Genomic DNA, 144,179 nt, shown 5'->3' with positions numbered 1-144,179 from the left:
TTCCCATTGGCAGGCAGGTGTTCAGCCATCCCCAGGAAAGCACGGCCCCATCACACATAATGGTTACTTGGGACAAGCACCATAACTCCAGAAGTTGCCCCTTCCTCCTACTTTCCCCAGCTTTTATACCGGAGCATGGCATCATAAGTATGAGATATCCCTTTGGCCAGTTGGGGTCAGCTGTCCCAGCTGTGTCCCCTCCCAACTTCTTCTGCCCCCCCCCAGCCTGCTCACTGCTGGGGTGGAGTGAGAAGCAGAAAAGCCCTTGGCTCTGTGCAAGCACTGCTCAGCAGGAACTAAAACATCCCTCTGTTAGCAACACTGTTTTCATCACAAATCCCAAGCACAGCTCCATATAAGCTACTATGAAGAAAACTATCTCAGCCAAAACCATTACAGGGTTCAGAATGTGGTTGGTTGCAATGCACAGGGAATGGTAACTGAGACTATGAAACCGTCCTGTGGGATGCCGCGTGTCCATGTTCGAACCCTTGTAAGAGTCTTGGCTTCCACCCAAAATGCATGTCCAGCCAGGACAACATTTTTAGAGCATATGCTTTGCTGGACTTATGCTTGGATTAAATCCAGAGAACTTCAGGCTATGTGTATACTTCTAAACAGGACTGCATTCACAGATGCTTACAGGTTTTCCTAAACAAAGGCCTCTAAACATATGATGGTACCTTTTTTTCCATCACTCAAAACCTTCCTCTCAGATTAGTCTTCATATTTATTTATAAAAAAATATTTATCAAAGTAACAAGTATTATCTGCAAGCCAGGACAGAATTATACCAAGAGTATTTTCTGTGTAACCAGTAGACACAGATGAACAACAGAAGATCTATTCATTGTTTTTATGTCTGTTACTTTACATATTTTTTAATAGTTCATGGTCCTCATTTGTCATTGATTTGCTCAGCTTTTCCAGAACTGAATAAAAAATGAATGCTACATTTTGATTTGCTTGGAAAAAGAATTGCAATGAGTCAGATTAATCAGAGATAACTTGGTCTCGTGTGATAGATTTAGAATGTAATATAATATGTTTCTACTCTGAAAACATGTTATGTAAAATGGCAGATTCTTACACAGATCAGTCCCCATTCTGAATAATCAGAATTAAAACTGCTGACTTCAATGACAAAGTGATTTGTTTACTGCTTTTTTTTTTTTTTTCCAAAGTACCAATATGAGATTGCAACTGAAGAATGTGTTTCTGCATAAGGTTGGATTCAACATACTTAGATGGCAATGAAAGCTTGAATTAAGTATGTGCTAGAGTTCTGATCCTGAAAAAGATATTTACCTGCACAGTCAGGAGAGGGAGCTAACTTCTTCTCCATTCAATAATTTAAGCAGGTCAGGAAATAGGTCCTTTTATCTGAAGAAGAAAAAATAAAAAATGAACCCTTTGAACAAGATACTAACACCATCACCATTTTTTTTGACAGCTTGCTTTTTTCTTATTTTTTAGCTGCTCAAGATATCACATTAAATCAGTGGAAATGAAGATTAACCTCCTTGCAAACAGACTTGATTTTCAGGGAATGAAAAGGATATGTTCTGATGTGAAAAACACAAAAAGTTATTTAAATTTTCACGTCTGCTACAAATGGGCATCCATGGTTCAAATCAAGCATTTCAAGCATTGGAACAGGCTGCCCAGGGAGGTGGTGGCATCACCATCCCTGGAGGCATTTAAAAAACACATAGATACAGTGCTTGGTGACATGGTTTAGTGATGGACTTGGCAGTCCTGGTATAATGGTTGGACTTGATGATTTGAAAGGTCTTTTCCAATCTAAATGACTCTATGATTCTATCATTCAAATATGGATTCTTCCACCTGCATTGCAACCTGCGCATTGCAAGACGTGTTGCAGCACTACGACAAATCTTAATGCAAGAACTTATAGGGCAGGAAGGTAATTTTGTGGTGAAAGAAAACAGAAACAAAACCAGTTTCACTCATTCACACTCCAACTGTCAGACCCAAATTCTCTAAAGTACCACAGCATGTTTATCGAATGTGCCCTGAAGTCAGGCACCAAGGCACTTGTACGCAGTATGAACTGTCTAGTCGTCTTTGCAGTGACACAGAGGACAAAGAATGACTGTTGAGTCCTCTCCATATCTTTGAGGTTCTTCTTAGCTTGGAATCCATGTGCCACTTGGGGATCTTCCTTCTTTGTAGTCTCCAGGGCCTGACAGTGATTGTCATCCTCTGCTTCTGCATCCTGTCCCACCTCTCTGAGACATTATGATTTATTCATTGTTTTATGTCTTTCTTGAGAACCTTAGTAGCTCTTCCTTCTCCTCTTCTGGTCTTGTAGTGCTTCTACAACCAGACAGTCCCATCTGTCTCATAATTTTAACATTGCTATTATATTTCCCTACACCTAAACTTCCCTTAAATCTTTCAGGCAACCTTAATTCATTGATTTGATTTAGACATATATCTTTTTTATTTAATGGATTCACTTTTTTGCATATCATTCAAGCTAGGAATCTTACTTTTGTTTCAAGCAGAGACATAAAAAGGCCTTGATTTTCACAAAGGTAGAGCCTTTCTGTCTTTTTGCTTCAATGTATGCTTGCTTGATCTTGTGTTCTATAGGGACACACGTGTTCAAGCATTCACATGAAAATGAGCAAACCAAATTGGTGCTTCAAGAAAGCAATCAGGCCAGCAGCCTGCAGATTTAATTGTCAGACTTCAGCTGGTCCAGACTACTAAGTGACAACTCCAGCTGCATTCACTACAAGCCTAACTCACTTTTGAAATTAGTAAGTAATCTGCTGGAGTCAAAAGATGGCTCTTCACAGCTGGGGTGCCACTGTCGGGGAGTGTTCTTTGCCACATCTCATTTTAATGTGTATCCACAAGGATTATACTTCAATGTTTGCATGTCTGGATGCTAGAGTCAGGTCAGTGGTGCCATTAGCTGTGAAAACATCATTACAGCGTGGTAACAGCCTCACTGCAAACTCAGCTATGTCTTGTCAAAGTTTGTTTGAATCTGGAAATTATTTTCAAATGAAATACAGATTCTCCAGAAGAAGACAAACTTTGGGACAGAATTCCTTCTACTCTGTATAATGCACCTTTGCATTCAAAGCCTAACTACAAACTCAAGATAGCTTTCATCTGGTCAGCTCTTAACAGTTACTTCAGCACATGCCAAAGCACAAAGAGGAATTCAGTTAGCCTGTGCTGAAAATCATGTTTCAAAATCTACACTGTTTACAGATGGCAAGTTAATGATATTTCAATTAGCCAAGATATGCCTACATGAATTCCAGCCATCCCACATGGTATTGTAGACGTATGCTGCAACAAAGGGTTTATTCCTGCCAAGTCTGATTTTCACAAGATCGAAATCATTTAGGCAGTTCAAAATGCAAACAACTCTGGGTTATCACCTCTGACTCATGTAGTCCTCCAGCTGTTTATTAGGGACTGGAAGGGTATATTGGGGCACTATCACTTGATATTTACTCAATTCTCACCTGTTTTCCAAAGAACGTGCTATTGACCTTCCCCAGGGATAGGCTTCTGAGCCAGATGGACTTCTGTCCTGGACTTCTGCTGTTCTTGCATCCAGATTTGACTTACAACCACACCATCCAAATCCAAGACCTGAAGTTATGAATGAACAACATAATAATTCATGTAAACTGTTATTTATATCTTCGTTACTACTAGACAAGCAAATCATTCCGTCCTTCAAAATCTTCTGTCCAGGCTGGGAAATGAAGCTCCACGAGGCTGACTGTCCTTCAGAGCTGTTGATTCCAGCTTCTCTGCTGGAAGAGGCAGGAACTGGGGCATGATTAGTCCCACTGAGTTTTAGCTATCTGAAAATTAGATGTCTGGCTCAAGCTAATCATGTGGGGCTTTCTCCAGTCAATATATAAGCACCTCTAGGGACTGATGAATCTTTCTCATCTGAGAGACTAAATTAAGTGAGGACAACCAAATGTAGGGGAGATCAATCTTGTTCTCAGTTGCACCCTCTCTTGTCTTTCCTTCTCCTTAAGATTTTCCTGTCACTGATTATTTTTTAAACAACTGGATGTATAAAAAAACATTAAATAAACCAACTGATTTTTAAAAACTTCTGAGTCTGTCGATGTATAACAAAAAAAAGTTTCACTTATCTCCATTTCCCTGAATTTGAAGGAGACAGAAATTTGGAAACAAAATCTTTTGAGGTCAACAAAGACTTTTTTGTTCCCATGAGAAAAAAAACCCTCAGTAATATGCCTTTCAAGCGTTTTGCTTTGCTCTTTTTTGTTCAAGTTCCAGCTCAATCTTTTTAATTTTCTGTTGCAAAATTATTTATACAATTACAAACAAATAACAAATGTTAAGAAGGTGAAACATCAAGAGTTTTCAAAAGGAAAATGTCCTTATGGGCCTGAGATTCTCTTTACTTCTGAATGATAGGACTTAGGATAATCTGAATTGTTTGTTTGCTCTCATTTCACTCTAGAAACAAAGTCATTTTGATATTCCAAAAAAGAATGTTCTTCCACAACTGTTCTTGCATTCAGTTTCTTCCAGAGGACTCTGACTGGTTGTAAATGAGGAAGAAATGTTTCCAAAGCTGTCCATGAGTAATGTCTACTCGTTTCCTAGAGCCTAAAAGAGGCTTATGTCTCTGGGCAATGACTTCCAAATCAGATTTAATTATTTTAGAAAAAGACATCCCCTAATGCTGCCAGCACCACCTGTAAGAAAGGATGCATGTCTGTATAGGATGCTTCCTGAATCAAGGCCTGCATCTCCATCTGTGTTATAATTTCATTCATCTGTAAATCAGGATAATATTTACATTGACCTCGCAGAGGTGTTGCAAGGTTCACTTCAGCAAAATTTGCCAAATGTCAGGTCCTTGGAAACAAGATGGGATGGAATTATAAAGAATTTATTTTTAGTATTTATAAATTCATCTTTTAACCTGCTAAACCAGATGTGCTGTGTCTTTCTCTGTGCCCTCCAGGCTGCTGAACTCTGGTGAATCATGAGCAGAAATTAGCTCCAGACTTTGCCTGCAGACATGGTAAGGATTACATCAGACCTCATGGAAATAACAGTATGTTCTCAAGACCTGTTGGAGTCCTTTTACATCTGAAGACTGTGTTGAACAACTTAATATCTGACTTGCATCTTTTCAGAAAAGTGTGCTCTTTGAAAAGTCTTCCATTGAATTTGACAGCTGTTCAGCCCACTGAAATATTGCTTTATTTTCTGATTTCTGCTGATTTTTCTATCATTTTTCCATGTTTGGAATCGGTAATTTTCAAAACTGTAAATTGTGGAGTTTTCAAATGAAAAAAGTGAAACTATAAGATTACCATAAAGAAGTAGTTACAATCAACAACAAAAAAAAGTAAAACCCCAAACAAATAAAAACCAGCCATGCCCTGAAAACTAAAACTAGAGCCAAAAAGGAGAAAGTACTAAGGCTTTAGAGTATCTAGAAAGGAAAAATGCATAAAGAGAAAACAGGGGAAGATGATTTATTTAAGCTTCAGTTCTTTTTCTTAATTATATTTGAAGAATGTTTCATTTTATTTATGAACATGAATGGTTCAGTGACTTAGCTTACAGACCTCGGCAATTATGGTTCAACAACATGCAAAAGCTATTCCTTCCATTACCTTTTTCTCTGATGCTTTACCATTGCTGCAGCCATGTTTCAGCTTTGCCTGTGTTACCAAAAATGGGAACGTGAAGCAGAAAAATGCCTGCAAACACTAACATTCAACATTCCCTTTGCTGCATCATGCAGGCTTGCTATGAAACATGCCACAGTACCAGTCACTTACTGTACTGGCCACACTGCAGAGAGTAGCTCCATATAGAAAACCTGTGAACTTCATCACTTCAAGCTGTTGGTACTACTAACTCAGGAAGATCCTGTGCCAGAGTTTGCCAGGATGGCATGATCTGAAATAACATCACTGTATACTTGTCCATTTCTTACACCCTTTCCCTGAGCAGTCACTGGTCTCTGCCGGAGTCGTTTTCATGGGTTAGATGATCTGACCTAGTCTGTTCACAACTGTGTAGCACCAGAAGTGGAAACACTGTGGTAGGGTTGAATGAAGTTCGAAGCTGGGACATGACTGTCCCATTACCAGGATCACCTTGTTCTTCAATGCAAGTTAGTGCCTCTGTGTGGTACTGTGCTGCATCAGACAGACACAGCAGCTTGCTCAAAGCTAACTTGGAGATTTCAAGTATAGAGCTGCACAGTATCAAAGGTGCACATGGGTGCATGAAAACACCATTATGCTGACACTAGCAACTGCTGATGTGAGATGCAACTGTAGAGTTATCATAGAACATAACCAATCAGGCATTTCAGGTAAAAAGACATAATGGAGACATGGTTCAGAGAAGTGAATCATCTCATTTGTGCTGCTAAAATGTTGCTAATAAAATGTGATGACAGTTTCAGTGTTAATACTCTGTGTGCTATCTCTGTGATCACCAGAATGTTTATTTTAAGGAACGGTGTTTATTCCTTCCATTGCCTGTCCTAGTCATTCAAGACCGAACAAAAGATTATTTGTGTAGCATAGGGCTGGGCTTAATCCTACAAAGGGCTAAGCACTCTTGCAGCAGCGGACTTAATCACATGCTTAATTTTAAGCATGTCAATAGCCCCAGTGAAATTGGCAAGACTAATTGTGTCCTCAGAGTTAAGCATGTGCTTAAGTGCACTTTTGGATCACAGCCAGAATACTCAGCACCTTGCAAGACCTATATTCCAGTGATGGAATTTTGTTGTAGAAGAACTTATATTCAAAGAAAACAAAACAACACGCGCGCACACACACACACACACACCCCCACACCCCTTGCAACTTTCCCTAAGTATTATCAAACTGGAGCCAGGCCAAAACTTTACCATTCCCACCAGCACATGCAGCTGTTCTCTGAGAAAAGGGTGTAATTCCAGTCCCTGGATAAAAGTGTACGTTTCAGTGCATTTGCTATAAGCAGAAGTTTGCCATTTTTCACACTAAAAGTAACTTTTCCTTGTTAGTGGTAGTTTCCTTGTCTCCAGTGAAAACTGCCTCAATTTCCTGTGGAAGGTTTACAGGCAGGAACAGGAAACAGTTTCATTTTATTACAAACCCAAAGTGTATTTCCCATTTCATCAAGCCTGAGAAGCATGAAGGATAGTCTGTGGCTAGGAGAACACTGTGGACAAGCTTTCAGGTACTGCCAGACTTATATCAAGACCTCAAGAAGCTTAAAAGAGGGATTCCAAGAAGCAACTTGTATCTCCAGGGAAGGCGGCACAGTGAGGTGCTATGAAGTGCCACTGACGTACCTTCCTGTACTCGGCCTGCAGGAACAGAACTTCCTGAAATAATATTGAGCCCTTTTACAAATACAGTGCAAGATGTTCCTCTGGCTCAGGACCGCTCCTTCCTTGGTTCCTTCCTTGCACATCATGACTGACCCACCGTACCCTTTGTGTTCAGCTCCCATGTAGGTTGAAGACCAGGCTTACAGATCTGCAAAGAGTTGTGTTTGTAGGCAGACCATTTTGCAGTGAAAAATAGAGTAATATAAAGCGAACACAGTTTAAATGAGAATCGAGACCACCGATTGATCATGTATGAACTTTACTATAATACCCCAACACTTTTGTCTCCAACTATGTCTCTTGTGCCTGAACAGACTTCCTAATATGCCACAGTTTAAGTGTGTATGGACTTAGCCACAGCACAGAGCAAAAGTACTATTTGTTACCATTGACATGAGCCAGAACAGAAGTGGCTCTATGTCCAGTAATCCACACACTAAAACATGCCACTGGGGAACGGTGATTCCCCACTGCACGGCTTGCCATCTCCTCCTGCATGTATCCAGCCTTCAGTTACTGCTCTGCTGTCTTTTCTTTCACTCACGTACTCATTTTTCCCCACTGAACACCAGCATTTTTCCTCAGATTACTCAGATTCTCGGTTTTTCTCCTACTACTTGATGCTGCCTGTTCCTGCTCCATTCCACCTCTGGAAATGAACATACCCCAGCAAACAATTTCTCATAGATGAAATAAAATAACTGCTCTTGTGGAGAGGAAATGGGAAGGGGGAGGGAAGCAGGAAAGAAGTAAGCCCCTTAGCTTTGAGCTTTGTAGCCGTCAGTGCTTTTCTAGCAATGCCCTCCCAACTTGCCAGAACCTGTCAGTCTAGCCTTCCTATTATCACTTCCACTTTGAATTTCTGCTGGAATGTACTCAGTCTGTTGATTTCCCTTTGCTGTTTGGCAAGGTTAATGAGGAGCAGCTGCAATACCTGTCTCAACTCCTTCATCTCTCCTCTTCCCCCCTGCCCCCCTTTTTTGAAACCAGTCACAAATGTACAGCTGCTCTGGCTTGGAGACCCTACACAGAGCTTCCATGCAATGTTTGTTAAACAGATCTTCAATTAGCTCTAAAATCCCCAGGCTTAGTTCTGGAAACACTCAACTTAGTAGCTGAGTTTTCAGTTCAGTCACCTATCACCTGTACTAATTTTTAAACCCCAATCTTTCCCTAAACTCTTAGCACTAGAGGAGGGTCTCGCTTTCCACATCCACCTTTGCTAAATTGCACAAGTGCATGAGGGACATTTCCTGCTTCCTAAGAGGCCAAAACACTATTTTGTTATAATATTATAGAATCATAGAATGGTGTGGATTTAAAGAGACCGTAAAGATCGTCTAGTTCCAACCACTCTGTCATGCTTTTAATGCTTGCCACTTTCAGGTTCAAGTGAGTTCAGAATCTACGCCTATCCATCGTCTGTCATCTGAGTCATTATATTAGGCCCATCACGGTGATACCAGAGAAATGAGGTCACTTTCCTGGAAGGATACTAACTGCTGATTTATTTAATAAAAAAATATAATCTGTAAGCACAGAAAACTGCATAATGCAGTAGGATAGCATGAGTGCCGCCTCCTGCTTGCTAGATATTCTTCATTTTAAAAGTCAGTGATTACTTTTTTCCCCCAGGAAATCCCTTTTGCTCATTTACTGCTTTTATATGACAAGACTAAAAGGAAAAACTGAGGTTCATATTCGTATATGACTGTACTCAAGATTTGACTGTGTTTTACTGTGTTGCTATGTCCAAGCATAGGTCCTCTCCAGTCCCATGTAAACAGGTCTAATCAATTAAATATGGAGCAGGAATTCAAGCAGTCTGGAAAAAACAAGACTTTTTGGCAGTGTAGAATATTGCAGAGTGTCGAGTGTAAAAGGCAAAGTAGTAAGGTAGTAAAGGAAAAATTGCTGTAAGATATCACTCTTTGAGCTATTTGCTTTCAGAAATGCACGCTGGCAAGTATTTTATTTTGTCATTTAAAAAAAAAAGGAAAAAAAAAGCCTAAAATAGTTTCTACAGCCTACAAACTTGTTTATCTGAGTTGCACAGTCTTTCTAGACATTCTAACCTGCTAATGTTGTTTCCTGCAAACTCCGAGGCTTTAATGGTTCCTCTATCCTATCAAGCAGTAGAAGGATATATAATAATCTGCAAATTTCTAAAGGAAAGCAATATGAAATCACCCTTTGTTACAATGAATATTTTCTTTCTAAGATTCAACATGCTTCCTTCCTCTGCACACATCAATGACTGTGTCCTCATGCTAAGCAGGGTGAAACAGTTGCAGTTCCTGGACAGCAGATCCACACAGCATATGAATGCCATGAGATATCTGGAACATTCAAAGTTTATTTAAAAAAAATATGGGAGTCATCATGAGAAATGTCTGTTTACTTCCCACTGGAGGAATTTGAGACAGTTCTGGGGAAGTAGCACTTAATAACAGTGCAACATTTTTGCAATCACTGTGACATGAACTCAGCTTTCCTTGAGAAGTTGCATAGTCTGGAAAACTATCAATGCAGTGAGAGACGATATATCTTTTCCTGTTCAGAAAATTATGCTTTTTGGTATGGCAGAACTGCTGTATCACAGGGATACTTTAAGAGCAGAAGGGATCTTTTAACAGAATTATAGTGAGGAAAATCGATCTAATTCATCATGGAAAGGGCAACAGTAAACGGAGTCAAACTTTTTAGAACTCTAAAACAAAGTATATTCCATGGGCTTTATCAGTTAAATATAGCCTTGAACACTGTAAAACAGCTTATTACAGAAAAAAACCCAAACATACTTGTAACAACATATTGTCATCTTCATGTCTAGACAGTAATGCAATATATCCATACAACTTGATTCACGATTAACATCTTTGTTGTATTTAAGTAAAGTTCTGGTGGCTTGCAGAAAATTTGCAGACAGAAGATGCCAACCTTGCTGAGTAAGCTGTGGTATGACTTAGTTATTAAGCTCCATTGAAAATATTTATCAGTCTTTTTTATTTAGACATTTTGTTACTTTAGTATCTGAGTGCTTTACATCTTTGTATTTCTTGTCTATACATCTCTGCACAGTATGTTGATTTTCAAAATGAGGAATTAAAACAGAGAGATTGTGGCTTGCCTTTACAGAGAGCTCGGAGGCTACCATGGTCAGCACTGCAGGATCTTATAGGCAGGTGCATTAACTCTTGCAAATAGGAGCCACAATAGTTTTCTGCTACCGAAATTCTCTAGACAATATGTCTGAAATTATTTCAGTGCTATGATGTGGGATCAGTTAATTTCAAAGCCAGTTCACTTGGGTGGGAAGCCACCTAAACTAGCATATAAGGAAAAGCCCTGGAAAGCAGTAAGCTGTAAGTCACATCCAAGCACAACTGACATTAGGGATGGAGAAGGTGCTTTCCTTTATAGCCCTGAGCCTTCTCAGGAAGAGTAGGTACAAATGTGCAGCTGCTCTGGCCTGAAGACTTTACACAGAGTCTTTTCATTCAAACCTGATGATGGGCTACTCTTTCCTGGGAAAGGGCAGCTGGAGGATGGATATGCAGTCACTGTGGTACCTTGTGTCTCTTTGCATACAGTAACCCCTACCTGAGGGGTTTCAAACTCTATCTCCTACTTTCTGTGAGTTACTTAATCACCAGTCTATAAACTAACTGTTGGGAAGTGAAAGGGCATCCCAAGCTCTGCTGCAGTAGCTGTTCCACTCTGATTCATCGCTCTAGAGGAAAGGAGATGAAGCAAAGTTCAGACTTCCCAATAGGCTATGGATTGCTTGGGAAAGGAGAACTCTTCGTTCCCCTGCTAGCTGATAGGTTTCTCCTTATACTTTTTATCTAATATAAAATATAATCAGTAAACAGGCAAACAAAGTAAATGTTGATACTCTGCATTTGTATACGTATCTCTGAGCTCAGTGAATCTTGAGTTCTTTGCTATGGACTGGCATAGCTTTGCCAAGAGCATTTTCCTTGTCCTTGGAAAGCTATACACAGCTGGATGATTAAGATACTCTGCTAGGAAGTTGCAGATAAGGGTCAAATGCTGTAGGGCAAACAACAGAATTCAGCTTGGGGTTTCCACATCAAGGGGAAGCTCTAAAGCACTAAAGTCCTGAACTGAAACAATAAGCAGCAGAATTAACAAAATGTGTTTTGCTATAAAATACTACAGCTACACCTTGTCACTATAGTAATTTTAATTCTTCCCATTCTGTTCTGTTGCCTTTCAAAGCAATTCTGAACTTTTTTTGGTACATGCAAATTACCTCCTTTATTTTGACATGTGAATTGGAAATTTTTTAGTGGGATAAATTGATCAGGACTAATCAAATATCAGAACAAGTACTATTTATTTTTCTAGTTTAGAAGATGAGTCACCTTTTTCATTTAATGATCAAGTTGAGTTGTAAAACCCTGACTCATATTAGAGAAATCTGACTTGAGGACAACCTTTTTCCTCATTAAAACTGAGACTCAGCACACAGAAAAATAACTTTTAAAAGTGAATAAATAAATCAGAACAATCAGGTTGATGAACATAATATATTACAAAGCTTGGAAAAGATAACCTCTTCTTAATTATAGGCTGCAAAACATCACCTTGTGGTTATAAAGAAGGGTGACATTTGACCTTGGGTCTGAAGGAATATAGCATCTGCAGAAAGTGTGGTAGGCATCTATTTTTCTTATTTATTTTTATTCACTTTTTCTATGACTAGTAAATCAGATCTTGTTTATTCTCAGGCTTCATTCCTATTCTCTTATATTTTTAGCAAGTTTTCACTGTCTCTTTCAGCTTCTACAAAATTCCTCAGAGACAATTAGGATTGGCTTGTAACAAATATAGCATCTTAGAATTTATATAGATGTGTGTATATATGTGTGTCTATACACATAATCTGTCTGACTTTATAATTCTGAATCTCACTTTCGTATTTCCTGAGTAAGGCCAGGCCATTTGTAGACACTGCAGCAGCAATGGAGGGAGAACCATGCAAGCCAAGGGAAGCTTCAGATACTGTGATTTATTAATGCAGTAAGGCTGTCATTAACCACTGTCAGAAGATTTAATTTCAATAGTTGTTTTTACTTTGTGTCAGGAAAGCTTTGGTGATGGGGAAACTCTTAAGTTTTTTCTATTCAGTTGTTGAAAAGAATTTGGTCTGCTAGTGGCCAAAGAACTAAAAATTAGTATCTCAGGAAAGGAATTGGATATGATTATTATCTGTCAGGTAAGAAAAGAAATCCATCTCCCATTGATTCTGGGGCATCTATAAATGGACTTTTGCTATTCTATGTAGTGCTGAGTGTTAACCATTTGAATGTTCACTATGCTGATTGTCAGACTAATATGATATTGCCAGGCTGGTGAACTGGCAGGATCTCACACCATAACTCTACAGTTCAAAAAAGTATTCCAGAAAGTGGAGGAAGGCACAAGATGAAACCAGAATCCCAGGTGCAGAAAACCAGGGGAAGCGGTAAAACATGACCATCAAAGAAAACTTCTGTAACTCAAGAAAACCAAGTGACAGAATTGTATCTTTTTAGAAAACAAAACAGAACAGATTAACCTTTACACTGTAATTAAGAATCTCGGCAGTATGTTTTTGCAGATAAAGCAATCAACAACACAGGCACACTTCTTCATTCAAAGAAAGAGATGACTGAAAATTTAAGTAGGAGGTTGTAGGAGTGGGAAGACCAGTGGAAGCTAGGGAAGGACCAGAAGGAGGGACTACAAGCCTTCCTAGGCATTCTCAACATTGATAAAGTGTCTGGTATTATTTTCCAAACCTCATTAAGAAGGAGAATTTCCCAATGTACTAACAGAGACCACATCTTTCAGTAGGCAGTGCCTTATCTTAGATTTAAGTTACATTGCTGTATATTGATTTGTTGACTCTAATCAGGATGATGTTCTGAGCAATTAAATCTTATTTGAATATGTAGGAGTTGCTGCTTGCCTCTACTAATCATTATTGACATACAAGATTCAACCACTACTAGACAGAATGTGCTGTGACTGTTCATTTAAATGGACACTGTCTATTGTAAGATGTACACACTGCCACACAAACTCATACTTTCTGATGTAGTTTCCTGCCTTGAATCATGCTCTGGAGAAACCTGTCCTCCTCCACTGACCGCAGAGGGAACTTGCACTGACTAGTCTCTGATTCTAGCACTTGGTTTGATGTTAGTCATGCCGCTTCTTTTCACCCCTAATCAGACTACCCGGAGCAAGTCCAGATGGACAGGGATGAGAGGGAATCTTTTCTTTCTTTGGCTTCTGGAGCATGGAGGCAATATTATCATTTACATCTCCAAGGCACCAGCAGAACATCAGTACCTTCCCTGGCCAGAGGAAGGGAAGGGAGAAATGGTGACTCAGATGCACATCTGAGTCACAGTCCTCTCAGCAATCATCAGGGTGAGGGTGGTGCCGCTTTCACCACGCTCCTCTCTCAGAGCTGCACTTATGCGCCCAGCCTCACTTGCTCCCTGTCTGCACGAGACTGCTCTCATGAAGGACTGAGGTACCTACCCTTATGTAACAAATTTTAAAATTTGGATGACCTTCTCTAAGCCGTGGAATAATGTATCATCATTTCTTTGAAATAAAAAAGAAAGAAGGTACCAAATAAATGCTTCTAAAATATCCAAGTCAGCCCTTAATCTCAGTCTGGCTAGACTTCAGGCACTAAACAAATATTTCTGCATGCCAAATAATCATCTTTCAAATTGGAAAGAGAATGCCACGGAGGAATCTTATCTAAATTTGACAGCAAATCCAAGAACAATACAGAGCTGGAGGTTTCCCAAACTCTTCTTTTCCTTTCTTATATCAGAAGCAGAGAGTGACATAGTGATATTCTTTGACACCAAATAAAGACCAAGCAGGTGGTCATCCTCACACCTTCTGCAATCGCATGTACTACAGCTACCACAGTTTTCATAGTAACTAAAGGCAAGAGCTCTTACAATTACTCATAGAATATTATCTTCTTTTCAGGTTGAGTAAATTACAAGCCATTGAGAAGCTATAGGCTGGGCATGAAGGACATTTATGCTGCCTTAAAAATTGTACTGTTTCTACAGTATCCTTATGAGCAAAGCTGGGAAGGACTTGGACTTGCATCAGACCTCTTAAGGTGAGAATTATGTTTAATGCAAGATGTTCCCATTTGCCATTGAACTCAAGGCTTTCAGACCCCTATGCAGAGGAATTAACTTCCAGCTTTTCCAGAGCCAAAGCAGCCATAAGACCCAGGAGTGAATTTGGGCTTTGTATGAAGATTCAGGATGACAGAAGTAACAATTATTTGAGGGCCTTCTGCAATTCAAAAGCATGGGTGTGGTTCTGGTGTAGTCTGAGGATTAATTTCTGCCTCAGAAGAATTCTCTGTGTATTCTGATATCTGAACAGAAAAAGGAAAACACTTTCATGCGAGCATCTTCACTAGTAATTTTCTCTATTTTAATTGAAATTCCCTTTTGGAATTTACATGATTGTTTTTTTTTTTAATTAGTCAGCTGTCACCGTACCCCCACAGTAAAGTCTGTATTCTCTCACATTTTGAGATAGTTCCTTTCATTCGCTCACATTTTGTGATAGTCTTGAACCAACACAAACAAGAAGTAAATTTAAAATAAAAATTCTGCTAAGATACCAGATATGTATATGTGAAAAAATGCTGTGTTAAATGGAAATTGTTCGCTTCATCAAACTATTTTTTTTTTACTTCTTGTGTTGTTGCTGACAAATATTTAAAAGAAATGAGAAAGGAAAGCTTAGGTTTATAAGAATCAATCTGTTGCACCATCATGTTCAGAGTCATGATGTATGGCTTTTCTTTTATACAGTGCAACCACATTTATAGTTAGGTCATCCCTGAAATACGTATTTATTCAGCTGTGCCCCCTTTCTTATTAGAGTAGTATCAGTTCACATACTAGTAAGAATGTGTATTCTGAAAAAGAAGTAGAAACACAACAGATCCATGTTTGGGCCATTTGGACCCAATAGAAAGTGTATTGAAAATGGGACTGCCAACATGTTGGATTTCCAGAGTCATCTGAAGACAATTTTTTAAGTACCTGAAGGGTGATGTGAAATGTTCATCCTACTGAAAGCAAAGGCAACAGCCCTCCAGCCACTTTGGAATTCTGGCTGGTGCAGAGGAGATGCACAACAGTGCTAGTATTGGCTCCAAGTGTGCTGCCTCATGTAGATGTCACCACACACTGCTGGGTCAGGAGGCTCGCTCAGTCCTGTGGGCAATGTACCAGCAACAGTGCAGCACAGTTCCATACCCCTGGCACTCTTTGCAGCGGGGCGCTGCCCTGCTGACACAGCTAACTTACTCCAGCTCTGGATACCCATTAGTCAGAGGCAGTTTAGGGGTCTCTGTGGGGCACTCAGCAGGAGGTGGAGACAAGAACCTGGTGCTGCACAGGATTGTCACCATCAACTTAGGCCATATAAGGATTAGGCTTGGGACAACCACTTGAACAGCAGGACCCTTGTCAAGCAACTGATGAGCCAAGATTCAAGACAAGCCATATGGTGGGAGGGGTGGCCAGGCCTAGGAAGTCTGCATCAGATCACATTTGTATCCCTCCTTGTTCAATGTCCTATTTATGACTGCAGGCAGTGCTAGTTATTTCAAAAGAAATTCAGCTGTAGACTGTTACAATTTATCCCCAGGGAAAGCCTAGTTTTATATTTATGGCTTGTGTCCTGAGCAGAAGATTTATATCTATTTGAAAAAAGAAGCTTGATAAACATTTAGGATTTTGGACAAGACACTTTCCAGTCCCTGGGGAGAAGCATGTTGAAAAGCCCTGGAAGGGGTGATGGGGGCCTCAGACAGGCTGTTTTAGACTCAAGCCTCTGGGGTATGGGAGGTGCTTATGCAAAGCACAGTCACTTCAGGCTTTGCAGGCTTAGGCTAGAAACAGGATCATTTCCAGGGAGATGTGAAATTCACATCTTCTGCCATGTTACAGGAAAGCTTCTTTTTCAGGCAGCATTTACTCCCTTCTGAGTACTCCAAACTGAGCACTGATAACCACCTCCGTTCCCACCAGTGTGAGGTGCTCTGCACTTCCCAGCAAACACCCAGCTGCTCTCCCTAAGCTTGGTTCACCAGTCCATTCCTCTCTCCCCTGCCAAACCCCATCTGCCCCTGTAAAGCAGCAGGTCCATTTAATCCACAGCGGGATGAATGGTGATATGCCTCAGATTAATCCTCTAAACCTGCTTCCTCCTTCAGAATCACTCAGCTAGGTAAAGATTTACTGGATTGTCAGGGGAAAACAAGTCATTCTGGAGACCCTCCTGATCCCATCCTCAATCTCATTAACTTTCTGCTTTCCCATGTGCCCTGGTGGCTGTGTGTTAATGAAGAACTGTAATTGGTAAATGAAATTGATTACACAACTGTTTGAATGAGGCAAATTGTCCATCTCTAGAGAAAAGGTATAATTTTCTACTGCACGTAAATCAAATGCAGGTCTCTTAAAAGCACTAGGTAAGTAGAGAGCATTTCAAATTGTCTACAAAGTGCTGGACAAAGCACTTGGCAGAAGGAAGGGCATGGGCAAAAATGACCTTAGTAGCTCTTTTCTATCTCCAGTTTCTGTGATTCTATGAATTTTAATTTTATGCTGCACAATTTAATTACCACTTGCAAAGAGCTGGAGAAAATGGATAGCCATTTTCTACTGCAGGCAGATCCTTTCTGTCATCTGTTAGCTGTGAGGGTGCTCAATTGTTCGTACAGAAACGTGGGCATAAAATTGATTCGTGTCTGTCCAAAGGACTGTACATTAGGGCATCACAGCTAAAAAAATCTGTCAGAGGTAGTCCTAAAAAACCCCAAATCCCTCTTCAGTAAAACAATATGAATCCTGCTGCATTGCAAGGCTACTCAATATCTTGTCATTTAATCATCCTAATATCTTCATACGTCTGGTTTTGAATTGCTTCAGAGTAAAGGAATCAAAAGGGAATCAATTCCTTTACCCACTTACTCCAGTTATAATAGCCATTTTACTAATGCCTAGCTTTTCTTTTTCCTTAGTTAGAAGAGAAATGTGTTTCTAGGCTATTTTTGGAAACCGTGAATGATTCCTTCCTTGTGAGATGCCCTTGCCGCAGCATTAATGTCACACCTTCCACTCTCTACTATCCTTAGAGACATCCTCCAAACCTGGTGTCACTTTTGCTCTGAATAGTCTTCATATTATGCATTTGTTTCTGAAGCTGTGGTGACAATATAGAGACAAAAAAGTCTTAGTGTCTGGCCATAAAAATTCATAAATTATTAGCCTGTGTAGTCACGAGTTCATATAGTTTACAGTTTATTGGCTTTGCATCCCTTTGCATGCCTTTGCATGCCTTTATTGCCTTTGCAAACATTTTGGTTTGCTGCATCACAATTTTCTGATTTTTGGGGTAATTTTTACTGGTTTCAGAGTTTCAGATATTGCTCTTTCCTGTTGCATATGTGGTCAACATCTGCCTGGTACATTCCAGTGCTTCAAACCTGGCGCATTCTAGTGCATGAGCCTGATGTAGTATACGAGCAGAGCTTCCATTCCTAGGCTATCCAACATTTCTGTTATAAGTGACAGGTTTAATGATTCAATATTTCTTGTGCATAAATATGCACCCTATTCTCATGCTACATCTGGGCAGTTTCATACTACAAATTCTCTGTTATTGCAGGAATTAAGGAACTGGTGGCATCTTTGATCTTCCTATGGCAAGTCATACTCTGGAGGTTTGGTCTGTGCATATTGTAAGGTGATGGAGTGCTCTGCAATACGTGACAAATAGTGCTTGGTGATGGATGTTTAGGATGCTATGTTCTTTCATCCCCACTAAACTAAAAGCCTATCGCTTGTGACAGCTGTGAGACAGGTTTTACAGCCCAGATGATACCCCCAATTATTTTCTTATTTTTTCGAAGTGGGGCTATTACTTTTAGATGATTAACCCGTGTTCAGCAACAGCTTCTTATATTGTGCTTCTGTTGACCATTTTTTCTTGATTGCATTGCATTGATTTGTTTATGTAGTGTTTGACATGTTATAAAACCCAAAATTATCCTAGACATAAAGTCCCTTCATCTTCCAAAATTTCTAAAAATGCCTAAGGATGGCAGGTGTCTAAGATTTTAATTAGTATTATGAGTTTAACCCTATTTGATAATCTCAATAGAAATGATTAATTCAGCATGGTTCATTAGTCCATAAAGGTAACTACCCCACTATACATTATAACATTAATTTAGACAAGAGTATTAGGACCTTAAGTAGCTCAGATTAGCTCACAGGAAGGTAGAGTGAATAGTTTTTTCGATAAGGCAGCAAATAATCATTTGTATTCACATTCTTTCACTTCAAGTAGCCTGATTTATTGCAACACCCTGCACCAGAAAGTAAAGCACAACATCTGTGAATGTGCTGAATAATGAATTCTCCCTAAAAACCTGGTGTAACAGACAAATACACACTTTAGCCATGGGAAGGCAGCAGCAGAAAGGTGTGGAGACTTGCCTAAAGCCATAAAGGGTGTTAGTGTCAGAGGCCAGATTAGGATTTTGCAAGTCACTCATCAGCAATCTCACTTGACTCGGTATCTGGGAGTTACAAAGAAACTTGGCAAGCTTTACTAGTGCTCCTACCATTGGCACTGTGGTAGGATCTGAGGACAAGTGTGTCTAGGATAAAGATTCTGCCACAGCTCCCTTTCCCTGTAGTGTGTATATGAAGACAAAATGGATCTGCAGAAAGGTGCAAAAACTTTAGGTAGAGGATTGTAGCATATATTCTGTGAGAATGTGTAGTAAATTGTGTTTGTTTGGTACTACGGTTTGCTGAAAAATCACTGTGAGCAGGGAGGTGGCCCTGCAATATGTTACCGCCACCACCCAGTTGTTTTGTTTCATTTTTTTGGTCAGAAAATGGATGTCCAGGGTCGATCTGAAAAAGGCAAAGCTCACCATGTGTCACTCACTCAGGATAGGATCCTGAGTTCTACTGGTCTAATAAGTTCCCTGGAGCTAACTAATGACTGCGATCTCAATCTTACCAGTACAGTTCCTGTCTCCTGTACCTCTTTTGTATTTGGGACATCTATGCCCTAGCTGCCTTTCAGGAAGACCCACTGGTCTGGGCTTGCTGAATTGGTTACTCAGTTACTCAGACAATCCCCTCTAACAGAAGGGAACCAAGTGAGTTAACTCTTTTTTTTTTTTTTTTTTTTTTTTTTTTCTAGTTACTTTCTTTAAGGATTGTGTGTCAGGTAAAATAATGAAGGTAAGAATTTCTTAAAAGGAGGATCATATCCATGTGCCTTCAGATGCATATACCATACCATTCCTAGAATCCCTGCAGAGAATTACAGATAGGATGTACAGGGATAAAGCAAAACTTTAAGAGTATTTCATAATTCTTGTAACTTCACAGCCTGTGGATTTTGATCAGTATCTCCAAGACAAAAGGCACAGTTTCCTTTTCTGTTCACTCTCCAGCATTTGGTAACAAGTTCAGTACTTGTAGCTGAAGAACATATGTAATTTTTAAAGCCTATTGCAATGTCGTTTTTCTCCCCACACGAGTTTGTTTTCCCTGGCTCCTTGCATGGATGGATGGGCAAGGATGGACAGCAACAGTTAGCATAACTAGTGGCATTACGCACTGTCACACCAGTACAGCTTGTGGTTCATGAGGCACCATTCCAGACACAGGACTTTGAGACCTGCCAGTTTCATGCTGTTCAATGACTGATTTAATTCACAGTAATTGCAACATCTAAAACAATCTTCCCTAACCCAAGTGGAATTCATAACTGGACACAGACGTATTCCCCCAGCTGCACAATTCCTACAAAAGCACTATTTAAAACTAATGGGTCAAAGACATTCTCAGGGTAATTCCACTGAAACTGATGATGTGAATCAATCTGAAATTCAGTAAGTGGCGTCTAAACCCTTTCCAGCTATGGGCATCAAAGCCTGTGGTATGGTACAGCAAGTGGGAAATAGAGGCAGCAATGAGAGTATAAGCAGAAAGTCTAAATGAGGAAAACCTAAGCCTCATCAGCATTTCTCTTTGTCCAGGAAGGTTTGTCACACATGTATCACACATACATATTATGTTTGTATGCATACAATGCAATTATACTGTTGAACATAAATATTTGGAGGAATTTTTCCTTCATTTCAAGGGTTTCCAAAATGCAGACATGGGAAATATTGCAGATATGTCAGGCAGATTAACATTCAAAATCATTGCAAATGCCTTTATGAAACAGGGGTGGGGTTTTTGCTACATTAGATCAAGAGCAATAATGGAGATGTAGACATAGATAATCATAGCACATCTCAAATCACAAACATTTTGTTACCTCTGCTGTGGCACCTATGTGCTTTGACAATATTTAGTTTGTTGGGAACTACATGCATTTTTCTCTGACGGTACCTAGCCTGTGCACTGACACGATGGGCACATGCACATGTGGAAGAGAAAAATGAAGGTGTTTTAACCACTAAAATCCTGATCCAGTGAGAAAAACAGCTGAAGCTCTGGAGCATGTAGAGTTTTGTGATTCATGCCCAGGGACTGCCACAAGCAGCAAATGACCCAAAGAGAGATGGTGGGGACTACGGGGAGATGGTGGGGACTTAGAGGGTGCTTTTTCTCAGTCATTCCACATGTGAGGACAAGAAATATCAGCAGCAATTCTTTAATCACTAAAAATCTACTGCCAGCTTTCATAAGACTGAAGCTGGCAAATATATTAATTTTCAATATTACGGAGTATTATGTTTCTATGAATTGCTGTGTATTCATTTTACAAACAATGAGGAGTGTCAGTTGTCACTTATAAGTAGAAATAATGTTTGTACCTACAGCTGGCCAAAACCTGCAGAATATTTTTTAAATTATATTTTGATTTATCATTGTAGGAGCAATTGTCTATTCTTAGAGAGGATGAAAGAAACAAACATATAGTTGCTCAGATGTATGCCAGGTGAATATTTATATTGTTCTTTTACAATTTATTTCTTTTTCTGCTTACAGAAGTTTTCATTGTCTGGCCAGGCAAATTAAGTGCACAACAGAAAGAGATTAACACCAAACACTTAGACACAGTTTTGCAGAGTTTGCTGGTAAGTAGATGCTTAAAAAAATTCTCACATCTTCATTGAACAATTATGAGTGAAAAAAAAAAAGAACTATAAAAAACCAATATGCAAAGGCTGCTTTTGTCCACAAAAACCCACAAGATTTGTGTGCTTCTTTCCAAGATGATTTTGCTCTGCTTCTAATGACTGTAGGGATTCTATGGGGTCAAAGTTATTACGTAACTCTGAGGATATGAATTAGAATTAAGATTCTAAGATGTTTTGTTTTAAGTGCTGCAATGTGTCAGTGACAGTAGTAAGTACAATATCTGCCTCACACAAAGACTCAAAGGATCCTCCCACAATAGTGTCACATAGAAACACAGCATTACTTCTCACCATTATGTTTGCTGTCTGGAATCTTGCCACAGGGAACTGGGTAGACTTGTCATTGCCTTAGCTTTGACCTTAGTAATGAAAGTCACTGCTGTCACATACATGCTCAGTCCTACCAATCAATCAACTGAATTAGGAGCACGCAAGCTACTTAACCAGTTTGGAGTTCCAAGCCTGCACAGCTGCTCCACTGGATTTTTGTTTTTTGTCACACTGTTCATAAAATGATTATAACATTCACCTGATTTGGAGCTTTCCTGTGCTGGATACTAAGCTTAGCAGTTTTAGCTAAGTTGTATCATTACATTACACTTTGTGTTGAATGCACCAGGGTGTCAGTTCAAACACACATGAGCAGCTACCTGTAGTTCTACCTTAAGGATGACCATTCTTTAGAAGGTTTGTGAAGGCAGGTGAGGCACTGTGCTTTGAACTATTTCTTTCTTTTGTAGACTTTTGAGTTTTATGTAACCTACAGTGAAACACCAAGCAAAGCTGAGTCCTGGATAGAATCCTTACAAGCAGAAACTGGAAAATAGTGCCTTTGAACCAAACACAACTTTGCTCTGGTGCATTCAAAACCTACACATAGGTTGGTGTTTTGCTTTGGACTCCTTTTCTTTGTCGATATGGAAACAAAGTCCCAAGTCTACACACTCCAGAGTGTTACCTTTTTCTGACTTCTATTGTTTTTAACTTTGGCTTGTATCTTCAAGACTGGTGTATCATCACGGATTGTTTCCTCTGGGAATTTGGAAGTGGAATAGTTAACTGTGTAGGTAGGTTGGTATTAGATAGATAGATTGGTTGTCACAGTATTCAAGATGTACTTGAGGAAATAGGGAAGGTTATAAATAAAAACAGCCCAGGACACTTGCCTTAGAGACATATCATGGCTGTAAACTACTCAATTTCCAGTGAATGTAGATTTCTGCCGTTTGGTCCTGTAATCTAGGTCTACCTTGAAAAGAGTTTGCTGTTAGGAAAACTTTCTATCATCAAACTGCTTGATCCTTTTCGTCTTCTCTTTTGCTGCTCCAGTCAAAGTTGGTTTTCATTTAAATGTGGTAAACATAACAAGCCCTTTCAGGAAATGTTAGAGGTCAAGTACACTCCCTGTTTTGTTGAATATATGCTTCTTTCCTTAATTTAAAATAACAATAGCAAAACCACAAACTGAAACCAAATATCATCAAGCACTGAAAACAAAAGGGTGCTTATAGGATTGGAGTGCTGGAAAAAATATATAATTATTTCCCAAAGCATTCAGAAAAGCTTATTTGATCTAATTTCATTCTTTGGTGCCTGATATTTTAGCCATCCTTCCTGGGTTTAAATCTGTGTGGTCCTACCAGCAAATCTGGCCTCTATTCTTGATTGTACTGTTTACCTGCTCTGTGACATGCACATATCCTTGTGATGCTTAAAAACACCTGCATTTAAAAGGGCTGCAGAGGTGTATTTAAGAATATAGGTTGACACCAAAAGGCTTACACATAAACATTTTTGTTCTGTTCATAGCACCTAAATGGGAGATAAAGTGGGTCCACTTTGTCTCAATTGCAATTTTTTGGGTTTGCTGGAGATGCAAGGTATGTTCTGGGATTGTCCAATGCAAGTTTCTCTGCATCCACCCTTTGATGTTGGAGCAAGAGCTGCCTGGATTAAGAGCACCACTTCTGTAGATTCTCCATCAGATGAGACCCCACTCCTACTGCACATGGAAGGCAGAAGGCACCCCCAATGGCACCGAGCTCCTTATACTATCACAGTTACTCAAAGATATTCTGCTCATTCTTTCTTGATTTTTCCATCCTCAATGCCTGAGCTTAGACCTACATTTTGATTAAAGTACTTTATCTGGGGTTCCTTTGCCTTAACCTTCCTCATTTTCAGACTGTATCAGTTTTGGGGGTCCCCTAAATATTTCTGTCTCCAGACATCATCTCACACTTCAAACCATTTATTTTAAAGAATAATTCTAAATAAAATATAAAATACAGGCCCCAGGAGAGGGAAATAAAGAGAAATCCATCCTCCTACACCACTAATTCCTGTCCTTTTCTCGTTCTGTGCTTCATAAGATCTCTCTCATGTCTGGACTCCGTGTTCTGTCTTGTGTTTTGTCCTCTCTTAAATATGGCATATTTATTTGTTTGAATTTTGTCATGCTAATATTTTTGGCAATACTTCTTAATTTATTTTTTTATTTTCTTTTTACAGCCCCCAGTTCTGGAATGTTCTTTGGAACTATTTATGTGGGAAGGACTGCTGGATTGAACTGTTGTCTCACATCAAAACCCTCTAGGAGATATAGTTACTCCATAAATTAATAAAAAAATAGACAAGATGAAAGAGTTTCTGTCATAACTGTTAATTAGCATGATTTACCTTGCTTGATGTTTTATAGTTTTAATTTTTGATGACTCATATGCATTCCTATACTTTATAAATTCAAGGAAGGAACATTTATGGGTTTCTGTAATTTTGTACTTTTTAATAAAAAGACATTAATTCATAAACTTCCATATTTCAAATGTTAAAATACCTTCATTTTAAAAAGATACACTTTCATGCTTTTTAACAGAAGTATATCTTTAAAAAATAGAAGCATTTCAATTATCTGGTATTTTCCTCTATAATTAGCCCTAGAGGCAGTGAGAACATTAAAAGGAAGACATTAAATCTAAGTCAATTTCCGTACTTTGCTTGGTGAATATGTATGTTATATCCACAGAATCAAGAATAATCCAAACTTTTTGAGTTAATAGTAAGGTGGAATTATTCAGCATCATCATAGTTGTAACTGTGAACCATTTCTATATCCTTGCTCAGGTACTGCTTGGTGTGCACCACTGCAGGAAAGAGTTTTAAATTTCTCTTGGAGGGGTAAGCTTAAATAACCAGGAAAGATGAACTGCATCTTGATAAGTTGCAGTGGAGAGATACTAGGTAGCATCAGGGACAACAAGCCCTTCAGAGAAAAAATAGCAGAGAAAAACAATAGAGAAGAGTTTGTCTGGCCCAGTAAAACAAAGAGAGAGAGGGATTTTATTGTAATTACTAGCTAGAAATATAAAAGGAGCTAGAAGGCTTGCAGGGGGAGAAGAGGTATCGGAGCAAAGGGACAGAAGAATAAATGTTAAAGTATATTTTTAACCATTCAAGTACTTTAACTTTTTACCATGTCCAGTAAAGAAAAGTAGCTGTGAAAAGTGAATTATTTTTGAGCTGGACCATGGCTAATTTAACGTAGAGTATTATATGTAACACAGTTGCTTGCAGTAGCTGCTGGGCCAACATTTCTATAGACTGTGTCTACAAAAAGCTTATAGCTAATAATGAGAAAAGATGTGGAGTTGAATGAAGAAACACCTGAGGAGTCAGGTAAGATGCTAACAGCCAGCTACTTCTCTGTTGTAATCAAGTGTTTCCCATTTAGACTTTTCCTTAGATGACTGCTGTGGAAAAAAAAAAAAAAAAAGGAAAAGGATCCCTCACAGCCTGGTAATCACAAATTAAGACCAAGAGCACCTTAGTATTCTGCTGTAAAAATATCATAGTATGCCAGTACTATTTTCCAGTAGCTTCAGTGCCACATTCATGGTGAAACAGTGTTTGTTTAATTTTTACCTACCAGTTCTACTGTGTATCAACTCTTACGTGTGCATATGGTCAAGAGGAGAAAAACCCTGGAGTCCGAGTAGCCAACAGGAAAAGAAAGCCAAAATGATCAAGCAAGAGGGTGCAAACTACTCACTTAGGGTACTGGCATATGCCAGGAGTTACCCTGTAATAAGTACTGAGTCTGGAAAGATGCTTTCTCATGGGGAAGGAGTTGCCTGCAAAGAAATGTTGGCAATAGCAGCTGAAGCATCTGTCAAATCATTTCCAGGAACAAGACTAAAAGACTCACAAAGATTATAGGTCCATTTTTTCCAAGGAAAAAACTACACTATAAAACAACACATTTTTTTAATGCTCTAAGAAATTATATTATAATTTTTGATAACCTAATTTCTTAAGGAAATGAAATGCAATAATATGTATTAGGACTTGCTGAATCTGGCAGCCCAACAAAGGCAAGCCTGTCACAACTCCATGTCTCCATGTCCACCTGACGGCTCCATGTAAGGCTGAGCATGTGTTCCCATTAGGCACACACGCGCACACATGCATGATATAAACATACAGATAAGCACATACACACATATACTGATGGCTGGCCACACAGATCAACACAGACAGCATCCATACAAGTGCAAACAGCACCAATGGCCTCCTCAACTTAGCTGATGGAAAAATTAATAAATAATTAATAAATAGTCTGCTGGAAACACAATACAGTGGAGAGGAAACAGTCTAGGAAGTTCCTGCAGTGTGTGGAAGATAACTTCCTGACACAGCTGGTGAGAAGGTGCCCTGCTGGACCTGTTGTTTGTGAACAGAGAAGGACTTGTGGGTGATATGATGGTTGGTGGCCGTCTTGGGCATAGCAATCATGAAATGATAAAGCTTTTGATTCTCAGAGAAGGAGGGGTGTAGCAGAACCACCACCTTGGACTTCCAGAGGGCAAACTGACCTGTTTAGGGGCCCGGTTGACAAAGCCCTTTGGAAGACAGTCCTGAAGGGCCAAGGGGTCCAGTAAAGGCTGGACATTCCTCAAGAAGGAAGTTTCAAAAGCACAGGAGCAGGCTGTCCCCATGTTCCAAAAGACAAGCTCACAGGGAAGACCAACCTGGATGAACAGAGAGCTTTGGCTGGAACTCAGGGTAAAAAGGAGAGTTTATAACCTTTGGAAGAAGGGGCAGACTACTCAGGAGGTCTACAAGGATGTTGTGAGGTTATGCAGAGAGAAAATGCAAAGGGTCAAAGCCAAACTAGAACTTAGTGCGGCTACTGCCATAAAAGACAACAAAAAAATATGTTTCTATACATATAATAATAATAAAAAGAGGGCTAAGGAGAATCTCCACCCTTTATTGGATGTGTAGGGAAACAGTGACATAGAATCACAAAAAGGCTGAGGCACTTCATGACTTCTTTGCCTTGGTCTTTATAACGGTAAGACCACTTTTTTTCCTTTCTTCTTTCTTTCTTTCTTTCTTTCTTTCTTTCTTTCTTTCTTTTCTTTCTTTCTTCTTTCTTTCTTTCTTTCTTTCTTTCTTTCTTTCTTTCTTTCTTTCTTCTTCTTCCTTTCTTCCTTTCTTTCTTCCTTTCTTCCTTTCTTCCTTCCTTTCTTTCTTTCTTTCTTCCTTTCTTTCTTTCTTCCTTTCTTTCTTTCTTCCTTTCTTTCTTTCTTTCTTTCTTTCTTTCTTCCTTCCTTTCTTCTTCTTTCTTTCTTTCTTTCTTTCTTTCTTTCTTTCTTTCTTTCTTTCTTTCTTTCTTCCTTTCTTTCTTCCTTCCTTCTTCCTTCCTTTCTTTCTTTCTTTCTTTCTTTCTTTCTTTCTTTCTTTCTTTCTTTCTTTCTTTCTTTCTTTCTTTCTTTCTTTCTTTCTTTCTTTCTTTTCCTTCCTTCTTTCTTCCTTTCTTCCTTTCTTTCTTTCTTCCTTATTTTTTTTCTTCCTTATTTTCTTTCTTTCTTCCTTTCTTCCTTTCTTTCTTCCTTTCTTTCTTTCTTCCTTCTTTCTTTCTTCCTTATTTTCTTTCTTTCTTTCTTTTCTTTTTCTTTCTTTCTTTCTTTCTTTCTTTCTTTCTTTCTTTCTTTCTTTCTTTCTTTCTTTCTTTCTTTCTTTCTTTCTTTCTTTCTTTCTTTCTTTCTTTCTTTCTTTCTTTCTTTCTTTCCTGACCTTTCTGCTTCCCCTCTAAACAAAAAACTTTCAAACCCAAGATTAAATCTCAACCATATTTTTCAGAGGACCAGAAATCTCAAAAATGCAAAATCCTGAAACATTTTGTGAAAATGATCTGTTGGTCAGCAGAAAGAGACCCTATTAGTTCTTTACTCAGGGGGAGGATGGAGAATGAGTTAAAACTTTTCTAGCTACAAGAAAATCTGCACCAAGGATCAAGCTTAAAATATAAACCTACGGGAAATCGGATTGTGTTAACTTCATTATAAATAGAATGTCTTTGAGCAAGTTAAAGACTCCTTCACAGATTAGAACATTTCATGCTTTATGCATGAAGTTAGGAGCTCTGGAGCCATTATTGTCATAGGAAGCACCTTTTTTCTTACAACTAGGAATAAGAAACATGAACAAAGATAATGTGATAAGTAGCACATTGGCTGGGAATCTCATTGCTTGGGAAGCCTGGGATTGCAGCAAGAAAAGCACAAAAGCTGTAACTGAAAAATGGGATAAAGTAAATGTGTGTGTGTGTAATAATATTAAAGTAAACCTAGGCAGATCTAATAAAAGTATTGAACACTGAAAAGAGAATTAGTAACTTAGTCTGATAACGTTGCATGTGGGCTTCAATGTCACACGACAATAGACCAAATAGCATGTCTCTTACTTGACTTGAATCTACATAAAACAAGTATTGCTTTTAAAACTTAAATTCTGAAATAATCAGTCTAATACTTCAGTCTCCCTTTCAGTTTGTGTAAAATTATGCCTGTGAGTATTTGCGTGTTCATTGATGATAATTATTATAATATACTCTTTTAATTTATATGTCGTCTATGCATTTTCTTTCTTGTTCCATTCACACTGTTTGGAAAGACTGAAGGGAATAGTACAGGATGGCAAAAAGCTGGGGTTTTATTATGCTATTATTTTCTCTGAAGAAGGAAGATTTGCTACAGTAAACAGGATTATAGTAACAGGAATTTAGAATCGAATTCAGGAAGGGTGTGTACAGGTATGCTTTCATGAATTTGATATTTAAATTTGGTACAAGTTCATGTGAAGGTTTATATTGGATTCAAAGCAGTGCTTGCATATCCTCATATTTCAGTGTTACACCACCACCCCGCTACCCCCTGATGTTTTCCTACCACACAGATCTGATAAAAACAGCTGAATGTGGTTGGAATGTAACAGATGAGAAGAGTAGTTTTTAAAGGCTGCTTACTATATGTTAAGTGGAAAACAGCAGTTTTTCATTTATTCCTTGGTAGATCTGCAGTGAAGATTCCAGGGAAGGATACCGATTTAGCAACAAACAGATGAAGTGGTTGGGACATCTTGGCCTAATGATATTTTGCATTATTTTTTAAGAAAATGGAGGAGCTTATTCCAAATCCTTATCCTAACATTTATTTGTTTAAGCAGTTTCCACAGTACTTGGCTGTTGCAAGCAACAAGAATCTTATAGGGCTGGCATAATGGGCCTGCTCTTGATTTGTAATAATAAATCACATCTTAGATGTCACTTTGCAGTTCCATGTAGCAAACTAATAGCCAGCTGGAGAATATTAACAACATGGTAGTTTACTCTTTTTTTTTTTTTTTTTCATACAGTGGCAATGAAATTTCTTTTCAAGGTTGACCAAAACCTAAGACAACATAACAACGTCAATACTGGTTAGCACAAACCAATAGTTTGGGTCCTCATTGTTTCCAGTGTGGAAAACGGCTTATGGAGAACTGTACATCACAGAACTCTTCAAATTACATACACACAGATGCCATATAGTTGGATATCTTTCCAATGTAAGGTTATTCCCTGCTGTTAATTTCCTGAAGCTGTATGAACGTCTTCCCCCAGACTGGCAACAGGCACCAGCTAGAGCTGCCCGGAAGACAAGAATTTCCATTTTAATTAACATCTCAGAGGCTTCAGCATTTGTTTTGTCCTGCTGATTTTGGAAGAAAAAACACACTGGAATAAAAATTGCACTGGAACAAAATTTCTCCCTTAGGAGAAATGCGAAAGGTCAGTGCCATCATGGCAATACATATTGAGGGACAGACAGCACAACTGTGCCATAAAGGGACACTAAGGTTCAGAACCTTGCTTTATCTCCTTTGGCTACCTGGATGACTGCTGTGGCCTCTGGGCTACAAAACCATCGTGTTGTCCTCATTAATAGACTTTAAATTATTTATATACTAGCAAAACTCTCTCCATCATTTACCAGCAGTCCTGCTAACTGGGGAGGTCCAGAAGACTGGAGGTTAGCCAAGGTGATGCACACCTACAGGAAGGACAGGAAGGAGGATCCGGGGAACTACAGTCCTGTCAGTCTGACCTCAGTGCCAGGGAAGGTTATGGAGCAGATCATCCTGAGTGCCCTCACACGGCACATGCAGGACAGCCAGGGGATCAGGCCCAGCCATCATGGGTTAATGAAAGTCAGGTCCTGCCTGATGAACCTGATCTCCTTCTACAACAAGGTGACCCACCTAGTGGATGAGGGAAAGGCTGTGGATGTTGTCTACCTGGACTTTAGTAAAGCCTTTGACTCTGTCTCCCACAGCATCCTTCTGGAGAAACCGGCTACTCATGGCATGGATGGGTGTACTCTATGCTGAGTAAAAAGCTGGCTGGATGTCCAGGCTGCATGAGTGGTAGTGAACGGAATTACATCCAGTTGGCAGCTGGTCACAAGTGGCATTCCCAGGGCTCAGTAACGGGGCCAGTTCTGTTTGATAACTTCTTCAGTGATCTGGACAAGGGGGTTGAGTGCACCCTCAGTAAGTTTGCAGACAAGACCAAGTTGGGTGGGAATATTGATCTGCTTGAGGGCAGGAAGGCTCTCCAGAGGGATCTGGACAGGCTGGACTGATGGGCCAAGGCCAGTTGTATGAGGTTCGACAAGGAGAAGTGCCAGGTCCTGCACTTGGGTCACAACAACCCCACGAAACACTACAGCCCTGGGAAAGGGTGGTGGGAAAGCTGTCTGGTGGAAAAGGAGATGGGAGTGCTGGTTGATGGCTGACTTGTCATGAGCCAGGAGTGTGCCCAGGTGGCCAAGAAGGCCAACAGCATCCTGGCTTGTGTCAGAAATAGTGTGGCAGCTAACCAGGGCAATGATCTTCCCCCTGTACTTGGCACTGGTGAGGCCGCACCTCAAATCCTGTGTTCAGTTTTGGGCCCCACACAACATGAAAGACCTTGAGGTACTGGAGTGTGTCCAGAGAAGGGCAGCAAAGCTGGTGAAGGGTCTGGAGCACAAGTTTTATGAGGTGCAGCTGAGGGAACTGGGGGTGTTTAGTCTGGAGAGGAGGAGGCTCAGGGGGGACTTTATGGCTTGGTACAGCTCCCTGAAAGGAGACTGTAGTCAGGTTGGGGTAGGTTTTTTTTCTCCCAGATAACAAGTGATAGGATAAAATAAAATGGCCTCAAGTTGCACCAGGGGAGGTTTAGATTGGGTATTAGGAAAAAATTATTCACTGAAAGGGTGGTCAAGCATTGGAATAGGTTCCCCAGGGAGGTAGTGGAATCACAGTCTCTGGAGGTGTTTAAAAAATGCGTAGACATGGTGCTCTAGGGACATAGTTTAGTGATGGACCTAGCAGTCCTGGGTTAATGATTGGACTTGATGATCTCAAAGGTCTTTTTCAACTTAAATGATTATATGATTCTATGAAAACCAACCAAACTAAACATTCTTTGTTGAAGTAATAATTTCCAAACTTACTGGAATACCTCCGCAACCACAGTAATTAGTAGAACCACAGAATCCATGATCCCTGTACTCGTGCATGTAAAATAAGACAAACTTTATCCAATGCAATAAAAGCTACTTAAAAAAATAAACAACTATTTTGCACCACTTTTCAAAAGGTAAAGGATAGGAACATCCACTGACAGAACAATTTTCACTAAATTAGTTGTATTTCTGAGTTGATTTTGCAGGGAAGTACATCTTTAAAATATGCATCTGGAAAACAGACATTTGTTACTCTATTAGATATTAAAACACAATGGCCTGATACAGATACTGGGTTTATAGCTCATTACAATCTTGTCACCCACCTGCTGATCTGTGTCACGTGCATAGCAAAATAACCCTCTCCTCCAAAAAAATTAACAACTCTTTTTCATCTTGATTCAACTAAATTGTCAGTCCAAATGGAATAAATTAATGTGGCGTATTGAGAGAAATATCCACAATTTAAGATCTTTAAAAATCTATATTTAGCTTCAAGTTTCACACTTTAACTGAACTTCTTGTATGATTTTTTATTTCTCCAGTGGCTTGTTTCTCTTTTCCAACTATGCCTGCGGGACTAAGAATGTACTACATTTCACTGTTACACTTGCTTTTCTTTCTTCCCAGGATATTAGTTACAACATTCCTACTATTAAGTTGTGTTCTTCAAGTTTTTCATTTCAATTTCTGATTGTTAGCAACGAAGGTGAAATCTAGTGTTTGAAGCAGGTTATTCTGTATCATCCTCCTGAAAGGCTCTTGCAAAACTTTTCCATCACTGTTAGTAGTTGCTGTCTCATTTAAGATACCAGAACATGCCACATAACCTTCTTCTATGTAATGCCTTTGTACTTGTTTAAGTAAAATGGTCAAGAAAATCAAATTAAAGCCATCTGCCATTCTGCTACTGATCCAAAGATGCTGTTCTCAGCTGTCTCTCCTCCTCTCACTGCATGTGACGTACTATTGCTTGGAAGGCACCCAGGCAACACCCTGTTGTGATGCTTGCAGGGAGAAAGAGACATCTGCAAGACAGACTGGAAACAGTAGGTCTGTGGATTTTAGCGAGGTGAATGAGAAGGGATGCACTAGAAAAGACTGGCATAAGGAATGCAAACCATGCAGTTTTGTTTATTTTGATGTACAATTCAAAGACAGAGGGAAAGCAGTAGAATTAAACATCAGTAAATTTAAAACTGATATGAGGGAAAGGATATTTCAGCCAAAGTCCAATTCAGCTACCTTTTATCTGTATCTATTTTGCACAGCTAAAAAGAGTGAAAACCAGTAACAGAATACTACATTTTCTTCATGCTAGAACATATATACCCCAGTAGTTGCTATCTTGAGTGAAAATGTATCAGACTTTAAAGCTTACTAAGACAGTTATTAACAGAATCGTTCAATCTTTAAAATACTAATGTATACATATTTAAAAATATATATTGCACAGTTTAAAGTTACTATGAAAGGAGAAGTCTAAATCTAATATAACCTTTGAAGTCACTTGTTTCTGGACATAAAATGTTCAGAATAATGAATAGTCAGGATAATAATCAGTCAAAATAATAGTTTGCATGCACTGATGTGCATATAAGTGGGAATACTGTGAGGAAACAGATTAGGCCGCATTCACTTTAAATGTATTTTAAAAGATTGAAAATTGTGATTTTAAACAATGGTAAAAAAATCACTTGCTCTTTAGTGTAATTGAGATAAAACTAGGCTGCCATAAACTTTAAGAGGCCATCCAGTCCATTCTCCTACCCCAGGCAGGGTTACATATAAGCAAACTTCAGTCTCATAACTCACCTGGCAAATGTTTATCTAAATTGTTCTTTAAATATCTAGTGAAAGACTCCACAGCTTCCTGAAGCAAGCTAATCCACCACTTCACTATCTTACCATTAAAAAGCTTTTTTTGCTGATGCCCAACCTTATTCTGTTGAAGCAATTCAAACACATCATGTCTTGTCCTGTTCATAGTGGCTATTATCATGTCTCTCCACATTCTTCCCTCCCCTAGACTAAACAAACCCAACTCTTTCGGTCTTTTCTCACAAGTTGTGTTTTCTGAACCTCTATTAGTTCTTGTTGTTCATTCACCTCTGGATTCTTGCCAGTTGGTACAGACATTTCTCGAACTGTTATCCGCCCTTAGCTGGACACAGTATCCCAGATGAGGCTTTATTCATATGGTGAAGAGGTATTACTCTCCATACCTTATACAGCATCCCCCTATTTATATAGCCTGTATGAGGATTCCTTTTTAGCAGCAGGATAAATCTGCTGACTCACATGCAAATTGCCTTTTGCAGATCTGCCACCTACTCAATTGTTCCCCACCTTGTATTTGTCCCCATGACTGTTTCTAGCAAAGTACAGCACTTGTCTTTCCTCATATTTTTCTTCACACCAGGGAATTTCTTTGAATTCTTTTATTAAAAAAAGGAGCACTTTCTGAGTTCAAAAGATGAGATGCTTCAATCCAGAAGAGGAATTGTACGTAGGTTTATAATGATAGAAACACAGGGGAAAAAAATGTTGCCGTATATAAGATTAGATGCAGTTTCACTACTCCACAATTATGACTAATACAGTCTCTAATCTCTTATTATAAATGATGACAGTAAAATGACCTCTGGTACAAATTACTCCATTCTGGCCACCTATGAAAAGGAATCAATAACTTCTTATTTATCATTCATAAATAAAAAGAAAAAAGTATGATCATCAAGCAAATGAATGAGTAGATGGACTTCAGAGAAAGGTGAATGGGTGAGTGGGATTTCCCGTGTTGTCTCCAAAATTCAGAGAAAGAACACAGTTTTCTTCAATTTCTGTTAAGTTTTTAGAGTAGAAGATTTCATTCTCTTCAAATGAAAGCATGTGAAAAAGTCTGTATCTACAAAGAAATACTTCAGTCACAAGCCATCTTCTTTCCTAGGAACATGAATTGTTCCATGATCAGCAGAGTGCCTGAAATCTGATGCCCTGGAGCTCCAGGTTTTGTGGTTGAACTCTCCTCTGAATAACAAATTCTGGCCAAAATTTGTTTCCTGACTAGAGCACTAACATTGGCTTGCCGCTCTGTTGCCACTCTGGTTTCTGGTATTACATTTAAGATTCTGTCCAATTTTTCTCTCACTAAAAAATGGTTTGGACCTTCTGTCCCAACTACCAATTTATTGAAATTTGCTTTCTAGTGTCTCTGAAAACTGAAGCAATCTGTCAGGTCTAGCTGAAATTGAAAAAGGTTATCAAGGTTATGAATAAAGAGGACAGTAACAGACATCAAGCCTAGTTGTTAACATGAGTCATATTTCCATAGGAAATCAAGCTAAAGCCTGCTGCTGTCTGTGCACTACCACATGCCTTCCTACAAAATCCAAACTGCTTTGTTCAGGCTTCCTAGAAATAAATGGGACCAAAAAGATGGTCTTGCTATAAAAGAAACTTTTGGAGGATCTGGGTGTGAAATGAAACCGAGAAAAAGGTTCCTGTTGGCCAGAGAGAGTTTGGGTAAAAGTTGTACGAGCACTGGGGCAATGGGTAAAATGAAAACTGAAATTTCATGCTTAATTGCAGCTGGCATCAGTGAAATCCCCCCTCCTAATTCACTCTGCAGCAACAGCAAAGACATTATAGTGACATTACCATTTAAATACCAGTAATAATAATGCATAAGGACAGACACATTAGAATTTGAGCTGGGCAGAGCTTTTAGGTTTTACATTTTAAATAATTTATACATTTCTGTTACTTTCCTCTCTTCATTTAGAGGCATTGGGAATTCTCAGGTGTCAAAAGCAAACTGTGGAAAAACTGTGGAAAACACAATGAAAACTTATGAGATCTCAGCCTAGATGTTTTCTATGGTCACGTAGCTGAAAAGTGAAGCAATAGCCTGCTTGTCAACGTTCAGTTCTGGTGTGTTTTCTTTTTCAGAAAGTAAACAAAATCCTGTCCTCCTTTCCTTCCAAACCAAAGTACTGACAGGGTCATAATTACATGTATTTCCACTTAAACATTTATTTCTGAGGAAAAAGATTTGTATAAACACACACAGAGAGAAAATAAACTAGCAAAAGTATCTCTGATCTGTTTTGAACTTGATCATTAAATTGATAATTTTTCCTACCTTCTTGCTTTTCCAAGGTCCCTTCTGTCTTTCCTTCGGAAATTCCTTGCATTGTTTCAACAGCAGTTCCTAGTTCATTAATTCAGACTTAGGCATCCAGTTCTTTTAAACGGGGTTCCCTCAATCATTTTCTAGTCATGCAAGTAACCTTCTTCTCAAATAGTATTTTTTTTCTCTCAAAAGCAAACCCACCAGTATTATATTTCCCTATCAGAGAACAAATATATGAATTACAAATTCTTCCTTCTTCCCCCCCTCAACAGCCCATTGATTTCATGCACACTTTCCCAGAAAATCCAGCAGCTTCACATTCTCCCTGCCCCCAAATCCATCAGGTTTCCCATTCCCACAGTCTACTCCAGCCCCTCTGAACACACTATGCTTCCTATTCCCAAGGACTCAATAAACAGCCCAGAAGCGAGGTGCCTTCTCTGGCAGCTCTTCCGTACAACAGCACCAACGGGACAGTGGCAGCAGATGGGCTGCCTCGCAATCCTGCTAACAGCACAATGTGTCAGACCAGCTTCCCGTGGGGCTCTGCTTTGTGGCTGGTTGGCAGGCTGGGAAGTGGGAGAATCTGACCTCCCTCGCTTCTGTACACTAGGCAGGAAACAAAAGCCTTCCCCTCCCGCGCTGCATTTCGGAGAGAGACAGGCTTAAGACCTTCACATTGTGCAGACAACATAGACTGCCCCATCCTCCTTTACGGAGCTGGAGAAGGTAAACGTTTCCCACTGCTGCATCACCTGCCTTCCCATGGCACGTCAGAAAGGTGTTTACTGCTGTACCCACCCGCCTCTCCTGCTTTCACACCAGAGAAAAAGGACAGATCGCTGTTCCCTTGCCTCAGCGATGAGCATAGTGTGTGTGTGTGCATGCGGGTGTGTTAAAGCTCCTCAAACCTTTTGGAAATACTCTGAACGTAATAGTAATTTCTATCATGATACTTTGACTGCAATTAATTAGTGAATTTCCAAGTATTCTATTTCTTCACATTTTTCGCTTGTTCGATTGATTAGGTTCAGCCCTTTAAACATTTACAAATGTTTTTACGTTACTAATGTTATTATATGGAAATCAGTCCAGGGAAGTTCACGCAAGTCAAAGAGAAAAGGTGTTAGGAAACTTGACTGCAAAAATCCAAGGTTATTGTAATGAAGAAGAAGCTCTTTCCTTTACCTACATGGCAGAAACAAAATTAAGATCATAATTTGCAAAGTTACCTTGGGAAAAAACTCCCAAATGCTCTCCTTCAATACTCTTTTAAGGTAATTAAATCACCTAAACATGGCAAATGGAATGCCATAATAAACTCAAAGTGGTTTATTCTGTTAATAAATGTAACTTAATTATAATTTTAATCACAATAACATTAAATACCTGCAACATGAAAAATCATTTTACTTACAGTCATATCCTAAAATAAAAATAACTGATTTATCACAATAATTGATGTATTACAAATAGCAATTTGTTTTTTTCTTTCTCTGCTGTGGAAACACACTCCAGTTCTGAGAAACTGACAGACCATAAAATAGTTACAAGCTAATCCTTGTGGACTGAAAACTCTCAAGATTTCTTGTTCCCCTCCCCCTTGTCAAGAATTAAAGACTTCCTCTTTCACACGGCAAATCTCCTTTTCCCACATATTTGCTGTCAGAGCCGTTTCACTTGGCCTTTTACCTTACAAATCCAAATTCTTTCAGTTCGGGTTTGGTTTTTTTTTTTGACTGAAATCATATGTACAGGCAATAGGGGTAGTAAGTGTGCACATCTCCGCCTCCTGTCCTCTTCTTTCAAGGCACCCAGCTCTCCAATGTTCGGAGGTAGCTGGTTCCTTTCCTTGCATCCAGTACCACACAGAAGACAACTGACAGCCTTATATTTGTAAGTTCATATGTAACTTGCATATGTATAGGAAAAATGCTGTGATTCCTGTTCAGATTGCTCATCCATGTCACATCTTCCTCCATGGACCATTCACCTCTATTGCTTCTTGCTGTTAACCCAAGGGAGAACAAGCAGCAAAGAGATGAGTTGCGGAGGCAGCACAGATGTGAAAAAATGTGGGGTGGGGTGTGTTTTGCCCTGATGAAGGAAGCACAGGAAAACCAGCATTATCTCTAGTTTTACATTACTTCATAGCTGCTAGAAACTGCCTTGGTTCCTCAGTTGACATCTCCTTGCATCAGCGAGGCTTCAAACTGTAACTGTCCGCCTTCCACGTGAAATCCATCTGCAAACACTAGTGTTTCTGCATGAACGTAGCTCAGCAGTTTATTTATAATGGTTCCCATCCTCTTCCCTTGGAAAATACGCTCGTGTGTTACCGCTACCACTGCACATTCACAATTCTCCAACTGCAACCTTTAAGAATCTGATTACGTACAGATCTATGTAGCTGCATTATATGTGGATTCAATACTCCCCTATAAAGTTGATCACAGTGTTCATGATGGATTTGCAAAAGTTTCTGTCAAATTAATGGTACCCTGACTTTTATAGTGTGAATTGTACAGTAATTATTTGTTCCATTACCCACCTCTGTTACCTTTGGTGGGATGAAGCTGGATAGAAGTTGAAAGCTTGCTCCTTCTGCAGCTAGCCTAAAGAGAGGGAGAAAAGTCCTTCCAAAGCAGCTTTCTGAATGGGAGTCATGAGAAGTGTTAAAAGGCGTGTCACAGGTGTCACCTCAGGTAGGAGATGTTACCCTACCTGATTTTAAATGCCAGTCCTAATGTGGAACCAGCCTTGCCTTGAGGCTTTTTTCTGGGCTGCTACTTACCTCTTCAGTAGCACCTTTGAAGAGGATTGACCTGATGTTGAGACTGCACTTCTTTCAGAATGGGTCATCATGTCCAAGGTAACAATGGATTTTGCTGTAAGAAATTGTCTCGTGTCCCACTTTCTGCTTGAAGACCCTCACGACCAGCAGCTTTAGAGCACCTCAAACCTCCTTCTGGCAGCTCTGCCACACCAGGGCTGCTCTGTGGATGTGTCCTGCTACGTGCAAAACATGCTCTATGAACTGTGAGTGAACTCACTCGCTGTAACGTAAAGATGTTGGCAGGGAAAAATCTTCAGTTGCTCTTTCTAAAGCACTATGGCTGTGCCAGAGCAGAAGCCTTAGGATGGACCACACAGTTTAATCTGTCTTTGAAATGTTTGGGTTTAGCCCAGTTGTTTCTTATTAGAAAGCACTTTCATTTCTTCTTGTCATTCATCAGCACTTTTGTTTGAACACTGTTTAATAGTACACTATGACCATCAATTTAAGACATCGGCCTTTTTGCTATCAAAAAAAAAAAATCTTTCTTTTTTGAAATAAACAGTATGATGTCTGAATCCTGAGGATACATTTTTAAAAGGACCGTTTTGTTTTTATATTTTTATGTGCCAAAAATGCTTGAAACCCTGATTTACAACATACATATTTATGCATCTGTGTAAGTAAACAGACTCAAACACTAACCTACAGACGTCTACACTGAGTGTTTAATGAGAAGCGTACTCCCCAGCACAGTCCTGGCTCAGGCCAGCTATCCCTGGTGTGGTTCAGGGAAGGTCAGAGCCCAAAACTTGCATCCAGCAGGCAGTTTGGATGCAGCCAGCCTGTGTCAGGGAGGAGGGAAGTTCAGGCACATGGACACAGAGCCATGGCACGTGGCCTGTCAGCCCAGTCTGGGGCACCAGTCTGAGGCTGTTTTGTTTAGTAGTACAGAAATCTACATGCCCTGCACCATGTTTTTGATTTGTCTTGCAAATAATATCATATTGAAATAGGTGGCTTTGACTAAAGTACCAATTAAAAAAACCCATAAGTTTTTCCTGTTTTCCTACTCTGTTCTTCTGGCAAATTGTACAACAGATAGGAGCAAGAACGTATGAAAATATCATTTTTCCATTTGGGGGTGAAGAGCTAGCAAGGAAAACCGTTACTAGCATTAAAAACAGAAAAGTTTTTTTCTTTTAATACTAGTATTAAAAATCAAAAATGATCAAATAAAAGTAATCTAGTTATTCAATTATTTTTTCAAATTGAAAAATAATCCCTTAACAACAGGCTGTTGTATGCAAATTATAATGCAGGACAGATGCTAATTATTGATGATTTTTTCCCCATTACTTTTTTGACTTTAGTTATTCCAATATTGAATGGAACCCAAGACCATGCAGTTAATGTTCAATTGATTAAATTTTGCCTCTGTTCACTTTTACAGATACTTTTTTTGCAAGAGGCTTTAGCAACATCATCAATCCACCACATTTTCGGAGAATGTGGGCTAAGTTCTGCACTGATTTACACACTGCAGAGCATGGGGTCCATTGGCATCAGCCAGGTTACACAAGATCTCACGGAGAAAGATTTAGAACCAGTATATTCTTACTGCATGCTATCTGTTAGACTTCTTAATGTCCAGAGAAAGAGAATATTCTTTCCTCTAGAACAGTTTTATCTAACTAGATAAGTAAGTTTTACCTTCAGATTTTCTATAATGCATTTTCTTTCTTGTGTACAATATAAGAGCATTAGAGAATCAATGGTAGTATTAAGCAATATTTCTGGTGTGGGTTTTTTTGTTTGGTTAGGTTTTGGGTTGGTTTTGTTTTTTTTTTTGAAAAAGCACTTAAGACAAAACCTTCTGAATACAAGGCATGACCATATGCTCAGCATTTTCTGCAGGAAAGTACTTTGGAGAAATAATACCCCTGAGTCAAATTGCATGGGTGGCAGGAAAGTCCTTTGGAAATGTGGTAATGACAATTTGTGAGGGCCAGGCTTTCTTTGTTCTCCAGCTTTGTCCCTTGGTCTAATAAAAACATTATCTGTCCCTGCAAGGTTTTCTGCAATTAAAATACTGAGATCACTATAAAAGCAAAGCTGATATACACTGCACACTTTAAGTAAAGACTGCCATTGGCGAATCAATATGATGGCTGAGATAAGAACAATTTAGACTTAACTGAAACTATCCAGTGTCTAAATTTTTGAACCACTAATGGCTTTGAAATAAAAAAGCCAGCTAGTCCTACAAATACATCAGGCAGTGGTCAGTATTTCTACTCCTGGTTTTGATAGGAAACAAATCTAGCAGTGTTCCTGGAGATGCACAAGGCAGCTTTATCATCAGGAGAAACAGGGTATTAAGGTGATAATGAACTACCCATAAACACATGAAGAATGCATTAAGGACTGAGACAACTTTTGATATTCCTGTGCTCATACCTACTTGTACGTGCTTTTATGGCTTTACTTGAAGGTTTCCTATGATACCAACTTATACATTGCAATGTGTGATGAGTTTAAGTTTTCAGGCTTCATCTGGAAAAGAGTTAAGTTTAGGATGTCAGATAAAGTTCTCTACCAACACTGAAATTTTGAACTCCTCTGAGGATATTTTGTGTGTCACCAAAACCTGTATCAGCCTAAATCAGTGTATCAATGTTTACATGTAGGTATACCTTAGGACCTCTTGTTATCACTAGAAACAAGAAAAATCTTTCAGATTTTCAGCCCCTGCCACACGCTAGGGAATATAAGTGTTTCCTAGATTGAAGTGTTACTTACCTTACTCAGTTTAGCTAACACTCCAGGTAAAAAATACTTTCATTTATCAATTAGCTATGATGTTTATTGCCTAAAAAACCCAACAAAACAAACAAAAACCCACCCAAACACCAACCAAAACAAAAAACAGTATTAGAACAACACCAGTAATTCAGGGCTTTTTACTAGGCAGGTAGGGCTTGATGAAATAAGTTTAAATTTCAGTAGTCATCCTTCTGGGATAAGTGTTTGGGTATCCTTCAGATGCTGCTTCTGATTTAGGTTTGGAGACTTCCCCTTTTTTAAAGAAAAACAGAGCAAGCCTAAGTCTGTTCTTAACCCTGTGCTAGATCTCCTTTTCCTCACAGACACACACTGAAGTATATGAACACAGCATTATATGCACTCCTGTGAGTTCTGAGATCGGGTTTTATACCTGCATTCACTGTGGCTCTCTTCTCAGTTTGTCTCAGTGCTTCATACGTAAATCAAAGGCTCATCTTTACGTACAATGACTGCTACCTTCTGCTGACTGGTCCCATAGAGGAACAGAGCACTGACTCTACCACCATTCCCTCCCTTCTTTTCCAATAAAAATCCATAGAGGAATAAAGCAAATAGTGCATGCACTCCTAAAACGTATCCCTTTCACTTTTATGTGGGCTGCCTGTTTTGCGGGATCTCCTCCCTCACTACAGATCTGCCTGAAAATCAAGAAGCATTAAGCATGGTAAAAACAAACCAGTTGACTCCTGCTGCCTGTCCTCCTCCTCCAACATCTCCCTACCTCCTGCTTCATGCTTGTGGCACAGATCTGCCATTTTTGTTGGGATTATGTTTTCTCAACCATGTATCTCAAGCATCAATTGCACATGCCAGATTCCTAAAGGTGCTTGATCAGATAATGTGGATAACTGGCTAGCTGAAAAGGGTCACATAGACATAGTCCAGCTGGCTGGACAAAAATGCACATCGCTCTCAGCTTACCTGAAGTAAAGCAAAAGTTACAAAATAACAGGAAGACTGCGGTGGGAAAAGAATGTTGCAGGTGGGAACAGATAACTACAGAAGAGAAACTAGGGGCGGACTTGATATTTAGGTAACTAACCCATAATGAGCTTAACTTTTGTAATATGTATGAGCTGATTATAACAAGGCACAAAAGGTGACTGTAAGGGACAATAAACGAAGTCTGCTGATCACTCATATTGAGTGACTGTGTCTTCCCTCCGTCGCAACAAGATAATGTATACCCACTTCATGTATTGCTCTCTAAGTGATATGTATCTTCACTGGTTCAGGTCTCAAAAGTGAGCCAAGAATCCTACAGAAATCCAGACCTTACTCCAATTGCTGTCAAATTAGTAAGGACTTATCTGGATGAGGATCAGGCCACTTTTGCAAACTGGTGCCTAGATTCAGAAGAGTATTATCTAAAGGTATAATTCAGAAAAGATTTTAAACCATGTTTCATTGTACGCGTGTAGGCAGTCTCAAAGAAATCAATGGGTTTATTCATGTACATAAAGTTAAATGCACCCATAAATCTCTCTGAAGCTATGACCCAAGGGTCCAGTCTTGCATTTATCTTCAATATGGATTTTAGTACTAGAGACAATTCCATTGATGACTTAAATATGCTCATACATAGTAGTATGTCATATTCATGGCTGCAGGTATCTGGTTCATCAGGTCCATAGATAACATGTGGAGTGGCCGAAATAATTCTTTTTTTTCAGTCTGCTCACTTTTAGTATTGTAGCACCAACCAGCTTTAAATACTTATTTTTCCTTGCGTTTTAACTCTGAAAAGACAGAAAATATTCCTTAATACTAAGTTAATCCATTTCCTCAGTCTTCATCAGGAGTCCTGATTCCATGGCCCATGGTTCTTAACTTTAGTTTATAATTAGAGTAGTAGGGATAAATTGGTCTCCCCCTTACCCATGTTTGGAATAGATCATATTTGATTCTTTTATTATGGCTGGTTTAATGCTCCCTTTCATGTAGGAATTTCCTTTGCTTTTAGGATATTTAACAAATATGATTTACCCTCATGTAACTGCTTTATTTTTGACCCTTTGGCACTCATTGATGTATATTCAAGCGTCTTCAATTAAATATAACTGGGCTAAACAGAGGGCTGATTTCCTATTTTTACAGCTGTGTCATTATTTCTTCTCCCAAGGACTTCAAGTTGTATTTGCTACTATTCATCACTTCTCATGAAATATATATTAGAAAAATCTTTGTTAAACTTACTATGGACCTCCTGAAGTTTACACTCATCTGGACTAAAATTTTTAAATTCCCACTAAGTTATTAACTACCTATCTTCAAATAATTAATTGGAATATGATCACTCACCTTTGAAGGACTGTTCTTTGAAAATTTTATGTCTTCAACACTCTAATTCTGTAAACAGGAAAAATAATTTTTGCTAATGAGTTTCTTTGTTAATAGTGATTCTCCACTCTGCCATAGAGCTCTACAGACTTCAGTAAAATTACGTTGATATGGAAACGTTGTAAAAGTAGAGGAAAAAAACCACATCAATTTAAATCATATGGTTTGGAACCATGATTCTGGTTTTCCTTCATGAGTTCCACAAAAAAATTACATGTATTAACTGAGAGCAGCAGCATTATATTGGTCCAATACCTGTAAAAGATCAGAATCAATCCTTGCATAATATGACCAGACAGATCAAATCTGGAAGAAATGCAATCTTTCAAATTTACAATTATCCACCAATCACTTTACATTGCTGTGAAAAACAGGTAGCAGCTGTAACCTGAATTTAACCAGTTAATAGACGCCTGTATGAGTTTGGACATACAGTGTCCACAATGCTGTAATGCAATGACATATTCTATTCTCAGTTAGCAAACATTGACTTTGGTAACATTACTCATCACTTTTAGTTAATCCTTCCATCTACCAGCCACGTTCTGGGTTTACTCTAGCAAGGAGGTTGCTAGCTATTCTCTCCTGTGAAGGCTGTGCTTGCGCTGCATATGCTGTATTGCAACAATTTGGGGTTGTTGCACAAGAACGTTGATTTAATGTGTTCTAAAATCAGCCCACAGGCTTGCATTTTCCTGATACCTCCTACTTACATGCAAGTGGGTGACAACTGACCCACAGCAATGGTTTCCTGAGGCACAGACTCCAATATAAAACAAAACTCCCTGGATGGTCTACTGCCTTCCTTGCTGGTTGTTTTGGCTCATCTGGGCTCAGCCAAGCGCCCCTGCCATGCCCACTCTGTTCCAGCTTTCCAGCATTTGTTTCAGCTGCTCCAGAGTCCACGTGTCCTTCAGGAGAAGCCACGATAAAACAGCGTAAGTTTGGATGATAAATGTCGAGAAGAAACAAGCTGGAAACAACACTTACAGCAAGCTTATGTGGTGTGTTCCCAGACAGACCACTGCCACGGTAGCGGGATGGTTTGAGGAGATGTGCTGTGTTCACTGGTTCTGGGCCATAAGCAAAACCCTTAGGATGAACGTGCCACATGGAGAAGTGATCTACTCCCATCCTGGACTCTATGTAGATGCATTGCTAGAGGTTTTCCCTTTAGATTGGAGGCATCTAAACAGATGGACCCTGACCCACTTGTTCTGCAGGGCAGCGAGACCCTCTCTCCCTGTGGAGTCAGTGGACAGGAATGGTCACAGTACCTGGGTTAGGAATGGACAGTGGGCAGGCTGGATGCAGTGCCTACATATCTTCAGTGGCTACGCCAGGATATGGGGTAGTTCATGGCCTCCTCCCATGCAGGCCACCCCTGCTGCCCCCGGGTACAGACACCCTGCCTGATGCGGGACCCAGTGCCCACTTTATACACATTTCAGAGTGGCTTCGCTTCAATGAGCTCTAGCCTGGTCCCATGGGCTGAATTTCTATCTGGTATGCATTAGGTATGCTCCTGGACTTTTCCTTCCAAGCTAATTTTATCCAAATGAAAGGCACTTCATGTGCTCAGAGAAAATCCCATGATACAAACCACAGCATGGTATTAAACTTACTGAGGCCAAGAATCTCTAGTACTATTTACCATAATCTGACTTAAGAGAGGGAAAAGACAGGTCCACCTAGAAATCAGAAAATGCCTGTCTTCCTACTGAATGTTTTAGATGCCTTAATTATTGCTAGTTGTGAAGAACAGTATTCCTTTCTGGTTAAAAAAGAAAAAAAGAAATTGAACAAATTGATCAGCGACCAAAGCCCCAACCCTTTACAAATGCACAATTAAGTCTGCTTAGCAGTTCAAATCGCACAGTACAGCAAAACTCCAGCCCACAAAAGCTAGGAAGCTAAGACTGATGGCACAGCTGCAGTTTTGCTGGTCCCAAACAATCTCCTAAAATGCCCAGATGCATGTAACTCTCCCTCAGACTTGGTATTGACCAGACAGTTGGGCGTATGACCACAAAGGAGGGACCTAGCATGCAGCACCTTCACTGTGCTAAAGCAAAATTGGTGTTTGAAAGTAATGTGGTACACTTTGAGTACATGCTCAAATAAGAGTTACTTACCTGCTCCATTTTAGCACCCTTTCATGCAGGTTTCCATCTTTGCTTCCTCCCAGCTGACAATATTCCTGGTAAAATAACCCCAGGTATCACTACTGAAATGGACACCAATTTAGCATTAAAACACAGTAAACTGAACCTCTTGAAGTACCCATGCACCTGGTGCTTTTCATTCAGTAGCAGTGAGGGGCTGCTAGACGTGATCCCAAATAACCTTCACTCACAATTCAAGCACTGTCAGGGTTTTGCAGCTAATGCTTCCCTTCACCACTGGCCCATTTACACTTAACACAGTGGATGCAACTGGATTATATGTAGGTAGTTTTTAGTAGGAATTGATACCTTCTAGGTTGGAAGAACTGTTACGGTTCAAGGAATAGTTCATGGATATAATATTGCACTCCCTTGTATTCAGAAAGCCTACTTTGAATTAATATAGCTGTTAGGTCCTTAAATTAGTATGAAAGGAAGGAAGGACTGGTGTTTATTTTCTTCTTAGGAGAAAAAAAACTTAGGAGAAAGACTGTGGAAGAGACACTAGGATTTAGAAGAAGACACCACGATTTAGGAGAAGGTACCTTTATGCTTGGTTCTGCTGTGGTGTTTTTGTAGTTTGCATCATTTACCTTCAGGGTCACTACAGCCCATCTTCTGCCTGTTATGTCTGCTGCTGACAAAAAAATATAATTTCCATCCCTAACAGTCAGTTCATAGTTCAAGATTTGTTTCAGAATCTCAGTGAAGTAATAACCTGATGAAACAAAATCTCTGAAAACTGTCAATTAAGAAAGAGTCCAGTGTTTCACTTGGTTAATGTCAAGTGCTTATTTCCCAAAATAGTCAGTAGAATCACATTAAGAACTGAATTCATCTCACATAACTTCAGACGTATAGATGTATAACTTCAGACCTATAGGCACTTAGGGCACACTGGCTGCCAAGACTTGTTCTGCAGCTGATGGAGAGGATATCTAAAGAGGCAGCTTATCCCATTTTCCTGGGATGAATGAATACGTTCCTGGAGGTGCTGCTGCTTTAACTACAAGGGGTGCCTAAATATCTATAATTGACTGGATACCTGTAAGGCACCAGTGTGAAATACTGTACAATGTACAGCAGGGGGACTTTAAAAAACTTATGAAATGAAATATAGCTAGAAAATGAACCCCCCAAATTTTGATGTTAGAAAGGAACAGGAAAATTGAAGGGTTTTGTCTAGATCTGAAATGCCATGGACTTGCTTATTTTTTAAAAAAATAAATGCTGCATGTTGATCAGTCAGGTTGCCAGAAATGGTTTTCACAACATTTTTTGGCTAATTATAGTTATAGCCATGTGTGCTGGCTTGACAAAGATCTCTGTTCCTTTGATGCTCAGCATTTGAAGAGTGCCTAGTCCCAGGAGGGCTATTGTCCAGCAGAGTTTGTAGGGCACTCTGGTCAGCCAGACAACGGTAAATAATTTACAAGCTGTGGACTTACAAATTTTATAAGTTCCATGAGAACAAGGTTTACAACATGCAGAAGCTTGCAGACACTGAAGAAACCACTCCCTATGCTCTGTGCAGACTCTATCTTGTGATTTATTTTTACTGCTAAAATGTTACATACTGAACTTCTTAAGCTCTTAAGGACACATTATTATATCCATATTATTTTCATTTTCTCTTTCTTTCCAAGCGTCTAATAATATTTAGTGTTCCACAGCAGGATGCAAATTTTACTTTTCAATTTGCCAATAAATTTCAGAAAGTGTCTTCCATTTGTCAGAGAAAATTTCTATAGCTTAAAAATACTACTGAAATTTTATGTCATTGCTTCTTTAAGCAAGTTTTGGATGCTGTAATGAGCCAGGGAGGCAGATGACTAGAAATTTCAGAAAAAATCTCACATTATGCAAAGTTTTCTGACTCACTGTCTTACTAGACTGTAGTTGAGGTTTAATCTGGTATGCTTGTTTGTCAGGCCAGCTGTATTACTGTTTTAAACAACTATTTCATAAAACTATCTAACACAAATGTCCTATGAATCATTAACAATGTTGTTTGCAAGATCACTTTCAGCTTCCTCATGTTTTGTTCCAGTAAATTTCCACTTTAATACAAGCCACAACTACATCCTTAAGTGGAAATTCATTACCCTTAAGCTGAGTGGAGATACCTGCAAACAGAGCTTAGCTTGTGCACTTGTTAACTGCTAACGTTTAACAGGTTCTGAAAATGTGTTCAGCCAAACGCAAGACAGAACTGAAGACAGCCCTTTGACTCTTCGTGGTTAACACAAGTGTCAGTAGCAGCATGTCAATTCAGACAGCTAGGGACAGAACCTGGAGTGATGAGTACCTGTGGACTTCATTCAGATACTGATTCTGCAGGTGACAGGATCCTGCCAGAAGCATGGACAATAAACCCCTTACAGATCACTACTTTCGTGGGTACCTTTCTATAGATCCAAAACGTGAGCAACAGTGTGAGTAAACCTCTTTGATAGCATAGAGGAGGAAAACTGGGATAGGGGCACAACAGGAACAGAGAAGTCTGTGGCTGTGTAGGAACTGACCCATTGAATTACTGGTTCTGAGGTGGCCACAGTCGTGTTTTATAGATGCTTGGACTACCAACCATGATTGATGGCTACGCATGAACTGCACAGAGAGTAAGCTATGACTGTGAGCTTTTCATCTAAAAATTTGATGGCTGAAGTCACAGCCATCACAGATAGCTGCTATTGTGTTTTTGCCTACATTGATTCGTCTATCTTTTGCCTGAATCATACCATCCTTTCATTTTACCCTACCGACTGCATTGTAACAGAACACCCAACTTCGACAAGCCCAGTAAAGGCTGAGTGCTCCCATTCTTAACCCTGAAGAAAGATCCTGAACACTGAAAAGAAGAGATGGTGAGAAGAGAAATTGGATATGGCAAGTAAAGGAAATTGTGTTGAGGCCACAGCAATTCTATATTTTTGAAATGTTCACATGTCTTAACAGAGAACAAAGGACATAACATAATGGCAGATAGCTTAAAGCGATGATCAAACTTTGCAATAGGCAAATTTTTCAGGCATTTCTGCAATTTCAATAAAACATGAAATGCAAGCAAATCTGTAATTGGTTAAAAATACTTTCTCCCATTTATTTTTCTGAACTTGAAAAATCAGACAAAATTTAGACAATTTGAAAGTGTTACCAGCTTTCACCAGTACTGTTATTGATGTCCTTATTATTTGTATTACAGCACTAGATAGGAGTTCAAATTATGGGCCAGACCACACTGTGCAAAAACAGCCCTACCCTAGCCCTATTGTTTCTGTGGAACACCAGAGAAAACATCAGTCAAGAAAAACAGGGTGCCACAGGGAAGCAATGCAGCGATGCTGGTTAGGGTAGCAAACAGGTCAGCACGTTAACCACTAACTTCCCTGTAAGCATCACAGCAAAGGAGAGGCTAAAAGGGGGATGTGAAGAAAAGTGGCAGTGTTTTGCTAGAGGTAACTCCACCAAAAGGGAGGAAAGTTTGACAGAAGGGTTATGGATGACTGTCAGCCAAATTTGATTAGTGATTTGTGGAGGCTGGCATAAAGGAGAGATGGAAGAGGAAGCACCTACAAGAAAAGAAGAAAAGAGATTCTGAATGGGAGTAGAGCAAAAAAGGCACTGAAAAAAATTAAATCAGCACCTTACTTAGAAAAACGGGAGATGAAAACAAAGAAACAACATTCTGAAAGCATCTTTTGGGGATTGAGGAGCTCCAGAAAAAGAGCAAAGCCAAGCTCTCCTACAACTCATTCCCCCCCAACACCCAAGTAACTTAGTGCTATGAGACACGGGGTAAATAAATGACCCAACAGAGTATGTGCACTTGGTGGTTAGTGCGATAAAAAGGGCTGTTTTGCCTTAACCAAATGCATTTATGGAGGGGAACATTTGTTACTTCTGAGAGAAGTTCTGGGAAGGGTATCTGACAGCAACCATTTCTTTAAGTTGGATAGCACCTTCCAGGTGTTCGTAGCAGAACCAGACAGGTTGTGAGATGTTTTTTCATAACATCAAGGGGCAGAAAGGAGCACAGGCAATGTAACACTACTGAGCTCAGTTTGTCACGTGGGCTAACAGAGGGATAAGCTGCGTCAGGAGGCTTTACACGCGAGCACATCCACAGCTGCAGATAGCTGAGACCTTCCACTGCTCCAGCGACCACACTGCCAAGCCTGAGGAAAATGTGACGTTCTGACTGGTCTTAGTGTCAGGATCCTGGATGGTGGCTTCACCCTGACATGTGGTTCCACTTTCACCATCACCATTGCTTCTACTCAATGTCAGACACCTAGGTAACGATGTTCCCCCTGCCCCCACTCCCAGTTGCTATTACCCAATATATTTTACTAGTCTAACTGGTTTCAAAGAGCCATTAAAGAAACCCCCACACACTTTAACTTGTCTTCTGAGTAGAGCCTTCCTTCTAAGCTGTGTTAGAAAAGTTGACAGTCCCTCTAATTTTATGAGCCACTGCACAGTTGCAACATCATGAGGAAAGTGACAGGCAACACTCAGAAGAATCCCTCAAACTCAAAGGCCCTGACAATCCCTAGTAACCCAGAAAGAGTAATATGAAAACAAAATTTGCAATATACCAAACCTCAGGGAGAAAAAAGATTAACCCTACATGATGGGATATTGTGTGTGGTACTGCTGATTATCCACAGCCACATTATCTCTTTGCCTGCTCACATTTGACTACTTCACTTTCCAACTGTCCTTAGCTTCGTCTTCTTCTTGCTGCCTTTCCGGAAGCAAGGAAGCTTTCTGAACAGCTTCCTTTACCCACCCTCTTTGGCATGCCATTTCAACTTTACTGTTTCATTAAGGTCCTGAATATGCAGAACTGTTTTTTAAGTCCTGTCATTCAGTAGAATTTAGAGAGGTGTGATGCTTCAGCATGTTGGATTCATTAGGAATGAATAGAAAATGTATCAGAAAGAAGAACCTAAACCGAAGAGCTCTACTTTACTTCAAACAAGATGTTTTGACAGGAACTCAATCCGGTTCTTAAAAACACATTGTTTAATCATTTATGATATTTTGTAAAAGTTCCCCACAGTCACTTTTCGCACTTCAGCTTGAAAAATTTACCGTGATCATCCGAATGTTTCTTAATCATTTTAAAGTTGTATAGTTATGCAAAATTTTGGCTTCTGCATCTTTCTGTGTAGTTATCATTCTTATCTAAGGGTAAACCAGGTAAAATAAGAACTGTTCCACTTTGCATACACAGGACAGATAGAGGAAGATAAAGTTATGGTCACTGAAGCTGTATAGTTTGGGCTTTTTGGCCAAACAATCATACTTATTATTCTTTTTATCAGTTGCATTCCCTCTTTTTTTTTGCATTCACTTGGCAAGTGTCAGAACAGCGATGCTTCTGCTACACTTGGGAATGATATAATTCTGGGTGAGATCCACATTTATTGCATGCACCATTTTTAGGGTCTTGTGCTGTAATTCTTGTTCACTCCAAGGCTCCATTCACTGCAATGGATAGTTTGACTTTGCAAAGAATTTACTTTCAGGTTATAAGTGTTTAATAACCTACAGCAGAGTGATGACAGGCAGTGGATTCTGCAGTTGCCAGTCACTTCCAAGCTTCAGAACAGCTAAACCACAAACCGTCTGTCATAACCATGTATTTGGGAGTGAATGAAGGATAGATGGTTTTTGCAGGTTTTAAATCTTTGGAGCTGAAATTCTAAAAACATCTAATTTAATCAGAAGACAAAATGATTCCCAGTGGAAAAAAAAAAAAATTAGGAAGAAAAGACAACTTCTTCTCTCTGGTCATGATGTCAATTACTCAATCACGAAGCAAATTAATCAATTAAGTTAGAAGAATCTTTGAAATTTCTTGAATCATTGGCAAATTCCATGTGTTCTTCGGAAGAGGGGAGAACAGAAGGGAAAAAAAAAAGTCTCTTTAGTTCCAAACAATGGTTTGAAACTCCGAGGTGTGCAACATTTACTGAAAAAATTAGCTGAAAAACATTATTCTGATGTGTCTCTTGGATGTTCTATAAATTAATATATTTCAGTTAAAAACAATACAGATAACTAACACCCGGATCTGTTTCTTATTCCATGAAAGTATTTTGGTGAATATTTATTACTGAAGCATATATTTGCTGATGTAAATACTTTATAAATACTTCATGAGTGTCCATAAATCAAATCAAGCTAGACATACTTTTTATACTTATTAACAAAAAACCAAAAAACCGGTTATTTTTTCAGTAAATTTGGTAAAAAGAAATGCTACTCCTTCATGCTACTATTTAATAAACAGAAAATTTTAAATCTTTCTTTTGGAAAATCTTTAAAAACCTGTTTCCATATTTCAGAATTTTCTCATGAGGGCCTTAATAATGTTATGTTTCTCTCCAAAGTAATAATAATAAAAAAGACATAAAATTGTAGAAAGAAAATTTTGAATTTAAAATACTTTTAAAAGGCTCTTAACAATTCTACATAGAAAGGTCTGTGTCTGTCAATTTTTAATTTGAGGTGCACTTTTCAGTACTTTTCAGCCAGGGATATTTGTATTCATATAAAACCTGTGTGCCCTGCGTTGAGTTCTACGTAACCTGAAGGATGAGGTGTCAAATTTAGATTTAACATTCAAATGGACCCTGTATAATGGCCTTCTTTTATACTATTTTTTTGTCTAACATTTCTACTCTGAATTTGAATGTAGCATGCCCAGGTTCCCACTTATAATCAAGAAACAATAATAACTGTAGTTTCTGAGATTAAAAGAATTCAGACAAACCTGTAGGATGGGATGGATTCTTTAACTTCTGGTAAGTTCCAGCACTGGTCATTCTCTGTAGGCGAGGATAGGTGTTGGGATAATTTCAGTGGCACTACTTTTAATTTAAAACAGTGGGTAAACAAAGTTTGGTCTCTGTGCAATGACCCACCACAGATGTCATAATGCTTTATCCTGCAATCTGCCTGTTAGGTCAACAGAGTGGTTATTGGCTTCAGTTAAACAAAGAGTCAGAGAGGTCCTTACTGAACTAAAAGCTGTTGAGTGCTGTCCTGGTTTCAGCTGGGGCAGAGTTAATTTTCTTCTTAGTAGCTGGTGCAGTGCTGTGGTTTGGATTTGGTGTGAGAGCAGTGTTGATAGCATACGATGGTTCTGGTTTTTCCCAGGGAATGTTTGTATTGTCAGACTTTTCATTTCTTAGGACCTGCCAGTGAGAGGCTGGACAGGCACAGGAGACTGGGAGGGGACACAGCCACAATGGCTGCCCTGAACTAGCCAAAGGGATATTCCACAGCATAGAGCATCATACTGAGTATGTGAACTGGGAGAAGAAGGAAAGGGGGGACATCTGACATTATGGCGTTTGTCTTCCCAAGTAACTTACACCTGATGGAGCCCTGCTTTCATAGAGATGGCTGAACACCTGCCTGCCTGTGGGAAGTGGTGAACGAATTCCATATTTTGCTTTGCTTGCATGCGTGGCTTTTGTTTTACCCATTACACTATCTTTATCTCAACCCATGAGTTTTTCCCTTCTATTCTTTTGACCCTCTCCCCCATCCCACTGTGGGGGGTGACCCTCTCCCCCATCCCACTGTGGGAGGAGTCAGCGAGCAGCTGCGTGGTGCATAGTCGCTAGCCAGGGTTAAACCATGACAAGTGCTTTTAAGAAAAGCATATGATAGTATTTAATATTACGGAAAACATCATGATAGAAAGAGAGATGAAGAAACATCCAAAACTTTTCGCATGGTAAATTTCTTTCATTCATTCATTCATTTGTTCTTTGTTTTAATGTAGTCCTCCTGCGTTTAATTATTACTTGATTTAAAGGCAAAAACCCACAAATAACCTGCAGCTGAAAGCTATATTTAACCTGGAACTTTATATGAAATTGGTCATGAAACATAAATGAGTATTATTTAATAGTTTTTACAAATCACCAGCTATATCCAATGAGATTACTGTCCTCTCACATTAACTTGTGGTTTGACTATAATCTGGTTCTACTATGAATGTCCAGTGGCTTTGCCCTGAAGGAAATTTTGTTCACTGCCATAGACAGTAAGCCTGAGTCTCCTTGATTTTTTTTTTTCCACAGAAAATTAGAGAAAAATAGAGCCTCTTTTCTCCCTAGTTTCTTATAGCTTGCAATCAGCTTTGGTGTTTGTATTTAAAAATGGGAAAATTATACTTTAAAACCTAATGCTACAGCTTTTGTACATATGAATAGACTAATGTTCATGCAGAGATGAGCATTGAGCCCTGTTCAGCCTGAATATTTGGCCAGAGGTAGTTAAACGGAGAAAGAGAATGGGACACTGACTCAGTACACATAGAGAAATCTCTTCCATAAACTACATCTACCTGCTGAATGGCAGAAGGATTACTTGCATGAGTAAAGGCTACAGTAAATAGACTCTAAATTACATATAAAACATAGGAAAGAAATGTTAGGTTCTGGCTAGAAGGGTCCAGGACAATGATAAAGCAGGGACTGAGTGAGTGCACAGTGTGTAGCAGCAAGAAAAGAGACAGCCTGGGCTCCCAGACATATTGCAGGATGCCTCAGCCTCCAGGCATCCAGACTGGCCTCAGCAGATCACAGTCTACAAATAGGATCACCATATTGTTAGCTTGAATGCCTATATATTATATGTTCAAATTAAAATGTTTCCTTGACTACAAAGTCTACACTTCAATTTTAAGAATTGCCTAGTTTTGTTACAAACTGTTATTGTCATGTTTTCACTTCATCCTGGGGGAAACCTGTTTAGGATTAACTCTTCTTGGAAAGTCTGTGTGTGCAGATTATGTGTAACCAATTTTGAGTTCGTTGTGTATAAAGAAAAACTATGGTTTTAATACTGTGCATAGCCTGACAAATTGTTTCTTTGATAACTGCAAGAACATTGAATGTGGAAATATGGAACTGAGCTTGCTTATAGTTCTCAGAGGTATATTCATAACCAAGCTAGAAAAAAACATTGCCTAGGAATTACAAAGTTCTGACTGTTTCAGAGCTATGTGCTGGGTAGTTACAGCAGGAAATGTTATTAAGTTTGAGAATTTGCATTGGAAATACCATTAACAAGAGGTGTTTCCATTCAGCTGAGTGAAAGATGTGGGGATAGTCTGAGGAGGACCTTCTTGGGGTTGTGTATGTTGACTCCAGGAGTCAAAAGCAGAATTTGGGGGCCAGAGTGTTTATCGAGTCAATTAAACATGACGCTCACACAGTAGCACACACATTATACCCAGCTAGAACCATAGCACATGTAGTGCTCCATAAATCACCCAAGGCACCAGAAAGAGAAAACTGTTTCTCAATCCACTTTGGGAAATGAAACTGGCTACTGAAAAAGGACCAGGCTTAAACTGCCAGAGCTTTGAGAGAATGGATGTACTACTCTGAAGTATCAAATTGTAGATAGGAGCTGGTGTCTTCACAACAGACTGACTGGTCCAATCTTTCTTGTCCCAAAAGGCTGGAAGTCCTCAGTGTTTCCTCCAGCTGCCCCGATGTTTGTTTGTGTTCAGAATGACCCTTAGGATGTGCCAAGGTCAGACAATCTCTTTCTGCGAACCAGTACTCTTGTCTTCCTGAAAAAGTAGCTACAACATTTGTTCACTCCTCAAACCCAACTGCCAGCATATAAAGCAAGGGCAAAACAGCTGATTACCCACCATAAATGTATAAAGTTTAACAGCATCACATCACTTCTGATTTTGGAAGTGCTTAGAGCTGCTAGCAGCCCTTTACCATGTTCCCCAGGCACAGTGATGTTGGAATTGCTTTTCAATTTTTCGGTAAATGTTTTCTTTCTTTCATTGGTGAAAATAAAAACAGGGTGAGGGTGCAGCCAAAGCTAACTCAAAGTTCTTTGTGAGATCAGTTTACCCTGTACTTGCCTTTCACAATGGAGAAGAGCCATAAACCTTACCTAGAAAGCTTGCCTGGGAAGAAAGTTTTCTAAGAATAGTGTTCCCTCACAGCTTCCTCAGGCAAGGCTGGCTGCAGTTTTCCCAGTGGGATGTAAAGTTGTGGTATTGCCAAACAAATAGGACTAATAGTGCTGTGTGTTGCATCGTGTGTCCGGTAAGATTTCTGTTCTGCAAAGTTCAGAGGCTGGATTCTGATTCAGCAGTCACTGGAAAAATGCAACTGATGCCCACAAATGCAAGCAGATTCTGCCTGAAGAGAAAATGGCTTGCTCTGGTTGGATGTGAAAAATTCCAGTCAGCAACAAAATTAATATACTCCAGGGACAACAACAGCAGATATCATAAGGAAACCTGTGTGTCAACCACAACAAATACAATACACCTGAGGGGAAAAATTACTTTTATCAGCTAAAAAAGGTCAATTGGATCACAACAATCCTGGTAGTTGGAGGTGATGATAATGCACATGAAGTCTGAAGTAATAATATGCTTTAATCACTCCTCCGATTCTTTATTGTGTCATTTCAGTTTGGATTGGGTAAGTTAAGTTTCTAATATTGACAGCTTTATAAACTCACTTGACATAAATCATCATAGCCTCACTAACTTCCAAGCAGTGAAGTTGTTTTACACAAACCAAGGTGCTGTCCTAGACTTTTTTAGTGTGTTCACATAACTTTATTCCTGCACGTCTCTGGTTTTTGACTGGTTGTCCATTTTACATACACAATAGCTTTCAAGCCTCCAAATAAAGATTTCTTGAGAGTACCATGGAAAGGTTTATTAACTTAGAGCTTGAATTTGGAAATGGTAACCACAGAGTGCCCCAAAAATGAAATAATCAGTGGAACTACATCAATTTAGAGCAGTGAAAAATCTGACAAGCAGTGACCTCTTTCTTAAAAAAATTCCATTTTCTTTTTTTTCTCCATTGAGAGATCTGTTTGGTTTCTGTTTCTACTTCTTCCTTTAAACATAAATTCCCTGAGGACTGCACAGTAGAGAACTCTGTTATGTTACAGGGATTGACCTTCTTTTTCTTTTCTTTTTTTTTTTTTTTTAATTCAAAAGTACAAAGGCCGAAGTGCTAAACTTTATGAAGCCTGTAATCGGTCCTTGGCCTGAAAAATAGTAAAGAATAAAAATAATTGATAATCATCTAATACCAAGCACTTATGTCATGCCTTTCATCTAAGGAAGTCAAGCCACTTTATAAACAGCAATGAATTAATAGAGGAATGTTTTGCCACAGGCAAAAAAGCAAAACAAGAAACTATCCCTCTACTCCCTGCTGCCTCCTGAACTCCACAAAGGCAATAATTCTGCAAGTGAAAATTATACTGCTTTTTAGTGCTTATTTCTTAGCACTTCTGGAAACTTGGATCGTGCTGTTCCTCTACACAAAGTCACTCAGTATGCCAGGAGCCACGTGGCGGGAATGGTTCAAGTAAATGTCAGGTCTCTGTAATTTTCTTTCCCTAGTTTTTCTGCTGTGCCATCGAATACCAGGGAAGGAGATAGAAATCACTGATGCATTGATTTGTTACTCCTTTGTTCCTTTTTTCCCTCTTAGTTACAAATGGGTGAAAATAACTATTTTGTGCTCATGAAAGAATGGGTGGCAACTGAAGACAATCCAGGGTAGAAAAATAAGAACTTGGTGCCTACAAGACACAAAAAGATCAAAAGAGCTGAGGGTGTTCATCCTGGAGAGTAGTAAGGGCAATCACAGCAGCAGCCTTCAAGTGTAAAAAGGTTACTGCAAAAAGACAAACATAACTTGTTCTCCCTGGGCATTGTAACTAGGATTAAAAATAATGGACTTCAGATACAGCCAAGGTAGAACACTATCAAAACAATGATGAGCTGTACGACAGCTAAGCCCTGCAACAGACTGCATTTACTGTGAAGTCTGCATTATGGGATGTTTAGGTGGCCTCTTCCAGGACCTGCTTTCTAGGAATCAGCTTTTAGGAGAATTGTGAGTTTTGCTTCCAGGGTTAAATCCTCACAAGGACTCTAGAGGTTGTAATCCTCCAATTCCATAGTGCTGAAGTAAATTGGACGATAATCAGATGCCAAGTCATTAGGTGTTTGGGGAGATTTGCACCTTTTCCTTCTGTAAGTGCTTAGAAACAGCAAATGCTATTTTTAAAACATTGAATGAGGTTATATTTATAAAGCAGAGCAGTGCCTAAGTTTTCCAAAACAGACAAGGTTTTTAGTTAATAGTTTAACAGCAAGACTCTGAACATTTCGTGTCTATGCAAATTCCAAGAAACAGTCAGTAGAATGTTCAGCACATTTTGTCCAGTATCCTGGCAAAGACTAATGAGCCAAACCTAGGCAGATGACCAGACTCATGTAATGATGCTTCCTTCTTGCATCGTCACAAAAACAGACACATCGGTTTCACAGAAGTATTGCTCTTGGTTCAGTGAAAGTCAAGTGAGTTTTGCTTAATTATGCCCTCCATGTCTAGTGAGGCTCTTTTAGAGGTGGACAACGATCATCTTAGTAATGATAGATAGTGAAACTTTAGGTGTAGTTTTTGCTTGAGATAATATATATCTAAAGCATTGGAGGCAGCTGATTACACTGTTAGAGTTCTCTCAGGTGGTTCTCTTGAAAACAAATATCTAAATTATCCCTAATAAGCCATTTAAATTCTGCTGAAGCTGGGGGGGATGGACATACTGTCTCTTCATTGTACCTGATGTGTGTTAGATACGCCACACAATTTAGAAAATAACAAAAGGAACAGTACAGGGAAGAAAATAGGTTGAGAAATGCTGGACATAGCAAAAAAGCTGTTAAGCTAAATGGGAAAGAAATAGGACATGGTATTATGCTACTTGGGTAAATATACAGGATCCAATCTTCTGACAGAGTCCAGTCCTTTTCCTCCAGTCTGCTTAGAGAAGGGCAATGGGGCAAGAGGGTAACTGAAATTCATCACTGCAGAGTCTGCATATGCTTAACCTGTCAGGGACCAAGAGTCAAATGCATTGTGTACCCGGCATAGAGCAAGGCTCTAATGAAGTACCACTTGTTTCTCCCTAAACTCTCTGCCTAATGTGGTGGTTTAATCCCGGCCGGCAGCTCAGCCCCACGCAGCCCCACTCACTCCCTGCCACAAGACCGGGGGAGAGAATCAAAAGAGTAAAAGTGAGAAAACTTGTGGGTAGAAATAAAGGCAGTTTAATAGGTAAAGAAAAAGCTGCACACACAAACAAAGCAAAACAAGGAATTCCTTCACCACTTCCCATGGGCAGGAGGATGTTCAGCCATCTCTGGGAGAACCAGGCTCCATCATGTGTGACAGTTACTTGGGAAGACAAACATCATCATGCTGAACGTCCCCTCCTTTCTCCTTCTTTCCCCAGCTTTATATGCTGGCCATGACACCGTATGCTATGGAATATCCCTTTGGTCAGTTGGGGTCAGCCATCCCGGCTGTGTTCCCTCCCAGCTTCTTGTGCACCCCCAGCCTGCTGGGGCAGATTTTTGCCTCCACAAGCCTGGGACACCAAGCTGCTTGCAATGCATGGAACCAAGACTACAATAATGTAACTTGTGTTTTAGGGGGTTTCCAGTCCTGAAATCAGGCCTGCTCTTTTTTGGAGTCTTTTATCAGCTCATAAAAGCAAGAGGAATTTAAAGCTGCATTTACAAAATCTTTTACCTTGCTCAGAAAGGTAAATGTGCTTTCATATTTGCAACTTTGTGCTATGCTGTTTGCCATACACAGACATTTGGGAAACTCCAGATGCAAACCTCAGTGGTATAGAATTTTTTCTGCTTACATGTGAGGAGTACAGCCCTGATCCTTTCACTCAAATAGTAGTTCCTGACATATCAGCTAAAGAAGAACCTTTTTAGACACTGACAGCTCATAGACTGTGAAATGCTACTGAAATATTCTAATTCAACAGTAGATTGCATACATTTTATCTAAATAATTTCCATCTTGTGTAGTTTCTCAGCTCATAGTTTTTTTCTTTGAGTGATTCTAAGAACTTGATTGTGATTTCTAGCACCTTTAATTTCCAGTGCACACATCCCAGCACTTCCTACCAGCCCAGAGACAGTAATGTTTTCAGAAGTGCTTAAAAGTACTTCTAATTATGCTGACACATCCATATTTTCAATAGAAATGGCAATTTTTGATTCCTTCTGCTGTTGCGTGCCTTACACCAGACATGTTAGAGCCCAGCTTTCAAGACGAAGACATGCCTTCAAGACTGCCATTAATTTCCATGAGAATAAAAGGTAGAGTTAATAAGGGAGTTGCTCATGGAAATTAACAAAATGTTCTTTTTTTCAATATTTAGGGGATTTTCATTTTGTGTAAAAAGTGCATGACAAAAATCTGTCTTGGCAGGCATGGCAAGAACCCCACCTAACCTGAAGTTGAATTCATCTCTACCTTTTTCTTTGAGTGGCCCTGCTGAAAACAGTTAAAAGGATTTTGAGATCTAAACTTCAGTGTTAGCAGAATACATAACTGTATGTATATAAAATCAATTTTTTAATAGCACAGGAAACTCTCTAGATAAGACAAAATCAAAACTTAATTCAATGTGGAGAGAAACCATCCATTAGCCAGACTAACGTGTCAGTGTAGGACTAGGAGTCTCTAGAGTCTTGTTCCCTCTTGTAATTGCACATCCTGAACCCTAAAACCCTCTGTACAATTACAGAGCTTTAAGAGAACAGCAAAACCACATTCCTTATAACCTAAATAGTGCCCTTTTCTGAGCTTGCTGGGTTTGAGTCTTTCATGCTGAAGCAGATCTTGGAGACAAGTCTTTGTTCCTTGGGTCAACTTGTCCATGCCACTGCCTTTGGCTGACATAACGTTTTGAGAAGGGGACATCCACTGCTGTCTGTGTTTGGAAATGTGAGCTGTGGGACCCACACTGTATGTTAACTGGACCTTAGTAGTGCTCTGATGAGGGCCGAGTCCAGGCTGTGGCAACTCCAGCTCCATGCAGACAAGCCATATGCATTGGGGTGTTTAGGAGATTCACACAATTTGGCATCTGAACACCTGCACCCTAAGCTTAAAGTAGTTGTTTTTCATCACAGCCAGATGAGGTCAGACAAACACACAAAGGTATCCCTGCTGATATCACCTTTGTAACCACAGAATATTTCAGTGGTATTTTCTGGCTCTGTGCCCCAAAAACACTCCTCATGCCACAGAAAGATAATTTCATTCTGCCATCAGTAAGATGTGCTTGTGGTTTTTTGTCTTCCAAGAGTACCAAAGCCTACTAATCAGGAAGCTTTGTTCACCTATCCCTCAAGCAGTGAACAGAGGTCAGATCTGAAGCAGAATATATTAGGTACAAGATATCTGTCATTGAAAGACAGCCTTAACATCACCCAGACAGCCAGGATCTTGAATTGACTAAAGATAAAAAGACATTTTACTTCCCCTCTAAATCTCCTTTAAGGCTCTTACTCAGCAAAGCACTGAAGCACGGCAGCAAACTTAGGGTTGTGCTTGATCCCATTGACTTCACTGGGATTAGTCAGGTGCTTAACTCTTTCCTCATGGTTGAGTACTTTGCTGGATTGACAATTAATTCCTTGTAAGCACGTCAAGAGCTCACAAAATTATGTTCCAAACTGGTGGGGAATAGAGTGCAGAAATATCATCTTTTGCATGTTAGCAAAAGTGAAAAGCTTCATAAACTAGTCATGGTGTCCCTGAATAATTTCTCCAGGTTAGTTGCATGGGTTATGAATGGTCCTGTTTAATGAGCTGACTTCCTGGGTTTGTGCTGAGGAAAAAAATAGATTTTGTTTTCCTCTACCTCAAATGATTATTTTTTTTTTAATTTTCCCTTCTCCCTAAAAACCCTGAAACTTGTTTACTTTAGTTAACCTAGCCTGCTCTGTTAATCCTGAAGTAACTGATTTGGCTTCCAGTTTGGATATTTGACCATTTTAAAGGCTAAATTAAAATCAATTTTGAATGAAAAAAGCCTTTAAAAAAGCAAAAATATTTTTTATTTAAAAAAAATCTCAGTAACAAACATTTAAAAACAGTATTTAATTTTCTTCACTCAAATCTAGTTATTATGTATTATTGTATTTATATGTTACTATGTACTCTATTTGAAGGAAAAAATCCCTTCTTTGCCCTATTTTTGTGTGTAGTCCTCATTATAAGAACTAGCAATTTCTTTAATGTTATTTTAATTCCATATAAACAAATACATTTCCCCGTACACGTAGATATTTACAAAAAGAGAGGCTGCCATTTATGGTTTTTCTTTTGCCACTGTTTGGATGGCTTCTAGAATTCCATCTGCCACTTCAGTCTCTGCAATAGAATTAAAACCTTTTATTTTAAATAATTATTATGAGATTATTACCTGCCATTCATGGACATTCAGATTAGAATTGTTTTCTTATGAATTTACACTGGCATTTTTTAAACTATAGAATTAATCAGTCTGCAAAATTCCGTTAGTACTACAGATTCAAGACATGTTTTATTGGTTTTTTTGCTCACTTAGGTGATCACTAGGGACGGTGATCTAGCTAGAAGGGACTGCTCATACAAATAAAATTTCACAGCACCTGGCTTTTATGAATAAGGCACATATAAAACTGTATATTAATGCAAAGAACTAGTGAGGTTATTTAAGAAGGTAGGGGAAGACTAGTAATAAGGCTGATCTATCAGAGTTTTTAGGCAATGCCTCACCATGCAATAGTGAGCATGGCTTCCATGGTTTTCCTATAGTGGCAATGAATTAGATCATTTCAATGTAAATTATCAGATACAGAACTTCTTATGCAGATATCTTGACAAGAGAAAGGGTTAAATAAGGTCTAAAAAGTAAAGATGTTTTCAATGTTTTGTCCATGTTTGTCAGAGGTTTTAAAACCACTGGCTTTCATTTTAAATTGAACAAATATTAGTACGTGTTTTCAGAAGTCTAGTTTGTTCAGTGTTTATTTTTTCCTTGATATTTAAAATGCAGTTTTCTAGAAGAGATGTAAAAAAAACCCCTAAAGCTTTTGAAAATATCTTAAAATTTTTTTTGGTTTTGTTTTCACTTTGTCACACTCCACTGAAAAATAAGTTGGGAAAAAATAGACATAGAACCATAGAATGGTTCAGGTCGGAGGGAATCTTAAAAGATCATCTAGTTCAACCCACCTGCTGTGAGCAGGGAAATCTTTCTAGACAAAGTTGCTCAAAGATCCATCCAATCTTGCCTTGAAGACTTCCAATATTGGGGCATCCACAGCTTCTTGGGGCAACCTGTTCCAGTGTCTCACCACCCTCACCATAAAAAAATTTTTCCTTATGTCCAATCCAAATCTACCCTCTTTCAGTTTGAAACTGTTGCCCTGTCTTTCTTACAAGCCAACTGTATTTTGAAAGGTTGTAATAAGGTCTCCCTGGAGACTCTTCTCCAGGCTGACCAACTCCAACTCTTTCAGCCATTCTGCCTAGGAGAGGTGTTCCAGTCCTCTGACCATATGCATGGCCCTCTAGACCTGCTCCAACAGGTCTATGTCTTTCCTGTGCCAAGGACCCCAGAACTGGATGCAGTACTCCAGCTGGGGACTCATGAGAGCAAAGTAGATCAGGAGAATCACCTCTTCTTTTTTCTGATCACACCTCTTTTTCTGAAGCCCAGGATACGGTTGTCTTTCTGGGCTGCAAGTGCACACTGCCAGCTTGTGTCCAATTTTTTATCCACCAGTACCCCCAAGCCCTTCTCTGCAGGGCTGCTTCAATCCCTTCATCCCCCGACCTGTATTGATATTGGAGATTGCCCTGACCTGGGTGCAGGACCTTGCACTTGGCCTTGTCGAACTTTACAAGATTCACATGGGCCCACTCCTCAAGGCTGTCAGGGTCCCTCTGGATGACATCGCTTCCCTCAGGTGTATCAACTGCACCATTCGGCTTGGTGTCACCTGCAAACTTGCTGAGGGTGCACTCGGTCCCACTAGCTCTGTCATTGATGAAGATATTGCATGTATGCATTGGTCTCAACCAGATCATTCTCCGTAGTCAAACAGTTACAGGAATCCTTACTGTACTGTACAAACCTTCTGTCTGTATCTTGCCCTGTCTCGTGTGTGTGTGTACATATATGCACATGCACACAAATATAATGCACAGGGGAATATGTAGAGAAATGAATAGAAACTCACTCTATTTCTCAGATGTTTTTAGATTTTGTATCAAGTCCCATAGACGCATTGCATATTTCAGCTGCATGTAAAGTCTTACAGACATTTCATAGTTTCCTGAAGGAGTCAAGAGGCATGTGGGTACAGGACGCTACCAGCAGAGTCACTAGTGCTGTGCAATAGGTTCAAAAGTGATCCAGAAGTGAGAAGTTTGAGTCGGAGAAACGCTGAAAGGAAATTTTGGTAAATGCAAAATAATGTACATAGGAAAAATTATATTCAGGAATCAAGGTAGATTCTGACTTGATGTGACTGGTATCCCCTGCTCCTGACCCCAGGCGAGATACCTAGATGACACTGAGGGCATTATCTGGAAAGCATCAGAGGGCACTGAGAAGGAAAGAGAAACTTTATCATGCTGCTGTGCCCACATCTGATACACTGTGCACAGTTCAAGTCACTGCACCTCAGGAGGAACTCCACAAAGACCAGAAGAGAGAAGGGTGGTCAGAGAAACCAAATGGCTTCCACAAGTGTAAAGACTGAACAGACTACAGCCTTCAGCTTGGAGAACAGATCTTAGAAAGGAGCTATGACTGACATCCACAAAGTAATGAATGGGGTGAATAAGGTGACTGGGGGATGATCATTCATTATTTCTTATAGAACAAGAACTCAGGAATACCAGAGGCAGGATTCAAATGAGAAATAGGAAATGGTTTTGCACACAATACACAATCAAATTACAGAATTTATTAGCACAGCAGATTACATACAACAATTATTTAGACGCACTTAAAAAGCCACAAGAGAAGTTCCTGGAGGCTAGGCAGGTATTAAACACCATCTTATAAAACTACAACCTGCAGATCTGGAAGTTTTTACTTATAACTGTAAAATAATACAGCACCACAGAGTAAAGATTACTGTACATACCCCTGTACTTAAACGCTTTCCCTGTATATTGGGCCAGATGGATCTTTGGTCCCCCCTAGCACATCGTATCTTATGTTTCATTAATATCTATAATCTACTGTCCATTAGCCAAAATACAACTTCTGGGCATAACTGATGCTTGAAGACTCATTACCTAGTATTAGAGACAGTATATTTTATTTGTTCAGGAATAATCTATATCCTTTTATAGATTTTATGTAATCTTTCAAAAATTCCATGACACCTTATGAAAATCTTATCAGATAAATCTTCTTTTCTGATCATGTTTCTGTCATCAGAAGATTTTTAGAGTAGGTTAAATCACCATGCAATAGAAGGACCACTAATATATTTTTATTGCAAGATAAAGTTGTGATTCAGGAAATTGCTTCCTCAATAAATAAAGGTACTATTAACAGTGATACACCAGAAATTAAGTCTACCATTTTCTGGGCTATACCTCAGACAGCAAAAGAAAAGTCATTGCCATGGCAAACCATTAGAAAAAAACCACAAAAATAGCTAGGAATATCTCAAGACAATTAGACTGCAAACTGGAAGACCTGAAGTCAGTTAAAAAGAAATTGCCTAGTATTATCATCCGAAAATAACCTCAAAAGAATTTGTTCCAGACTGAGCAGGAACCCAGTTTTCTGTATGATTGTACTTTGATAAGTGACGTGGCTGGTGCTCAGCATCACTTCCTTTTAAAAGACCCAAGGTAGGTGTAAAAGTAAAGAGTCTAGTAAGAGTATTTGCAGCTTCTGATCTGGTTTTATGATCTGGCATTTTCAGTATCATTGTACACAAATGGGGCCGCCACACAATTAAAGATAATAAATCTGTCTAGGAAAACTAACAGCATGGGCTTGCCTAAACAGAACTAGAACTAGGTCTCCTGACAAATTGGGATCTAAGGAAGATCTTCAGCATGTTCGTTACGTGCCTGCAAAAATGCTGTTCTAAACAGCTGCAGGCACAAAACCGCATGTGCAGAAATGTAAAGAAAATTCAGAAGCTTTTAAAAATAAAAAGAAAGATGCTGAGACTGGCTCAGGCCATTTGATGCTCCTAGCACTGTACGAATCATTTTGAACAAGACCCATATTAGTACTGGGAATCTTTGCTGGCATAAAACCAGCATCTTTCAGCTATACCAGAAAGAAAAGAGATGTCTGAGGGAGAGGACAGGCATAGGAAGAAGTTGGTTGCATGTCACATTCTAGGTTTTATGACATGGTTTGGCAGAAATTCCCCAGCTGACCTCTCAAGTCGAGGTGCGTTAGATCTAGCCAAATGCATCAGGAATAAGAAATAAGGCAACAGAAGCTTATGCAAAAACTAGTTCAGATTTCAAGTCAAACCAAGGTCCTTTAAAACCAATGCTTAAAATGTAATTGGAAGTCACAAAAAATAAAAATACATCGAGAAGCAATATACAAAATTAAAAAGGAATTTAACATTTCTTAATGATTGGAATATAATTACTGCTATAATTTATTATATATAAAATATATTAGATAAAAATAAATATACAAATAATATATAAATATGGAAATATATATTTCCCAAGCACTCATAATTGTTCAAGGAATGTCACCTCTGCTAACATTTATTCTTTTAGTTTATGAAAGACACATCAAAACATGTCAAATTAGCAGATATGTCCATTTCACACATGCAAAATGTACAGAGCCTTGTGAGCACTTGCACTATGATTTATCTATACCCATACAAGTAATCCTAAGGCGTTTCAGGGAATTACTTTAGGGAATAAAGTTAAGCCCTGTGTGTTTGGATGGGAGAGGCAAGTTTTAAACATCCTGCACACAAGGTAAGATACCATTGTTTATAGCTATTCTTAGCAAAATTAGTAATTTCAATCTTTTTTTCTGAATGTATTCCAGCTGCACAGTATTTAGGCAGATTTACAGAGCTGCAGTTAGATTCTTTTGTTGGTTGCTGGAACCTTGGTTTCTAAATGTACAAAAGAGACAAACTGGCTGGAGTACAGAGGGAAAAAATGTTGATCAAGGGGCTGGAGGAACTGGCACAAAATGAAGAGATAGAGAGCTTAATTAAACAGCTGACTATGGCAGAGGGAATGGCTGCCTGAAAACACAGAATTTACCAAACAGGGAAAAAAGCATAATTCAGGATGCTATAATGGAGGGGATCGTTCCACAGAAACAGATGTCAGTCAGGTTTCCTATTGCTTTGACTGTGTTATTCAGAGGTATCCAAGGTCTTCCAGAGATAAACATTAGATAAATACTTCTTACCCAGTTTTGGTGAAATTTCCTTACAAACAAACTTGCAATGATGTATTGTTTAACTAAGAAGTGAAACCTGTTATATTCTTTGTGACTATCGAAAACACGGTTTTAACAACTAAGTTTCAGATAATTTTCCCTTTTTTCTCTCTGTTTTATATTTTTCCAGCTGCAGTCTGCATCAAAAAATTGCATTTGGGGAGACAAAAAAAACCCACTAAAACAAGGAGAAAAATCTAGGTGATTTTTCTTCAGGTAAACAGAAGTTAGTAAAAACTCTATTTAAACATACACTGTCACATACAAAGAAAAAACAGGAAGTACAAAAAAGCACCAGAAATTATATGTAAAAAACAATGTTTTAATCCTTTCAGTATAATACTTTTGATTTCAATGAGATTTTCTCTTTCCAGTTTCCATGGATTCAGTTTTTGACCTGGCGCAAGCAGAGGTGCAAAGCTGTGACACTACCGGAGCAAGCCGAGAGCAGGTTTGGGCTTTTTAGTCATACTCTGCTCCCAGGTCTCCATCAGCTGTGATGGGAAGAGGACTCAGCACATCATTAACTACCCTGCATGCTGAACTGTATATACTTGCTTCCCAACGTGCTAGGGAAAGAGAAGCAAAGCTTTGCCTGTACCATATTCCACATGATGTCCAATATCTAGGAAGTGATATAGGTCAGCTGGATCCATTTTCCTTTCCACTCTATGCTGCCCAGCAAGCAGTAAAATATGAAGAGACTGTGGTCATCACATGCAGTGAGTGTCTGATGTTGATACCTGACTTGGTTTATGCAGACCAGCGCTGCATTTGCTCCTGACCATCAGCAGAAGCTGCAACACCAGAAAACAGAGTGACTCAAACCGCTGTAGGAAACCATGGTTCAGCTCTGTTATGAGGTGTAGGCCTATAAGATCAATTCGCTATTCAATACTTTTAAAAACTGTTTGTTCCCTGAAAATCATGTGGACCAGTAATAACTTGGACAACAGCATGCACAACATTAAAAGCAAAAAAAGCAAATAAAGTCTAAATAACCAAAATACATTATTAACAAAGGTGTCTTCATTTTTTTTGCCTAGAACAGGGGTTGTCAAGCAGTGATTTTATTGTTTTGAAGTATGTAAAGCCTTTTCTTTAAAATGCAATTTATAAAGAGTAATCCAATGTATTTCCAAGGCAGTATTCTCAGCCTCCCTTCCTCCTCAGCCCCCCTCCTCCTGGCTAAATGGATCTTTACAGCTATAGAAGAACTTTGGCTGTTATGTGGTAGGTGATAAGGTTAATGGAAAAATCAAAGCCTGATACATGCCCAGAGGGTACAGTAGTGATGTTGGCCAAAAAGTTCCTCCAGCTGCACACAAGCAATTCAAGCCATAGAAATTCCTCTGTGTGGCTGAACATGAGGATTGAACTCTTCTTCCCTATGTAGCACCTTTGACAAGCCACTAGCTCGATGGCGTGGCACTTTCATTACAGCTTAGCAGCATTTACAGAGTATTTACTTTCCTACACCCTGTCCTGTTTTACAATTTGTTCAATCATTTCTGCCCCTATTTCTAATGAGGATTTCAGTTTCAAAATGGGCTTGAAGCCAGAGATGTAAATGGAAGGCACAATATATTGCTTCCTGAAAGATGACATGGGGTAGAGGGAAGGAAAAGAGGAGAACGCAGTATGAGAAAGGAGGAGGGGTAACATATAGGAAAAAAATGTGTTCTTAAGATTCGCGCTAATTGAACACACCAACAGAAGAAGATAAATGATCCTCCTGGGCAATTAGCAGACTAAGCAATATTAATAAAAAGAGTCTCTTAGAGGAGACCTTCAACAGAGATAAAATGGCTCGGGTGGAGGGGCTGAAAAGAAGAGCTCTGGCTAGTGATGTGGGAGGGAAGCGAGATGCAAAGAGCAGCCATTAAATCAAAATAGCTAGACATGCAGCATTACAGTGAAATAAAGAGAAAGGTGATTCTGGACAGACAGGGTGGCCCTTCTGAATGGTACAGGGATGCAATTCAGGAGGGCTTAGCTCTCCTAGAGACGAACAGTTTCTGACATGCTGGGACAAGATACAATGATAATGATAGATGCAGAGTCAGCACTGGGTCTCTTTACCAAGCAGTTCTTCCAGCAGCATTTATGCCAGCCTGTAGCCCACAGGCTGCTGGCACAAATCATCCATCCTACAAGAAAAAATTGGTCAGAGATTGACAGCTAACTTCAACTTCTGGACTAGTTTTTCATCTGGTTGGGGTTTTTTTGTTTGTTTTGGTGGGTTTTTTTGTTTGTTTGTTTGTTTTGTTTTTGGGTTGTTTTTGTTTTTTGTTTTTTGGTTTTTTTTTAAAAAACTCTCAGTTCCCTCTCTTTAGAGCCCTAGGACAGAGAATTGAAAGGGTATTTCCAGGGTCATTGAGCCCTAACTACTGTCTTCTCAGGGAACATCATACCATCCTGGTAACAGACCCACAGAATTTACCTTAAAACCAGCTTGGATTATTGCCTCACCTCCCCTTTGCTCTGCTAAATGTCTGTTGTAAGAAATGGTGTCCCTGAAAACTTATGAATGCTTATCAAATTTTCAGCCTAGATGTATTCCTACCTAGGTTATACCCATTTGTTCTTGTGCCAATGTTTTCCTTTAGTTTAATCACTCCTCTCCCTCCCTGGTGTTTACTTAATTGCTTTTATCTGTTTGATTTAAGAGCTTGTTGTGAAGTGGGTTTAACTGTCTTTAAGTTTGTCTCTAACTAGACTGTACAATGCCCCAAGGGGTTTGGCAGGGGCTTTCTGTTGTCATAATTCGCTGATTATTCTTAATCCTGTGAGCCATTCCCTTATCAGGGATGGTTTTGAGGTAATTAGAAACAGCACTGTCATAGTATCAGTACTTGGACCAGGTTACTAAACTGTGAATATTCCGTTAACCAAACCCCAGACCCATTTACAGCTGTGAAAATTCAGAATGCAGAGTTATTGGGGTATGTGGGGTCCCATCAAAATGATGCTAAAACTTTTTAAATTTAGAGAAATTTAACTACTTGTTGGTCCAAGGAATAATTGGACACTGTTCAAATGGCTAGGGATATCATCCAAATATGACTGGTGTCTAAGTAAAGTGTTAACTTTCAGCAGATATTCTAAGAAATAATAAAATTATTTAATATATTATTTTATAAATATATTATATATACTATAATATATTATAATATATATTCCCACAGCTGTTTAAACATTTATATAAATAAATATACACTTAGATGTCTTAGTGTGTACGAGAACCCCCTGATCTTTTCATTCTCCCACATATTGCTATTTCTTTACCACACAGGCTTTGTACTAGAAGATAAATACCGTCCCTCCTGTTGACCCACATTTTGAAATGTAGTTCCTACAGCTAGATGGAGATGACCGTGTCTTTTACACTGCGAGTACCTAAACCCATGGAAGTGTTTTACATGTGGAAAACATCACTCCAGTAACGTGTCTGCAAGAATGATATTATGCATTGAATTGTTAGAGCCGTTCCCCACACAGTAAATCCCTGGTTGCCTCCCCTTTGTTGGGACCCTGCAGCCTGCCTGCACCCAGCTCGGCAGAGTAAGTAGGTGAGAGGTAGCTGCAAGCTTTCCACAGACCTGTTTGCTGCTTCTGAGCCAGCAGACAGCATAGGCATTTGATATATTTAATGAATGGAAGTCTGATTTTAAAGCAGAGGAAATCATCAAAGCATGAATTTCTGGGGTCCCTGAGGTCACCTCACGTGTCAGAAATTAGTGGTGGGAGTTAATGTGGCAGCAGCAAAGATACAAGGAAGAAGTAGTATACCTGCAGGCTTTCCATGGCTCCTGGGTGGAGAGGGAACAGGGCTGAGGCTGCGCCAGCAACAGGAGAGGCTCAGTTGGCAATGGCTTGCAAGCCAGTATCTCCTTGAGTCCAGGATGTTATGACAAGTGAAATGTGGAGACTTGGATAAAACGTCCAGCATGTTCTGACAGCAGCCTGTCCCACTGTTTGGATATAACATGAAAAACTGAGTCATAAAGGACTGAAGCTATACAGTACAACTTTGTGCCCATTTTTGGCTACATCTTGAATTATCAAAATTACAATGACTTCTTAGAAAGGAAAGCCTTGCCTTTCTACTAATACGTTGTAATATTCCTGGAAGGGAGCCAATGTGTCAATTTAAGTACCCGCTCAAAGTGAGAGGGACTGTGATATTTCCAAGTCACAATGCCAGCTCCAGCCTTTCTGGAATGTGTGCCAAAGTCTTTCCACTGAGAAGAATGCCTCACATTAAGCGTATCATCCCTGGGCTGGCCCTCAGCTCCCTCCCCAGCTCTGGAGTCTCAGCTTTAACCTTCATTCCTGTATCCCATTTCTCAGCCCCATGGAAAAAAATGCCATGGAAACACCCCCATCCTCCTTTTACACGTCAGTGTGAAATGAAAAATTCTCATGACTGGCTGTTGAACAAGAACAAGGCAATCCTGCGTGGGGAATTTTAATGCCACATTTTTGTCATAACCTGCATGCTGCTAAGTGTATGAAGATTGTACTCATCAGTACAGCTTATAATTTGTCAGTGGCTAAGGACCCAGCCCTGCAGAGGCATTCATGACTATGCAAAGGTCCAGATTTGAGCTGCCCCGATGGAAAGCACCAGAAGTTTTGTCTGGGTACAACTTGGTTCAGAAAGACTTACTGAGACAGGATATCTCTGTCCACAAGAGCATCTCCAGACTTGTGTTATTTCCATTGATACACCAGGTTTTTAGAAATCCAGATAACCATCATGCACTTCTAGTTTAATGCAAATAAAAGGGCAGCCTGATTAAGGTCTGACTGATTTAAACTCAAGTCCTTAGAAGAATACAACTAGATATATTTTCCAATCAAACCAAAATTTTTATGAGGTCAAGCTCCCAACCACTGATGATTTCTGAGTTGGACATCAAGAAATTTGTTCTACTTTGTATGATTATTTTAATACAGCAGGTTATTATTCTGCATCTTGCCTTCTTTGGGCCTCAAATATTTTCCATGTTCTCAAAAACATTGGAACCAAGGGGGGTGGGGGTGTGTGTGTCAGAATAAAAGGAAAGAAAGCACTAAAGAAACATCTCCTTCAGAGTACACAGCAAGGGTATTTTACACTCATTCTGTAAAAAGAGGAATGGCAATTGCCCTTCCAGATCACAGAGATGAAAAGATGGAAAAGCACAAAGGAAAGAAGCAAAAGCAACCAAATCAAACCACTGTCACAACTGACTTTTCTAAAGTGCCCCAATGCCCAAGCTGATCCTTGGCCACTGTCATTACAGGCATTGCTTATTTCCCTGATTTCAGTTTCATTTTCCCTGACGTTCCAGGTGTCTCTTATAGTAAGAAGATGAATTTGAGAATGCTTTCATTCACAATTAATTTTAAGTGACTTTCTATAGTACTAGAGTGGGAAAAACTCCAAATGAGCTCAAAGAATTAAACAGCAATGACTAAACCCAACAGGTTTTTAAAGGTATACATTTTAACTCAATTTACAATTTAGGGAGCAAGTTTTAAATTATTTTTCTTTGACAGTGCTGCAAGACCAGTAATTACAGAAGAGAAGAAAACCTTAATAATTTTTTATCTAGATTTGTAAAACAGATTTGGGCAGGAAATGACTTTTCCATCCCAACACATCAGTGTGAAAAATGACTAAACAAACAAACAAAAACCAACCAACCAACCAAACAAACAAACCAAACAAACAAAAAACCAACACCCCCTGCCACGCACACACACAAAAACAAACAAAAAAACCCCAACAACAACACCACCACCACCACCAAAACCAAAGCCCTGAACCCTATTTGGTATTAGGGAAGAAGAAGTTCAGATTTTTCTTGACTAAGGTGAGCTGCATTACTCACTACCTTCTATTTAGAATGCTCATCTGAAAAGCAGGAAACTTCAATATGAAATCTGTGCAACTCCACACTTCAGGAGGGTCCCCTAACTAATGGGCTCTGGGCTGTATTGCATGTTTTGATAGTATGGATTGCATTTCTGTTAGAGCCTTAAAGATGCCTATCAGTAATCTGCTTTTTTTTTAACTATAAAAAATGAAATGTTCATCATACCTTGCCATTCTAGGCTTTGGCAATGACATTATAAAGAACTCCTGTTTGAAAGTAGAGTACACAGTTGTAGGGTTAAGGTTTCTACGATGCATAGAGAAGCTCCTGTTTCATCAGGCAGTTTCGGCAGACTTGCTGCCAGATTATAGATTTGAAAAAAGTCCAGGATATCACAACTTAATAGCAATGGGAAATTCCCAGGAACTTCACATTGGTGTGAACTTGTTAGATTAATAGAAGTCCTCCAGGAAAATGGGACTAATAATACTAATCCTGTAAAACGTAATGGTTTAATAACCCGTTTCCCCCCAAGAATGCCCACATACATGCTGTGGTACAGAGCACTTATTTGCAGCTTGAGTTGTATGTGTTCTGAGGTCTGAAAGGTGAGACCCATCACTGCCAGCACCATGATATTTTACCCCATACTTGGCCATCATTTTAAAGGGATATGCCTTGTTCTTTAGTGGTTTGGGGGGGGTGGGGGGGTGGGTTTATTTGGCTTTAAAAAAAAAATTATTAGAGAGAGAAAGACTTAAGTACCCTGGAGCTCCAATGCCACTGTAGTTGTACATCTCAAAGGCAGTGGTTATTTAGGTGAGATGAGGAAAGAGGTAGTTCTTGCTTAGTTCCCAAGTTCCAAACCTTGAATCCTGGTCAGCTAAATCCCACCTAGAAATGCTGTGCTGGGGAAGAGGGGTCTCTGTGGATCTAACCAGTATTTTTTCTTCTCAGATTTTTTTTTTTTTTTACATATGGGAAAAAAGCTAATTCTATAGTGGGTTTTGCCCATGCAGCCCAGAAGAACTGATTTCAGGTGTTATGTACAAGATTAACAATGCTAAATCTCATTTAAACACGCACATACCATATAGGCACTGTCACACATCTCACATATTCACTAAACTCACACCACTTTTACCACCTCTCTTGAAAAAGCTGTGAAATCCAGGCAACTTGCATTATTTTTTTCTTTTTTGTTTTGTTATTCAGCCCATTGTTTTTCTTTTAGAATTAAGATGGAAAAATCAATTTTCCTCCCTTGTTAGATCTCTGGAGATTTTTGTTTTGTTTGTTTGGGATTTTTTTTTTTTTTTTTTTTTTAATTAAGAGGTACAGTAAAGGAGATCCTTCACTGCTGTAAGCCAGGATAGTGCCAGCAATGTAGATCCTTCTGAGACTGACTTAGGATCTGTTGTTTAGGGCATGTTTTCTCTTTCAGTTGGATATAGGATACATTAACACAACTAGATTTCTGCAATTGCTTAACCTCACAGAAAGATAATGGAATAGGCTGAGAAAGAATAGATCTCTCTCTCTAAGAAGATCTATATACATATATATGATGTAAATGTTATCTATAGGTAATAATTATATTTGTTTTAAATAAATGTAATAAATGATAGTATAAATACATTATTAATACATCTATGTTTATGTTTGAACTAAGTTATATTAATATTTACATTTATTAGTATCCGTATTCAAAGTATTTACATTAAGAAAGTCACTTATTTGCTGGGATTTTTAGGACTTAAAAAATAATAATAATAATTTAGGTCAACTTTGTAGTTTTATAGCTGGGAGAAGCTAGCCAGAAGAACACAGATCCAAAAGTGGAAACCCCCATGGGCACAACAGGCTGACCATGAACAACCTTGGACTGCCTTTTGTCAAACTTTCCTTGGGCAAGATCTGTGATCAAGTAATGAAACGGAAAAAAGGTATGTGTTGTCAATGAGAAGTCTTTGCTTAGAGAGAAACAAGTCTTCTGTAATGGCTAACTTGGATCCTTCTTCCTAAGGGAAAAACTGGTGGGGACTCACCCTCCAATGCAACACAGCCCCAGGATCAGGGCCCCTGCAGATGTGTGGCTGGGACAGCCGCTTCTTTGCAAGCAAGAGGAACAAGTTGCCTGAAGCATCCACGGAGAAACTCAGTCCATTTCCCATACGGTTTCTTTGTTCCTATGCTATCTTCAACCTTAGACTGTCACAGACATCTTGCAGTCCCTCCAGGGAGGGTTGAGCTCTCCTCTCAGTTATGCTGGTAAAAATCCAGAGGCTGTTTTGGAAGTATCGTGGGTTTTAATCTTTGTTTGGCTTTGACTACCATGGGAGCTGATCTCGTCAGACTCTGAGTCCTGCTATTAAAATTAAAGGTCTTGGTTGTGATTTTACACGTGCTACTTCTTTACTACTGCAAACCCACTGGTTTCACTGGGGTTGTTCCTGATTTACATGTGCAAGGGACCTTCACACGGCTGGAGTGGCAGCTGAACGAAGTGACCTCGGTGGAGGACTAGGCCTGCTGTTTGTTGATGAGAAACCGATACGGGGATGCAAGTCAGAGCGGCGATTACACCAGTGGCTCGCCTGCTTCAGCTCTGTCCCCTGTGCCAACAACAACAGTATAACGCTCTGGCGGAGTCAAACCTGCTCATGAAAGCTGGGGGTGAAGGAGGCAGCAGTCAATGAGCAGGACTCCTGCCAGCTCCCAGCCAGCGCCGGGGGATTGTTCCTTTTTCATTCATTCAGGAGCCGGATTACACTTGTCTGGTGTTGGGTGCAACTCCGAGGTGCTGCAGGAAACCAGCGGGGATGTTCTGAGAGCTTTGGCACTGTCCCCACTGGCAGCAGAAACCACTAGGTGTTACCTCTGTCCTTTGCTCACCCCCGTGACATTTCCCAGATCCTTCCAGTTCCTAATTTAATTTTACCACTGAATAATGTATTGCAGCTTATTGAACTATGTCTTCACTTTTAACATTGAAATGGTTGAATTTCTTTATCTATATCAATTAATGAACTTGAGATACAGTTATTGTAGGGGGGAAGAGTCAAGAATACAAATAGTACAGACAGTAAAGATAGTATTAAGAATAATTACCTTTGATATCTAAGTAATTTGTTTTAATATTGAGGGAGAGAGAGACACATATATAAGCTACCTGTAAGCACTGTCTAGAGAGATTAACATTTTAAAATACATAAATGCCTGTTGAGGACCATACAACGCTTAGTTCTTCATCAGTGAAATATGTGATAGAAATGGAAATGAACCTTTGAAAATCATTGGGTAATTTATATGCTATACAGCTCACCGTAAAAGAAGACAGAAATCATTACAGTAACAATGAAAAGGAGTTAAGAGGCCAGCATGCTGGAAAAGCAAAGATGATAAAGGCTGCATCCTCGCCTGCAATAAATCAATATGTCTTTGATTGAATCAACATTGCTGCTTTAATTCCATGCTCTTCCCTTGAAGTAAATAAGTGTTTCTTTGTAAAATTTTTCCAATACATCCAGGAAAAGGTTAGACAGTTTTTTATTTAGGGAACACAAACAAAAAGGTGTAAATTTTAATGCTATCAATTCTAGTAGGACCACTGAAGCAAAAGAAACAGCTGCTTACACCTGCTGTTGATCTAACACAGCTTAACACCTTTCTTAAACATCTTCTAATGTCTCCAAGCACTCACTTGAGGTTTTGTCATTTTGTTTTAATTAGATAAGGGGGGGAAACGCTCTAGAAAGAGAAAGGGAAAGGTTTAAAGGAACGGAATGCAAAGATCTGTGGGTTAAGAGGAAAAAAGTAAATTAAATTGAGCTTTAAGCAAGGACAAAAAGGCATATACTAAAATCTAACTTGCGATTATACTAAAACTATTCAGAAATTGCAAAACTCTTTAAGTGTAAAACTCCCTAAATCTTTGAAGTAATCCTGAAAGGGGATAAAAATAAATATATGTGGAGAAATGCATCAGAATTACAACTATTTGTAACATTTTAAGAGAGCATATGATTCTGTAAATGGTATTAATAAGATTTGCTTTACATTTTTGTAAAGGAAAACACTACTCACCATCTCTCATAAATAGAAAACAAAGGCAGATAAATAGCATTTATTATGCTTCAGAGACTATTCAAAACTGAAATTCATGTGCTAATGTTGTGAAAAATGTTTGACCTACATTGAGATAAAAAGCCAAAATGTGACTTTTCCATATATATTTGTCATTTAACTTTCTGACCAAATAGAAATATTTGCAAGCAAATTATTTGGGAACATATTTCTTTTCAGCTTTGCTCAACACAATCTCCCTTCATTCATGATCTCCTTAGGATTCCTAGGAACTGTGTTTTAAAGTCTTCCTGTCATCATTCTTTTGCAGTCTTGGGTTAAACATCCATTTCCTGAGATACACTTTGCTCCTCTGATGTCTGTGACTGACATCTTTTAGACCCTGGGGCTAAACGTGATCCATCATGCAATGAGTTTGGCCTGCACAGGGAACTAGTACTGTGAGATAACCTGAGCTGCAGCTCCCAGGAATATTCTAGAAAAAAAGAGAGAGTCTGGTTAGTGTGAAACTACCCCAAAAGAAATGAATATGCTTCAAAAATATCTCAGCATAACTAATATCAACCCAAAAAGTGTTTCTTACGTTTATGTTTCCCCCCTCCCCCCCCTCCAGTGCAAAACCAAAAAGTTCAGGGAAAAGTAACGTCCTGCCTAAAAGAAATACAGTAGTTTTCATAGAAACTCAGACAAGTAGTCCAAGGCAGGAGTCCAATTGATACTGCAGTCACGCCTGTATCACTCTGGTAATGAAGAGGAGGTATAACATGAGCAAGAAATTACTTCAGGTTCACCAGGTTTAGTCATTTTCTTTTCAGCTGGATGTAAAGCAATTTTATTCTTAGTGGGTTTTAAACACTTTGACATTACCTTTAGAGGATAAAGAGAGTTTTTGAACTGCCTAAAACCTGATAAAGGGACCATTTTACCTCCCTGCTGGTCACAAAGCAGTTAAAGGATCTGTATACATACTCTGCTTACAAAGCTGGAAGACTTTCATAATCACATCTAGTGGAAGAAAAAGGCCTTTCTGCTTCATGTCTTTCTTCCAACAACACAGACCAAAAGCAAGGACATTTCTCAACAGAACAGCCACCAGCCAGCAAGGGATCACAATGTTTATTAGCCTCCCTGGGGGCTGAAGTGTGCTTTTCTACTCTTGTTATGTTAACCCCTAACAGCAAATGTTAGTCTTGTACTCTTGCCTGCCTTGTGTATGACATTGGCAGGCACAGGGGAGTTAGTTGAAGAAAAAAAATATAATATTTTGGCACTTGACAGCAAAACAACAAAAACAGACCATTTGTGCATACTGTCAGATGCTGTCCTGCAATTGCTAAATATTTTCTGGCCGTGTTGTCTCAGTCATATCCATCCGTAATACAGGAGGTCCAGAACGCAATCTGTGTTTGCAAGGTTGTGGACATTTTGTTTGAATCCTAGCTGTGGAGCATCCCAGAGGAGACTAGGCATTACCATTCTGCTCTTCTACAAGGGGTTGAGGTCAGAACAATCACTGCATAATCCAGCAACCGCCAACTTGACTTTGGTAGAAGTCATTAACAAAATATTCAGGATTTCCAGATTTGTACTGCACTATGCCAGAACAGAGTCATCAAAGGGTGTTAGCAGTTTAATGCAAGCTGGGTGAAAATATATTAATCAAAATATATTTTTTGCAATAAATACATAAAAATAAGGTAAATATTGCAGTAACATGTTGTTCTCATTTATTTTTTCCAATTCTTCAGCTTAAAATACTCACTGATCATTTTTGATTATCTGATCCAGATTGTTCTTACTGATAACTTGGTTTATAAGTGGACTTTGAAAATTGAAACCTTTCAAGTACCAATGTTTCAAAACCAAATAATCTTTTAAGTAGAGATTTCCATGTTTTTTTCTAATCAGACATAAACCTATATTTTTTCCTCTGATAAAATGTTAATAGAATGTTTTGGGGAGTTGTTTTTGGTTTTGTTTTTCTTTTCCCCAAAGAAACAAAACTTGTATATTTTTGTTACAATACAGTGATGTAGTGAACATCTCATTTGAAGTCTTGGAAACATTCAGTACCAGCACCAACTGTTCATAATAATCTGGGACCAGTGGTAAAGGACTCTGTTTTCATGTCAGAGCTAGACTCTGGGTGCATTTTTGAGTGTAGAGGATAACTATTCAATGGTAGCTTTTAATAACTGGCCTGAGTAGGCGGCATCGTGAAATAATTGCAAAAGTAATTGTGCCTCAGGCCATTGCAGAAGGAGCAAAGTAATTTCTTACCACCTTCCTCTGCCTGTTGACATGCTTTTGTAGCTTCAATGTGCACAAAGTACTACATTTGTTTCTTTAAATTCCTCTAACCGCAGTTATTCATGTGATTTTCAGTACTATTTATTTTTCCAACTAACTATTCCCTTCTCTTGCCTTCTGGTTTGCCTCCCACTTCCTACACACTACCACTATACTTTGCTTTTTTCATGTAAACCCCAGAATCAGTCTCATGAAAGGGTAGGTGATGTGTTAAGCACTTGGCTGGAACAACAGAGCGCGTGTTATACACACAATCCCACACGTGCAGAGCACAAGGAGGTGAAATTGTCTATAAATAGGCATCAGTGATAGCAGCCTGCACGCTGAACAGCAGTTGCGATGGTAGACCAGCACTCCAGAAAGAAGACACATTAGGTCGCACAGTATTGGCATATCCAACTCTCCTCTGTTGAGATGTGAAAAAGAGTTCTGAACTGCAAAACAACGAGGAAAATTTAGCCCAAGGCACCAATTATGTGCAGGCTGAAATTCCTAAGTACAGAGTTGCCCCGTACAGACACCTAGATAGACAGACCGTACAACCCCACAGGCATCTGGGCAGTGAGGATCTCTGTTGGCACACAGTAGTACAACTTCTTAATAAATTCACAGTTAAGTGCAAACCCCAATCTCTGAATGGTTTTTGTATTTCCCTTTCACAGGACCAGCTTCACTATCTCCTATTTTCCTGTCTTCCCTCCATCACTCTGTGCATCCCACAGAGCAATACACAAGACTGTGACACAAGCATTAATTGCTAACCAAGCTCCACAGCAGTAGGGGGTGTTTCAACAGTGTTAGCCATTTATGTGTGAGCAGGGCCTTGTCTACTGCTTTTTAATAAGTAACCCAAGGATAATTCCACAGAGGTTTTGAATGTTCTTCATTTTATTAAGCTGATTCAGAGTATCATCCCTGGGAAAAACACAGTGGAGCATGGAAATTGCCTTAAAGAACTTGAGACGTGACTGCAAGAGAAATGACATGTGGCATTTCTCTCAGTGCAGCATAAGGCATGCTGCATGGTTATTTTTTTCCAAGTGAAACAATTACAACTTGCTGTAGGTATCACATCACAGGACAAAAGCCTGTGTGTGGGGGTAGGGCTTAGAACTGTGTTGCGTGCTAAGAAATGTGTTGGTTCTAGCTGGGCATTTTTAGGAGGATTTTCTGAAATTTACTGACTTGCTCAGTCAGATCCAAAATCTCTTACCTTTTTAGATACAAGGTTTGTTTCTTTCTTGAGATATTACAAAAAAAAAAAAAAAAGAAGTTTTCCATGGAAAAATGGACAAGGTTGCATGAAATGAGCTAATCACGGAGGATGTGGAGTTTGGTATGGACAAATTTAAACATGTGATTATTTAACATTCTGGGCCTAGCCCAGTATAGTCAAGTATCCATAAAGTAATCATGGATTCCTAGAGTTTTGCTTTACTGGGGGTTGATGTGAGACAAAATATTTGTCTTTATCAGCATTTTCTGACTGCAACACTGACTAGTGCCTTGCTGCAAGAATTAGCTCTAATTTCAGAGGAACTAGCCATGTAAAAAAGTTGTATTTGCTCTCAGGATGAAAATTTCATCTTATTCACCTCATAATGTTTAGGCAGAGACCATGATAATTAAGGGAAAGCCAAGATGCCTACTTAGACCATAAAGAGTGTCATTAAAATTGTCCTTAATACCATTAGATTGCAACTACATACACACATTTCAAGCCATTGTTCAACATAATGATTATATTGAAATCAAAGCCTGCAGGGATAGAGCCTGTCTTTAACAAACACTGCTGGCTACTGAGAGAAGCCACCCATACTGGGGTATTACCTTCAGCAGCAACTTCTCAGCAAAGGAGAAAAAGCACTGAATCAAGTACTAAAGCAAAGACGAAAATCAAACACAGCATGTGTGTTAGAGAACATACATGCAATAACCTCATAACAGTTGTAAAGCTCCATAAAGTTTCCTATTGTTACTTGTGTGATGAAGCTTGCATGACTCATGCTTTAGGCTTTGCCAGTCATGGACGATTGTGTGACCATGCCCATCTTGCTGTAATAAACATTCTCTGTTGTCCTTTGCTCAACACATGGTTTCTTCATTTTCCTTCCTTGCAGGACATTAACCTCAGTTGCTATTCTGGTCCTCGTGCTGCTTGATAAAGAAGTGGCTCAGCTACAGAACTGGAACGAGCCACATGACAGACAACCACCACAGACATGGGTTAAACATTGATGATATTTGGGAACAGAGATTTGCCATGTAGTAGACCATGTAGTAGAACAATATTTGGTATGAACTACCTTAGAGGCTAGAGAGAAGACTTAGTTATAAATCAGGAACTTAACTAACTTAACGTCAGCCATGGACAGCCTGAAGCAGTATTAACCTCAACCGTCAAGAACATGCTGGATTTTTCTATTCAGCCTCTTTTTTTCTTCACCTCTCCTCCTCTGATGAGAGATGGGGTCAAAAGCCTAGCAACGCCATGCCATAAAGTCTTCAGACTGGGAACAAATTATAATTTTAAAACCCTTTGTGCCTTTGCTTCTTTCCTTATTCCCCTTGATTCCTTACAGGCTGAATTCCTCCTTCCTGTCCTACCAAATAAAAGTGGGGAAGGATGGATTCTGGGCCAAAAAAAAAAAAAATGTCCAGTTACTTAGTCAAAAAAGAGACACATGACAATGAAAAAAAGGGATTCTCTTTCTTTGAATTGAGGTAAAAAAAAGCTCTGAGTGAGCAAAAAGCCCTGCTGCCTGTTCACACTGTTCCTAAGGAGTGCTCTTGACTATAAGTGCAGTGCATCCTTGATCCGCTGTCTTCACAGATGTCTCTCAAGCTGCATGCAGACCACCAGCACGTACCTTGCCTAAGCTCAGCACTGCACGATGCCTTCAGGCTCTGGTCCTTGGAGCCCCACATGTTCCAGGGAGTAACCTGTGGCTGCAAGCTTGCTTTCCATGCAGAGAGCCAGTCTGAGTTTGAAAGCAGGCACTGGACTTGTGTGCTCCCACCGCATCCGTGCCACTCGCTCAGTCAGGACTCACCCAATAGTGCACCTTAATGAACTCACATTGGGGTCCTGCTCCTACAGTACATAGAAGACCCTGTCGAAATCACTGCTTACATTTAGTAGTGATAAACTAAGCATTTCTGGGCACTGAGGCCAATGGGCAAGGAGCAGCCCATGTCCATGCTAACAACCTGCCTACAAGAGGGTAGAGGCGCACAGCCTGCCTGCTGGGCACTGGGAACAGGCTGGGAAGGGCTCAGCTGCCAGGCCTGCCTGGCAGCTGCTGGGGACACCAGCATTTGAAACACTCCCAGTTCAAGATGGAGACTTCCTAACAGTTCACTAATTCACAGACAATCACACTGAGGTTAAACTTAATACTATAGACAGATGCATTAAATGTTTTGTCTATAGACCCCGAGAGACTACTTAGGCAGCTAGATGATGTACTGCCTAAGGTTGGGAAATATTTTGTTTTTTTAAGAATGATAGCTTAAGATTGACAGCCTATTTAGCCAGAACTGTTTAAACCCCCTGCCTGTACATCTGCGTTACCTCAAACGGGACCCGCAGTTTCAGGCTGCCTGAAAGCCGAGCCATGCTATGTTTGCTGCCCTGCCCCTCCTCTAGCAGATGTGATTTCCCACTAAGCTTTTAGAGAATTAAAATGTAGAAGCTCAGCCAAATGGGCATCAGCATCCATCAGATAAAAAATGTGAATAAAAATTGCTTTCATACAAATAAAAGTGCCATGTAAGGTCAGAACACACAAATACTAACTACAGGGTATACAAGCTAGTGCTGAGAAATGTCCCACTGACTTCAAAAGCCAACTTCTGCTATTAAACCCACCTCATTGGCTGTATTTTGAATCAATAATTTTTCTGTTCTACAAAACATAATCCCAGAATAAAAAAAAAAGAATCTTAACTAAATTAGTTTATGAAAAAAGTCATTGTCCAATTGTATTCCCATCGTTACCCTAACTTTCATTGTTGCTCGCAAGTGACCGAGCAAGGCTGTGGAGCATTTCTTTTCACAGTGTTTTATTACTTCGCTTTCCTTTCTTTGCCTTATTTTCTATTTCTTTCAGTAGCGGAAAATGACAAATGAGGACAGCACCTATATTTGACACCATGACTAGGAATGTAAACACGGAAGTCAGGACATATTTCCCTATGGCTGGAGTATTATCAGATGTATTGCGCGGAACCGTGCCTTTCATTTCAGTGATAGGTTACCTGCTTGAATTTAAAAGACACAGCTGGTGCCGTGCTGGAAAACCACCAGCGCTCTGAGGCCCTTCACTTTGGAACTCCTTGACTCGGTGGCAGATTTTTATTTTGTAAAAATTGTGATTGTCTTCTCCTTTTCCTTCATTCCCTTTCAACTTGCTTCAGATATTATAGTTCCACTGGACCTCAAAGATACAGATGCATCAGCTCAGGAGAGAAAAACACTACTGAGGTTTACCTCCCTGCTGGGGAAATGTCGGTGTGTTAGTGAGCAGCTCTGATGTCTGTAGCAGTTGATTCCCCCAGTGATTAAGTCCCTTAGTGTCCCAAACCAAGGCATATGGATATCTAAAATTTCACTGGGGGGTTTTCTTCTGAAGCTAGTCAGATTTAAAAGTACATGACGTTGCAGAAAATATTTGTTATCAAAGATGATGTAAGACATACAGTCATGGAAAAGATGGGCTGAGAGAGATTACCTAGCCCTTCCCTTGCCCCCGTGCAGGATCAATTAAAGCCTTGTGGGTCCTGACAGATTTCTCTACCCTGTTGATGCAGGCTTTCAAGGAAGCAGATATCACAGCAGCCCCAGGCAACCAGTTCTGGAGCTTGGGCTCTCCAGTTTTTCCTAATGCCTAATCTGAACTCGTCTTGCTGCAACTTATCGGTTCTTGTCCCAGTTAGTCAGGATGTGAGCTGGCCTCTTCTATGCAGGAGCTTTTCATGAGCTTGAAGTATTCGATTATAAAACCTCACAAATTCTCTCTTCTTTGGTAAGCAATTCCAATTTTTCATTTTTCATCATATGTTATATTTTAAACTATATTACACATTTAATCATTGCTTCTGTCATTTTCCAGGTCTTCTCTGGCTTGAACTTGGTCAGAACTGGATCCTACATCCCAGCTGATGCCTTACCAGAGTATCTTATGTGTCTGACAGGTGAGGCACCTCTTTATATGTCCCAGTGTGGAGTTTATCTTCCTTGCAAAAGAATGGCTCTGTGATTCCAGATAGCTTCTTCCTCATCTAGGATCATTAAAAAATGAAGGTTCCTCTTCTGAGTTCCAGCATAAGTACTGGAACCAAACTTCTTAGCATTTATGTAAGTAAGAAATGATTTTATTTTTTTTTTAAATAGTCATGCAAAGTCTCTTCAACTAGTTTGGTAATCATAAGAAATGAGTAGCAGATGAAAGTATGCCTATTGTTTACGAGGAAGGTCTTGTTTGTTTCCCAAAATGGTGCCTATCATCAACTAACCTTGTTCTGCTGCAACCGTTCTTCATTATTCCTGCAATAAAGGGTGTATCTGGCAAAACTGGATACCACCAGAAAAAGTCAAACATACATAACTCCAAAATATATGCTAAACTGGTGACATGTCAGTGTAGTAGAGAGATTTGTAATGATCCATAACTCTATTGCCAAAACATATTTGCAAGTGTAAGTCACCTCTTGTATATTACTTATTATATAGCTTTATTTTTATATAGGAGTACAGATCTCTACATTTCACTAAACAGGGAAACTTTGAAATGTAAAATATTTGTAAAACATTTAAAATTTTTTGGCTGAATACTGCTATATTGTGTGTGTGTGAAATATTTCACGAGCAAGTGCTAGTAGTTGTACTCAGAAGGTAAAAAATAGTCTGTTACTGCTTTCATTAATACTCTATTTATAATCCCATTTAATCTCACTTTGCTAATTCTCAGTCAAGACAATAGGTTTACAGGGGGAACTACATAAAAGCTAACTCTGTAAAGTGCATTGCTCTGAAGAACAATGGCTTTCGGGGTGTGACCCTAATTCATGGTTATTGCCCTGCATTTTTTCCATCCTACCTCTTGGCATGTCTGAGGCTCTAGGTACATATTTTTCATCTTTGATCTACCATGTTGTTACGAGCTGTTGTAATTATTTCAGGAATTTATCAGGTTATTTTTTAATGAAAGAGGAAAAGCTGCAGAAGACAACTTTCCAAGAAATGTGTATCAGAACCAATTTTGACCTATTTTGTGATTCTTGTTTGGAATTTCTTCTTAATACTTCTCATTTCTCTAGCCTGGGTGCAAGAATGTAAGGAAAACTCAAATGTGACCGTACACGATGGCTTGAGCTCAGCACTACTGCAAATGTATGGAAGGCCAATGTCAATGATGTTTCAGCAATTCTTTCAGCTCTGAAATAGTACCACTAGTACCCTTAAAATAATATTTAAATAACTTCTGAAATATTTTTTTTTCCAACACCATTCCCAGCAATTAAAGAAAACCATGCCTGAATTCATTTTCATTTTTAACAAAACATTTACAACACATGCCAAGGGAAAAAACATTTACTAGAAATGTTGTCAGATCCTTTATCAAATTTTGGAAATTTGAATAAAAGTGATTTTGTCATTTCAAAGGCGAACAGCCTTGTGAATTGAAGATCTTAGACAGACAAAATGTTCAGAGCTAATCTGCTTCCAGCTCTTCTTTGCCTTCAAAATTATCATCTCATAAATGGAGGACCATACGGATGAAAGCTCTTTCCATCACAGGTAGGTGTGTTTGTGGATGTCTATCAAAACCACCATGGGAACAGCGCGGACTTGCTGAAGTGCACGTGGTGTCCCCACCGACGTTCCCCTTCCAGTATCTGTTCAGGACTTCAACCACAAAGTGGTGCTGTTGCAAAAGTTAACGGTTAATGGGGAACACCAACTCCCTGCTTTGATAGTGACCCAAGGCATGCATTAAACCAAATCAAATTTTCATCTGTTTACTTACTCACTTGCATATCTTCTCTATAAATATTCAATTTTTTAACATCAAACGCAATTACAGTGGCATCTGTTAATATGTAGAGAGAAACACACATCTTCAAAGTATATAAAATGTTACGTATTTTGAAGTCTGATAAAAGTGCCTAATTAATCAGATCAATGCCTAGTAATTATTCAAATTAAAATCCCAAGAATTTAAGGATGCCTTTCTACAGCACGCTTTGAGCAACATTTAAAATTCTTCAAGACAGAACAGAGACTTGTTAAAAGTTGCAGTTTTATTTTTTTTTCCCCCGATCAGAACCTCAGATCTGAAGGTGGCACATAAAATAAGGTGACCATTTAGGAGCTTTATTGTTCCTCATCAAAAATTCAGAAATATGTTTGAAGTGTAAAATAAATCCACTTGTGCTAAGGGTTAGGATTAAAAATAACAATAATAATAAAATCAAAACCAAACCACCTCCAGAGTAACAGATGAAGATGTAAAAATACCTAGAAAAAAAGAGCTTCACAACAACAGAAATGCCTTTAGAGGAAAGGTTGGAAAACTGCAAGGACCCAACACATCTCCATTTTCTATAGCTGTAAAAACACCCTGTCTACAATGCTTTTTACAGGGCACACATATTTGGCAAGATTAAGGTGTCCCATCTCAAATTACAAGGCTGATTGCCCACAGACCCAGACACAAGCACACAGCAAAACCCCTCAGCTGGTGCAAAGGGCCTGGCTGGGACAGCTTTGCCTTCCATCAGCCAGGCAGCCCCTCTGCCTGGGACGCTTACTTGCAGCCCACATTCTTCCATCTTTTTCTGCTGGGCTAGCTGCAAATGCAAAGTTCCCGGGCTAGGGCTGCCTTCAGATGCTTAACCCTTTTCCTACCTCTGGAAAAGCATTCACCAACCACAGGAAAATTTTCTATTCCTAGCACTGTTTGTCTACTTCAGGAGATTAAAAGCTGAGTCACATTTTAGGCATTTCTCAGATCTGACTACAGGGCTGGGGCTGCATGGGGGACAGGATTTAATTCCGAATCTCGCCTCAGCTGAAAAAGCTCTAAAAAGGATGGAAACTGCATTTAGCCAAATGGTGAAGACAAAAAGGCTCTAGAGTTATTAAAGGTTTGAGTGTTTTTTTTGATTGGCAGAGCAGCAAGTTTTAGTAGAGAATTCTTAGGAGGCAACGGTGGAAGATGACTTTCCTTCTCCATGTGGACAGTTAGAGGGAATAAGTGACTAAATCAGAATTTATGAGACTGATATGATTTGTAGAGTTCCAGGTTCCCTAAATAAGGTTTTTTTTATGGTTGAAAAAAAGTCGGATAAAGGACAATGACAACAAATGACACCAGCCTTCAATTTCAACTACTATTTCAATTCATGATGGAAAATACTTCAGTAAAACTGTTACAACTATCTAGGTAGATTAAAATGTCCTAAAGGAGATGGTACAATGCTTTGACAGCATGAGAGGTCTAATCATCCTCACACAGGGAGGGGAAAGAGGAAAAATTCCTTGGTTAAATAACAAAAGAAAACAACTTCATAAGCTAGAAAAGGAAGTGCTCTTTAAGGAAACAATCTGGCGACTCTTAAGATTCAAAGTGGTGTGTCCTATCTTACATGACCATGTTCTTATGGTTATGACTTTCTCAATCATGCTTGAATCAAATAGAAAAGAAAGATGACTTAAGCATGTAAATTTAGAGGGAGACTTAGAGGCATGCAGCTAAATTTATCAGCCATCTCTGTGAGCAATCACTCTAAATAAAAAGTTTGGAAACTAGTCGCTGCGGGTTGCTGATGAACTTTCCATGTTTTTGGCACTCGCCATCCTTTCCTTAATGGACTAATCTGCAAATCAAAACAGGAGGGATATCTGGACACAAATCCATCCTAAGGTCTGTTCTTAAGCAGTGGATATTTCTCCCAACACTTATTTTTGTGTCATGGAGGGTGATTTGGTTGACAGAAATGCTGGCCGAAGAACTAAATTTGTCTAAGATTTGGAAGGAATAAAAAAAAGGAAAGGGGGAAAAAAAAAAAAAAAAAAAGAAAAAAAGGAGCCAGAGCACGAGGGAGCAGAGGCTTATGGCATTCTAGTTCTGTGTCTCTATTTCACCTGTTTTACATGTCCTATAATGACTTCTGAATATGGGTAAGAATAGCAACACATGCTGGCAGTTTGACCAAAGGGTGCGCGTGTGCATGTGTGTGAGTGTGCATGTGGGAGACAGAGAGAGTATGGGGGGAAGGCGGGGGACGGCGGCTGGGGGGGGGGGGGGGGGGGGGTAGATGGACCATTAGAGTGCAAACACAGAGACATTCCTGCAATAAAATACTTGTCTTCTGAGAATCACGGTCCGGAAGAGATGGTTATGATTTAACAAAAGAATTCTCTAAAATGTTCCCTGGTGCTAATACTGTTCTTAATAATATGAAAAGATTTTGCCAGGAAGTGGAATAAAACCGTCAATTGGATTAAAAAAAAGAAAATAGGCACGTGATGGTTTTTTTTAGAGCACACGGGGGGAAAATGACCTTTATGACAGTTTTGTCGTTTTCAAAAAAATGCCTTGTTCTCTGAAATTCCCCAACGAGGCAAGGTTATTATAAATGGTAGGTAGGGAAAGCAGAGCATGGCAATAAAGGGGTTAATGTGCAGAGCACAGAGCCATCTGGCTGAGCTGGTTTGTTATAATCGAGCAGATTATGTTCACGGGACTCAGAGTTTAAGGCTCCTCTCCCATAGAGCAACTCTGCACAACCCAAGCAGACCAACTTTGGGACTTTGAATGAACATATTTACATCCACCTTTCTCTTCATGTCGACTTTTCTGGAAACATTCACACGGATGCCATGGTTACTCCTACCACGGTAAGGGAAATTTGACGTTTTCTAATAGGGTCCTAAGAGGGCGGGGAGGAGGGGGGGGGGAGAGGGGTCCTTTAAAGAAGTATAATGGGGGGGGGTGTCTTGTAAGCAGTAGATCTGTCCCAAATGTTGCCTTTCCTATTGTGCCTCCTCCTTCCCCCCCCCCCCCCCCCCCCCCCACTTGCCCTATAGCTTGCTTTAGTCCTGAGGTTCCTCTCTCCTCCTGCTCTGCACACTGTTGTTCAGGTCCCTGGCAAGAAAACAGCGGAGGAGAAATATGAGGTGCTAAAAGAATCTGATTTAAGAGGCAAAAGTAAAAGAGACTCTTGGTTTTATTTTAAGAGCGAAACCAGCAACTTCAGATATAACAAAAGGGGTTGCAAATCTTGAGAGTGGATTGCAAGAGCCAGCCTCAGCATACATAGCATGCTTGCCCTCAGGGAAAGTTAGAGCCCATGACAAGCGAAGTCAGAATTCCCAATTTCTAGATCTTGCCTGTCTCAGGTAACTAACTCCACTGGAGCTTTCTTTCCTTTTTTTTTCTTCTTTTTTTTTTTTTTTTTTTTCATGTATCAGACACTGGAAACCCTATTCATGAGCTTTGAATCAATCCTCATTCTCCTTAGACCCAAACACTAAATCCTCTGGGAGGAACTGCAGATCAAAGGGTTCCCTGCACATCTGTGTCTAGGTGAAAAAGATACACTCACTCTGTGCTGGGATGGCAGGAAAACTATTCTTACGCTGCAGTTTCCAGCGTTTGGTAAGTGCCTTCTAGGAACGCAGCACACAACTAATCAACACAGATGCACGTATAGAGAGCAAAATAGAAAGCTGTTTCTCATCTAAACAGCTGAAATGCAGCTTAAAGCGTCAGTTACTGGCGAGTCCTTATGGAGACACCAAACTGCTATTAGCCAAGAGGGGAAAAAGTCCTTGAATGGTTTAGATAGTTTTCTGATCAGTTCTTAATCCTTCATTAAAATAAACGGGAAAGCTCTGTGTTGGTTCTATCTCTTGAACTATAAATATGCAGTATCCGGAGAGATGGATATTTTGGATTGAATAAGGCTGCTATGTGCACATTCTCTGGTTCCTATATTGCAAAACCAGTTATTTAGAGATGACTGTGTGTGTGAGGAGGGTTGACTCCCCCCCCCCCCCCCCCCTTTTTAAATAGACAGAGATATGTGCTACATGGTCCAGTCAATTGTTATGAGCTACAACCTTTCAGAAAGCACTCTTTGCTCTTAGGCTCATGTGATTTGTTGCATGAGGAGTGCAAATGGTATGTAAAGTTTGCCTTTACATTGTGCCTTCAGGAAAATACTCAGACAAATAGGAGAGACATTCTCAGGCATGGAAATACCTGATCTGTGCAAGCCTGTAAGTGGAGAAGGAGTGCAAGAAACATGTATAAATAATAGGAAAACCTAATAATAAAAAAAAAAAAAAGAAAAAAGAAAAACTCACTTTGTGGCAAGGCAGACAAAAGCAGTACAGAGTGGAAGAGAATTCAGCTACAAGTAAGAGTCCTGGTCTTAGATACACGTGTTAGTACCAGGAGCTCTGTGTGTGAGCATGGCGGGGGAAGGAAAACTAGACAAGATTGCAGGTGGTGGACCCAAAATATGGAGGGAAGAGGATGTACCAGCAAAGTCAAGAGCAGAATGCTTTGTATAAAAGGGTGCTTATATGTTGAAGTATGTAACACGTGTAGGTTTAGGATTTCCAGCCCACCCCCCACCCCCCAGAAAGCTAAACTAAATGGTACATAGAAAGACAGATATAAGGAGTTCGGAGGGAAAGTGTTATATAGTGAAAGTAAACTGCTATGTATTAAGTGTTGTGTATTGGGGTAAATAAGGGCAGGTGAGCCATGCAAAGGTGGTCAGCTTAAAAGGGGAGCTGCTGCAGGTCAACTGGAAAAAGAGGATCTTTGTGGGCGGAAAAAGGTTTAGGAGCTCAGAAGGGGAAGTAACACTTCAGAGGGATGCGGCAAAGGTGCAGACTGGGGGCTGGGTAAGGATGTGAAAGGGATATACAAGGATGTTAGGGTCTGCAAGGGGGAGGCAGGGTATCGAGTGGGAGTGGAGGGAGAAAGGTGAAAGCACAGGGCACAAAGGATGTTTGGAGGAGGAAGAAAAATGTGAACTATTGTCTATTTGGAGAAAGGTATGGAAAATAATCAGCTACATGATGCTTGTGGGAGGCGTCTAAAGGAGACACCTTTGATTCTGTCAAGAAATAGATATGAGGATGTGTTTGCAAGGAAGGTGTTATGAAAGGGAAGGCTTGCATGGTGATGGAAACACATGCCAAGCAGAGGAATGCAGAGGAAAAAATGAGCTGGATGGAAATAGGGTGTGTTGATGGGAAAAGGGTATAGGGACCCATAAAGGTATGTCAGGGGGTAGTCGCTTAGCAAAATTTCAGAGAAGGTTGGAAGCTTGCTGGAGTGTTCTGCCTGGTTTCAAGGGAGAGACAGAACTGGGGGAAAAGCCGTGTGAAGGTGCTGTGAGGAAATGCAAGGTAGTGGAAATCATGGGGGCATAGTGAACTGTGACAGGAATATAAAGATGTTACAAGTCTTGAGGAGCTTGAGAATGGGGGGAAAGTGAGGAACATAGGAAGCATGAGGATGAAATTAAGAGCTAGGTTTTCTCTAAAGATGCCTAGGAAAAAGATGGTTTAGAGGAGCTATAGGGCAAGAGAGCACAGGGTGAGAGGCAATTGGTTTTGTGTTGCTTTGTAGGCAAACAGAGAATGTAATGCAAAGGTGCAGGAGTGGCTTGGCCAGCAGAAAGAGAGGTTTCCTCCTCACTAGGTAGTTGCAATAACATAGGGGAAGAACAGGCAATATGTTAAAGGGGAAGCAATCAAGGAAAATAGTGGAAAGTAAGGAATAATGTGAGGGGTGTGGGAGGAGGAGAACACATACATAAAAAAAAAAAAAAAGGATTGATTTTCTGTTAAGAGAGATGTAACAAATGTGCTTGTATCTCTGTGGTAGGTACTGGCTAAGTGAAGCAGCAAGAGGCAATGGAACAAATGTGCTAGTGGAGAAAAGACTAAAGACGTAAAGCTTTGGGTGGGAGGAGAAGGAATGGGAAGGGTAACTACCTGGAGAGCCGTATAAGCCACATGGCTGTACTAAGGTCGAAAGTAAAGTGTGAAGTGTGTGTGGAGGCAAGTGGAGTTAGGAGCTGTAGGGCATGAAGTGGAAGTGAATGGGAATGACAGTTCGCGTTACGAGGGGTGAGAAGCTTAGCGTAGGCTGACACACGATGGTGTGTAAGCAAGGAAGGTACCTGCCAGTTTGTGCCTGCTTGTAAGGGCTGTGGAAGGGCAGGTGAAAGGAGTGACAAGTTGTGCCTGATAAGAGAGATTTGTGTACACAGCATGCTCTAAGTAAACGAGGGAAGTACAGGTAAGGATTGCAGACCTGGGTGTGGGGCCTGGGAGAAGGAAAACAGCTTGTGGGGGAGGCAAGAGTGATGAGGAGTGAGAAAAAGTTTATGACGGCTTAAGCGATCTGTAGTTATCTGCCTCTTAGTTTAAGGAAGGCTGGCTAAGTGTGCAAAGGGCCGCACATGCTTGCAGAGCAGCATGAGAGCAGGCTGGGAGTGAAGTACAAGGGGGAGCAGGTAGAAGGCACAGGTAAATGCATATGGTCAGTGATGATAGGTGCATGGATATATGAGATACTGGTTTTGTGTGTGGGACAGAGACAGATGTGTGCAGTGAATGTTGTGCTTACGTGCCTGAGAGTTACAGAGGGAGGCGTGTGATGAGAACGATCCAGCCAGTCTGCAGGAAGAAGCTGAAATCCTTGAGGGGTATGAAAGAGCCCTGGGTTGCTGCTGTAAGGGACGTATGCCCGTGTGGCAGTTACAAACAGGCACTCAGGAAACCATGCTGATACGTAAGATGGCTATTGGAGGCCAACTGGAGAATCACGTGCCCACTGCACTGGTGACACAACGGTCTGTGTCGAAATAAATTATGTAAGACACACAACAGAGGTGAGTTTCGTGAGTGCTAAGGAGCAGTGTTTGCATTGAGAAGGAGGGTAGGGAAAGATGACTAACTGAGAAAATGGTTTGCTGCGTGGGCAGCAATAGTACCAAACATGCACTAGATGTGCCTGCCTTCTGCGTGACATGCACAGCAGGCAGGCTTTCCCTTTGAGATTTTGCAGGCTTTTTCTAAAGAACTACTGAATAATCCTGAGAAAATCCCAGGACATCTAATTAAAAATACTTAGACCGTCTTTATTTGGAGGCATAGAAATGCACCTTATTTCCATACTTTAAAACTTCAGCATAGTACTTCTGGCACAATACGGCAGAGAGATTTCTCTACAAGTAGTTGACAGGGCTGTTGGATGAACAACCATTGGGTTGAAGTATACACAGGGAGTACAGATGTCAGTCAAAGGAAACAAGAAAGTACTAGCTTTCTCCATGGCTTAGAGGAGTACTGGAGTAATGTGCAGGTGGCGAAAGGCTGAAAACATAGGATACATCTCGGGTGTGAGAGAGAAACACTAAGAATGTCTTTCCCTTCAAAACAATCATAATGTTGTCAACATCTGTTCTTCAAATCTGTTCTATAAACAAATTCAGATTTTCTGGCTTGCTTACGGCTTCGGTGTCTTCTTAAGCGCTGTCCTGCACTGTGTAGAATAGTGCTCATCTCCGTCCATAAGACTGATGGATCGGAAGACTGAATAATCTCGCAAGGCTTGCACTGGGAGAAGACAGTCTGATCACACTGACCTGCTGGGCTCAAAGGCTGCAGCCTCTGGGCCTAGACCTTACGTAGCATGAGTCACATGGAAGTTGATGGATCCCTTTCCAGTTTACTCCAGGGATTAATTCCTGCCAAAAAGATAAGTAGCCTGTAAAATACTTAGCTAATAGGCAGTTAGTGCTCATGCAGCCATGGGCTGTGTTAGGAACCTGTTGTCCTACTTGATGCACTGGTTTCCCACTGCAGAATCCACTTGGAGCTCCCCAGCTGGATATTTTTTCCTGACAGTGCTTGGAGCCGCTTGCAGTCATCAGAAAACCCCTTTCTCCTCTGATGGCAGTGAACTCCCCACCATGGCAAGTCGCAGGCCGTGGGGACAGTGAAGCGGTTGTCCATGAGGGGGAGACGCATGACCGCAGCCAGTGGTCCCAGCCACTGGGATTCAGATGGGCTGAAACCACAGACAGCATCCTTCTCAGCCCACTGCCACCAGTGCTGCCAGGGATTATGCCCCGGTCTCTGACACCTCCCCTTCCTCCCCACAGAGCCGCTGAAAAAACAGAAAGCAAATGTTGGCATCAACCTGTCAGCTGGCCAGAAAAAGAGAAAGGAGATGATGGGTACAATTAGTGCTAGATTGTTGCAGGAAGAGGATCAAACATGGGGTATTTGTGCCTGCCTGGACTCCTTTTCAGCAATGACACAGCCAGAGAAATGTGTTTGCAAAGGCTGGAACATCTGCATGTCCCTGCAGATGTTTGCCTGTGCAGGGCCATGTGTGTGTCTTCTCGTGGTGACTAGGAGCACACAGTGGAAAGAAACAGCCTGTGGGTAGGGATGACAGAGGTGGCTGGCAGCTGTTTCTGTGTGGGAGACGATCATCCCTGTTCATGCATCTGTTGGTGGGGGAGGTGGGGATAAGTTGCTTTCTGAGTGGACAGATGGGATGTGTGTGCAAAGGCAGAAGCAGTAAGCGTGGATATGGAGTAGCTGCAAGATTGTAAAATGAGTCCTATAGGGAATATACAGAGCTATGTTCCTGATTGTATCATGAGCCTTAAGTCCATAGGGGAAGAGGATTCCTCCACAGAAAGCCTCAAGGAAGACTATACTTCCTGAGGAATTAAAAGAAAAACATATCCAAGCATCCAGCTCAGTTACATATCCAAGCATCCAGCTCAGTTAAGACTCTCCTCCTCTCCTTCACATGGTACAAGCATCTTGCTGCATGAGCAAGCTAAGCAAGGTAGCCCATTCCTTCAGGGCAGCAAGTATTTGGAAAGATCAGAACAGTCCATATACTCCTCCGTCTCTTACCTTTCTCTACCTCTCGCTGCTCTCCGCCTCTTCACACATGCACACAAAAGGGTCTTTCCCAGTTTGGCTTCTAAGTTTGTGTCTGCAGATATGTGTGATAAATGTATGTGTGAATGAGGACCGTGGTGTGTCGGGGAAGGTTGTGGGCCTGAAACAAAGTTCGTTGGTAGTCAGCTGGAGCTCAGTGAAGTAACATGTTGGTTGCATTTCAATGCACATGGAAAGGACAGCAGGTAATTCCACATTTCCATCAGGCAGTGCCAGGAAGCCAGCCTGCGTAACTCATCGCCACTCTGCCTGCACTTTAGAGGAAGCCATCACCTACCTAACCAGCTTCCATAGAACAAGCTCCATTTGTATTATCTATTACAAACCTGTGCCAGAGGTGATGGAAACATTTGTGGAGGGTTGCGTCCTACAGGGTAAGATTTGCAGCACTCCTCCAACATTTTCTGTGCTTCAGCTATGCGTGTTACTCATAATGGAACCACAGCAATAAATGTGCTGCTTCTCAGTTGCTCTTTCACACCCTCCAGCAATAAATTCCTTTATTTTAGATTTGTCCCTGCTATAGATTTTACTTGTTTTGTCCTATATTAGCTGAGTTAGCATGTGAGAAAGTGTTAATCTAGTTAACTCAGAAATATATATTTCTGGGCTATGCCCTACAAAAATTTACCCACATTTGCCAGAAGTCTAAATTGATATCATCAGAGGTAACTGTCAGTTAATTGGAGAATTACAGAAAGAAGTACATTGCTCTCTACATGAATGTTTAAAGGCTCATCTACACGTAGAAGTGAATTCAGGTTGTGAGTGTGAAATTGAAATCCAACAGCTGCTTCTGAATAGCTCTGTGCTTAGACAAGTTCTAAGATAGCATCCTCTCCTGTGGCTTCTGCTTCAGCCAGGAGGTGGACAAGCACACTCACAAGACGAAAGCAGCCTTTGTCCCCTTGAGAGATGGGATTTGGATAGTATTTGGTTTCTGCTCAAACCAAGATCAGATGTTATGGCTTTTAGCTATCAAATACAGACCTCATAAATCTGATGGAGATATTTGACCAGTTTGCCCAGTACGCTGTATTTGAGTTAACCTTCAAGTATCTAGATGCTATGATCCGTTATGAGCTTGGTTTCAAAAATACTAAATGATAATGATAAAACAAATGCCTTAGGGGAATATAATAGATAATGTACAGTCAGCTGAGTAAAAAAATTGTTCTTTACATGCAAGGGCTACAGTAGAAATACTTAAGAAATGGTTTTGAAGAATGTGGAAACATGACTCTGTGTGTCCTCTCTTTACAATTCCGCATGCTTTTCTACCCACTTCTAGCACATAAGCGGTATGCATAAAACCAAACTGCAAGGTAGCAGCAAAAATAAATGTCCAGTGACACCATCTTAGAAAAAAAGAAACTTTACTCTCCTCTGGATTAGGTAACAAAACCATGGTCACTAAGGGTCATGTGCTGGGGCCTTTGCTGGATTTGTATATTCAAAAGTTTGAAACGATTTATGCAGGATCTTGTTTTCAGCACCTGAGATAAGTACAAAGCTATTTCCTCCACTCATTTCTCACACAATTTGCATGGTCTTCTTTTACATGACCAGCTTTCCAAACAGATGATGCAGCCATCTCCTTAAAAATCTTCTGAAAAATCTTCCTGAAAGGATATGGTTGGTTTTGGGGGTTTTGGGGTTTTTTTTAGCTCTTTATTGATATTTGCATGTTCTTCCACTTAGATCCCCCAACATCTTGAGCAATTTTCCTTCCTTGTTACTGTTTCTAAATATACTCTTCCAATACTTGACATGAGCTGTTGTCGCTTAAACCCATTCTTTGTTTTACAGAGTGTATAAGATTCTTTTTTTCTTTAAGCTTTTTTTTCCTACTTTTTTATTTATGATTTTTTCAGTTTTGTAACTTCCCTCAGTTTCATCTACATCTTTGTGGCACCAGAACATCCACAAATAAAGGTGATACTCCTAAAACAGGAGACCTCTTTCGTCTCTGTCTGCCTTCTGTAATTATACTGACTTTCTACACTCTCTGTTTTTTTCTTCTCTTTCTCTATTCCACTATGAAAGAACTTCTACGTAATAAATCCAGCATTATTTTATTGTTTAAATTGTGGCTAGCTCATTTGCAGTATTATGCCTTTCCAACTTCCTCCCTGGCGTTTAATATAGGTGCTTTGAATTGATGTTCCTTAGACCTATTACCTTAGGCTTTCCCCCTCTGCCCATTTTCCCAACCCCTTTCTGTCCTTCTATATAACCTTTTTTTTTTTTTTTTTTTTTTTTTTTTGTCATTTCTATCCTTTCTATCTAGTTTCTGTCCATTCCTTCTCTCCTGTTCTATCTTTCCGCAGCTTTACCCCTTATGCTTTCAGACTGCTCAATGACACAACTGAAAACAGTGTTAGGTCACCAAACACTACCCCAGCCTGGACAGTCATCATTTACCAGTATCGTGTTTTATGGACTGCATCCAGTTTTCAGGCCAGGGGTATTTTGCAGAGGAGATGGGAGACACATATAAGCCGAATGTACATATGTGTGGGGATGGTGCGTGCATGCTTTTGTGCCAATGGAAGAGGAAAGGTCAATGTGTGACCGCACTGCCAGAACACTGCATCCTATTTCTTTGTCCTCCTCCTTCTGGCCTTCCTAGCACTGTCCTTGCCCTCCCTCCAGGCCATGTAATACTGCCATATAATCGCTCTTTGTTGCATTGACCAAGTCATTGTCCCTCTTGGAATTTCTCTACAAACTTGTGCTCGCTTTCCTGTCAGGGAGTCAGGCCTCTTGTCATCACATCGGCGTGCTGAGTAACTCCTTCTCCTCCCCAGCACTGCCACTCACACAAGCAGTATCTGTTCATGGGCTGGGCACCCTCAGGGTGCTCCCACCTCGTCCTTCCTGACCCCCGTGGACACCACCCGCTCACCCTCTACTCTCAATTCTCTTTTTAGCACCAACATCTTTTGTAACACAGGGAAAACAGCTGGAAGAAATGAGATCCCTCTACTTTAGACAAAATAAACTTTTTTTTTTTAAAAAAAAGGAAAATAGATTTTCATCTGATGAGCAATGCATGTTATTTAAATATCTCCTGTGCACAGGGGTCTACCTAGCAGCTTCTTCAGATGTATATGAAGTTGAAAGCAGCTGTAGTTAAAAACTCCTTGACATTAGTCTCAATGATGGCAATTGCATTTTTAAACTAGCTGGCCCTAAGGCTCAGAAAGCAGGATTTTCAAGAACAGAGTTGACACTTCTTTTCACAAGTGAATAGGAGTTTTAGCACCGATAGTAATAGAAGCACAATTAATCCAATATTATGAGGGTCTGAAAGTCCTACAAACTAGAACACTTAAATATTCTCAGTCTTGTAAACAAGATTATGAATACTTATACTTTACGAGTCTGTGTGTTAAAGAAGAGTCACAGTTTCTGCTCAGGTGTGTGTGGCGAGTACCATATCTGCCAAACAGATCCCTCTGTGTGGCAACTGCACATGAAGCAGCCTACGCGACATGGGCTTTGCACGCCAGTGTTGGACACCGTATCCTGGCCCTGCTTTGTTTGTTAGTACAGGTGCCACCTGAGAGACTGTCTGCTGGTGGTGTAGAGTGGCTGGTGTAGTCTGGCTGCTTCTGTTAGTGGGCGTGATTTGCAACAGACAATTTTATGGAGTAAAACTCTAAGAGGGATGGCAAACAAACCGCCCACCACATTGGAACACCTTTAGGAGGTATTGCCTTAATATGCTTTTCTTCCTGGATGGGCTCTATATGTAATTGGAAAAAATGTTCTATCAATTTAGTAATACCAAAACTAGTCATGAAGCCATCTGTACAGAGACTATTTTTCTGCTGAGGGGCTGAATTTTCTGTATGCAAACTGCCTTTACAGGTTTGAAACACTCAAGAACAATGTCTAGCTTTTATGGTGAAAGAGTAATAATTACAGGCTCTGAAAAAAAAGCAAAACAATTTAAACACTACTACAAAATTAGTTTCTGTTTCTGGTTTGCCGTTTTGGGTTTGTTGGTTTTTTGTTGATTTTTTGTTTGGTTGGTTTTTTTTTGGTTTTTTTTTGTAACAAACCAAACCAAAAACTAACAAAAGATTCATGGAGTTAAATCTTACCCTGGGAAGCTAAAGCTGCTTTTCACATCTGTTAGGATAGGGAGTGGTCTCCCTTGGAAGAGTTAGCATTTTGGGGAAATATGTTTCTAAAGGCCAGTGAAATACTTTGATTTCTCTCATTTTTTCTGTCCTTACTAGGAAATCTTCCTGTTAATTTTACTTTTTTTCTCATAGCTTGTTCTCATTACCTCATTCCTCTGAAATAAAAGCTGGTGACTTTTCAGTGTTCACTATCCTCTGAACTACCTTTAACAAACCTGAGTGGCTTAGTTGCTCTTTGGTGAGTTTGTTTACCATAATGTTTCTCTGGTTCTTTGGTTCACATCATGCCTTTACTGACTCAGCCTCTGACGACAGGTTTGATATAAGCACCTCCACTGAATTCAATGCATTTATTTCTGATTTACACAGAAGCAGGAGTCCCCAGTTGAGCAAACGTGGAAATCTACCTGATTGCAGGCCAAATTTTGACCTCAGTTTCACCCAGGAGATCCTGCTAAAATTAGTGTGACTGTAACCAGACCTTAAATTTGTGTCTTGGTGTTTGTTTTTTTTTTTTAAAAAACATGGATGCACATCCAAAACATTTTAGTATGTTGAATCAGAGAAGTCTGAGAGAGAAAGAGAATATGCCTATACTAGATAACTGGTATACTTGTTTGGAAAAAAAATATAGCACATCCATTTCTTTGATAGAATTTGCCAGTTCCTCAGAAACAAACCATTCCCGTTTGTTCTACTAAATCTCAAGTAAATTCCACTGGACACCAAAGCTGTTTAAAAACCTGGCAGGTTTCCCCCTTGCACAAAACCCTGTCTCCTTGCTGACCCATCTGTTCACTGCCAGAGACACCAGCCATCCACAGAGCAGGGAACTTGGACTTGCAGCTACAAGGAGAAAGCCAGTGAAGCCTGTTGACAGGGCATGATACTGTCCCCTCACAGAGGACTCTGAAAGCTGCTGAGCTTGGGAGGTCAAGTGGAATTCCTCAGAAATGAAGAAATAAAACCAACAAAATCCATCTCCCATTGAAGTCTAATATCTCCTAATATGGTTTGTGGTCCTAAGATTCTAGCCAGCCAGATAGCATATTCTTCAAAGCTCTGTCATGTCTAATTTTAAATTCATGATGTGATTGGGCTTCCATCACTCCAGTTCAAGTCTTCCTCCCCCATACCACTCGAGTGCCACTCATTACTGCAGTAGTGAGTGCTTTTTCCATGTAAAAGTTGTTCACAACAACACAGTTCTGGGTGGCAGCAGGACAGCTGGCAAATTTAAACTAGAGGTTGGTTTAAATTTTTCTTTTTCATTAGTTAACTTCTAGTGGTCATTTTTTATGATGTTATTCTTTGAGGAAGAAGTAAAAGGTATCATTGCTGAAAATAACAGAAATAATTTGATAAATAATCTGTCCTTGGAGAACAACTTAGCAGCATCTCCCAAAGATAATTGAGGTATGTATACAGCTTGGCAGCAAGCTGGACAGAGGTCCAGAAATAAACTTTATACAAATTGGCATGCCTACCTAATACAGCATCTTGGTTAAGGAGAGTCTCCTGATCCTCCAATCAATGAACAAAACTGCACCAGGATAACTAGCCTTATTTCTGCCTGGATAGCATTGCAAAGCTCTCCAGAAACAAATTGCCCAAACACACTCTGTATATCGGTGTTAAGACATCCCGATGTGTAAAAAGACTCACCTGGAGTGGAAGAGACAGTACTTTATGAGCCAGCACCCTACAGTGCCTGCAGCATCAGCACAGGCTGTGCCATGCAGGAGATTGCTCTACCATGTCCCTGCAAAGATGCTGAGGCTCCTTTCAGGCATTTAGACTGTTTGATGGGGCACATGAACTAAGCTATAGCCTTTTTCCAGTTCCCTCAGGACAACATCCTCTTTTAGGATGACTGGAGTCAGGAATCTTCTTGGTCTTCTAAGGGAACTGTGCCAAATCAGTGGCAAGAGAAAGGTATGGACAGCTTCTTGCTATTAAAGATATTCAAATGTGTGCACGCATGGGTACTACAGCCTTCCTTCATCCAGGTCCATAAATTCGATTATTTTAATTTTTATCCATAAATATCCCTAGAAACTTGTTTATTCCTATTGCTTTCTGAATTTTCCTCAGATTAACTGGTATTTTTTAGTAACACATGGAAACTTATAGACTAACAAGTAGCATCCAAAATGATTTCCTGGTTAGCTGGCAGATTTCCATTGATGGATTTCACTTTGGTTTTTTTTCTGTCTATTCCCATCCATCAGCTTCTATCATCCTCCTGCTGAATATTCTTGAATAGTCAGTTGCTAGCTTTGCAGATAACTAGCTTAACAGAGGCTTAATTGTGACCCCTCTTACATGGAAGAAGCCCAATGGAACCCCAGGGAATAAGTTCATCTTGAGGCAGTGAAAATTTAGACCTGAGAACTCAACAGAGAAACGGTTGCAAATAACCAGGGAAATGGGAGTGACTGTTTCTGCACAAAACCTTTTCTTAATGTAGAAACAGTTTCCCGAATCTGAACTACCATAATTTCATCTGAAATTCTGCTCTGGCCTGTCTGCTGCTAGATGGCATCAAATGTTATCTGATCACAAGTCTGATACCACTTTGGTTTGTTTGCTGGCTTGCTTGCTTGTTTTGTTTACTCTTTTTTGCAAGTATGTGCTGATGTGATGACTCCAGCACTTGCAGTTTTTCCATCTGTGAATTCCATCCAGATGAATTGTCTCAGGCAGACCTGAAAAATGAAACCTGGCTTTATACCTTTGAACTGAGGCAAATAATTGTAGGTGCCATCACGAGCCTTCCACAGGAATGTGGTCCAGAATAAAGGACTTGAAAAGAATCTCAAAGATCCTTTCTAAAAGCCATGAAATGTTTTAGCAATTTCATTTTTTTCCTTCCTTTTTCTGACTGAAAAGGAACAGATGGGAACAGAAGTAAACTTTGCCATCTGGAAAGACGGAAAGATTAGTATGAAAAGGGCCAGGTGTCAAGTTTGTTCAGCACAAGCCCATCTTTGCCAGTTATCAACAACAAAACCTAGTCTTAAAAAGGGCTAAATTATGCTAAAGATAAATGATTTTTGAAGGCCATTTTTAAAAGTATCTTTTTGTTATCAGTTTGTGCAGCTATCTCGAATACTACACAGTCATGCACAGAAACAAAAAAGAAATTCATCTGAAGTTTTGCCTCTCATATCACAGGAAATTCTCTGCCTTGGTCTTTCCTACTCTACCTTTCACACTGCAGCCTGGATTCCAGTTAAAGACCATTAGTTGTGTCATAATCTTTCAGTATTATGATAATTAAAATTTATTTATGGGTAATTTCAACCTTGCTCTTATAATTTGAAATAGAAATGTAGCACCTGTAAATCTTCTCTGAGTGGGAAATCAGAAGCCTAAAATCTATTATGAGTCTCTAGATAGCATCTGATCTACTGACTTTTCCGCTTTAGATATTGGTATTTACATCTGTACATGTAATATATATATATATTTGTGTGTGTGTTATACATATACACGTCGACATGTGTATATATACATGTGTGTGTGTGTGTGCACTGGCTGTACATAAAACAAGTTGGAAGATGACCTGTTCCTTATTTATATAGATTTTCTATTTGTGTTTTTTTACATTTCAATTATGAGAATTCACAGATACTTTGATTTTAGTCTTTTGATTACATAAGCAGGTATTCTTGCTTTAAACTATCTACTGGACATTTGAGCAAATAATATAACTTCTGCATACTAATGAAATGGGTAATAGAGACCCCAAAAAATACAAAGAAACTACCTATGTCAGCCTAGGCCCAGATCTAAGTTCTGGGAAACCACCATCATTTGAGATGTGAATTCGATTTTTTAAAGCTTTTTTTGATTGTGTTTCGGTCTCCCTACACTCTTTTTGAGGTAAACATATTGCATTTATATCTCAATGTTTTCCACTTGTGTATACCTAATTATCTTTAAAAAAATACATACAGTATCTCTTAACTTAAATTTAAGGACAACCTTGGAATAAAACATTGTCACATAACACCATAACATTCTTGATGATTTCCCACTATTCCAAGTTTCTCTTTAACTTGGGTACAACAGGAAAATCTCTAAGTCAGAAAGTTTTAATTTGGTTTGAAGGTAATGTTCCATTTAATAGATGTAGAAAGCTACTCAATAGTTCCAACCAATACTTATTTTCTTCAACCATGCAAAATGCATACACACTGAGTTTCTTGGTAAATACCCTCAGCTCTGTTGTGGCATAATTTGCAGAACAGTCTTGCTTCTTCGTTGCAAAACAATTCTTTACAAAAGCTGGAGCTGCATAAGCTGGTGCTTTTTTCCATGCATAATGCAATCCTTTATGCTTCCTTCACAAGTTGGCTCTGATTGTCTTTTGTAAATTTGTGCTTGTAGTCCTTAATTTTCTCCTGTGTTTGCATGTTCCTATGGGTTTGTGGTTTGGTAACTCAGATGTGGCCTTCTCTTGCTTTCCCTCCAAAACATGCAATTTGTTTTGTTTCTGCTGTGAAACCTGGTACTTTTTCATAGATTTTTTTCTTTTTCTCCCCTAAACCTATATCAGGAGCTGGTAATACTTTGTTTTCTCAGTTTGACACAGTTGTTCCCCATCACCATCTAGGCAGATAGGGTCCACAAGCTCCCCTGAAATTACTTACTTGATTGAAAAAAAATAAAATATGTTTTGTAAAAAGGTTTTATCCCCATTTTTTCTTTCTTTATATGATGCTGATACCTTTCAAAATTTGTCACAGTCGGGTGACTGCCTCCTTCTTCCGAATGCCATGGTATGAAGCAAATCTAGGACCTCTGACCAAGCCCCCAAGACATAATTATTGTTGCTCATGTTCTTTTTCAATAGCTTTCCTTATCTTTGTAAAAAGAAAAATTCTTGTTTGAATCTCTTCTGCTTGACTTCAGGAAAGGTTAGGCTCTTTGAGGACCTTTGGCATCTCTAGTTTTTCATCATCTTCTTTCTGCTCTTGATATTCTGCACATACTCTTCTTTTCCTCATTTTTCTCCTGCTACAATGCACTGTGCCTTGATCATGGTTAGACAGAACTTGAGCAGAAAAAGGAATTAAGGGAAAAGCTATCTCTGCATCCCTCTCTCAGAAAGATAGAAACTAAAAATATCTTTTAATGGTTAAAATGAGTTTTTTAAAAAACTGTTTAGAGACACAGAAAAAGAAAAAAAGAAAAAAGAAAAAGAAAATGAGAAAAAGAAAAAGGCTGTATCAGGCTTCTGGACTACATGTCCACCAATTTCATCTGATGATGACTTAAGTGTTTTGTTTACTTGCCACCCCATTTCCTAAAAGGCTTTTAGTAACTCTGACACTTGCTGTGTTCCCTCCTAGATGTTATCGCTATGCAAATTTAGTGTAATAGTTATGTCTTCACTATAGAATTAGAACAATTATCCACAATCAAAATTTTGCCAGCTTTTCTTCAAACTTGTTCTTGGCAATACCTTTTCCCATAGGGTCAAAGTTCTTGTTTACAAAAAAAAAAAAAAAAAAAAAAAAAAAAGAGAGAAGCAATCTTTATTGTAAAGCCTGAAGTGTGAATTTAAAGCAAGTTACGAATTTACCAGCATATCTATATGTGCATAATCTGAGTCTGGTATAACAGTGTCTGGTTTTGAATTTAACATAACTTATTTTCCAAGTAATAATGACTAAACCAAAACAAGTTGTTTGTTGGCAGTTACGTGAATGAAACCTGTTTTTTTACGCACTTGTGTCCTGTGCCTATACTCCTTCCCTGAGCTTCACTCCTTTGCAGTCTGCAATACCTCAGCTTCCTCCTACTCCTGCTCTCACCTCCCTATCCTGTAAGCACCTACACAGTTTTTTATCTCTTTTCCATGTTCTGTGACTACTAGCTTGGCAAGAGTCAGTGTGTGCTTTAGCAATTTGAGAGCACAGCCTGTGCTCATGCACAGCCTAAAAGCTACTGAACTTGCAACACTTTGCTCTTTGAATGAGACAGTCAGTAACCTAAGTGTCCTGTTCCACCAGTTATCACAAAAATTGTAGGAACTTAGTGCTTTTGAGGATTTTGCACCTCTAGTATATTTGGTTAATATAAACTTGCAAATTTAGAAATTACTTGAAAGGATTAGCAGGTCATGTGATCATGCAAATTTTTTTCCTAAATAAAACAGGCTAAAAAACCACAGTAGGAGTGCATAGGGAAAGCTGCAGTGCAAAACAATACCTATATTGCTAAAGAATATTTCTGTTCCACTAAATATTTTTATGTTTATTTTGTGATCCAACATAATTTTTAACAATTATTTAGGAGCAACTCAGGGTCAGTCCAGACTGTCTCTGTGTTGGGAAATTCTGAAAAGCAGTCACTTCAATATTTTTTTGTGTTTTCTGATGGTTACTGACCCCAAAATAATCAAAAAATGGCTTCCTGATGCTGGGTACTGACAGCCCAGTTTGTACAGTTGTCTTATTTAGTGTCCCTGTAAACATAGTGAATTCAAGTGTTTATACTGGTGCTGGGTGTTGCTCTGGGTCCTGGTACTGGAAAAGAAATGTAGTTGTCTGGCTTCCTGATCAGTACAGCCCTTTCAGAGGGATCAGCAGCCCCCAGGAGATCATAATCATGCTACTGGAGAAAACTAGGGCCAAAGCTTTCAGGCTTTTTCACTCCCAATAGGTAGGAATTTGCACTAGCACTCAGGTAGAAGTTGGTAAATTCCTTGTATCATGTGACTGTAGAGGGGCATGCACCTGACAAACATCTCACAGGGATGGGTATGCATTTTTTCCCAAATTTGTGCATCCCAAAGAAAAATGTGCTATCTGAGAGGCAGCACAGTGTATATTATAGTGTGAGAACTTGTCATAGGACTTTATCAGTCAAACAAGTGCCAGCCAAGAATCCCTTACAACTGGGTGAGAGGCTTCAGGTCATGGGCTGAAGACACCAGGTTTTTTTTCACCACCAGTGTTTTTAACTCCCTAAGTTCTACTTGTATCAGTTCACTGGGATATGTACTTTCATGTTGAACTCTTGCATTACAAATATTTTGGGGTGGGAATTTGTCAGGCAGTGGTCTGCCAATGTCCTATCCATACATATGCATTCACATCCAGCCCAATTTGAATTAATGCTTTAAGGAAGATTTCATGAGCTGTGATTAGTAATATGTTGCTAGAGCATAGGTACTGCATGTTTTAGTGCTCTTCCATTGGCTTTTACTAGTAACACATTAGTAAAACCTAGCACAGACTTCCATCAGTCATTCATTCTTGTTTCTTTGGGTCAGGTTGATCTCTCTTTTTTTTTTTTTAATATACTTTTCCATTATTTTATTATATACTCAGTCTCTGGGGTATAAGCTGATTCACTCAGCTGAACAAAAAAATTTGAGAGATTTCAATTGGAACAGACTTCATCTTTCATATATCAGTCACAATATGCTCTTTGGCCTCCATCCACAAAGTGCCATGAATATAATTTTTGTGGACTTACTGATATGACTCTTTTTGCTTTTTAGATATAAAAATGTCATTTACATTGACCTGTGTAGTTTCAGGTTATAGGTGATGCACCTACTAAATAAATATTTAAATAAATAAATAGATAAGCTAACAAGTACAGTCTGAGGGAATGGAAATATTTTTCTTCTTTACAGAAGAAAAAAAAAGAGTATCAAAATAATTTTGCCAGTGTTCAGTACCCTTTTTTCTTGTGCCTTCCATAATCATTCCTACATAATCATCACTTCTAAAGGAATTTTGGACTTTGAACCCAGAATAGTTATTGCAAATTTGTGAAAATCTGCATGGGGACTTCTTGAAAGTGGCGTGTCTGTTGGGACAAACCCATTCCATATGTGAGTGATGCATCTAGCAGCACAGTTTGACATTTAAGCTGTATATATACAGCCAAATCAAGGGATATGGTCAGCAGGGGCATCACTTCAGAGAGGACCAGAAGGGACATGCTAGAGCTGTTGTCCTTCTCCAAAAGAAGGGCCTGCAGATCTCTGGGGATGCAGGAGTCTTTACTGGCAGCAGCTGGAAGGAGCCCAAAGAAGAGGGCAGGGAGGGTGAAGTGTTGTCAAAACAGGCTCTGAAGTATCTTGCTGAGACTCTGACCACATGCTTACAACAAACTGTCCAGGAGTGAGTTCCAGCTCAAAAAAAGCAGTCATTTAGTGGAGGTTATTTGGCGTGCCTGCCTGAATAACAAATACACTGGGGTGGGGGCAGGGGTCTCATCATCCACTTAAAACTGATTCTTAAAAGCTGAAGCTCACCTCTTACAGAGAGCCAGCAATGGGCATTTCCACCATATTGATCACATTTATGGTCTGTTCCAAGAGCCAAGCCTGAGCCCAGCCTCCTTACTAGTCCTCTAAAAGTCAGTTTCAGTCAGAAGGAAGAAGGGAAACTCATGGAATATATTCCTTTTTTTGGAATTATTCATTCCATTGTCTACACCTTAACGTTCCGCAATCCCAGTGATATCTGGGCCATGTGTGGTGGTGCCACGAGTATCCAAATTTGTGCAAATAACCATGAAACATGGCTTGTTATGCATAGTTTGGCAGTTCAATGTAGGTAGTCTGCCAAAAGGAGACAGGAGCCTTATCAAGGAGACAGGAAATTCTCAAATAAATTTGGGAGTTGACTTTTGAGTTAGGAGTGTTGACAGGCACAGATCTCTCTGTCTGGCAATTATCAATTCTTCTGCTTATAGCTGCAGAGCAAATCCAAGTGTCTTCAGATTTTGGCTGGGCAGGAGGTGTGTTCAAGTCTTGGTTGTCCAGAGCTGTTGTAGTCCTGCAGTTCTGGTTCTGACTTTGGTCCAAAGGTGCAAGGGTCACATTTCCATGCTCCAGAAGTCTCAAAGCAGCATCTGTTGCTCATGAAAGATTTCCACCCAACATGGTAAAAATTTCAAAGCATATCTGACAAAATTGTGACATTGTCAAACCACAATATAAATTCAACACTAGACTACATTTAATCCAGATCCAGAACGCTGCCTAGGAAGTATTAGAGGTGCTGCTGTAAGTCAGTAGGCTCTTCTTCCTCTCAGGTATCTGTGGGGAGTTTTTTTCTCATCCACGCATCACTTTCACATAACTAAGTAGCTGTGATCAACTCTAGTTGTGAGGATCCTCATATCTTTGTGTTGGTATCTTGAATGATTGCTTCAGCATCAGACAATACCTGCAGATGCTGGCAGGAGTATGATCAGACACAAGGTAAATGACAGCTTTTCTTGAAGTGGAAAACTTACTCCATTTTCCACTAAATTATTCTGTCCCTATCGGCAGTTTGTTATTTCCACAGACTTGGCTCATAAATATTGGATGTCTGCCTAGCTGGGAAATTGCATTTCCATTTTCAACACCTGCTATGCGCTAGACTTATATGAGAGGTCTAGCTAGTTTTCTGCAAGGATGGGATGCTTACAGTTAGTATTGTTACACATGACTATTGTTAAAAAGTGGTAAATGCTCATGTCAGTTTTACCCTTTCTTGCAAGATTACTTCAGCCTGCTAGCTATTAATTTTGAAATCTGTATGGTATTCTTACTTGACTTTTGCTGTTCTTACAGTGTAACCACGTAACCATATCTCATGCAGACATAAAAGATTCTACGTTCTTCCTTATAAACCCAGGCTATGATTTTTTGGCTGATATCTCCCTCCACACCCAGTCTTTCACAGTGTGTTTGTTAGGGGCTGCTTAGCAAGATGCAAGCATTTGCATTTCATGGCACTGTATGTATAGAGGCTGCAGAGAATTTGGCAGATCTGCTAAAGTGTTGTGTAAACAGATGACATTTTTGATAATTGTCTTATACAGGGTTGCACACAATTCTTCATGGAATCTGAAACCGTTGCTATATATTTTGTTTACCAGGTCTCAATAACCTTTTTAGTTTTAGTAAGACGGGCAGATCCAGGGCTAAATCTATTATCTGTCAGGCTGGCAAACCTGGATTTCTGCCCATACACAGCATGGGTACAGAATCAGTATGATATCTTGGGTTTTTCTTACACAATGATGCATAAATATGTAAATGCTGAACAATTTTCCCCCATCCTTGCCAGAGCACACAGAAGTACAGTGTCCCCTTAGTGCTATACACCATGGACATATCCTTCCCTGCCTCCTACTTACCTTTACCCTAAGGCTGAGACCTGCAATGGCAACAGAGGGTCATTCCTTTACAGTCTCAGTAGCCTCATCTCAATAAACAGATGGACACAGGCAGGTGTTATATCATTAACATGGCAGATAAGTGCATGCCTTGTAGCCTAATGCAGCCCAAGATGGTGTTTTCATTTCCTATAGTTCAGGAAATCAAGCAAACTTAATCTGGTTATTTTGGTTGTTAGGATTGGTTTGGTGGGGTGTTTGTTTTTTGTTGGGTTTTTTTTTTGTATGTTACCTTTTGCTTCACGGTGAGTTTACAAAGACAATGAATTCAGAAATAGACAATTATGCCTAACTTGAAATAACGTATCATAACATATCAACTGTGCAAGCTGTGTCATCTATTAGCCTTAAATTTGCAAACACCTTCTCATACATGAGACACACTCCCCTTGCAGCAGCCGTGGAGTTCTTAAAAATAAAAAGATCCAGTCAAGAAAATCACACAAGTTCATAAACGGACATGAAGAGATCACCATTCTCTTGCTCTTCCCTGTAAATAAATACCTTTATCTATCATGTTCTTGGTGGCCTTTAGTGATGAAAACTGTACATATTTTCTAAGCAATCTACTGCTGTGCTGTAGCATTCACAGCTGTTAGAAGGACATCATGTGCCTGCCTGATCCTTCAGCCCAGCAGTACTGACCTTGCTTCACGGTCACGTAAGAGGGTAAAAAATCTGTTCTGGCAATTTCATCTTAGCATCAGTGGGGGGAACCTACATGGCAAGATCTAGAAAACATGAACTATGAGTTCTCTCATGTAAAATACTTTTTCAGTGTCATATACAAATGCCATCGAACCATAAAGCAAGAAGATTAGATATAGGCTGCTCGTTGCAACCTCACTGGGATTCCTTTGCATGGACAGGCAGGAACAAATTCATTTTTCTGAATGTCTTAAGAGCCGCTTGAGATGGCTGAAACATCCATGCAAAGCTTGTCCAAGTTTACAAAGACCCATGCCCTCCTAGAGCAGTGCGCCTTATTGGAGTCTATGCAGAATTCTTTTGGGCATGTCAAATGGAAATAGACACCTGTGGCCAAACACCTTCTCTCCCTGTGGCAGTTACAAGGCAAATGGTCTTTACTAAACTGTCCTCTGTGTTGAGAGCCTTCTGGAAGTATCTATGCTTATTATCATGTTTTCTTGGCTTATATCTTACTTTTTTCCTCATGAAACAGCCACTTAGAAATACAGGTATAAATACAACTCTTAGCTTGAAGCCAGGTTATATTAGTAACAGAATTTGGCTGGAAAGATATTAAAAAGTTTTCTGGCCAGGTCGTTAATATCTTTTTCTGCATCTTATGAGCTCTTATTCTTAATTGCAACATTCATCTTCATCTTCAGGTATGCAACTTGAGGTTCTTCTCCATTTCTCAACACCGTGGTAGTGTTAGTACGAACAGCACTGTGCAAAGCCTCACCTGCTAATTCTCACAGTTGCATCATGTAGGCAAGTCTCCTCATCCATACGGTACAACGGTGGAAAGTAGAGGCACAGAGCTAAAATGACCAACGAGCACAGTGGCAGGAGGTTCCTGTACTTAATCGATTTGTTGCTACAGCCTTCAAGTATGGGTTTAACTTACAGCTGGCAGTAGAATAAAGATGAAAATGCAATTTCCTGCCTCCCAGACTGACTGAAATACACCTGGGAATGAACAGGACTAAAGAACACAATTGTTTGGAGTCCTTGAAATGGAGGCTGGGTGGCACATAAGTCTTGCTGTGGCACTTTCCATAGACCACGTTTATCTGCTGTGTTCATTCCTCTGGACTATGCTAAAGGTTATCACTGTTCTGGCTTTTATACTAGTTTCAAACATTTATGCATTAATCAGAAGAGATATGGCACTGAACTTTTCCTTGGAACTTCTGCATATTTACTGTCTTGCATGACATATGTATATATCATTACTGGATGTTGATAAGAACAAACGAGAAGGAAATATTTAACAGACTCAAACAAGCACTATACTTAGCATATGATTTATAAGTTTGAAATGGAGTCCAAATGCTAGTGGTGAGAGCCTTGTAAACTGCATATGCAGTATTATGTTCTGCATCACCACTTAAAAATGAAAAATTAAACATTGCTTCCATTTAGTTAGGCTACAATGAATATCTTCAGTGCTTTATGAATTACTGAGATGTGCTTTCATGCCAAGCTAAAAGCAATAAATAAAAAATCCAAACACCTACAAGAAAATTCAAGTCTCTCCCCTTCACAAGACTTTTTGAGTCGGAGACCAACATGTGTTTATGCCATCACAGTGTAGTCTGGCCCAAGACAAGACCAAACAAAGCATTGCAGAGTACATGGAAGCAAATTAATTCACTGGGAAAGTCCTTTGCAAGTCACTCCTGGAAGGCAATTTTTTCTATTTTCAGCTGTCTCCAAAATAATCACCTAGGAGCATTTCAGAAGGTCAAGTCAAGTAGTCTCAGTAGGAGATGGAACCAACACTTTCCAATGTCAGATTTCGCTCTATGACAACTAAAAATGGGGGGGTTAATGCAGAATAACAGTGAAGGAGAGGAAAAGTTTTCACATAAAAGGAAAACATAAACAGAAAGAACGTCCTTTCAAAGAAGGCAAAGGAATATTTTTTTTCTTCCCGCCCTTGAAGTGAAAACATCAAAACCCCATAGACCAATCCAAATGAACTTAACGGAGAGATTCCTAATTACTTTGGTGGATCTTGGAGTTATACTGAAATTCTGTGTTTTGCAGACAGGCTGCTGGCATGTGGGTAGGAGGGATCCAGTCCTGCCTGCCTTATTCCAGAAATAATGCGTGCAGTTGATTAGAGACCTATGGGGTCATGCTCTGCTTGTCCCATGGAAAAAAAGAACTAGATAGGCTTTTGTGGTGGTGACAGTTTTCTTCCTCCCTCCCCTTCGCAATGACTGGGAACTGAAAAGCAGGCATGCAAAGCAAGACAACACTGTTGAGGCAGATAGAAATCAAGAGGTAGAACAAGCTACACTAGCTGGTGAAGTTATGGCGCTTGGGGAGACATGAAGCATTGCTGAGATGGAGTGTTTACAGAAAAAATCCCACAGCTCATATTTGTATTATGTATTTATAAATTCCTGGAACTCAATTTTATAGGGCTTTTGATTAATGGCTGTACTGCAGTTCAGCTCCAAGCCTATTGAACTTACTGTACTGGAACTGAGCAAAACATACACTAGCCAAATACAAACACTACTACTGGACTGTGATTTTAAGGTGGTTCATTACTCAAAGGCATTGCTGTGGAAGCTCTGCTTATTGAACATGTAGTGATCAAAGCTAAAGGAAGGCCTCTCAAGAAGCGGCCTTAAAATCAGAATCAGATATCTGTTTGTCTTGGATACCTCCATGGCAGAAGAGGTGAAGAACAACGAAAAATGCTGTGGCGATTTCCCCATCACTTCTATAATAAAGTGGGTACAGCTCTTGTTGATGTACGGATTTTCCTAATTATATATTTATGTCACTTCAATCACAGTATCTTCCAGGAGCGTGGCCAAATGCTCGATTTTTTTACGCTGGTGGTGTATGCCAAGTGTTCCCACACTGTGGTATTTGACATTAGTGCTGTTTCTCCCACACTTCAAAGAAGACATCTGTGGTTATGGCTGGCAAATGCCGACTTAATTGTTGATTATCATAATAATATAGTAAAAGCAGTCTCATTCTGTTGAGGTGGGAGTCACTTCATTAAATACAGTCCTTATGGCTATTAAGATTTGTGAGGCGAAATCTGATGCCCGTAATCTTTTGGTGTGCCAAGTGGAGTCAAATGAATGCAATGTAAAAAAAAAAAAAAACCAACAAAAAAACAAAAACCAACAAAAGAACACCAAAAAAAAATAACCTGGATGAGAAATCTGAAGATCTGCCAATATTGAGAGACAATTCTACAGTCCCTTGGGTTTTGGTCTTCCCAGACAATGCAGCCTTCAACTGTAAGCTGGAATCACTTTGTAAGGTGCAAACTCTACAAACCCAGAGCTGGTATGTGAGAACAGGATCACTGGGATATTTCACCTACTCGCTTACAATCACTTCTTATGAAAAATAAAACAAAAAAAAATTGATAATCATTGTTGATAATACGAATCTTTAGAAAACAGATGGAACATTTGTACATCCTTTAAAAATGTAGGAGTTAAAACAACTAAATATGTTTCATCTCACATCTTTCTAAGTACAGCACAAAGGTGAAGCTGCACATGAAATTTGGAAACGCTCACACTCTCTCTGCTAAGATAATAGTCTCTTCTTCATACACTCTCTTAAAACAACAGCAAACAAGCAGCTCACACCTCTACACACAGAGTAAATCCTAGAAAACTGAATTGGCAGGCAAAAATTATTACTGAAGAATTGTTTCTAAGAAATATTTTATCTTCTAGTAGTTTGGCTTTGTGTTTTTAAAAACATTGAACAGTCGCAATGATGCTGGCTTATTAAATAACCCCAGTCCAAAAAATAAAGAGGTATAGAGTTGTCAAAATACATTTAATTACACTTTTGCAGCGTATTGGGCTTGACATGAAGGCAAAGCTTAGTCTGCTTTTAATGAAAATGTTACTAGTTGTTATGATTGCTTGCATTTGGATGAATGTCCTTTATTTTTAAATCTAAAATATTATACATAGGTAATTAGCATGATCTCTTTATGGCAGAATTATATCTTTTTTTTTTTTTTTTGTCTTGTTTGTACTGGGTTTCTTCAGTACTCATCTTCAATTAACTTCATCTTTACTTAGCTTTTATTTCCTTTGAGCTTTGCAAGGCATAGTGGCTGTCTTTTCTTACCTAGGGCACTATTTTGAAAGATAACTATTTAGACTGACTTGCATGTTTCTTTTTAAAGAAAACTTTCATGCATGTCTGTTGAAAAGTCCTTGGTTTCCAGATGGTTCAAATACAAGGTAGCATTTTTCTTGCTGTGCCACACTGCCTTTTGCACTGCTGTGATGGTTTAGTCAAAACTAATGGCTGTCAAGCACATGAGACGCTGATTTATTATTTCAGAAGTCCCTGCTGCACGATTTAAGGGTGTGAAGTGGGTCAGCCACCAGTCAGACATTGCAGCAGACAGTCAAGCTCTGATAGGAGTGATAGCCAGTCATTAAGGTGCCATTTTAATGGGAGAATACTGGAACAAAAAGTTACAGTCTGAGTATGTTAACTGTGGAGAGGGAAAAAAAAAAAAAAAAAAAAAAAAAAAGGAAAAAAAAAGTGGTGCTTTAAAAAGGAAAAGCAAAGACATTAAGAGTGTGTTCATGTATCTATAGACCATAAAGATTTTAGATTCGTATACGTTCCCAGGCGTCCCAGGATTTCAGAGTAGGAATGATGTGAGGTAGTGTCAGTGTATTTGAAAGTACCAGAAATTAGAGCCGAGCCTAAGGATTTCGATGCAGAAGACCATTCACACTGGTTAGTCAACTTATTTACAAACTGGTGGTCCATGCCATCTTGGATGCAGTCATGTCTGGGAGTATCAGGGACCAAAAGGGTGGCGGAGCCATGAGTGACCTCACTCTTGATCTCCCAGAACTAACATCTCTTCGACACAGTACTTAGATGAATGATATAGAGGTGACAGCTCCCTCTGTTTGGTATAGCTGTGAGTATAGTGGATTTAGAGGATAAACTCTGGTCTCCAGTATCCTGACATACTGTATTACTGAAAATACGAAGGATTAGGGAACACCAGAGAGATCATGTATTTTCATCCTGACTCATTAGATAATTTTGAGTAAGTATTCCCAAAGTGTTTCTCACAGCTTTATCAGTCCAATTCCATCTCACCAAAAGGAGACAGACAGACTCCCACTGACTTCTTCTGGAGCTAGATTGGTGCTGAAATGTGCTGCATGCAGTATAGACAGCTATTTGCTTAGAAACCCCAAAATAGCTAAAAGCATATTAACAAAGTGCATGGATGCTCATTAATTAGAATTCTATTTGCATAAATCGTATTCATTTTATGGTTCATGTTTTTGGTCATCAGATTATAAACAAATCACCGATACAAAAGCCATAAAAGATAAAAAAAAGCACAGGATCACAGCCTCTGTTAATGTCACATGACCCACTGAAAGGGGAACAAGGATAGTCTGCCTTTGGGATCAGTGAAACTGTGGCCACTTAACACTACTTGTAATCCGCTTTTGTATGTCCATTTTTAAGGTGATACCTTTCCTTTTTTTCATACTTTACATAACATACTTTAGCAACTAGACACCACTTCTATACTTTCTCGTGAATTTAGTGTGAAATTTGGTAGAAAAGGGCTTTCTGAAACATATTCTACACACTAACAAAAATTTGTTTTTTGCAGAACAAAATTATGAGCAGAATGTAGCTCTACACAAACTTCATGTGCTAAATCTCATAGTGCTACAGTTTATCTCCACAGGGAATATCATACTGGGTTCTAGTTTTTATCAATTCCACATTCCAGGAAAGATGCATCTTTGTCAGGCAGATTATCAGGACTTACCCAGATGAAGATGCAGAGCATAGAGGCAGATCACTCATCTCATTAATAGTCCCCAAATATCTGTACTGTTTAATAACATTGAGCCATTTTTCAAAAGCCATCAAAGGGCCAGGGTGGGTCTAAAGTTATTGTCACTTCCCAGAGTGTTACAGAGCACTTTGGTAATCTGTTCTGAGATCTGCAAAAAAACCAAAACACTTGGCAACTGAAGGAGTGAGACCTTTAAATAGGTTTGAAAATCCTACTAATGATGCTGGGTTTTCCTCTTTGTTTCCAGAGGCAATGACTCTCTGAAAGGAACTGAACATGTTTGTGCTCTTTCTTGAACTCCTATTTCAGCTAAGTCACCACTGTGAGATTTTACTATGTATAAGAGGTGCAGATCCACCAGAAAACTTCAATGATATTGTGACCACCACAAACATTTTCTTATCAATAACAAAAAGGAGTCAATAAACATTGTTCCCAGTGCTTATACAGAGTCATGTAAACACTGAGAATTAAAACAGACACATATTGATTTAGCTGAACTGGATTCTACATGGCTTTATGTAAAACTGAGTGTCTGGATAACTTTTATAAGCAAAATCAGTGTCATGGTTAACAAACAAGCACAAGGATGTGATCTACCACACCATTAGCAAAAGCCACTGTTAGTATCCTCCCTGGAGGAGGCGAGTGAGTAGGTTCACACCTTTCCCAAGCACTGTTCAGGCTACTCACAGACCATTTGATCACTGTTTACATCAATCATGAGTCTACCAGGTCTGCATCTAGCAATACCATTTACAGCTATATTCATATAAACTTTTATTACAGATATTCTGCAGCTAGGAAAATAGTCGCATGTCACAGCCCTCTCCAAAGTATCAAGCTGCAACAAGGTCTTTTACCATCTCATACCAACACACTCTTCATACCAGTCCCTCTGCTGCCTTCTCATCAACTCATCCAGGGCCTGCTCTTTCTTCTCTTGCTTGCTCCTCAGCTGCTCTCTCTTCATTGGCTCTCAACCACTTAACAGAACCAGCCACAGCTGCACCTTATCTACATTGGCCAACCTGATGCCCCTGAAGCCAGCCCACAGTTGTATATCATCAATGCTAATTAACCCAGCTTCATTCCTCTACAGTGGCAAGCAATAACCTAGCTTTCCCTGAGTTTTATTTTTAGTGTTTGTGACACAGATGAGTGAAATGCGCAGTTGAGAAATAGCTAAATATATTTTTGCCCATACATGATTAAATCCAAGAATCCTTGGCAACAAGAGCTGTCTTCCTCTCCCACAGCAGCTCCTACAACAACTACAGTCAGTTTTTACAGTGCATTCAACGGTATCATTGAGACAAAGCTAATTAGTAGTATCATGCTCCTTTCACAGGTAGAAAAGTAGCTTGAGAAAGTGGCATTCTTCTTTTACTTTAGGACAACTAAATGCACTCTAGCTACTTAAGGTCAAAGCTACAGTGAAGGTGAAACAAACAAAATAGTTCAGCTGTGCTGCTACAAGTCAACTTCAACAAGTACATCTCAGACTAAAACTAGTATGTTTTGTCTTTGTTGGTATAATATTGCGGCAGCTACATGCTCATCAGTAATGCTACAGTGAAAAAATGGTTAATTTTAGCGGTGTAAACAAGTCCTTAATGTCTTTCCCAAACTTATAAAGGCAATTCCCTAGGGAGTTAGGAACTGAACAAAGGTTAGGGACCTTAACCACTGGACACTCCTTTCTGACTAGTTGAACACTGAGAAGAAATCCTGCAAAATTTCTGTGAACCATCAGCTTGCAGTTGGCCTCCGACGTACTTGAAAAGTCACGAGCATTTGGAAAGCCACAAATATAGTCTGCACAATGTTGAAACCCTGTTCTGATAAGACCGTAGATGTTCGTTAGCATTTTTCTAAAGCTGTATGAAAAGCCACATTTTTAATTTGTTGTACACTATTCAGTTAGTCATGATAGGGTTTTAATCATTATCGCTATTGCAATAACATCTGGAGGCCTTCATCACAATCTGGCCTCACTGCCCCAAGAATGTGTAAGACGCAACTTTTCTGAGTTGTAGTGAATGAGACCCCGCAGACTTCATCGTGTAAGGGGAGAGGAAGTGGGGACATGCTTCTGGCATCTGGGGCTGGCAGGCAACCAAGATGCTCTGGGATTGTCCGATGGGCACATGTCCAGTCAGGAGAAGGGCCATAGCACGAGGCTGCAGCTGAAAATAAAATCTTGTAAGGCTGCTTTCACACACAACCCCATGAGGTGAAATACTCAGCTGCAACACAGGCACATGACATTTCTCCTGCTCCATGACCTCAGTTAATCTAGTGTGTAGGTTCACAGAGCAGGAGAGAGGCCACGGTGGTGGTTGATAAAGACAAGAGGTTTGGCCTTCCCTGCTTGGGAGCAATGGGAGCCTCATGCTTAGTGCTCAGGATCTGACAGAGCTCACATACAGGCACGGAGTAAGATGTCCACCTCCATCCCACAAAGCTCAGGATTTGACAGAAAAGATTTAACACATAGCTTAAGAAAACAAGGCGGGGAGGGGAAAGGCTGATGAGAAGAGGTATATTTATGTAGGTAGCTGTGTGCTCAATTCACAGACATGCCCTCAGGCACTCTATACCAGCAAACACAACAGTAAGCTGTAGTTGTAAATACATGTTTTTGCTTACTCAAACTGTAAACAGTGATGACAGCTGGGAGAAGAGCAAAAATGGATAGGAGGGAGGAGAGGAGACTTTATATATATATATATATATATATATATATATATATTTCTTATGAAGAAATAAATTTGTCAATCTTAGAACTAGTGAAAAAGTGCATTGGCATCAAACCATAAAACAGTTCCTGCATGACACATGCTGACAGTCCAGGTTTGTTGGTTTTTTTTTTTTCACTGAATGATATCGTTTCACAAAGCATTGGAACGTATTTAGTTAAGGCCCAGATCCTCAGAGTCATGCAAACCACAGCAATGACACTAGTCAGTGATACTATACTACAGAAGGTCTGGCCATCTAGGCAAAATTCAGATGCCTGTATTGTCAGGCAAAAAGGACTTCCAAGGCTTTTAAATACTTGTCCCTCAGATCCTTTGGACAATATTGTTAGTTCTTATGAATCCACTGTAATGATATTAACCTTCAGGTCACTGACTTGCTAGTATCTAGCCATCAGATGGGATTCTCACTTTGTAACAACTACATCATACATCTCAGTCTTCCCAAATTCCTGAAAAGGTTTTGAATCAGAAAAGTCCAATCAATTAAATTTAATCCTTGTGGAAGGAAAGCCTATTCACTTCAAACAATTAAACAATTTGTGTTTCTAAACATATTTTTTGTTTATTTATTTTAAAGTTCAAGTCAAGCAAACTGTTTTGATCTGTTGAACCCAAAACATTTTCAGGTGGTCAACTTGTAAACTTTTGGACATTGAGTCATGTTTTTTCTTGCCAAATTAATGACTTTTAACTCTTTGAGATTCCCTTAGCTTTTGGGATTCCTCTTCTCAATGTTAAGTCATTCTTCAAGCCTCATTTCATTTCATCTTTGTAACTGAAACATGCTCCAGTGATTTAAAGTATTTTTGCTTTTTGAAATCCCAAGATTTAGCTTTAAGAAGAAGTTAACACTTGCTTTGTTTGTCTGTTTTATGTGTTTAATCTTGTTTCTTTCCGTAAGTACAGTTCCACTCAATGTAAGTTCCTACATTCTTCCCATCAGCAGAGTATGCGACTGCACTTTGATTCAGTGGGATTTTTTTTAATTTTCTTGTATTTCTACTCTTCTTGCATATTCTGCTTTTCTTCATATTAAAGAATACTGGTCAGTGAAATAAACTTTTTTTCTGGGTTGAAACAGGCTGACAGGGTGCTGCAGTCTACACAGAAAAGTTAGCATTGCAGTAGATGTTTCCACTGAATGTAAAGAGAGGATTTCTCAGTCCTTCATGAAGGGCTTTGAATTGAATGTCCTATAGAAATAAATCAATATAATGATAAAGAACAGAAAGACCAAAGAAGTAATTTGTGCAGGCTGTGATTATTACATAATTCAAGCTGGAATGAAAGTGCTAAATCAAAGCCCAGGGTCTCCATTCCCTGCCATGCTGAGTTCAAAACTGAGATCCTGACATAAACTTTGGCTTTTTGATCTTTATTTATGCCAGACAGCCAATTTGCATTCAAATGCAAGACATACACTATTCCTGAACACTACAGAAGTGGTGCATCTGAAATCACGTTTGAAAGGATGTCTCACTGCCCTCTCATGACCAGAAAAATTCCAATACAAGTAACTAAGAACCTAACAGCAATTTCTTCTGTACACTTTAAATAACACCATCTCAGCTTTGCAGGCTCTAAGTGACTATAGAGCAGCTCAAGAACTGGAGTAGAGGTGTAAACCTCAATTGTTCCCTGCTAATTTGCTTAATTTTCTGCATTCAAAGCCTGGTCTCCTTTTCTCACCTAGGCTAAAGTTTTCAGGAACTTCTCTGGAGTCGGCAAGTACTGGCTTAATAACATGGGAAGGAGGGCCTATGTTTTGCAGCGCCTACCCCTCCCTCTGGAAGCCATTTGCAGGGGTGGCAGAGATGAACGTTTTCTACTCTTGCTCAGGACTGTTGGTGGAATAGACATCAGGAGGTTCTGCAGACGCAGCAGAGAGAATGAAATAATAGTTTTGTGCTATAGACACCCAGAGGCTATGGCAATGGTAGTGGGGCAAAACCCAGAAGTGTTTCTCTATGTCTTAGCAACATATAGCCCATCTCACTGAATTTCCAGCGAGCTCTGTAATACAAGAGGCTTATGTAGTGATACAGTCTGTGTGTCTGTTCAGAAATCCCCCTCAATAAGTTTTGAACTTAGTGATTGTTGGGAGAGGATCTTAAGGTGTTTGGCTTTTATGAATTTCGTGGAAACAGGTGGCCAGAAAGAAAAGATGGGAGTGCTGTATTAGTGCTCCCACTGAGGGAAGTCTGGCCAAGAGAGAGAAACTTGGAGTCTTTGGTACCAGAGAATCCACACAGCACAAGAAGTTAAGAACACCCCAACTGCTGCAGGAGTTTCAGTTGCAGTTTGATTTTTTAGGAACCCAAAGAATCTAACCACAAGACACTAAGCTACACTAAAACAAACTTCATTACCAGTACTACTGCAGACTGATTATAGCCAGCAAGAGTCCAGTGTGCAGTATCTCAGTAGGTTCAGACCCAGAAGCTGCTCTGGCTACTGCTTATGTTGGCTTGTTTCAGTCCAGCTCTCTCACACCACAGACCTCCTGTGGGCCTCGGGCAGGTCAGCATGTCTCTTTGTCAGGCAGTTTTTCACCTGCAAAACAGGAATAATCAGAGCACAGTTCAGCTTCATGGGAATATTATGAAAATAAATACTATAAAGATACCAAATGACAAGTTTTATGAAGTTGAAGAGAACAGAAGGGGTTGTCTAGAGCCACAGTCCTGCCAGTTGCCTCTGCCAGCAAAGCTCTCTAACGGGATGACAGCACATGACAAGAAAAGGGATTTAGCTACCAACAGGGCCATGCCCTTCCCCAGGCATAAGCTACACAACACTGGGACTTTGTAGCAGCATGTCTGTGTCAGTGCTATACAGGTAGAGCTAGTCTGACAGAGATTTTTATTTTTAAAAACAAAAGGAAAAACTCTGGTGTAGATCCAGTCTGGGCCTACAGGTGAGTGTTTGCCAGGTTGACTCCATCAGCCCGGTCCTCCTCGTAGGCAACAATCACCAGAGGCATAGCCATGTGTAGCTCTAGCTGCCTTCCACAAGCAAAGCAGACTAAAGGAGTAAAAAACCTTTTTTGCCAGGACAGGTTCAGAGAGTCTTCTGCCCATATGGTTGTGTCAAAGGCAAGAAAAGAAGTAGTGCAGGCCCTGACTGATCCCGCTATAAAACAGTACATCTCTGAGAGAGGCTCTGTCAAAATTTTGTAGCTGACCTGGTGCAACTTTTCTATGAGGTCCATTTTAAAACCGTTTCTTTGATCCTTTTTCCACCAGTAGAACTAGCGCAAGCTAAACTCATAGCAAGCAGATTAACCCACTGAAAAGATATTGCATCAGGATTATAGATTTGAATATTTGAAGAATATGAATATCAGGAGAAGAGAATCAGAAGGAGAGGGGTCTCCTCCTTTGTCACTCTTGTTTGATTTGCGCAAGTTTAATTGTATCAGCTGCAATGGAGTTTCCCCCAGTCTAAACTAGTGTTAGAGAAAGAAACAAGGCACAGGGAACATCAAGAGTCCACAGTGAGAATTTTTGAATTAACTAGTGAATTGAACAATCTGGACAATTTTTAAGTGTGTACATCTTTTACACAGAAGCCTGATGGGAAAACATAAAGAAAATAATGCTTGTGAAGATGCTAAATGCAATTTATTCTAAGAAAAAATTTCAAAGGAAGTATTTGACCAGGAAGACATTTGTGTTGTATGCAAAACATAGAAAAATACTTGGGAAGCCACTGTTAACAAAATAAATAAATAAATAAATATCCTGTTTGGCATCTACACCAGAGAATAGCAACCAAGAAAAAAGAAGATAATAAGCTTCTGTGTTGCATTACTTTAAAAATTCACTTGAATGAAAGCAAGGAGTATAATAATGACCTGAGTCAGAGAGCACTGTTCAATTAGATGTAGAATTTAAGGGAGTTTATAATAGCAACACTTACAAAGAAAGACTTGGTTGGGATTATTGTTATGGAAAAGGGAAAAAAGTTGTGGTGAGTTAAATGACATTTTTAAAATAGAAGAGTCTGATCAAACTGATCCAGATTAGTCCTCCACAGCAGTAAGACCTTAAAATTAGGTCACAGGGATGAAAGGAGAATTTAGTCTAAACCATTTCATACAAAGGCTATGTGACATATGGAACATGTTACCCTAAAGAGTAACTAAAGCAAGGAGCACGAATGCTTTCAAGTATGAAAACGACAGGGAACAGCATAAGGAAATTTCCAACCATGGAAAGAATACAATTCCTATTTATGTATTTATTTAGTGCAGTCAACCATTATCTGTGTTCTGAAAGGCAATTATGATAAGCATTACTTCTCCTTCATTCCTCTTTCCTAACTGCGGTGTTTGTGGGATTCTGTTTGTTTTGTTTTCATTAGAAGGACTGCAATTTTGCCTTCCCAGAACACAAAGGAAAAGAGCTAATAAAATGTTAATGGCTATGTATCTTTTTTCAATGCATAATGGTTTAAAATCTTCATTTTTTTGTATTCTCCTTTGCTTTCACTAGGAGTTTTATGACAGAAGATTTTTTTTAGTACAAAATGAGCACTTCACTTCTTTTTACATATCTGGAAAAACTTCATGTACTGAAAATGTTCTCATGGCTTAGTCTGTCTAGAATTAGACACCAGCCAGCAATCACCAGAACAAGCCATGGGACAATTTGTGGTAGTGCTGCTGGTCCTATCCTGTTATACTTCAGTTTCTTGAACAAGCTCTTACTCAGCCTCCCTGCTAGGTATCTCAGATACTGTCTCCTGTATTACACATTAGGCTGAAGGGGTACAGTGGTTTTTTGATTACTGTACATCGAGCACCAACCTGTTATGCAATGTTTTAAGACAGATGCAAGGACTAAACTAAACAGAAAAAGAGAAAAGCCAAAAAAAGGCCAAAATTGCAGCCTCTCACCTGAACCCTTTCAGCCTGTAGGAGAAACCAGATTTCAATCACAGCCTCAGGATGGACAGTTCATAGTTGTGCACCTCATCTAACACCAAGTATATAATTTAGACATCTCAGCACAGATAAGCAGGATGGGTACTTTCCTTCAGTGTGCACACTGGAAAGATTTAAAGTTAACCCACAGTGATGCAAGGGGTTTAAATCCCTTAACACAACTTAGGGGTTTTGGAACCGAAATAGAAGGAAAATGTTGAAAATTAAGCCAGAACTTAAATTTCAGACTTCAACCTAAAATGTTATTGTAATATGAAAATTTCTCTTCAGTTAGAAACAAATAAAAGAAACCTGAGAGACCGTTGTCTTTATACTGTGAATAAAACTCTCTTTTCCACTGCCAAAAAAATCAGGCTAGGAAGAAGGCAGTGAAATTACAATATACTTTTGTGGAATGATACTTGCATTTTAAGGTATTTCTTTCATTTTAGAGTGTAGACAAACTAGCCTTCTTTCTTGCAGTAATGTTATTTTCTAACTTTCACATAGCTGTAGACTATCTGAACCAGTAAAACAGATGACTCCAAGTTTCACAGCATAGACTGATATTTTCTTTGAATTTGAGGGAAAGAAAAGAATTCAGAGAAATTATGATCTTAGTTTCAGTTTGTTCACAGAACACAGAAAAAAGGACAAGATAGTTTGTTTTACCATCTTGTTGTTCAGAAATTTCCATGTACTTCCTTTCTTCACTTTTGTTAGAGATCTGACATGGAAAGATCTAAACAGAGAGTTGCATTTTCTTCTAACTTGTACCAAGGTAAATCTGAGTAGCAGGACTCAAGTCAATAGAGTTATTTTAAGTCTAAACAAGCAACTTAACAGGAAGAAGCAACATAATTTCTTAAATTCCTCCAATTTATTTGGAATCATGTTGATTGCGTGCATTAACACCTGACCCATTCCCTATTGGATTTCCTCATAACAACTTACCAGTACTGACATTAGCTTAATAGAAAACTGAGCCAGCTCAGACATTATGCCAGATTATGACCTCAGTTACATGCAACTCAGTCTACAGTCACCTGCCTTCTGCATGACCAAAAGCAGAATTTGGCCTCAAGCTTTAATTTTTAAGAGTTGCATATACACAATTGTCTCCAAGCATAATACCATTTAATAATTTAAAATGGAAATAAATGTTCTTTGTAATTTTCCTTCATTTTAACAGTCCCAAAATATGTGTCTTATCTTTTCTAAATAACTCTAGCACATTATTTTGCTTGAAAATCCAACCTCTGCACATTGAGTCCCATAGCCCAAATCCCCTGGTCAACACCTGCCATGTTCTCTTCTGCTTTCAACTCACCTATATTTTAATTGAAGCTACACTTAAAGTTTGAAATCACAAACTGTACCCCCATATGTATGCTAACAAGAAAAAGGCCTTCGTGACATGGTCAAGGAAGACCTTTCTAAGGCTTGATGTGCTTTCAGCCCAGAGATGTAGGTTTAGGGTGAGATGATGGGAGCATGGGACAGAAAAGAGGTATGTGTGTGCTTTTGCCTTTTTCTGGGATGACACAGGAGATACTTTCTGAGTATGTGTTGTCTTCCCATCAGTACCAGGCACAGGAAAAGTTGCCTTCAACTGGAAAAACCCTTTGCTCCCGCTTGTAGTGCAGTAAAGCTCTTGGTGTTCCTATTGTCAAAAAGGCCTGAGAACTTATCCCCTTTACATCCAATTGTCCCAAGATGTTGACTGACCTCTCACATCAGTAAAGTTTCCCCATGTGTTTTTCTCCCCAAAGTTCCTAAGGATGTGATTGCTTTGTTTTGCTTTTTTGCAGTGGGCTTCCTTCCATATTTTCTAGTAACAGAGATCAGGTTATGAAGATGCTGGTCTTTCACAGGTTTCAGGGAACATACACCCCCATTTTCCAGTGCTGCTAAATGTCCTGTATCATTTTAACATGGGTCTGTATCTCAGAATCTGTACAGAATACACTTGCTAGGTTAAACTCACCACACATTGCCAGGGCCAGTACCTAGTCAGACAGGAGCATAGTAGGGAGAAGTGTCCTCCCCTCTCACACCAGCTTTGCTCCCACAACTGTTCAAGTTCAGCTTGCTCAACGCCTCTGCCTGCAGCAAGGAGAGTACGGGCTGCTCACCCAATACTCCCTGCTGAGGGGAAGTGGGTGGAGAGAGGGTGTTAAGATGACAGAAGTGCAGAGACCCCAAGCTTCACCCCGCTCCACTTCCTTGCTAGCCAAAGTAGCTGGCTGGGAGCATGGGAGAGTAAACTGCTCCACGAAAAAAAAATGAAAAGAAAAAAAGAAAAAAAGAAAAAAAATGAAGTAATTGACTCATGTAGCAGAGCAAAGGGAGTGTGTGGTGGTGGAGGGAAGATGGGGAGGAACTGTGACTGACTCACAATATATTTGTACTCTGCTCCTGGGGAGATGCAGCTGTGCATCTCCCCTTCTATAGGCTACACTGTAAAGTTACACTGTCGTCCAAAGTAAGCATCCCTAATTCTCCCACTTCCTGAAGCACAACAACATTTGGCTCCTTTTTAATCAGGGATTTCTACTGTGTAAATTGAAGTCTAGGACCAGGCTTTTCCTATGTGCAGAATTAAAAATCTCTCCCTTGATTGCTTTGTTAGTTCCTGGGGAAAACTACTGAACTGTTACAGCCGATTTACATTGGCCTGCTCCTTTTATAAGGCTGATTCCAAGTTATTCTTAATTCCTCAAGGCACCTGAGATCTTCTGCCTGAGCCAGCTATGGACACCTTTGGCAATGTTTTCCACATCCTTTTCCCTCCCTCTGCTTGCTTCCCAGTTACTTCTGACTTCACTAGAGTAAGGACTGTTTCCCTTTTCTACCACTTCAAAAAGAAGAAATAGGGCATGGAAGTACTTCTGATTTTGGCCATCTGACTCAATAGACTATGGTTGGGGCTGACAGAGTGAAGAACCTGAAGGAAAAGGCTGGTCCAGCGGGTAGAACCAACCACAGCCTAGACCTCATGAGAGGAAGGTCTGAATGCCCACTTGACATTGGGCTTGCGTAACCTTGGAAAAGTTGCATAACCTTGGAAAAGTCACATAACCTGTCTGGGCTTTAGTTTCCAAACTGCAAAACAACACCAAAATCACTTGGTCACCAAAGCTATTTTTAATTATGAAAAAAAGCTTAATGCTACAGCATTGCCGTGCCTGCAGCAAGACTGCCAGCAGCCTTCCCTCACTCTCTGCTAGCTCTCAGGCACTCACAGCATTGGCTCTTCCAGTGAGGGCTGTGTGTTTAAACATGATTTCTTGCTTCTAATAGCAATGAACACCTGATCTCTTACAAAAGGAGTAAACTCCTGCTGCATCATCTCCATAGCTTGCGTCTAGCCTGTGAGTGAATTATCCAATGATGTAACTAACATTTGTGGTGATCAGATATCTCAGATATCGGTAGGGTTCTTCCATGAAATGCATAAAGTCTGCATATGACAAGAGGTGAACAAAAGTCTGTTAAAAAAACCCTACTGTTTCTATTCGTAGCTCCCATAACAAGACAGTTACTTTATTCCTGCCCTTCTATAGATAAAATTTTCCATAACTAGAATTTCTTCAGTAAGAACAAATTTTCTAAAAAGACATACTAGTTATTGACTGTATAAGGAGACTCACAGCCAGCTGCTGTACATATCTTTTGTTTCCTTCCAATGACCAGTTTAAAACTTGCTTTTCTATCAAATATCTGAGGATCATATGCCTGGCGAGAGACAGCATGTGTTAAAGTACTCCCAGTTCTAAAGTTCTTCTTTCAAAGATTTTTGGCAAGGTGGAGGGGGAAGGCACTGTGTAACAACAGCAAAATGGCATCTGGATAGAAAGATAAGAAAAAACACCGTGGTTTCCAAAAAACTTGGTAGTTTTCAGATGAGGTTTGGACCTGGCAGAGGTGCAGAGCCTGCATTAGCGCGATAGTAGAACAGAGATCGTGCTTTGACTTTGGAAGGGAAGGCTCAATTCTGCAAATTAGCAGACAATTTGGATGCAGTTTAGCAGAGCACTCAGCCATGAGCTTCATGTGTGAGCAATCTACATTGCAGTGAGGCAAGTCACAAGCATGAAAATCATACAGTCTGCTAGGCTGGGACCAGAATACTCTCACCATCCTCGAGCATTAACCCCTAAATATAGTTGAACTCACAGAAAAGTGTTAATGAAAGTTAAAATTAGAAAACTTCCACGTTTCAAGAATTGCATACTGGAAATTTTAGCCACATGAACATTGATGAACTAGGGGACTCACAAACAAAGTTCCACTTCAGGCAAATTTTTACAAGGAAAAAAAATGCAGAGTAGCTAGATTTACTGGAACAGCCTTTACCCTCAGGACAGGCCTGCATGTAAACAATTTGCTATAAAGTAATGCCAATTAGTAGAATTACTTTTTTCTCTAAATGGGCAATGGCTCTTTTAAAGATTCAGATGCCATGGGAAAAAGCACAAGTCTTTCATGGGCACACATTGCATTTGTGAGCTCTTCTCCATGAGAAGGGTTGAGAGAACTCACTGTGCGACTGGGAGCAGTTCTAAGAGAGCCGTCACGGTTTCACAGTGCAAAACTGAGCAAGGTTGGTGGGAGAGGTGATGTTTGATATTAGGCCAGATTATTTAGCTTGTCAGAATATACAAATTTTTAGGCATAAAAGCTCTTTTTAATCTAAAAGCTTACATTTTTTGCAAGGAAATTAACTTCTAACCTTACATTTCCCCAAAAAAAAACATTTACCTGTATTTTATCAGAAATACAAGACTCATTTTCTCTGAGAATTACTTTAAAAATACAATTTTATGCTGGTTGTGAGCAAGCTACTGCACCTGTGCAAAGACCGTGGGAAAGGTATTAATTACACACTGCAATGGTATCACTGTGTTCCTGATGAAAACAATTCAGTTGCATGCTACATGTACGAGAAAATAATGATCAAACATCGACTGTCTTTAATCACATTGTCATTCCTCCGCACCCTTTACTGTGCAAAAGTTTTGTCCAATTCATGCTGAATTCAGGGAGGTCCTACTGGTGGTTTTAAGGTATTTGGATTAGTCCTGGAGTCCTGCTCAAGAACTCTACATCAGATACTTTGCACTTGCAAGTCTAACAAGGCTTTTCTATGTGGAGGCCCATGAACCTCTGAGGAACAGGGAGAGGCAATTCAGAAAGCAAACTTTGATTCATGAAGTGGCCAGGGATGTGTTTCTGTAGAGCTTTAAAGAAACCCGGAGTCATGGGCTTTTACAAAGCAAACACAGGTGCAGTTTTGGATGGAATGAAACAGGGCTTGCCCACCAAGCCTCTTGCGCCATGGCTCGCCACAGCCCCAGTCCCCTGGAGCACGGCCGGGGTGGCAGTGTGCTGTGTGTGGAGGGACAGCAAGGCTCCTACCCATCGCTTGGGAGAAACTCTCAAGCCGCAGTGCTGTTCCTTCTAAGTAAATGGTACCCTGAAAATTTGACTGAGCTTTGTCAGAGGCATTGACCTGACCACCATTTCTGCTCTCAAGGCAAATATCCGTATTCAGTGCTGACAACAGAGCTGTCAGAAAATCAATCAAAGAAATGTTTTTTCCCCCGACAGAAATATCTCAGGTTAACTTCAGGATTTTTTTTTTTATTCTAACCAAACAAAAGCTCATTTCATTTTGACCTAGAATTCCCTATTGCTGTATCTCTGTTTCCTTGTGGGTCTGTGTTCTGTCTGTAGCCATAAACTAGGTTTAAGAATTTTTCATACTGAGACTAACATTTTTGACACTATAACTCTTATTTTCTTCTGTTGGCTTGCTTGATTTCATAAAAGAAAAAAGAAATTGGAAAGTATTAAAAAATATGGAAGAAGAAATTTTCAGTTTCTAAACTAAAACAAAACAGAAAGCTTTTTGTTTGCAATTTAAAATCCAGCAAAAGAATGATCTTGAAATTCACCATTTGAAACAGTTTTTCTCTTGAGTTTCCTAACATCAGAAAACCCCAAAAATATCAGTTTAAAATTATTATTTTTTTTTACATTTTTTTTTCCTACAAAATGAGTTCTCCTGTGGGAGTGTAAGTATAAAACCATGTCAGACAGTCCCACATTACAGGGTTTTTAGAAGGCTGCTCTATCTCTGCCTAGCAGGTTAGGGACAAAATTCTGATAATCTGAGAGGTGCTTTCCTTTCTCCTCCTGCTACCAAGCTAAACAAAACCCACCCCTGGCATTTAAACATAGAAAGATGAGAGCAGTCTGTTATAAATGTAGACCACTTCACCTTAACCATTTTCAAGGCTTCCCTTGCTCTTTCTAGAAGGTTACACCGAATATAGTCATGCCTTTAATATATCCAGAGACCTGGCTTGACCTCCCCCCCAGAATTGTGGGGAGGTGAAAGAAGTGAGTTTCATCTGGAAGACTGCTCTCAACTTTAATTATGGATAGCTTAAGCCCTTAAAGCATCTCTCTGACGAAAATAAGAGGAACTGCAACTATTGCCTGACTTTAATAGAAAACAAGTAATCTGCCCTGGCTGAGCCAAAGTAGGTCCAGGTTGACTTGAAAGGTTAATGGATCTTCAAACTGTTTTAAAAAAAGACTTAGATGGAGTTTCAGGGCTGCAAGGAAACATGAAACCAGGCTTCTTTGGTGTGGCTTTGGGTTTGTTACAAACATCTTGCAGACCTTGAGAACTGCTTTTGATGATCAGCCTAACTTCCCTTTCCTTAGTTTAATCTCATTTTTCCTGATTGCACTCCTTTGCCCCATCCTAAAGTGAATGCTCTCTTTCACCAATGCTTACGCTTTCCAGATCTTTGCACTGGGTTTTCTGCCATGCCCGTTCTGTCAGCTCATACCAAAGGCTTGCATATTCAAGGCAATTTCCTCAAAGCTCAGTTATACAACCTTTCTACTCATTTTTGTTGCTCTTTCCTAATTTTCTTTTCATACAATACCTTCCAACTTTCAAGCAGCTCTCCCAATTTTTCTGCTGTGCTGCAAAAAGTGGCAGGTCCTTCCTAGCTCTGCAATGTAATGCCTCAGCATTTGCATTTATTAAATACTGTGTTTTTCCAAAGTTCTAGATCTTTCCTGAGTCTGATCAGGTATTATTCCTTTCTGAATTCCTTTTCCTGTCTGTATATCATTGCACAATACCACTATTCCCCTAGCAGCTAGCTTGTAATTTCTACTTTGACTTTCATTTTGTAATATTCTGCCAATATTTTATGTCTCCATCTCCCCAGCAGAGACTGTATTTCTCTTTGCTCACTGCTGTTTGCATCCCCTCCAAATTCAGCTGCAAATTTAATTTGTTTGCTGCTTGGCCTTGCCGCTATTAACAAAGAGAAATGAAAAGATTAACTAACACACAAACAGTTTATCAGCTTAAATTATCCACTACCCTGAATTAGTTCCAGTGCTTTCTATTCTTCTGTTTGCAAATGACTTCTCAAAAAACAAAACAAAACAAGGCAAGTACAAAGCTTTGGGCAAATCTTCTGGTTTTGTACAGTTAGCACATGTCTAGTCAAGTCATTGGAATTCATTAATTTAGCTAAGGATATGACCTTTATATTTCTTGTTACTTTGGGCAGTTTTCAGAGCTAAGCTGTAAATGATATGTAGAAATACTTCAGCTTTTGTGGAAATTGTTTACCCAACAACGGCTTTAATTCTTTGTCATGACTGAGATGTGGCTGATTGCTCATCTCAGATGGCATTGGTTTTATTTCCTTGCTCTTCATGCTTGTCATTCATCAGCCAGACTTCCATGCAGCATTACAGATAGACTTTCCTGATCTATTTCAACATGAAAACCCCAACTTGCAACAGAGTATCTGTATGACCTTGCAAACATATCTGACTTCGGTATTCCAGTTTCTGCTCTTTAAAATGGGAACAATGGCAGTCCTCCTACTTTGAAAGTATTAACTAAGAGAAAAGCTTATGGAGTGCTCAACTGTAAGTGACGTGAGAATGGTAAAAGAAAACAGAGGATGATTTACACCAAGAACATTTATGGAAATATATTTGTTATGATTCCTTGTTACTCTCAAAACAGACAGGCATCTCCCTTGCAGCATGCAGGGTATCATACTGGAATGCTATTGTGCCTTGTGTGGAGAGAGGAAATCTTTATTGTTGCTCTCAGTAGGGCTAAAACAACCAGATCTTTGAAGGAGAAAGCAAAGGATGTCAGGATATATATACAGGCTAATAAAACCCCAACACCATTCCATCAAGTTCCTTACTTTGCGGATGTAGGAAGTAAAGAACAGATTTTTGGACCTGACCAAACTCTTCCAACAAATCAGAGAAATCGGAATCCTAGCCCCAAAGTCTTGTTCTGGTCTTCTCAATACACAGATTAATTAGTCAACTGGTTAATGCAAAACTATACCATAGCAATTAGGGCAAAGACAAACAGGTGTAAATAACATGTCACAAAAATGTCAGTGAGGAGAGGAATCAAAACAGAACAAGATCTATCTGTGCCTGAGAAAAGCCTGCCTACTTCTGGAGTTGATTATAGACCTGGGGATGTAGCTAGTACAGTTGATAATGTACCAGACATTATTAATAGTCAGGTCCCTCGGTGGGATTGCTAGAGGATGCTGGGGAGCGTCAAACGCCTCCAGGGGGGTCTCGAGTGCCCTGAACTCCAGACGATGTCGGTGGCGGGGGAGGAAGGTGCAGGGCCAAAACCTAACAGAATTAACTTTGCACAAGGTGTGAGAAGCAGCTGCTGTTCCAAGTAGTGAGGTAAGCACTGAGGAACTGCTCCTGACCTTTCACTTGGAAATGGGCAGGTATATGTAAGGCGATCACATTTTGACCTCCAAAAAGATACATTTCTGGAAAGATCAAATATATACACACTTGCCCTTGCAATCAGCTGTGTCCAATATCGCTGCAGCTCTACACAGCACATTTAATTGATCAGAAAGCAGATAGCTCCTCGCAGCACATGTATTATCACAAAACTGTCCCTCAGAAAGATGTCACCAGTTGGGAAAGCTTTCCTCAATGGCTAGTAGGGTCATGGTCACAGTGATAATCAGAAATAGTATTGCAGATTGGTCCAAAGTGCAGATGAGCTTTTCATACTTGAGTGAACAGCTGCCTTGCTGTGCTTTGCTCAGCCAGTCATTTAAAGAGGAAAAGGAAATGTCAGTGGCTCCGTAGGTTGAACTCTATTTCCATAAGAGATTAGGTATATACCATTCACTGGAGGCTATTGGGGCTCAGCGCTCAGATGTGTCTTCTCTTTTGAAAATGACCTTGAGTAATGCATGACTAAAAGCAACTGACCTGCTGCAGAGATTAAGAAACTTTGGTGGCCTCATCCTCAGATACGGTGTGTAGCTGCGCTCCCCAGCCCATCTGCAAAAGGAATGCATTAGTTTCAAATTCCTTCACTCTGACTTAAAGTTTGCTTGGCCCTGAGGATGGGAGGGTTAACACTTAAATCTGCCACAACTCAGTCCCACTTGATTTTGTCTCTGAATTCTTCGGCTTCTTAGTGGGTCTGGCTCTTGTGAAAGCTTTAGTTTCAATCCGTATGTGTTGAAATTTCCATATCTTGAGAAGTGGAAATGTTCAGGAGGGTCATAGTGCCTCTTGGGGCATTCAGCACTCCACAGCAATCTACCTTAATAAATCCTTCTACAGGCACATATTGTACAGATAGTCAATTACTATTCTGAAATGCAGTGCAAATTTTCAAAGCCAGTTATTTCACACTCCCATCTTCCAGAATATTCAGTGTGCAGTGGTATTTTTCTTGTTCTGTACCTTTCCACTGTCCCACTAAGCACCGAGGAGAAGGGCTGAATTTCTTCTCAACATAGTTATTAGGATGAGGGAATCAACAGGGCATTCTGCTACTTGTTGCTTTCTGTGAGTTTGTGAAAACAATGCTTAGCAAGCCCTAAGAATAATTACACTGTCGTCTTTGGCAAAAGTCTGAATAAGCTGTCAGCCACCACAAGTGAACGTTCGTTGCTCAGTCTGAAGAACAAAAGCTGCTCTTAAATTTTTCAGAAAGTGCCAAATACTTCAAGCTGACTTACATAAATCATGTCGGGTATTACAATGCTGAATGTAAAATTCACCAGTCACTTTTCCCTCTATTCCAGTTCCTCTTAGCAATGACTTAAAAGTAAATACTTAAGCAGTATCTCACAGTACTAGGATTTCATTATTTTCACAGAACATATTAAATGACACTTCGCTCTTCAGCTGTGTAGGCTGTTCAGAGACTGATCAAAATAAAGCAATAGTTTGTTTTGTTTTTTTTTTTTTTTTAAGTCACCACAAACAAAATGAAACTAAACAAAAGATTTTGAACACTACGGAAAGTGTTGAGTCTGAAAAGAGCAGAAAGTGGTTTGCCAGAGTCTGTTGGGGATTTAATTTATTAATGGAAGCAATGGGTAACCTTATTTACTTCTCCTAACTGTAGGCCTTCACTGAGACACCTAGATTGGACAGCATTAATACCCTGCTAACATCACAGTGAAAGGCAAGAATAAAAATAATTCAGAGTAAAACTAAGATATAGTTGAAAGATCAAACAACTTTGCAGTGCACGAGCTTTTCTTTTTCTATTGTGTTTGCTTTTACCTGCTGTGCCACTAATGTCAGCAATCTCTAAGTCAAACATTTTTAGTGCAAATTAACAGTTGACTCTGTATTACCAGGATATGCTGGATTTCCTGCCGTGGTGTGATAACGTGCTCCCACAAACCCTCTGGACCATTCATAATGCCTAATTGTCAGTTCTACTCCTTGTTCCTTTAAGGGTCTTCTTTGCTTCTGTTGCCATGTTTGCAATCACTTTTGAAAGCCAGGGTAGTATCTCTGAATAATGGGGCAGGACTACTATGCAAAGGGATGAACTCAAAGAGACTAAAGGCTTCCTACCTTGATGTCCAGTACTTTTCCAAATTGCACACAGCAGTGTTTTCCAAGCACCATTAATGGCCGATTTGAGAGCCATGTGAGAGCACCCTTTTTAATTACCTCTAGCAAGAGCTCAAAACATCAAACATGTGTCCAGACATCACAAAGGGTACACAGAATAGCACAGCAAGCACACTAGCAGAGCTGGTCCAAAGCTTCTCAGCTGCTCAGGAAGAACAGCTTTCTGGAATATGTCAGCAGCTGTTGCTGAACTTCTAAGATACGGAATAAAAAAAGGAATTGGGAGATACAGAAGGAGAGGCACAGAAAACAAGGTGGATATCCCAGCAGCAAGACCATGTGAGGCTGCTAATGCCCATCCTCCGTAGCTGCCTCCTGTCTTTGTGGCACAGTGCACAAAGTGAGACAAGTCGTCTACCATTATGTCCAGCCACTATTGTGTCCCCAGCCAATGATGGGTTTGCCATAAGCTGGTAGGTCAACAAGGGATACCTTTTCGTGTGAATCCAGATAAGGTGCTGGATCAGTTCTTCTGGATTCACACTATGTAAACTAACTGTGTTACAAACCACATGGCTTATAGGACAGGTATGTAGCAGGTACTGCACGGTAAGATGATTATAGGGGTTCAAATGGATGTGTCTATATCCAGTGCATACTGAAGACCTTATTTAAGTCATGTGCTGTCATACATCTGTCACAGCTGACCTGACAGCCCATGGAAATGGAAACCGAGCTCAAGTACCAGTGTTAATACTCATAGCACAATTAGTATCTAATTACTTCAGCTGATACTGGACTAGGGAGCATGCTACTGGGCTGTGCACTTATTCTGGGGTCACCAAGGAAATGCTTTCCTAAGCCTATTTGGGACCCAGACCCCAAATATAGAAATCTAGTCTGTACTGCCCATAGGAGTGTAAATGGTATTGTGTCCATTTCTAGGACCATTCACCACACTTACTTGACTGCAAACAGTCCACAAAGACAGCTAAAATGTAACATTTAAGGGGTTTACAGTTGGAAAATTTCAAGAAGAACCTTGAGGAACAACAAAAAGACCTCACAATCATCAGCTAACTAGAAAAAGGTTGGCTTGAACAAAATTATCTTTCTACCTGAAATGAATAAGTTTAATTTTAAGAATTTTTAATGAAAGAACAGAAAAATTCATGTGAAAGATTAAATTATTGGGGTTTTTTTATACTATTCTCCAAAAAGCTGAAGAAGGAGCTATTGCTACTTGTGCTGGAGTAACTTCTGCTAAGGGCCATACAAGCCTGTGCCCCAGGAGCCTGGAAGTTAGGTCAGTCTTCTCTTAGACAGAATACCTGTGTTGAAATCTTGCCCCTGAATGCAAGTTTCTTCTGTAGATAACTTACTCACTGAGCTATATGAGCAAGCATTTTTTCTGTTTTGTGAATTGCATTGTGTAACTTTTGAAGCATGTCCAGAAACATCAGAATGATTTACTTTGAAAATATGAAAATGTAAACATTTTAATGTTTTGCATTTTCTTCTCCTTTTCATTGATTTAACGACACACACAAAAAGGTACAAATTGAAAATTATCTTCAATTTAGACAGGCACAAAATTCCATTTTGGCAAAGAGCCATTTATCAAAAGCAATGTTGTCAACTCCTACAAACTAATACACATGTAAGGTGTCTCATACTCAAAATAGAGCCAAGGCCATAAATCAGCTGTGGCTTCCCAGTAACATCCCTTTCTCTTAGCTAGAATATTCTGAGGTGCTGGACTTCATGGACAGCTTGACAGTTTTAAGTCATGGACTGGAATTTCTGAACACACCACTTACGAACTTCCTAGGTGAAAATCTTGGAGAAACTCCCTGACAACTGTGATCTTACCAAGGGTTTTCATCTTCTTTCCAAATTTTGCACTCAGATACATTTCAGAAAAATGTAAAGATTGTTTCTGAAACATTTTTACTTTTGTAGCCAGTGATTTCCCAAGCAAACTACAAGTTAAGTTTCAGAGTAGTTAAACACCCTTCCTATCATATCCACAAGACGTTTCATGTTAGGTTCAGAAAAAATACTTTTTAACATTTTTTGCATTAGTGGGGTTCCTCCATGGGAAAGAAAAATAGCTTATTTGAACTGCTCTAATTCTGAGGTCCCTAGCCCTTCCTTTTTGTGTGCAGCATGACATTAAAGAGAATCTGCAGGAACTCCAGCCTTCCCACCTCATCACCTGCTCCAACTTGTGTGTTTTGCTAGTGCCACTTAGTTTTGAAACTAAGCAGACCAGTGATTACATGCAGCTGCATGTTGGCATGAATAATGCTTTCAGCTTCTGAGCTAAGCATTGTCAGAGTTTTGCTCACCATCCTATGGCCTTGTGTGTCATACTGCATGTGGGTTAGCTCTTCTGAGCGCTGCAAGAAATCAGCTGAATTACATCTGCTTTATAATATTTTTACTGGTTTTAAAAGCAAATAATTTACTGAGGGAAGACCAAATTGCACAGGAAGAGGTCTTTTTATACAGCATGGTCTGGGCTCTGAGAGCCATGTACATTAAGTTAGTATTTATTTAGGTATGACAGTAATTGTATGGTAACTGAAAATCTTAGATTTTTTTTTTCCTTTTTTTCCAAAGCATAACATTGCTGTAAGCAACAGTCTAGATTTAGGTGAACTCATACTGTGACAAACTGAGAATGGAGAAAACACATTTCTTGTCCATAAAAGGGCAGATCACACATCCACAGAGGGTAGCTCTGATTTTGCTGCAGTTCCAAACTATGAAGTGGGGACTCACTGTTGCTAAAAGAAGTTTTACTTAGAGTGGGTAGAGGATTCTCCAGTAAAACTTTTTCCTTTTTTAAAATCCTTCTTAAACAGAAAATGTGACTTTTTTGAAGTAGGAAATTTTCTGTTCAAGAGGTATGATATTTCCACAATTTCTTCTGGGAAAAACAGAGTACCCAGAGTGTCACCAGAAGGTTGAGGGATGGGATACTTCCCCTCAGCTCAGCACTGGTGAGGCTCCATCTGGAGTGCTGTGTCCAGTTCTGGGCTCCCCAGTACAGAAGAGACATGGACGTACAGGGACAAGTCCATGAAGATGATTAAGGGAGTGGGGCGTTTGTCATATGTGGAGAGGCTGAGAGAGGTGGGGCTATTCAGCTGGAGAAGAGAAGGATCAGGGAGATCTTATCAAAGTGTAGAAATACCTCATGGGAGAAAGTAAAAAAGATGGAACTAGGCTATTCTCAGGGGTGTCCCATGAAAGGACAAGAGGCAATGGGCACGAACTGAGATTTAGGTGATACTATCAAAACATGAGGGGCTTTTTTGGGTTTTTTGTTTGTTTGTTGGTTGGTTTGTTTGTTTTTTTGTTTGTTTTTTTTTTTTTTTTTACTGTGAGGGTGGTTAAATACTGCAACAGGGTGCCTAGAGGGGTTGTGGAGTCTCCATCCGTGGAGATATTGAAACACTGACTGGGTGCAGCCCTGTGCAAGCTGCCCTAGCTGCCGCTGCTTTGAGCAGTGAGATTGGACTAAGTGATCTCCAGAGGGTCCTTCCAACTCCATCCATTCCATGTCCTGTAACTGTGCCTTCATCCCAGAGTGCTAATGGTCTGACACATGGTGGACATGTTTGCAGTGCAGAAGAATCAAGTTCAAGACTTTTCTGAGTCACCTGGGGCAGTACTACAGCCAGGGCTTACCTCACGGTACGAGAGTGCTCTGACATGAGTTTAACATTTTCTCCTTCAATCCAGTACTTGTGCAACAGTTTTATAGAACAGGTGTGTTTTGAATTGTGTGGCTTGCTTCTTTGATTTTGTATTTTACATTGAAAATTATTTATTTATATATATATGTATATAAATGCGAGAGCAAAATATACAGATATCCACAAGGAAAAAAAACCCCCACACCTCCTTAGACGGATGCCCACACTTCTCAACTACACAAACAAGATGACAGAAAGATTTAAAAAGAAGTGACAAATGAGCTTCTAGAAGATGCTCAGAAGCTAGAATTACAAAGACACTACAGGAATCCATATAGAGCAGTGCATGGTAAAGTACAATAGAAAGAATAAACACACTTCTACATTTACTTTTCAAAATCTTGATCTTGAGTTCATTTTGATCTTTTTGAACAAGATTCTTCCATTTTTGGGGTGGTGGGGAGAGTGGGGGCATGTGGGAGGAGGAGTGTCCTCCATCTGTTTTTGAATATTTTTAACTACTGTCAGGTTTGTTTCACTTTATACAAATGTAATGAAGGCGCTTAATTAAAAGCAACAAAAAACCCCTAGGCCCTAACCCTGAAAACAAGTGGTACAAAATGATCTGTGGATCCATCTGAATTTCCCACTTGTAGTACAGAGGCCTCACCACTGCTTTCTAAAGTTCAAAATTTATCAAAAAAAACACTTTGCTGCTGGACTGCATCCTTTTCCTTCAAGAGTACTTTCCCTTATAGCACCAGAAAGAGAGTGAGCTATTGAAACACAGTATGTATTTCCCAGTGTATGACGACGCTTTTAGGGTACAGTTCAACACAAGCCATTTGATGGATCCAAGAAATCTCAACTCAAAAACTTGACAAGACTTAGCAACGTCAGAATTTCATTTTATACCATTAGAGAGATGGCTATTCTGCATAATCTTGCAATTTTGAAACTAAACCACTCTAGAATAGACTCTGTGAAAGGAGCCTGGCCTCTCTCTGCTGCCAAGACCTGGACATGCTAACCCAAGAACTACCTACCTCTGTAGAGAAAGGACCTAAAATTGACATATGCATAAAACACTGTGCATGGTAAAAGGAAAAGTAAGGTCATCCTGAAAAGTGCATGAAATATAGATGAAACACTGGGGAAAAAAAAGTCAGAAAACAGTTGCACTCATTATAAAGTATAATGAAATAGTATCTTCAAAGAAACACATAGCCTATCTGCATCTATAAAGTGCAGATGCTTATAAAAGCAAACCCAAATTTTTGTGTTTACTGCTTCTAGTAATCTTCCTTATTTAATTGTTTTAATGTTAACTTTCTGTTTCTTTGCAGATCTTACAGGTGAACAAGGTGATGTCCATCTTGTTTTATGTGATATTTCTCACTTATCTTCGTGGCATCCAGTCTACCAACATGGATCAAAGGAGTTTGCCAGAAGATTCAATAAATTCTCTTATCATTAAACTCATTCAGGCAGACATTTTGAAAAACAAGCTTTCTAAGCAGATGGTAGATATTAAGGAAAACTATCAAAACACGGTGCAGAAAGCAGACACTCAGCAAGACATGGATGGAGATGAAAATGTGAAATCAGACTTCCAGCCAGTTATCTCAATGGATAGAGACCTCTTAAGGCAGCAGAGACGCTACAACTCTCCCCGCGTCCTCTTGAGTGACAACACGCCGCTGGAACCACCGCCGCTGTACCTCATGGAGGATTATATTGGAAATTCAGTGGTGGTGAACAGAACCTCTCGGCGGAAAAGGTATGCAGAGCACAAGAGCCACCGAGGGGAATATTCCGTTTGTGACAGTGAAAGTTTATGGGTCACGGACAAATCATCTGCGATCGACATTAGAGGACACCAGGTAACTGTTCTGGGAGAAATTAAAACAGGCAACTCTCCAGTTAAGCAATACTTTTATGAAACGAGGTGTAAAGAAGCCAAGCCTGTAAAAAACGGCTGCCGCGGAATCGACGACAAGCACTGGAACTCCCAATGCAAGACATCCCAAACTTATGTTAGAGCACTGACTTCAGAAAACAATAAACTGGTAGGCTGGAGATGGATAAGAATAGACACCTCCTGTGTGTGTGCGTTGTCAAGGAAAATAGGAAGAACATAAATCTGCATCTCTTTGCTATATAAATTATTACTTTAAATTATATGATATGCATGTAGCATATAAATGTTTATATTGTTTTATATATTATAAGTTGACCTTATTTATTAAACTTCAGCAAACCTACAGTATATAAGCTTTCTCTCTCAATAAACAAGAGCAAAGGGTGTGTGCCTCTGCTGTGGGCAACTTCGGGGTTTTTTAGACTATGTTTGTGACACTGCTTGTCGGCAGCATACCATAACCTTACTGTAAAATCTGTGTAAAATCAGTATTTTTCATTCAGTATTGTCAAGCCAGTGACTGTCATTTAGTAAACTTGTTAAAAATCAGATCAATGTCAAGAGTTGTGTACATATTTATATTCCCCATTCTATACATTCACATTTAATTGGATGCAGTGTTGACTCCTCACAGCCAAAAATATAATGGACCAAAATATGTGTTACAGCCTGCAAATGATGTAAGCAGGCATAAAATAACAATTTCTGTGTATTATGACAGCGTTGCCAGTGAAATGACCATTTTCCCTCTGTTAGCATTTCAGAATGACTGCTAATATTCCAGCAACTTTCGTTTATGTTTTTGAAGAACATTTGTTTTGCAACTGTTTTTAATGCTGCCAGTGCGTTGTAGAAAAAATATGAAAACAATCTGAAATATCTGTAGCAGAAACTTACTGAAGCCAAGAACCAATCTAAATGGATCGTTAATATAATACATAAAAGATGATTTATTCAGAATTTACTATTTATTGTGATCAGCCTCTTCCTCCTCACACAATCAATTATTTCTGCTTGCATTGTTGGATCATTCCTCTATGTCTGAGCTTTTAAATTAGAAACAAAGCTGATGGTGTCTTAACCTTTAAAGAGCCCTTGGCTTGCAAATTGTGGTAAAGAAAGATATGATATCCTGGCATGGACATCAAAGCCACACACCCGTATGAAGCCGTTCTTCTCCTCAGCAATCCATTCTTCATTTTTCACAGAAAGAAAAAATAATGTTGAACTGCTCAACAAACCTGGCACCTTTCATAGGCATGTGAAATAATAGAGCTTTTTGAGCGGTATGGTGACTAAAATCCTGGTAGTCCATAGTTATAATGAAGTTCTTCAGTTATACAGGTGAGTTGTTACTTAGGACAGACAAATGTACTAGCATATATATACCTCAAACTCTTCCTTGTATTGTCATGCAGCTCCACTGGGGACAGTAATAATTTCACTGCTTGAAGAGATGGTCTATTATATATTAGCCGTATGATGCCCTGGATGGGATCCCACTTCCATAAAAGTAAACGAGAGTCTTGCCATGGCTATCAACAGAATTAAGGTTGGACTGCATATGTGTCTAGCTAGACCTTAACACAGTCAGGGATGAGAATCACCAGCCATTCAAAGAGCATTACAGCTGTAGTAGTCTTAGGTTTTTACACTACAGCTTTCACTGTTGTAGCATGTTCAGCATCACAAATGAAAATGAGATCACTCAAAACCATGGGTGCAGGATGCTTTTGTTCATACAGATTTCACTACTGGAGAACCAACCTCAAATCTGCAACAGGTCATCAAAGGCAGAAAATTGCATGGTGTCCCCTAGTCCCTTACAGAGAGTGTTACCATCATAAAACCACCGGAGAACTGGAGAGGTCACTCATGAGGCCAAGCACAGGAATAGCAGTGCCTCTGAGAGCCAGGCTGGAGCATATAGATATAATTCTGCAGGGGAGGCCACAAGCAAAAGTCTTGAGAACCCAGCCAGTTTTCAACATGAGGCCAAGGTATTTATCACACAAGATATACCATCACCTCACAGTACTAAATCCTGATTTTGTTTCAAGCAGTAATAACTTCAGAGGTTCAATACCAAGGCAACTGTTTAAAGGGAAGAAAAGATGTAATGTAGCAAGGAACTCAGTACCTGGTAGATCTGACTAGCATTTTTCCAGCATTCTCCTCCCTGGGCAAACATTTGTATTTTTTTTATCTTTACAGAGCTTTTGCTAGCTTTACTAGTAGGGAAATTTTTGTTTAAACTAAATTTTTCTGCTTGTGGGACAAGCATACTTTTTGGAACCCTGCCCCACTGAATTTTTTTGCAAGCTAAAAACCTGCTTTAGCACCCTGAATTCACAAATAGAGATCATTTTCAGATACTGTGAGTAATTGAGAGCAGTATCGCCATGGATCATTAACTAGAGATCTCCATGCTTCAGTATGGTGGATAGGTCTATCTCTGTACAAGAGGAAGTAAGAAGACTGACTCAGCTTGGTTAAATCACATTAATTGGGAACTACCTTGTTCCTACAGTGTGTATGCCACACTTGTTAACATCATTGTAAATCCAGAGGAATTCTATTGATGATGGCTGAGAAAACGTAGGTTTACAGTAATGTAAACAACATCAGAGTTGATCCTAATGTCTTTGTTTCTGCTCACTGAAGACCAAGGGAGGTTCATTCCTTATAGGTTCAAAGAAAACAAATTTGGTATTTTCCACTGTAAATTCAGCAGAGGAACTGGCCTTTGACTTTCAACTTTACCAATGCAGCAGGTACTTTATAATCAGCCAGCAAAAAAGTATCAGAGTAAGTACAACGCCTGTCATCTGAAACACATTAAATGAGAAAGAAGCATGGTGCATAAGGTTATTAGATTGGCTGCCTCTTTCCCACCCCAGTATAACAATGAACGGAAGTGTTACCCTCTGGATCTGATCCACTTTCCACTAAAGTCAATGGAAAAATTCTCACCTTCTCCAGTGGAAGCTGGATTGGGCCCTGGGCGAAGAAAAACCTGCAGATCTCAACCAGAGAGCGGAGCAATTGCACACATCAGTTACGCGTTCTTGTAAATCCTGTGTACACATTAGATGCTGTATAATTTTGTAACAAGTTTGTAAACAAAGCCTGTAATAAATTTGTTAAGGCCTAATTCTGTTTTCACTGTAGCTGGGGGTGGTTTTATTGTCAACTTTGGTCATAGCACAATGAATTCATAGTTCCTATCCAACTTCTTTGTATGTGTGTTAAGTAATTTAGCAAAATATTCAGCTCGCAACACTAGTTTAATTTAAACATTCTAAAACTCACTCCCATTAGGCAGCTTAGATGCTCTGTCAATATTGTTTTGCCAATAGATCATTATAAACACACATTTTATTTAGCTTTTCTCCCAAACGACCAAATGCTATTCTGAAACTGCCTGTCTCTGTCAAACTGTATTTTCTCCACTTTTTCCCTAGTTTTTTTACAGTCCATTTAGTAACAGTAAAAAATGCTCCACTGAGGTTTTGGGAAACCATCTGCATTTATTTTATCACCTTTGAACATGTGTTCAGGAATGAAGTCTGTGCAGCGAGTTTACTGCTACCAAGAGATTTGTGCGGC

General features: G+C 39.6%; 1 protein-coding gene and 1 long non-coding RNA gene across 4 annotated transcripts; one reads left to right on the top strand and one right to left on the bottom strand.

Annotated features, from left to right (window-relative positions):
* Positions 1 to 31,663: 31,663 nt before the first annotated feature.
* On the bottom strand, positions 31,664 to 52,623 carry LOC114011407 (uncharacterized). Of its 3 annotated transcripts, none has more exons than XR_003553280.2 (5): positions 52,540 to 52,623; positions 45,723 to 45,787; positions 44,301 to 44,498; positions 43,549 to 43,596; positions 31,664 to 38,512 (listed from the first exon to the last, which is right to left on the bottom strand). It is a non-coding gene; the product is annotated as an uncharacterized LOC114011407 (long non-coding RNA). The 3 variants fall into 3 exon arrangements; XR_003553279.2 differs by lacking the exon at positions 44,301 to 44,498 and having other exon boundaries at positions 31,664 to 37,721; positions 38,176 to 38,512; XR_003553278.2 differs by lacking the exon at positions 44,301 to 44,498.
* Positions 52,624 to 88,804: 36,181 nt separating this feature from the next.
* Positions 88,805 to 143,724, top strand: NTF3 (neurotrophin 3). Its single transcript, XM_005234742.3, has 2 exons — positions 88,805 to 89,294; positions 139,996 to 143,724. The coding sequence occupies exons 1-2, from the start codon at positions 89,277 to 89,279 to the stop codon at positions 140,788 to 140,790; spliced, it is 813 nt and encodes a 270-aa protein (XP_005234799.1). The 5' UTR covers positions 88,805 to 89,276; the 3' UTR covers positions 140,791 to 143,724.
* Positions 143,725 to 144,179: the final 455 nt, after the last annotated feature.

Source organism: Falco peregrinus, chromosome 6, assembly GCF_023634155.1.
Source record: "Falco peregrinus isolate bFalPer1 chromosome 6, bFalPer1.pri, whole genome shotgun sequence".
NCBI classification, from domain to species: Eukaryota; Metazoa; Chordata; class Aves; order Falconiformes; family Falconidae; genus Falco; species Falco peregrinus.
The sequence above is the reverse complement of the archived record's forward strand: the minus strand, read 5'-3'. Positions and strand labels throughout refer to the sequence as shown.